Source organism: Serinus canaria, chromosome 12, assembly GCF_022539315.1.
Source record: "Serinus canaria isolate serCan28SL12 chromosome 12, serCan2020, whole genome shotgun sequence".
Lineage (NCBI taxonomy): Eukaryota > Metazoa > Chordata > Aves > Passeriformes > Fringillidae > Serinus > Serinus canaria.
Genome location: NC_066326.1, coordinates 6,416,807 through 6,521,211, shown reverse-complemented (window position 1 = coordinate 6,521,211; position 104,405 = coordinate 6,416,807). Strand labels below are relative to the sequence as shown.

The following is a 104,405-nucleotide window of genomic DNA, read 5'->3' as shown; positions in this document are numbered from 1 at the left end:
TGTTAATTTTGAAGGCGGTCTTCAATTTCCCTGTAAATAGCATTTGGGAGTTGGAGTCCACACCAATAAAAACTTGGAGCCCAGTCTCACTCTGTGGAGAGGAGCACCTGCTATGAAATGCAGAGCCAAGTGGATACATTAAACTTACCCTCTCAAAAAGGGACCTGCCCCTCTCAGGCTGGGCATTGCTGAGGTGCTGGAGGGACCTTGGCCTCTGATGCCAGCATGGCAGAGTCTCACAGGCCCCCTTCCCTCCCTCCTGCTCCTTTCCAGCCCCTCTCCTCATCCTTCAGGCTGTTGCTCTCCACAATGAAATAGCAGTGCTTCAGCTTTTCCCAGGTCTGTATTTCTCTGCTGTAAGGCTCAGGAACCCCTCAGCACAGCTCCCCCAACCTCTCTGACAAAGGGGTGGGAGATGGCCCCAGTCCACGTGGTTGCTTAATGCCTTTCAATTTGAGGTTAAACAAAGCAACCAGGTGGGACTCTGCCAATTTGCACACAACATCCTAGTGCTATAGCAACAAGTAACTTTCTACAATCCCCCCCTCACTCCCTGGAGCTCTCTTTGGTGCAGCAGAATTATTTGCTTTATGCTGTAAATTCACACTTCTGCCATGCTACTTTGACTTTTCAGAACCATTTATGAAGATAAGGGAAAACAAACCAATTTAGGGTAACTGGCAGAGAGGCAGGTGTCAGGAGGCACAGCAGGAGGTGAGCTGGCAGGAGTGAAGCCATCCTGCCCTTCTCTTGCCACAGCACTGAAAGTGTCACAGATGTCCTACAATCCCTCACATTAATCATTCATTTGCCACCCTGCAGGTGGAAAGGTCCTTTTACTCATGTTTTTAAAGCTGTTTTATTGTCTCTTTTGATTGGGAGAAAAAGAAAAAAGTCTTTTACTTACCATTTTACAGGGTTAAGCCTGCTTATAAATAGGGTAGAGAAATGCCTAGCAAATCCAGGCTCCTGGTGGTAGCTCAGATCATGAGAAATTAGGTAGCTGGTCAAAGGGAAAAATCAGAAAACTGTGGCCCTGAAAGGCCAGAAATTGTTTCTTTCCTAGACACCAATGTTATCAGGTTTTATATTGGTGCTGTTTTTGCCTGCTGGAGCCACCAGTTCTTTAGCCAAGGCAAACAGCCCAGGACAAAAGCTTCTGGTTCTCCCAGGTTAAATGCTGCCATACATTTGAGTTCTTGAAAGCCCCAAGCCATTGGGAATGATCGGATGGGAAAATGCTATTAGTGAAATCTGAATGCCAGTCGTACCTGGAAAGCGTCACATGCCACTTGCACAATGTGGAGGAAAGCTGAAGAGGAAGACACACTCAGGTTATCTTGGGCAACAGCCTCTCTGGGGCAGGCAGGCAGCTCTCAGGGGTTATTCCAGGTGAGCTCTGCCCCAGCACAGGGCACACCCACTTCATTTTTCCACACAGAGCAGGATGAAGTAGTCAGTGTTGACAAGAGCTGTTGAAATGTCTTGAGGACACCCCACTTCAAGCAATTCAGTCAGCAGAATTTAGAAATATCTCTAAAAAGTAGATCTGAAGAGTATCACCTTTCCATTTGTCCTACCTTAATGGAGCAGCAGCTCAGGTGAGAGTCAGCAGAGTGATCTGCTGGGGTTTCCTTAGATCACCTGTACCACTAATCTGGGTTTACTGTCCCCCTGAGACATGTGGATTTGAGGAGACATGGCATGCTCAGGCATACTCTGGGAGGAGAACAGCGAAGGAGAGACAGACAGCAAACTGTTTCAGCTGCTAAGCCCCAGCACAGGTAAGAAAGGCCATTGCCTCCTGCCCCTACAGACAAGGCTCAGGCTCACTGTGCTGCTCCTGTGCTGCCAAGAAACAAACCTCCATAGCCACTGCTGCCCTACATCTCCTTTCAGCAGCTCATGGTTTGAAATTCTAGGTCTTAGTTGTTTGCCAGTTCAGCTGTGCTGCATTTTCTGAAGGAAAGGCTGCCACCAGTGTATACCTGCTTGTTCTAAGCTCTGGCAAGGCATCAGCCTCAGTGGGAAGTGCAGAGCTGCATGCTCCCACCACTACACACGTGCATCCTGCTCCAAAGGGCTACTCACACCTGAGACCAAGCTGAGAAACTTCATCTGGGAAGTCCAAGCCATGCATGAGGCCACAGCTCCAGCCTCTGGCAGCATCTGGTACCTGCTTGCATCCTCTGCTGCCGGTGCCCTTGCTCCCACCTGCCGGGGGGGCTTGGAGGCACCAACTCTATTTACTGCTACTTGTATTTGCCAGTAACAGCAACTAACCCGGACGTGTCTGTTCTTGCCAGCGAGTTTGCAGGGAGCTATTCCCACTTCCCTGCTGCCGGCAGCAGGGGCAATGAGAGCGTTTCACAGTCAGTGCTCCTTTCTGTGTGGGGCTGAGGAAGGCAGGCAGCGAGCTGTGAATAGCTTCAAAGAGGAAGGTCAGAGGATGGATTAGAAAAGGACAATGCAGAAAAGACCTGATTAATTTAATTGCTCGTCTGAAATGTAGGCGCAGACTAAAGAAGGATGAAGAAATTATAAGCATATGAATGGAGCCAAGTAATGATTTTAAGAGAGAATATCAGAGCCCTGCCTCCCCCTGCACCCTCTGCCCCACATACAAAGGATTTTGTATTCAGAGATTACTCCAGACTTCTGGCTCTTCTCCTCATACTGTCTCTTCAGAAATGGAGACACTGACTACCAACACATGTTTAATTAGCTGCAGCTTGATCTTGTTGCTGGCGGCTCAGACTGATCATTAGAGCCAGGCATGTGCCAAAACCTGTGAGGAGATGTAATGTGGAAACCATTCTGCTCCCAGAAGAACTGAGGTTTTCCTGGTGGAAATGGATTGATGGGCATGGCCTCAGCCTCTGCATTTCATATCCTGCCTTGAAGGACCTGGATCAGTGTCACAAAGGAGAAATGCATTTCTAACTCCCCTTGCTTAAAACGGTACCTACATCAGATCTTCTTGTACTTACGGTCAACAGATCACATCTCCAAACACTTCAGTACCAATATTTATAACTAGGGAGGGGCAGAAGTAATTTTGTGGAAAATTTCACAGTTGTTTTGGTTTTTTTTGGTTTTTTTTTTTTAATTGGAACAAACAAACAAAAGAAACCTCCCAGGAAATATAGTATAAAAGGCATTTGGGTTAGGTCAAAATACTATGCTTTTTTATTTTCTTCTGAAATCTGTGCCTTATATTTGCAAATGTTAAATAGCTGGAAAATTAAGCCAACTTTGAAGTGGAAACTCAGACTCTTCTGTGAAGGCTGAAAATAACTTCTTAGCATTCTTCATCTCACTATTGCAAAGAGAGGTCAGAAACTTGTCAGCTAAATCTGCTTCTGGAAAGCTACAATTCCAATTGCCTGGATCACTTCGCAGGCGAAAATACTTGGAAAATGTTGGAGTGAGACTGACAGGCACCACTTTCGGTCATCAGCTTCCTCCTCCTGCTCAATGCAAGCGGGAGCTGCCTCCAGGAATCTGTTCTGCAGAGGGACTCATCCCCTCCCACAAGTTGACCAACACTACAAAGGGCTGAGACTGCTGGATGAACTGAAACACTCTCTTACAACGACCTGGTTGAAAGAGCTCTTCATTTGAAGAGTTCAAGTGATGGGAGAACTTAAGGCATGGGCTGAGCCACTTCAGCTGTTAATGACGCCTGGGTTGGGTTGAATTCCTGTGCCTTTGCCTGGTAATGGGAGGTGTCTCACCTCAGTGCTCTTCCCCTGACAGAATGCTTTCTTCTGAGTCAGCCCTCAATCATCTGTTTGAGGAGTTGTGTTGGAAAGACTCAACAGAACAGGCTTCTCCTGCACTCTTCAATTTTCAAAGCGTGGCTGTGAGGAAAGGAAGGAAAGGAATAAAATGTCCTGATTTAGGACTAATTCCTTGAGACATGCCTTTCCAGCAGCCTTCAACAAAACGTGTTTTATTTTTCTGTAGAAGAAAAATGCCCATCATTGGGGCAGAAGGCCAAAGTGATCAAGCAATCACCTCTGTCTCTGAAGCTGCACAAAGAGACTGAAGAAGAGTGCTGCAATTGTCATAGAACCTCAGCACTAAGCACACAGAACCTAAGCACTGAAAGTCTTAAAATGACCTTTCCTTATACAGGGCTGTTAGATTAAATATGATTCAGGATCTGTGTATTAATTCCACAGCAGCTCACATTTAAAATCTTTGCAATAATTTATTAAGGATAAATGATAGAAAAAACATTTTTTACGAGATTGGTCATTTAAAATAAGAATTGGGCTTTTGAAATACTGCCTGTTCTGTTTTCTGCATCTGACAGCGTTTCAGACAGCACAAGGGAGAAAGCCTCTCTCCTTTGAAAAAAGTAGAAACTGGAAAAGGCTGGACCTGCCAGCACTAAGAGATCTGCAGCATTTTCTGAGACAAAGCATGAGGAACATATAAGGGAAGACAGAAATTGAAACTTCACTCTTACCTGCAGTATCTGGGGCAGTGGTGATGTAACACTGGTTGCACTTCAACACTTGATTGTCATCCTGGGAGGCAGTCCCTACATTTGCTTCCTTTTAAACCAAATTTCTCCTGCCTGGATTTTCTTGTATATTTGATACTATCTTTTACAATTTAGAAAAGTTGATTTTTGTTTTTTGCATCTCTTTCCATAACACTAGAAGTGGCGTGGACCAGACCCATTATCCCAGCTCATCCTTCAAAAATATTTGCAAAATGAAATGCTTGTCCCCCTTATATGCCATGTCAAAGGATGTCCCTGGTCCATTGAAGACAGCACCAGCCAGTCACCAGACATGTCTGAACAATGCATGGGACATCTCTGAGATGTGCTTGTGTGTATTATGCACCTTGGAGCAGTCCTCTCTGGACAGAAATTTTGGAGCATCAGCCTCTCCAACCAGCAGGACATGAGTGGGTGGTCATGGCCATTCTCCAAGGTGGTCCCTGGTCCACAGACTCCAACATAGGTTTGGGGCAGGGCTCCAAAAAAACAACATTCTTCACATCCCTCATTCCTTTTGCATGGGACAATCAAACCCACACCTTGGAAATAAACACCAGCACAGAAAAAATTGTTTACCATTAAATGTATTATTCCCTTGTGTACAAAGTATTTTGCCTCTATTGTAGGACACTGGTATTGAAATATGATGGCAAATGCAGCAAGACCATACAGACATGTCATACAGGTATTCTCATTTCCTTTTGAGTATAAGCAGAAAGAAAGGAAACATTGTACAGGAAAGTGCTTGCAAAAAAATACCCCAGTTTATAGAAAAATAATGGCATTGATATACAAAACCCAGAGTTCTTTCCTGAACAAGAAATGTCTATTATCTCTGATCCTCAAAATCTGCTCTATTTAATGATGACCATTAAGGAATGTCAGGATCGGTGCTCTATCATTTTTTCCCTTACAGTTTATTTTGTATTTTTTTAGGTTCTGCTAGCTCTGTTAATAGCTGCCCTGAAACTATATGGTAGAAATGAATTTGTACAGGTCAAAATAGTATTTCTTTTTATAAATAGCCATTCACTTCATTTCACTTCACTTACAGTGGCAAAGCACCACAAATTCTTTCTGAAGTTCATAGTGCAATTTTCCCTTTTCCCCTACAGAATTTATACATAAGCAATTATCATTAGAAAATCACTATTCCATTATTACTCCTTTCCCCCTTTCCCTTTTTTCTCTTTCTCTTTCCCTTTTTCCTCTTTCCTTCACCAGTTCTCCAGCTGATGGGCTGTACCACAGCCCTGCTCGCCTGTGAGGTGTCTCCCAGCTGACAGGAATGTGTCAGTCCCTGATTGTCAGGCTGACAGGTTTCACTCCAAAGGCTGAACACAGCCTGACACACACAGGTTATGAATCCAGGGATAGGATCATTTATCACCATTGATCCAACTCTTTTGTAACACACTGATTACACATCCTTTGGGGAGCTCTGTAAAAGACTCACACAAGATCCCAAGGTTGTGTTTGGTAACTGCTTGCATTCAAAATGGAAAGAGTTATCTGGAGTAGCAGATAAGCCTCTTTGGTTTTCCAAACTGCTGGTAATTTTGTGCTGAAAAGCTTCCTTTCCTTGTACTTTGTGCTCCTGGCTGCCTTGACATAAAAGGTGAAAGGGCAGCACCTTCCTATCACTAAGTTGTGGAGAAAGAGATAAGGGACATAGTCATAGACTACAACAGTAACCTGGTCACATCACCCCCGTTCAGTGTGCTACAAAGCTCTGTGAAAGCGTGGCGTGCCACAGGCAGAGGGCTATGTACACGCAGGAGCCACCACACTTAAGGGAGATGGCTCCTCAGTTTGATTAAAAAAAAGCCAACAGCAAATGTCTGGCTGTACATGGGAATGAGGAGAGGCAAGGAGCACAGATGCCTTACCAGGAAGATCCAAAGCAACGCAGGAGTAGGCGTAAAGCAGCTTGCTTTTGAAGGGGGGGCAGAATCATCTGTAGGTACAGAGTGATCTTGCTGAAAGGAGGCAGCGAAGCCTCCCTTTGCAGATGGTCTGGGAGTGAGTAGGAAGCTGGGGAAATGCTGCAAGTGCCTGCAGGGGAGTACCCTGGCCAAGAGAAGGGGTGGCTTGGCTGGGCGTGCTGTCCCCACAGTCCTCACCAGCCCCATGGGGAGGGAACACCACAGGGATGCTTTTGTCTTCACACTAGGATTTTGTAACAAAGTCTGTAAGAAACTACATCTCTTCTGAGAACACAGCCCAGGGAAACATATGGCCTGATCAGCCTGTCTGGGATGAGTTAATACCCCGCTTCCAGATGGAGTCAGGAAGCACAGTGGCACATGCAATTAGGAGACAAAGATACATTTTTTTTTTTAAAGTGAGTTCACTTCAGAACCCTAAAAAAAAGGGGCTTGAGCTGAAGATCCATCTTCAGGAATTTTCCTAAACCTGGGGTAGATCTTGATTGATTTGAATTGCCTGACAATTTTTCTGCTTTATCCCCTTCTTCAATGATAAAGGCACTGGATTAACTAAAACTACAGAGCAATAATAAATATCATGTTAGCACCAGACCAGTGCTTTCAGCACTGGCCACAGAGGTCATGTGAAATTCAAAACATACCTAAAAGATAAAGATTGCTAATGCAACTAGCACAGTATTCATTGTCATGTTTTCCTTGAGTGCTGTCAGCCTAATCCCTAAAAATAAAAATTTAAGCACATCTTGTCTAATTTCCTAGCATAAAGACAGATTGAAATGCCAAAAATACCCCTATGCAGATTGTGTAGCACCGTGGAGGGCCAAAGCAGCCCATAACTGAAGGAAAATTACTGACTGAAAGTAAACAACTGAATACAGTGACAATTAAGTATCACTTGTCATAATGCTACATATAATGTAGAGTATGCAAAATGCAGTGGTTTGACTGCAGGATTTAACAATAAAAAATAAAAATAGTAAAAGCAGCCTTAATATAATGATTTTACGTACAAAAATATTAAATCAAAATAAATAATCCCAAACATAAATATTATACTGTACATTAGGAATATGCAATCTATATACATATATACACAGATATAAAAATGGAAGGCAGAGGTATTGCATCGCTATCCTTCATCCATCTCTCATCTCCATTGGCTGCTCCCAGAGAACCTGGAAAACACAAAAAAGGTGCACATTTAGAGTCACCCTGGCCTCTGGAACATGTCACTAGAGAAAGTGGCACAAGAGCAGAGCAAAGCTGGGCACCAGTAGGGTGGGGAGGTGTTTCCAGGTGTCAGTGCTGTATCCACAAGGGTTACAAGGGGAGCAGGGAATCCCACCAGGATGCTGCGTGGGGTGGGTGGCCGTCACCAACGCACTCCATGTCTTTTTGCAAGCATGGCCTGATCTGCTCCTTCAGGGCATTTTGGGGGAGATTCTCCTTCATGCAGAAGCAGCTGAGAACTCACCACTACTATAACACCTGAATGTCGAGGCCTGTTCCAGATGATGGAGTGCACTTCCCACAGTAACCACCACATCTTCCTACTACTTTGGTACCATCCTGCAGGCAAAATCAGAAATAACAGCTCAGTAAGAGCTCAGGAATTCCGTGCTGTAGAAGGGCCAGATCTGGGTTACTCAAGCCACGGGTTTTAGGGTGTATAAGAAAACAAATGATGCCAAAATCAATCTATGAAATCACTGCTGTATTCAAATATACACAAATGTAATTCTCTGTAGTGCTAGCAGGTCAGATGGTGGACACAAATAGGAGATGGTAGTTTTGATTTATTAAATTGAAAGCTGCCTAAGGAGAAGGCCATTTGGAGGGTCTCTCAAGGATATCTGCTTTCTCCAGTTTGCCCCACAGTGAATAACAGGAATGAGTAGAAAACTTGGCTCATGCAACAACAAAACCACTCTGGGTCGGTAACAACTGCTCAGCTCTGCCTGAGCATGGGAAGGGCATGGAAAGGGCAGGCAATACCAGGAAACATCCACTTGGAAGGCAAAGTCCTTGAGTGGCTCCAGAGACAAGAGAGGAGGAAAGTGATAGGGTGAGGTGATGTCACTTGCTGAGGTGCCAACACTCCTCCCCTTCCCACAGTAGGGGTAAATATGGAGTGGTTCTGAGGTTGACCTGGTCTCCAGGTGAGCCCAGCAAGCAGGGTGCAACTCTGGGCTTGAGTCAGGAGATTAATACCTCCATCTGGCCTTCCTTATCTCACCTCTGCAGAGTCTTTCTCCTCTTGGTCATTAGAATGGACAGACAGTCCTTGAGGGGAATTCAACCCTCAATTACCAGAAAATTGGACTTAAGCACACAACAAGCTTGCACAAAGCACTTATTTTTAAACGAGCTCCACCCTGCCCTTGACATTATTGATCTGCGACTGCGGCAGGCTGCTATCATCTCTTCTCACTATACTGTTCTTTCTTCTGCTCCTGCAGGCAATTACACCCTTGGAACAGATGCCACCAGGTGATGGAGGATTTCTGAGCACCCCTGTTCCTTAAAGTTGTTTTAATTTTGCCAGCCATGATGTTTTCTGCAACCCCAAAGTTGACTTCTCTCCTTTTAGAAGGGGAGGATAGAAAAGTACCTGTCTGAACTGACATACAGGGCTGGTCCTCTTCCACCTGTAGTGTGGTCAGATCTGTAGCATTAATTCTCTCTAAGAGCATCAGCACAGAGGAGACTCATGCTCCCCATGGCCAGGAGGGAGACTGAAAGCAGTGCAGGAGAGGATATTTTGCCAATTGCTGTTTGTTAAATGATGGTGACCTCCTTTGGAGAGTTTTAACAGGGGCAATTGGGATGACTCACATGAAATAACAGCCAAAAAAGCAATCCTGGGTTTCTACCATTTCAGAATATGACACAGAAGCAACAGAGTGAAGGCACACAGTGACTGCAGGAGGTGTTAACAGGCAGGCAAATTAAGCATGTGTTGGGACCAGTTCCTACTCAGGGCACTTGCCTGGCACCAGACCCTACCTGCAGGTCCAGCTCTGCTCTGCAGTCCTGACCCTGTCCTGCTGCCCTGCCTTGTGATGCAGGAGGACATCTCAGGCAACTGATTAAGTGCCCCACAGCACTCAGCACTTTCAGCTTCACAGTTAATCAGGCTCACTAATTAATTGCAATAATTCAGATCAAGCTAAACCCGCGAGGGCCTCGCCCCACTACAATTACATACAACACTTTAATGTCAGATGTTCGTTTTTTATTAGTCTCTATTGGAAGATAGAGACTAATAAAAAACCATGAATGACAGTGTGGTGATTAGAAACTTCTGATGAGCAGGTATAGCCATAATTAAAGTTACAACTTACTGGGGATTTCTGAATTTCCGACACGGCGTAATTCCCTTGTGAGAGCCACTTGGCCGTTCCCATCAGGGACAGGCCTGTCCCGTACAGGTCTATGCTGAATCGACCCTAAAAACAACAAGAGCCTGGTTATCCCAAAATGCCATGCTCCAGACTCCCAGCATGCCACGGTGTCACTTTTCTAACAGCATCCTGACAGCAGTGTTTTCCTTGTTTTCCATTGCTCTGACCATGATCATTGTACAAATCACAGCATGGCTCACATTAGGAATTTCTTCTCCTTGGTGGCTGTAGAGAAAGGGTTTCAGATTGCTTTTGAACTGCCTTTTCCCCCCAGGTTTTCACTGCTTTACCCCGGTTTTGCACTGCTTCTTCTCTGCCGGCTGAGGGCATTGTTGGCTTTCCCATGGCAAACTGCAGAGCCTGACTGCTCCAGCAGCTGATGGAGCTGAAGGAATTTCAGGGATGTGCTGCAGCTGCTCTCACTGCTCCCTCCTCAACTGGAGAGGGCACACTTGTCCTTGTTTTCTTCATTTTCCGCTGTTTTTTTTTTTTTCCCAGACTAGTGAAATAAAAACTCTTCCATTTCTTTAAAACACTTAATTCCACCGTTTCTCAACATGAAAAAGATGGATGGAAAATTAAGGACTATGCCTTAGTGTGCATAAGCATCCAACACTCAGCCCCCCAGCCCTTCCCTCACCCCTGTGGCAGACTCCAGTCCTGCCAATTTCTGGACCCATGGAGGGATCCTTTGGACACATCCCCAGGCTGACCCACAGCCCAGCACGGCCGTGCAGTACCAGATGGCTGTTAGCTTTGCTCCTTGCACTTGCTGCCTTGGGAATGCTGATTTTCTGTGAGGGGCAAACTGTCTGGGTCAGGTGGATGGATATTAACATTTATGAGCATTCCTGAGGTAAGGAGTCAATCCCTAAACTGCTGAGCTGTGCAGGAAAGTGTCAGCTCTGAAAGCAGGGAGAGAAGGAGATGGAGAGGTTTGCCCTCTGCTGCCTGCTGCTGTGACTCCCTGTTAATGCCCTTTGCCAGTAATGCCCAGCCAATACCTTGGACTATCCAAACAGATCACTTACCCTCCCCAGCCCCACAAAAAGCAGATGTGCTGGGAACATGCAGCAAGCCATCCCTAACACAGTGTTATTTGTCTCCTACAGACTTTTGAAAAACATCTACTCCCTGCTGCTCTCTCTGCCCAGCATTTTCAACAAGTCCTGTCATGGACTGATCCCCCTGTCTTCAACCTAGTTCTTTCCCACAGCCTCTTTCTTCTTCCTTTTCTCCTTTACTGGGGCCTTAGGGAATGTCTCTTAGGCAGCCACTGGCCTGATAACATGGAAAATGGAAACTACTTTCTTCCCATTCACAAAGGGAACTTTCTCCATCACTTTCTCCCTCTTCACAAAGGGAAAAGTTTCAGATCGCTGAGAGAAGAATGTGTCACTCACTGAAGTTGGGCTGCTGTGATCAGCTGTAATTAATAGAGGACCTGAACATAACAAATGGCACCAATTCCTGTTAAATGCTCTTGTCAAATACCTGCGGGCATTTAGCAGCGCTGTAGCAGTCCCCAGCAGTGGCATAAGGAACAGGTCGTCCATCATGTGTCTGTGCAAACTGTAAATCAGTTGCTGTGGAGAAGAGTTGATGAATAACATGGAAAGGGAGATGCAGGGAGAGAGACAAAATAAATGTAAACATACTCTTTGCTAATGTTTAAATTCACCAAAGCTGGCTTCCTACATTAATGTAGGAAGTCAAGACTTCTATATTTTTATGATATCAAGATTACGGTATTTTTTAATATTAAATATCCTGATTCATCCCACATGTGATTCCCAGCACATGATCACTGAATTTAGCAGGACACTTACACTCAGTATTTACAGCTCAGTTTAAATCTGTTGGTGATTTAGGAACAAGGTATAAATAACAACAAAACTCAAACCCTTAACTTGGGGTTTATTTCACTATCAAAAAATTTCCCACTTTCAAAAAGGCTACAGCACCTTCTGAGTCTCTCTTTTAAACAAAAGCAAACAACATCTCTGCTCTCCTGGCTGCCCCAGCCCAGGGGTCGGGTTTTCAAAGGGAATTGGAGTATTTTTCTCTGGAGGGATCTGAAGTAACTGAGACTCATTTAGATGGGGATGTGAGATAGCTCCTGCCTGACAGAGGTAGGTGCCCAGCTCCTTTTGAAATTCAAAGGGAGCTGGTATCAAATTCCCAGAGGGTGGTTCCTTTGAGATCTTTACCTAGAAGCTTTTACAGATTATTAGTTGCTTTTTACAGATTGATAGACTGGGAGGTCTTGAAAATTAAGTGATAAAACCCACTTATCAGATAAGGAGTCGTTTTACAGGGAAGGATTTTGATTTGCTAAAAAACCACTTAGCTATTTACTGAATGAACTCCCAACAATGTGTTGTATTTTTAAAACACTTGCTGAAAACTGATAGCAGTGGAGTCAGGGGACTGAAACCATAACCCCATGGAATGCTACAGGGTCTCTGCTGGTGGGATGGGCTCCCAGCTCACAGGAATGACAAAAGAGACAGTGTGTTACTCTTATTGCACAGCTATATTCTCTTTCTCCATTGCAAATCCATGTCCCCAGCCCTCAACACAGGTTATTTCCCTGTGGTCTGGCTCTGCTGAGAGAATTCTCTGCCCTGGCCACTGGGAATAGCATCCCCACCACAGTGGAGACCCCTGCCCTGGGATCTCCTGACACCTCTCAGAGTAAAGTGGAGAGGAGTGGAGGGGGAGTGGGGTAGTTCTTCCCTGGTCAGGCTTTGTGTCTGAGTCCATTCTGAAAAGGGGGACCAAATGAAATAAAATAAAATCCTTCACAAAATGCACTGGCCTGCTGGGAGTATGCAAATACTCATTCTGCAGAGCAGATACAACAGGAATTGCCTTAGCATTTTCCTGTTTTACAGAGAAATAACACGAGCATCTCTGATGTACTCAGTCTCCCAGTGTAAGGCAGCAAACAGGGGACCAAGCCTAAAAGCAGTTTTTAACAGGAATATTGCTCAAGAATATTGCTCACTAGAGTAGTACTGCTTGCTTCTAGTTACAGCTATATTTGTGTAAAATAAACATTTTTTTTAATGGCAAGGCCCTGTTTTTACTCACTTATTATTTGCATAGTGTTCAGGTCCAGCCTTACTTTGCTGAAGGTGGAAAACCCAGCTGCTGTGTAATCTTTCCTGCACTGGCAGTCTTCTCGTCTGCTCCCGTTATACGGACACTCGGTCGGGTTATGCAATCTAAATCAAAAGAAAACCCTTTCTACTCATGACCAGGAAATATTGCCATGGAAAACAAAAACACTGTGAGGTTCATGATTACAGGATTTCTTACCTGTATCCATACACTTCTGAAAAATTCTCTGCATCTCCATTTACAAGGGTCACATACTCCTTTGGGCTGTCAGTCTGCATCCCAGAGCAATACACCTGAGAGAGAGAAGCCAGCATTGTGTCATGTGCAAAGGCATCACTGAGACAACCAAAGGCAGAAAATCCAAGAGTGGAAGTGAAGACCACAGAGAGGGTCCTCTTGAACCTTCAGAAAAACCATGAAGTATCATTCTGTGGCTGAAATGCACCTTTAATGTCTTTCCTTTGACTTGCAGGAAATATTCACCATCTTCAGTGACACCTTCAAGATTTTTAACATCTTTGCAACTCCTTGGTAGGTCACCTGAAACAAAACAGAAATACTTGTAGTCACTGAACAACTATACGTCAAAATTTATTTTGAACACTCTGAGGCTTCCAAAGCATCAAAACATCTTTTTTAACAGCTTTCCCTGAAGTGTCTTAGTGCTTACTTGGATGGCTCCCAATGCTTGGAAATACTGCAGATCTCTAGGAATTAGATGGGAAAAGATGCTGAAGCCATGAGAAAGGCAAAAGAAGGTGTAAATCTGCAGACTTACAGTCATGGACATTGTGGCATGTTCTCCTCTCTTCAGGTTTCAGGTCCACATGGCACAAGCTGCTGACCTGGTCGTCGTTGGTCAAACACTGCACTGAGCGGTGCATGACCCCAGCTCCACAGGTGACAGAGCACTGTGGGACACAAGACAGAGATTCCTGCTTTATCTCAAGGGTTTATGGGCTCCAGAAGAAAGAACAGAGACAGATGGCTTCCCTTGTATCAAGAGACAGCAGCAAAGACTTCAATCCTGTCAAGTGTTCAAACACAGGCTCAATTTTAATCAAATGAGTAGTCCCTTCGGTAATTAATCCCTTCCTTATTAACATTGATTACTTCAAGACTACCATACTTTGCTCGGTGTTTGCACACTTTGCTGGATGAGGCAGTTGGTTAAAGAGAACCATGTGCTCAAGTGAAATTGTTTTTTTTTCATATTAGGAAGACTGCTGTTTTCCATGCAAATTGCACCAAAAAAATGGACCCTCAAAATCTTCTCTCCCTTCACCTGCTGGGAAAATGTCTACATCTGTGCAAACACTGGGTCATCCTCAAACCATCCAGTCTAAGGGCAATCCTAAGGTTGAAATTACACAAATTGCTGGTGGTACCAAGCAGCAGAGCATCCAGCTACTGAGTGTGGGCTGTGGGAGGTGGGAGCACCTTGCTCCTCCAACCACAACTTGTTCTTTCAAGTACTTGAGAAATGAAAATCAGCTCTTTCTACAGCTACCAGGTTAGGCTGTAAAGAAAATGAAGTTCCTCATCCATTTAGAAATTATTATTCTAAAGGAATACACCATGAAGAAGACGGTCTTCAATGGCTCATGGTATTCATAGATTGGGCATTTACTCTTTATCAAGTCCAGTTCCATAAAATTTAGCTGAAGCACTGAGTAGGACTCTCCCTGTCCATCAAAGGTGATGGCATTTTACATTAAATCCCTTTCAAAATCACAGCTGACAAGGGTCATGGCACTTGGTGGTCACTGGGACATTCAGCAGCTCAAAGTGAGGAGAAAGGTCTTGCTCTCTGAAATGAGTGCTCATTGCTGTGAAGTTGGATTAATGAGTTGAGTATTTTGCACTTAAATTCTGAGGGAAAATACCAATTAATTGAGGCTGAGCTCTTTGCTATAATTCCTCTGTGCTGACTCACAGGGAGGATCTGAAGCTTCCTATGGGGCAGGAGGAACTTAGGTTTCATATGGCTTTTCCAGTTACTGTGACAACTTCTGCTACGTTTTACTTGGCCTGACACTCATCACCTTGTAAAGGTTTGACAAATTCCTACAAATGCCTGAGCTGGGTTAATAAATCAAGTTTATGGGAGAAACATCACATTTCAAAGAATGTCAGAAGCCCTAAGAAGTGAAATGTTATCACCTTAACTAAAATTTGATCTTGTAGTTCAGGTCCCAGAAGAGGCTCAACACAAATAACTTTAGCAGAAAGGCCAGGTTCTTTCCCCTGACCTGTCCCAGCATTTGTGAGAAGGAGGGGAAGGAAAAAAACAAGAAAAAAAATCATTTTAAAGCTCAAATGACCAGTGTTTCAGCCTAATGCTGGCTCCCAAGTCTTTCTCATACATGTGGTCAAGTGGGATCAACTGCAGTTGCCAGTGACCCACCAATCCTTCTAGCAGTTGGCTTTCAAACCCTTGTTTTCTGCAACGACCCCACTCTCTGACTAAGCACTCAGCATGGCCATCAACACGGCCACAAATGTTGGCTACCTCCCAATTTTCATGAACAACTCCACTTGTAGCTGCTGGGACTGCCCCATACAAAGGGGAAGTATGAAGCCCTACACATACCAGGGCTACAGTCTGAAGTATGAAGCCCTACACACACACCATGCCTGCTGCTGCACCAGAGTATTCCATGCATTAATTTAAGCATCTCTAAAACATTCCCCTGCCAAACCTTCAGTCTGTGTCTAAAAAAAACCCCAGGTTGTTCCAGCCTTTTTGGCCAAAAAAGAAGTTTGCCCGACTTACGCTTCCCCAGTTGCCGACGCGCCAGGAGGCCGAGATGGGGCACTCTCCGAGGTAGCAGGGCTGGATGTTGGGGGGCTGTGTGCCAGGACAGTTGACCATGTTCTGGTAGCCATACTCGTAGTGGTCCTTCCCAGTGTAGATCTCACTGCAGGACACCAGGCGCTGCCTGTATCCCTTCCCACATGTGACGGAGCACTGTGGGCACAGCAAGGACCGGTGAGCACCACCTGCTTCGGGAGGGCTGCCCAAAATGGGAGGGGAGGAAACCAGGCCTGACAGCTTTTAGCCCAGGAAACTGATTCAAGAGATCACTGGTATCTATTTAAGCCAGTCATGGATATTTTAAGTGGCTACTACAAGTCCAGGACTCCAGGATCTACAGCAGCTCCAGGACTCCCTGCTCCAGGCTGGCTCCTGGCCATGTGCTATTTCTTCCCAAGCACAAAGAAAGGAGCAGAAGATCCATGGGAATTCGAAAATGCCTCTATTAGTTGTTTTTGTTTGGTGTGGTTTTTTTAATCATGGGATACAGAGAGATAGAAAGTGGTCAAGGGTTGACCCTGAATTGCAGGTACTTGTCAGCAACTAGAAGAAGAGAACCAGAACAACAAGAAGAATGCAGAGAACCAGAAGAACCAGCAACCAGAAGAATGAGAAATTCTTCATTGTAATTAGAGGATAAACAGCACTTCTGCCTTCCTCATCAAAGGGCTGAGTGGGACCTGGGAGAGCGAAACTCTGGCTCTGTAAGCTCTCTTCACCTCTCTGTCTTCATGGGTCTGAGTGCTCCCAGGTGGTCTCCCACACATTGGGGGTGGGTAGAGGGTGCCTGGGCAAGGAGCAGCCAGAGCTCCAGCTTGACAGGCATCTCAATATTTCTCTTAAGAAACCATTCAGGAGACCAGGCTGCTCTGAGATATTCTCATGTCTCCACATTTCTCCCTCCTTGCACTATCTCAGGTGGCTTGGCTCTCCTTCCCCTCAGTCCTGCCGTGTTTTCTTTTTTCCCTTTTCTTGTTCTTTCTCTTTAATCAGTGCTGTGTCAGCAGCTGCCTTGTCATTTCCCTCTGCTGTTTCTCCAACTGGAAAGTAATCCTTCACTGGCTGCAGAAGGAAACAGGCTGAGATTAGCCCGTGTCCTCCCGCATGCGGCGCCCACTGCAAGGAAAGCTCATCTATTTTCTCTTCCTCCCAGCTGTGAGGGTGAATGTCCTGCCTTCCCTCACTCTGGGTCCTTGCCCCTGCAAAGACAGCACTGAGGAAGGATGTGCCCCCATGGTCACCTCCAGGCTTGCCTCTCCCCCATGATGCACATCTGGACCCTTATACAACTCACAGGGCCCCAGAGCCCCCAGGGAGTGGATGGGAATAAAACCAATTAATTAAATAAATGAAATAAACCAGCAGAAAACCAAAGAGGGTGCCTGCTGAATGCACTGTGCTTTGGAAGAAAATTGCCTCCAGATAATATTAGCTAGAACCCTGAGCACGCTGCTTTTAGTCTTTAATACCCTGGTTGTCTCCCACAGCACAGCTCCTTTCTATCCAACAGGGAGACTGCACACCGAAATAAACCAAAAAATAAGAATTAAAACCCAGAGGGCTGCCTTGCCACTGCTGACTGATTTGGGTTGCAATACCTCAGCAGGGGCAGTGTTGAGAGGAGGAGAGGGATGCAGGGATGGGGCCTCACCTCTGACCACTCTCCCGTGATCCAGATGTACTCGCAGGGGGGCAGCACGCAGCTCTGCACCTCGGGCGGGCGCTTGCTGGCCTCGCAGTGGCCGCTGCTCTGCAGCTGCTCCTTCTCATCCACACAGAACACCTCGCGGAACCGCGACGCTTCCCCGCACGTCTTCGTGCACTGCGTGCAACAAACAACAGCTCAGGCAACCCTGGGGGACTCCAGGGAATGAACCCACACCCAGAGCGAGCTCTCCTCCCAGCAGCCCCTGCAAGCTGGCACTGGTATCACCTGGGGGAAAATTTTTCACCAGGACCCTGCTGTGCCACATGCTGCTGCCTGTGACAAACTGCTCCTGACCTCTGGAGGTACTAACCCACATCCCCAGGAGAGAGGAGAAACCATGGTAGCAGGTATTAGGATGGGGCAGATGTGGGGTCCAGCTGTGGCAGGATCAAAATATGCAGGGTTGGGCATGCTGGGCCAGGAGATAGGGCCAACCCCCATCATTTCAGCCCCTAGTGAATACAGCTGTTTGGAGAATGACAACTCAACCATCGCCCTTGCAAAATTCACACTGCTACACCTCTGGCTGTTGTTGGTGTTGGGGGGAGCTCCTTCCCTAGCTCACTGCTTTGGCATGGGGCACACATAATCATAGAATCATCATAGAGTAGTTTGGGTGAAAAGGACCTTAGAGATCATCTCATTCCAACCCCCTGCCATGGGCAGGGACACCTTCCACTAGAGCAGGTTGCTCAGAGCTTCACCCAGCCTGGCCTCGAACACAACTCTACAACCACTGCAGTGGAGGCAGCCCTGCAGGTTTATTCTCTTTTAAACACTGCTCCTGCCTGATATTAAGAGCAACCCATGCCAGACAAGTACAACTGCTCCCCAGGTCCTTCTGGAGATTTCAAGGACTCAGTTCTTTCTCTCCTTGTCATGGAAAAATGAGCCTGACTATGAGGCTGTGTTTCTGGGAGTGAGGCTGTCCTTGGAGAGTATCTTAGAAAAACACATAAAACAAACTAAATCAGTGGAAGAGCAGCTGCCTAGATAAAACCCTATTTTCTTTTAGTTATTGCCTGTAATGGACTTCTAACACTTTCAACTAACTGGATTAACGAGGAGAAAAATGCATGAAAATAATCATTCTATAGAACATGTAGGAAATGTCTTCCCTTTAAGGAAAAGGATAAAACATCCAATCAGACCATCCCTATCTGTACAGAAACACCACTTGAAGCTACCTAGGCTTGGAACACTGTGCCAGTTTAATCTAGTTAGAGTCTTACCCTCCAAACATCATTTCCAGCCTCCCTGAAGCAACTCCTGTTCTCCTGGCTCGCCAACATTAGGAAGATATTAGTGGGTTCAGCTAATTGCAAAATGCAGGCACTGTTATGGCCCTGTTATGGCCCTGTTACTGTAATTGGCTGTCAGAACCAGGGTTGTAAATTATTTGAGAATACTGAAAAATCAGATCAGTCTGTGGCAGCAGCAGCAAACCAGGAGAGCAGCAGTGAGCACAACATCATGTTGGGTGTATATATTTATAACTGGGGCAAAGTGGAAAGGGATGGGGAAGGAGAGGCAGCTCCACAAAACAGCATTTATTCCAAAGGAATAACTTAGGAGCTCTTAGGCAACAGTCAACATTGCAAAATCTGCAGTCTGCCAGAAGACCCCAAGGGCTTTGTGTGCTTTCAACCTTATTTACTCTCTTGCTTTGAGTCCTTGGAGTGGAAGCTCCTTCTAGGTCTGTGCTGAAACATGGCAATCCTACAGGGGTTGGAGGAATTTGCTGGAGTGTGATTTCCCCAGAAAGCAAACTAAGTGAGCTATATTTGCCCATCTCTGATTATCTCCCTATTACATAAGTAAAAACTGAAAGGGGGTCATTGTGTGTGAATATGGCACCACCACAGCTCCATCATCAGGGAGCTTCCCCGACAGCTCTCCAGGCACCTTTTGGGGCAGCCTGAACCCCGACCTTGCTGCTCAGTGGGAGTGGGGTCACAGGATGCTCAAAGCTTCCCTCCTCTCTGCTTTGGCATTTTCCAGCCCAGCAAGGGGTCAACAATAAAGAGTGAATCCTTCCATGGTCCCTCACAGCCCAAGGAGGCACCTTGAAAGGAGTGGGAAGAACCAAGCCTGATTTTGTTTCATCCCCTTAATTTATATTTCAGACTAAATTTGCAAAGTACATTGGCTCATGCTTCACTTTAAGAGGGTGAACCATGTCTATGCCATCAAGACATCTTCTAACAGTGGCAGTGAAGAGCCCATCAAAAGCCCATCCTTGTTTAAATCATTACTTGCTGATAAAAGACTGACACTCCCAAGCACAGGCCAGCCTGATTTGTGCTTGTCTGCAAATAACAGCTGTGTGGCCAAATAAACCTGAGCCAGCTCTGTGCATTTTGTCATCATCAGAAATTGAAAGTTTGGTTATTTGTATTTTTAAGGGTAACTGGCAATTAAAATAATCCCACTGAAATATTAAACGAGGCTCAAAGACAGTGAGACCATCATAAATTAAGTCAAAAAGAAACACTGCAGAGGTTCCAATCAGCCACCCCAAAGTTCTAAGACATTATTCATGTAGAAAGCAGACAGTTCAGCTAGCATGGAAAGGCTATTTTTCCTTTTAATGCAGTGACAGATTTTGCATGAATTCTCATGTTCAAAATTGATTTAAATCACACAAAACAGTGGGGCCAGGCTATAACAGCTATTGATAGCAAAATCTGAAAACAGGTCAGGCATTTGACAATATTTGTCTCTTTTGCCTCATTTCCCAAATTCTGAACTATTTTCCTGGCAGATCAAATTAAGGATCATTTCAAGCACTTCTAAAACTGCTTTAGAAGAGCAATAATAATAATTAAAACAACCTCAAAGGCATTGCTTTGCAAAAGCATTGATTTTTTTCTTCTTTTTTTTTAAAATAACAATCTAACACTGAGATGAAATATACCCCCCCCCATGCCATGAATGCTTGAAACATGCCTTGGGTAACTCTGCAATTCAAATCAGGCAAGGATGGCTCAATTTCCTCCAAAAGACAAATGTCAAAGATTCAGGAGTTGCATGGCAGCTTCCAGAGCCATGCATTGTCCTTCCACAGAGGCTCATATTAAAAGAAAAAAAAAAAAAACAACTTTCTTTCTCTCAATTTTCCCTTTTTCTTTGTGACTCTAGTCTGAGTTCTATTTTGACATTAGCAAGGCTCCTTCTATTGACTTTCTTCTCCCTGGTGAGGGCACTGAGAACAGGTGATTAATGGTGATACACCAACAGAGCAGTAAATGGTTTCCAGTAAGTTTCATATTCCTTCTCATTGTCAAGACAACACTTTTTCTTCTAAACAACACAAGTACAACAACAAAAAGGAACAATTAAAAAACCCAAACCCTCTTGAGAGATCCCCTTTAAAGATAAGACATCAAGAACAAGACAGCACTGAGATGTTATTTATATCCTGCCTTCCCTGTCAATTAGGGTTCATTGCTGCTCCCTGCTCAGAGAATATCAATGCAATCTGTGCCTCCTCATGGACACTGCCTATTGCTGGGGGGGAGGTTCCATTCTTTTTTTTCACTGTGTGCACCAAAAGAAAATAAGAAGTGCTTGGAAGAAATGCTTGGAATCAGCCAAAGGGGCAAGCTCACATTGCTCCTGCATTTTCCTATTCATGGTTACTTATGAATACTTATGAGGGTGAGGAAACCTCCAGTCCATCCTCTTAGCAAAGCTCCTTTGGGGAAAAAACAAAACTCCACAATATGTTCAAAATTTGCCCAGTGCAATGGGGAGTCCTGGATAACTTCAGAAAACACCAGTGTTTGTATCCTATCAAAGACTCAGAAGGGTGGGGGCAGGCGCCTCTCCAAAATGTTTTGAGACGTTGCAAAAATAAGGGAGAGAGGGCTAAACTTGATTCAAAGTTGTACTTGATGATTTTGGAGGTCTTTTCCAACTTACTTATTCTAAGATTCTATGAAAGAATGGGGCAGGAGCTGTTTCTTTCCAGGGCTGATTACAGCACTAGGTAAGGACTTGCAGTACATGCTGTTTAGTGACCTCTTTGCTGCCTTTAAATTTATTAGCTGAAAAAGTTAATGGGCTCTGTAAAACTAAAACTAAAACTGCAATGAAGCTGCTGGAGCCCCCTCAGCTGTTCCTACATTTCCTTTACAGATGTTTCCATGTGGTACCACTGTGTGACCAGCCTGGCTTTGCCTCCTGCTGCTTCCCATCACATTTCCCTGTGTACTGGGAAGCAGCTGGGAAAGGGCACAGCCCCCTCTGGCCTCCTGCACTCGTGGCTGGGTTACACAGGATTATAAACCCAACTTCCCAGCACTGCTGAGATTGGGGAAATGAACATAAACTTGTGTGTCCTGTTCCCATCAGGCTGAGGTACCACATGCAGGGGCTAAAAATGGAAAAAAACAGAATGAAAAGAATAATTTTGGTGTCTGAAGTGCCTCTGCCAAAAACTTCTGTGCATCTGAAGGCTGACACAGCACCCTCTTGGCAGTGCATGGGAGGGCTCCTTCTGCTCAGAATCTCCTCATCCTCCTACCACCCACCAGCCTTGAGGCCACTCATGCCCACACTGCAGGAGAGTTGGAGTCACTCCCTAAACCACTGGAGCAACATCTTTATCCCCAGTTTCAGTCTCGGGAGCTGTTTTTGATGGGAACTGATCCTGGTCACACAGAAAAGTATCATCGCTCACAGAAGACTTGATCTCATGGACTTGATAAAAGAGCCAAGACTGGGAGCTCAGTGGAAGGATAGGGATGTCAGATGGAGCTGGGGTAACGGGGCAGGAAAAAGGGAATTACCACTGCTCCCTAACTCCTCCAGGCACTGGGCTCAGGCTGGAGCAGCACAGCAGGGCTCTGTCTCCTGGAAGAGATCCAAATCCGCCCTACCCAAGACCTGCTCAGTATTTGCATAGGACCCAGCCAAACACAGGCCAGCAGAAGCAATAAATTAACCCTACAGAGGCATTTCTCTGCTCCCCCTTTCAGCCAGCATGCATAAACCATGAACCTTCCCTCTACCTCTTTTTTTTTTCTTTTTTTCAATCCCAGGTTGCAACCCAAACACCCCGAGCCTCCGGCAGCGCTCCTCGGCCTCCAGCATCACGGCACGCCTGAGAGCACAGAGCTGGGAGGAAGGGAGGAAGGGAGGAAGGGAGGAAGGGAGGAAGGAAGGAAGGAAGGAAGGAAGGAAGGAAGGAAGAAGGAAGGAAGGAAGGACAGGAAGGAAGGAAGAAGGAAGGAGGAAGGAAGGAAGGAAGTAGTGCAGTCAGGCCTTACTGCCGTGCAGTCCTTACTTCCGTGCATGCCTTAAGGCCTGCCGTTACGTACCGTCCGTCCGGCCTTCAGTCCTTCAGGCAGCCTTTAAGGCAGACGGAAGGAAGGAAGGAAGGGGGGTCCCTGCCATTCTTACCGCCTGCCATTCCCCGGCCGCCCAGCGGTGCGTGGGGCACGGGGGGAGGTGACAGTCCCGCTGCGGAGGCGGCCGGCTGGCCGGGTCACACTCGGCCTCCTTTGGGCTGCTGCTGTGGCACTGCACGGAGCGGCGCTGGACGCCCCGGCCGCAGGACACCGAGCACTGCAGGGAGGGACACAAGGTGAGTGGAGCTCCCCATCACAGCCACCGTGCTGAGTTCAGGGGCTTCGGTCTCTGCTCTGGGCTCTGCAGCATCGGTAGCGATCATTAAAGATTCTCCTTAGTTATAAGATTCTCTTTAGTCATATATACTAATGATGTTTCTAGCAAAAACCTAAAATTTTGGGATTTGAAAACAAGGTAGCGATGCTCTGTCAAACTTCCAAGTGAGGCTTTTCATTGTGCAAGGGAAAACTGGGAATCTGAAGCCAGTGTGAATATTTGTCGTTGGCTTCAGTGGGGTCAGGACTTCCTGGACAGGATTTTTAATGAAAAATCTGTTTTTATTGCAAAACAGCATCTCTGCTAAACCACCCTGACATGCCAGAGGTGGCCAGGCTCTGAGATTTGCTCTGAGTATTGTTTCTCAGGCACTGGTTCAAAAAAGTAATAGTTCAAAATACATCAAATGCCACAAATAGAGTGGGCTTTAATGAAAAGCAAACTTGGATTCTGTAGAAGAAAGTGTGTAGCTGTAGAGAGGGAAAGGTGTGATACAGCTGGGATTTCTTTCAGCATGCATCTAAACATGCACATGCACCAAGGCAGGGAATACAGTTAGTTTTTGAAAAGAAATGTCCTTTTGAAATTAACTGCATTTCACATTTCCTTCATTACACTGTGGGCACATTTCTCCCAACTTCAAGGCATAGCAACAAATGCCTGAATTTTTCTGTTTCTTAGACATCTTTAAATTATTATCTATATTGCAGTATTATTAACAGCTTATTTTTTCTTTCACGCAACATTTCTTAGCATTGTGACTGCACACTAACATCTTTAGCAGTACTTAATATTCCCCTGGAACAGATTCCTCCTGGCTAGACCTTAAAGTATACTATACAGATTTGGAATAAAGAGAATTTGTATTTGTAGAAGAAAGTGCATAAAAATAAAGATATGTATTAAAAGCACAGCTGAATTAACAACTAATATTAGTTATTTATAACAACTAATATTACTTATTAATGTATCAGGAACTAAGAAAATAAGTTTACAGCCTGTTATTGCAAGGTCCACTAAAATGAGCTTTCTTAATGCAGGGAATTGAGTGGTCCCTAATGGGGAAGCAATTCCCTCTTCTGTATTCCTCCATAATGCTCTTTGCTTTACTATCCAAGTGCCCCATAAAGCCAAGAAAACCAGAGAAAAGCTGACTGTGACTATTTGTCTGGCTTCAGATATTCAGAGGAGGATGGGAGTATTTTTGTGTAGCTTTTGAAAGCAGCAGTGGGATTTCTGTCACTAGTGATGCAAATGCTTCCCATATGCTGCTGCTTCCCTGGGATTAACAGTGCTCTTTGTCCTACACATTCCATAGGGGACTCTTAAACTGAATAAAGGCACAAACTTAGAGAAACATACACACCAGGATGCCTCCCATGCTCTAGGATATCTTTTGAGTTGCATTTATCAATAACATAAAAAGCCCAAGTGTGGATAAAAGAGCATAAGTGGCTTCTTCATGGGGGGCTGCACTGTGTGTGACACCTGGGTCTGGGGAGAAGATGGTCCCTGGACTGTTCCAGAAACTCCACCTGATGCTCTGCCTGTGTTTTTAAAACAGGGCTGGATTTCAGCCTGTAGCTGAAGTATGCAAATACCAGACAGCAGAATAAATATTGGTATTTTTGTTAAAAGAAAGGTAAATGGCCATAATTGACACCACTTAGGAGAAACAAACACATTAAATCTGATATTTCAGTGCAGTCATAAACACACTTAAAACTTGGAGAAAAAGCCTTTTTAGAGATATATCAAAAATGCTTTGCTCCAGGGAAGTGGGTTCTTAACAATCTAGAAAAGAACTAACCGTGTTCTGAATACAAAACATCCAAAGAGAAAAAAACCTAGGATTGGAGCACCAGCACAGCCAGTGTCCAACTGAGATTGATTTTTAACCATTCCTGTATTTTTTGATCTTTATTTCCTCAGTAATTCCTTTTCCAGAAGGCAAAAACCCCCAACACCTACCTAAAGGTATATGCAATGGGTTCTGTGCTTATATAGTGACACAAGGATGCACTTTTATGGGAGAACCTTGCCTCATTTCTCATGCAGATTTTTGCTGGTTTATTCAGGAGAAAAAACACAGCAGCTCAGCTTTGGGATTAACATTCTGAGACAATTACACTGTCAGAAAGTTAGGAGGTTTTATGGATAATATCAAAGTGGAAACTGATCATGGTTCCTATTTGCAACAGTGGCACTGGTGATAGGGAAAGTTACATGGAGTTATCATGCCCAACTGATACCCTGATCTACTGTGTATTCAGAGCACCAAACCTGTGTCTGTTTCATGCTCTTAAGGAGAAGCTCAGCACCTAAATCCAGCTTGGCTCCAAGGCATGAAACCTCTGGCAAAGCCCTGAACACCCCTTACAAGGGATCCAGAACCAGCACTCCCAACCTGTGACAGCCCCAACTCTTCATCTATCACAGGCAAAAAAAATGCTGCCAGCACCAGTGAGGCTCAGAGATCCATGTCACAGCATCTGACAGGGCTTTAAAAAGCCCAATTTGACATTGTAGCATAAGTGTTTCTACCCCTTTACTCTCTCCCCAAGCAAGATGCTGGCTGGCTGAGCACATTCTGCATGATGAATCTGGGCTGAGAAGCTACTCCTGGACAAGCCTGTTTTTAGCCTTATCATTAGCATACAAATATTCCTTAATTGCCTGGTCATGAGAGATTACCTTAGACCATAAATCACCTCATCCTCCTATTAACTTGGGTTTCTTTCTCTAGTTGCATAAAATTAATATCCATGACGCAGTGGAAAGCTGAGAATTTTGAACCACTTACTTTTACCAATTAGTATTAGTGTATTTTAGTGCAATTGACAGACCATTACATTATTATGTTTACAGTTATTAGTAAAAACTGCTTTCAGGAGTAGTCACTTAAATAAGGTGCAAATTGGATACCAAAAGTCTGTCTAATGGCCTTGCATTTCATTTTAGTCTGCCTCCTGTGTAAAACTGAGGTTTCAGTCCTGAAGGTAATAAAGCTAATAATATTGACTTAATTTCCAGTATGGGAGCAGTGCTGTGGATTTCACAGGCTGGATGCTCCTATCCTCAGGTAAAGAGCCCAGACCTTGGTAACTGAACCATGGAGGGTGAACAAGCACTTAAGTCCCTCACCCACATAATGGTAAACACTCCTGTCCTGTGAATCCAAAAGTAAGGATTGAGAAAAAAAAACTAATACAAGTCTGAGAACAATCATAGATTATTAATGGGTTTATTGACCTTTTTATTAGTGGACATTAATCAACAGCATGCTGTCCTAGTCCTAACATTTGCACGTGTGCCTGTAGCACTGTGAATGGTTCCAGGGAACTGGAATACCCCAAGAATGGGTGTTTTGTACCTAAATTTGGAAGACAGAATGCAAGGGAACACGGTGTTTTACAAGTTAACAGTTCATTTAGTCTGGGATTTTCAATAATTCCTCTGATTAGCATGCTAATGAGGTAGAGGGAAAAGAAAAGTTCAGAGTTAAAAATGTGATGCAGCAGATTCAAGGTGATGACAAAGACATTATTCTCAGGAAAGCAAGGATTCAAGGTATGCTTTCAGCAAGCAAGAAGTTTAATAACTCAAAAGACTTTTTCATTTCCAGCAGCCTCTGCTCTATGCATCACTATCTGACTTTTTAACAAGGGAAAATCAGGCAATGAGTTTATTTCTCAAAACTAAGGAAGATTTTACTTGAGTTATGATATCTAAATTATATTAAAAACATGAGTAAATAGTAGATTCTCTTTAATATTATGTACTAATGACGTTTCTAGCAAAACCCTAAAATTTTGGAATTTGAAAACAAGGAATTTGCTTTCAGATAGACACCAAAATCAAGCTGCCTAGTTTTCAGCTGGTACAAATCTGTGCTGCTCCACTGCTGTCCATGAAGCTGCACTGTTTTACACCAGGATCTGGCCCAAACCTTTACCCTGAATAATTCATGAGGACAGAAGTGATTAGAAAACCAGGCTCTAACCAATTGGATGGAGGAAGAATACCAAAAGGTGCAAAAGGGTACAAGATGTCTCACCTGGCCCCAATCTCCTGCTTTCCACTTCGGACATCTGCCCCCTCTGCATTTCTTTTGCACGTTGGGCTTAGCAAGGTGTTTACAATTCTCTTCTTCTACATGCCTCCCTTCCTTTGACAAACAGAACACACTGCGGTGCTTTTGGCCCCTTCCACAGGAGACAGAACACTGTAAATATAAAGTAATAACAGATCAGCTTGCACACTCATACAGGGGCCATGGCTACCCAGGGCATTTTCTTTTAGCTGGACCAAAAAGCACCTCCCCAAGTCCCCAGTAGGCTACAGAAAACTTGAGGGGAGTGCAGGCACTTAATATCGTGTGATATTCTTGGTCAAAGCCCCAAAAAATGGCAGTATCAAAATAGAGAAAACAGCTGACATTCAGCAGGGATAACAGCCTGGATTCCTGGCATTGCTCCAGTCCTTTCAAAGGAGCAGAGTCATCTTACAGGGATCAAGGCAGGAGCCCTCAGTATCTACTTAGAAGAACTTGAAAGGAACCATTTCCATTTACCTTGGTACAAAGGGATGTCAAATATTGGTAAATCAGGAGGGTAAAGTGTGCTCTGCACCTTCACAGAGGGAAATAACTGCACAAAGGACAAGGCAGAAAAGTGCAGCATTTTCTTGTCCTTGGTACAAAAGCTCATGTTTGTTTTATCAGTGTAGTCTGACTTTTCTTTTTTCCTTCACTAAACAGACTGAAACCAGGACATGTTCATCCTTAAGATTTATGCATTTTGAAAACAACTCAGAAGGTGGCAAGAAGGCAGAGCCTGGAGAATCAAAGCAAAAAGCAAACCAGCAGGTATGTTAGCTGCAAGCTTTGTAGTGAAGCAACTAATTTCAACCTCCCTCTGCAGGTTCACTGAACTTTTTCAAATGTGACCACTTCTGGCATGCAAACCCCAAGCAACTTCACTTTGATTTCAGATTAGTCTCCTCCAAAGATTTAGGAATCAAAGGGGTCTGGAATCACGACACGAATTTAATATGACAGTTTCATGTAGAACAAGCCTCTTACTCAGCATGATGCATCCAGAGACTCAGCTTCCATTTCTTCATTACATGCTACACCATAAGCATACTGGTTTAATCCTTGAGGGCAAACACACTGTTCTAACCATCTCTCCATATAAAATGTTCTGCTTTCTTTTCAGAATGGAGAAAACATGCAGAAATGAGGCTTCAACCTTCATTTTGGAGTCACTCCATCAGTACATTTCCCAAGAAATATATTACAGCTTAAGCTCTTCCCAGCCTATAAATACATTTGAAACCTAAAAAATTTATATATATATAGCAGCTCTGGAAGATCCACTAGAATAGAAATTGGCATATACATTGACACCTGTGAATATTTTATATTACAGCCCTACTTACAGCTCATTCAGCCCACAAAGAATCAGCCAGAGAGCAGTTTCTAAATGGAAAGTTCAGACCAATGTGGAGAGAAATGGATACAGCTCCAAAAACCAGATATTGATGCCTAAAAGCTTGTATAAACAATGTTCTGAAAAAGGCTGTTTTCCTGCTGCAAGAGTGTTACAGATTGATAAAAGATCACTGAGGTCCTGTTGATCAGCAGCTTTAAGAGCCATAAATGATGTTCCTCTGAGAGGCTGAGCAGGGAGAGCTTTCCTGAGCCCAGATCAAGACAGGCCAAAAAACCCAACAAGCAACATCCAACTTTGCACTGAAAAACTGAAGAAATGTTGTCCCTTGCAATAAAATAAACTTCCTTGAGTTACCCAGATCCATAAACTTCACTTCTTTTCTTTAGCATCAACAGAAGAAAGATCGAGCTAATGTCACCCTATTTTTATAAGCCTTCAAATTTCATCAGAAGTTAATTTTTTCATTCTCTCTACTTCTCTCCCCAGGCAATGAAAGCCAGAAGCAAGACAGAAATGTCACATCCTACAAAACCCAGTTCTAAACCTCTAGTAGTTTCATCCACTTACTGTCTTTGGACTAAACACCAACACTGATGCTTAAACAAAAATTGAAGTGTTTCTTGGTAAACAGTCTTCATGCAGGTTATGCCACTTTACTGTGACAGCCAAAGTTAAAGAGTAAATTTACAGCTTAGATCAGGACTCTCTCATGTCCCACATCCTGGGCTGATACAGCCCACAGCATCCTTAATTTTAAAAACACATGGGATGCTACTACTTATCCTAAAGTAAGACTAACCACACTGTGCAACAATGCAAGCACCTTTCTGGGGACCTGAAGCTGGTTGATAAATACTTGACCTCACAAACAATTTGGTCCTGGTTATTTCCAAAGTTATTAGTCCCCTACAAAATGCTTAACTTTGGCATGGAGCCTGATTCTGACATTTATCTCGTGATCCCATGATCAAACAAGTCTGCGTGCAAACCTCGGTGCACTCAGAGGTTGAGGCATAATTTGCTTAATTTTTTTAATACTTAAATGTAATTCCCAAGATGCTGGAATGAATCATTTCTATGTCTGCCTTTAATATAAATCAAATTTAGGCAGCTGTGCATTTTCAGATCTAAACCATCCGTTTGCTTTCATGCACATTTGAGTTATGATCTCATTTGCACTGACAGAAAAGAAAGGTTGAATAATCTAATTTAACCAAGTATCAGAGACTGAAAATTCCTTTGCAAAGAGTCTACTTAATAACTGCCATCTAATTCATCTCAGGTATTCAACTTTTATCTGGCACATAGATTTTAAGCATATGTGAGCCACATGCCAAGCATAATTGAATAGTGGGCTGCATCTCAACACCATGTGAGTCTGGGAAGTTCTACACCCAACTACCCCTATCAGCCTCATCATTTATTTTGGACCCTGGATAAACTTTGCATTTCATTAACAGGATTCTTCATGGCTGCAAAATGCTGCCTGCTTATGGTACCTACCAATAACAGCACCACAATGAGGTAAGCTTTGACCTTGCCTTTCTTAAAACATTTGGCAAAATCACTGGCTTCACATTTCTCTTTTTCTTGAACTTTTTTCCCACACCTCCCCTTAGAAAATGCTTCCAAGTACTGAGGGCAGATGGTGGCTCTCTGGAATAACAGCCTCACCTTATCCAAGGTTTTCTGAGTCAACAGAAAAGCCTCTACAGGTTTTAAGCACCTCTGGGCCAGCCCTGAAGGTGTAGCCAGGTACTGTATGGATTTTTTTCACTAATCAGCTTAGAGTGGAGGATCACATACACTTGGGCATGCCTGTGGTCAGCTTGCCTCTGCCTCCACTCAAGTGTGGGAAAATGCTACCCTGAAAGGCTGTTTACAGCCTGTAATTGAGGCACAATAGCAAATAGCACCCCTGGATGAACCAGGGAGGACAGCCAGGCATGGAGGAGGGTGGGAAAACAACAAATCGTTATGTTCCTGTAAAAAAACCACCAGAAAGTTTGTGGTGCGTAAAATAATAGAGAAACAGTATTTTGAAAAATCAGCTATAGCCATCACTCTAAAACTCTAGTAAGCCTTCCCCTTGTTATTATCTTTATTATCTCCTAAACCCACCAGAGTTGCACCTGGCACTTTACACGGAGAACAATAACAAAAGAACTTTCCTAAGAGCATTAGGATCAAAGCACTTAGCACAGATTTAAGTGCTTTATGTTTATTGCATGATTAGTGTTAACCTGCCAAGAACTGGAGATTGGCATGCTGCTGATATTTTCAAATAAATATATTGCCTAGTTTAAATAAATTCAAGGAAAAAGGTTTAAATAAATACAGCAGAATTATTTCCATATCAAATGTTTCCATAAAGGTCAGAACACGATGCTAAACATCTGCAATGCCTTGCTCTGCTTGTGTTTTTGTTTCCACAAAAAATTTGTTTTCTGTTTCAGAGTTTAGAAGATGATAATTCTGTTTTACCAAGTGTGTGCAAATTGCTTTAAAATAACCCTTTCTGCATTTCCTGATCTCATCGTTTGGGAGATGAGGGTACATCTTGTTCATTAAGACCTCCCTAAAACAGAAAGGCTGCTACTTGATGCATAGGGCTGGCAGCAGAAAAAAAAACCCAGAACATGTTCAAAATCTTTTAAAAATCTGTACAAAATTTCTGGTGAATTTCTGAGAGTGAGGTCAGTCCAGCACCAAGAGGACTGAAGAGCCCTGGGCACAAATGAACAGATCTCAGCAAGAAAAAGGGACCACAGAGCCATCAAGGAGAAATGGAATGACTGCTCCTTGTAAACTTTGTGCACTGAAAGGGCAGCTCCCCAAAGGGCAGAAGGGCACCTCCCAAGCAAGAACCTGGGAACACTCTCCCCCAGAAGTGAAAAGTTGCAGAAAATGTTGTCAGACCACTTTTCAGACCCACCGTGCATCAGCCGACAACGATTTGGGAGGTATTTAAGACAATGAATGCAAGCTGTGGGGATCACCCAATGAATTCCCAAAGATAGGAATGATAGCTCAGAAAGGGCAGGGCTGGGAAGGATTAGACTGAAATGGCTTTATCAGATTCTGCCAGGAGCAACTTTTTGGAGGAAATTAAAATCAATCCTTGTAGATTTAGACTGCCCCACATTAAGGATTTTATGGAAAGTCAGCAGCTGTAAGTAAGCCCTGGTTCACCCTTTCCAACAATCTGAGACAAAACGTGTTGGATGAAATAAAGCAGAAAAGCAACAGAGCCCTCCAATGCTTTACACCCATTTTCCAAGAGGGCTGTGTTCCTGGATGCCAGCAAACTGCTCCAACTAGAAGCAAACCCAACAATGTACCCTCATAGCAACCTTTCAGCAGCCTATTAGTCTGTATCTCCTTTTACTATCACTAACACTGCTGCTGTCAGATACTGAAACCGTATCCTGGTGACTTCTGTACCTCTGAAGTCCCTGAGCACAAAGGACATCAACAGACACATCACCAAGGAAAGCCTGGATCCTTCCTCACCAGCTGAACTTTTACCAGGAATCTTAAAATGTTGGAACCTTTGTGTGCTGTTCAGCAACAGGGGCTCTGTGGCTTCCAAACCAAATCAGCTTCACAACAGCAAGGTATTTCAGCAGGTCATTCCCTTGGCTTCAGCGGGACAGGCTGAAAGCAAGGCTGCAGCACTTCAGGAGATGTTTAGGAAATGTTTATTGCTGCTCTGAAGCCCTGTTTCTCCCACCAATGTGTTTTATCATGGTCTTGTGCCTATCTGCATTGGCAAGGTGAGAAATCCCTAAAATTGGGTGGGGATACATGCAGGGCAGGAGTCACCCAGCTTGGCCTTCCTTTCCTCACAAACTAAGGAGCCATGACTTAAGACACATGGGTGCTGAGTGTGTATGGTCATGGTGATTTTAGCTGGTGCATGGCCAAAAAATACATGTGATTCTTGTACATATGAAAGGAAGAGGTATCTCTACATTTAAGGGAGGGCAAATGGACCAGAGACCTGAACAAAACACCAAAGCACTGCACTGCAGTTTTGAAAGAGGCTTTAGAAGTGTTTCATCCAAACGGACTCCTCAGAGAAATGGGGTGATTGAAAAAAAAGTCACAAACATTAGGGATTTTGGAATGTATAGTCTGAAAGTGTTTGTGAGCATTGTGCAGAGCCCCTGTGGAAGTGTTCTGAGGAGCCCTTTTAGGGCTGTAGCACAGCCCCAAGTCTGAACAGGAACAGGTTTTGCCCCAGTCTTCCCAAGGAGCCCTCACTGCCCTGGGCATGGGCAAGTGGGAACTTCCATGCTGGCCTGCCCTGTCTCTGCAGTACCCACAAGGTCTCCATCCTCCAGAGGCTCTGGTCTTGGCTTGGAGCAGAGGCACAGACCTTCCCAAGTCATTATTGCAAAAGGGAGAAATCTTCTAAAAAAAGAAACTAAATCTTCACCTTCCCACCATCAAACTCAGCTGCAGGGACTGGTGAGTGGCCTCAGATGATGTCTTATAACACATTAAAAAAAAACAAAAAAACAACCCAGAAAAAAAGAGAAAAATTTATCAGAGAAAAGGGTCCAATTTAATGTGTTGCTGCAAGGGAAGAAAGAGCTGGTGTGTCTGGAGCCCACTGCTCCAGCAGAAATTGCCCAGAGGAAAGGATGCTCTTGGGCTCTTTAACTCTTGCAAGATTTAAAGGCCTGAGTGCCAAAGTCAATACAATAATTTCCCCAAGCTGGGAAACCTCACAAGATATATGACAAGAAAGAGGTAACTGCAGCAGCAGAAGCCATGCATCTCCTCTTCTGCAGCATCCACCCAGTAAGCAGCACCTTCTCCCCCTCTTTTCCCTGCCCTGTCACACCACAAAAGAGTTTACCAGGCACAGAAATTAGCTGGGGCACACAAAGCTCTCCTGTGGCTGTGGGCACACAAAGCTCTCCTAAAAGCTGTGTCCCTGTCCTGCTCCACACTATTTACCTTGAACAACAAACAAAAGCCCCATAGAGCCACTGCAGGTCTCTCCAGGGAGGGAGGCAGTAGATGGCTTTTCCTCAAATTAGGAGGAGATGTGTGAGCTCCCTAAGGACACCAATACAGTGGGAGGTGGAAGGTGCTGATGAAACCTATTTTCCATGCTGTGGCACTTCTAGGAGAGTACCAATTGAATCAGCAAGGTGCCTCAGCTAACTGACACTTCATATTTCCAGTGAACAATGGTACTACAATGCCATTTAGATATTCTGTTCCAGAATAGAATTTCTCTGTGTTGGATGTAGTAAAACACAAAGTAAAGAGTTCTCCAAGAAATGTCAGCCCTGTTTCACAGGTGTGCATCACACTGGGGGGTTGTAGGAGCACTGGGCTGCTGCTTGCTCCCCTATTTTATAAAGAATAATCTTGGCTTAATGCACTAGGGATAAATATTGTACATGGTCTTGGGCATCAGACAGATTTTCATCCATGCTGCTGGCTCACTCACCTCCCCTGTGAGCTAATAAAATTAAAATATGAACAGAGGTTTAAGTGTCTTTGGAACAGGACTGACTACACAATTTTTTTCTTAATAACTGCACAAATCAGTCACTGGGCAAGTTAGAAGCTCAGTAAATCTCTTTGTGCCTAATGTCCTTCTTTGTTATACATCCTTGATTCTAAATCCCTAGGATCTGAGCAACAGCAATGATTGCAGTGTGGAGTATAGAGTGTGACTCTGGAGAATGGGCAAAACTGCAGGCAGACTCCCAAACTTCAGCTCAGGGATCTGCCTGAAGATGCTGCATTTCACAGCTCATCCCTGAAGTGTGTTACTGTTTCAAAGTGTCCCTTGCAGTCTAATGCATTCCTGTACTCAGAGCCAGTGCGTTGGGAGACATATTCCCAGCAATTGCCCTTTTAGTTATTGCTTTATTTCTCCTGTGTGGGCCTGTGCAGATGTGCAGGAGAACTGCAGCCAGGGATGGGCCACCCATAAGACAAGGTCTGAAGCCAGCAGCCTCACCACTTCTTGGTTGAGTTTAGGCCTAGAAAATGACTATTTCATTGAGAAAATGTGTAAGGGGGAAGGTGTAAAAAGGCAACCACAGAGGCATGCCAAATGCAGCCAAACAGCCACTGCACTATGGGAGGAAACAGACTGCTCTGAGTGGGAAAGTGCTCTGAGGAACTTGGGGAGAAGATGCACTGTAAAGGGGGCAAAGGCATGAGAAGATTTTAAAGATAGCTGAAAATAACCTTTGTGAATCTAACCACTGGTCCAGCTTCTGTTTGTGCTGGCAGTGGCAACAGGAGAGGTTGTTAAAGGACAGCAGATGAGACCCTCTGCAGCTCCTTGTCCTGTTCCTTCTCCTGCATTTATTCACTGGATTAGGGAGGTCAAAAGGGACATTGCTGACCAGTCCTTTTACTTCTCCATCACACTGAAAGGTCCTGAGGGGTGTAAAGACCAATGGGAGCTTGCAAGGGGGAGGGTGGATTGTAACAGCTGAGCTTTAAGTTGCAGGAAATCAGTTCTGTGAGGAGTTGATCCAGGAATCACTAAGGTGCTGGCTCAGTGTTAAGCACACAGTGCCCCAGGGTGGTCCCTCACCTGCAGGGTGCAGCTGAGGTGCTTCCATGGTTGTTTTCCTGCTAATGGAGCATCAACACCAGCAAAGAGGAGAGAGTGAACTGATTACAAAAGTACACCTGTACAGTTCTCCTTTTTTAAGTAGAATCAGAAAGAGCAATGAAAGATGGTGGTAACAGGCAAAAAATAAAAATGGAAAGGAAAACAAAAATTGGAGATTTTAGGGTAAAAAGAGATGAAAAAATGATGTGACTCTACTGGGCAGCTGGGTACCACTGGCTTTGCCCACCTGTGATTGCCTTGGAGCCACCAGCTGTGAGCACTGAGGTGAGGAGAGAGATGCATGAGCATCCATCACCACTGCCTCAGAGGAGCAACAGGCTGAGACTCTTCAAACAAAACCCCAAGAGCAGTTCAGCAATGCTGCTGTCACAGCAAATTCATTTTCTGCAGAGGAGAAGAAGGGAACAGCAGAGTTATACACACTTGAAACCAAATCTGTCCCTGGCTATCACTTCTGCCTTAGCAAGACCTGACATCCTGCCTGCTATGAACATTATCAGAACAATGACACAGAGAATATTGCTGTTGAGCAGCCTATTTTCAGCCAGCTGCACGGGGAAGGCATTTTGCAAACAACATGTTGGGGCCTTGACAGAATTAAATACACATAACCCAAAGTTTTCACTGACACCAACTTTAAGATTAAAATTCCAGAGTGCCAGCTGACTCACACAGATGTTGGCCAGGCAATTCTTCCCCTTCCCACCCAGTTCAGAGCTCCTTTGCTGCTCTATCCCTGTGTGCAGCCAAAGAGCCTGCAAAGCCATCTATGCCACCAGCTTCCTGCCAAAGGAAACCAATGCTGTCTTAGCCCAAACCTGAACTCACATCCACAATAAGAGAGCTTGGAACTTAGCTGGTAATGTTCTAATTACTTGACAGCAAGCTACTGATTCTTTATTAGAGCAAAAGGCCCTCAAAAACTCTGATACCAGCACCTCTGCCTACAAGATACAGAGCTGGGAAGCACTGAGAGCTGCACAACCACTGCACTAGCAGCTTGAACTTCAGATACCCAAGACTGACAAGTACCTGACAAGGCAGATTACTTTTAAAATTTTAATACTTTTTTGGAAAAAGAAACCAAACAAAGCCCAAATAAATCTAAACCTCCCCGCCCATTTTCCAGAGTTTAAAGTTGAATGATCACTGCCCTGTGCAGTGAAGCCCAAATGACTCACCCAACTGAAGCAGGGTGCTCTAAGATAGAATTGTTTTTACCTTATCTGTGACCATTTCCTAACTTGGAAAGAATGAGAGGCCCACAACAAGTTAATTCAGCATTATTCCTAAATTGTATCAGGATACAGTTGGATATTAAGGCAAACTCAAAATGTCAGAGATGATTGCACAGAGCAAATCTGCTCCAAGACAGGAGCTTTAAGGGAGGTTATGCATATATTTTATATATGTGGTATAAATATGGGTATATTTATTAAAACCAATCCTTGGCTTTTAAGCGAAGCAATGGATCATTCTTGTTGTGAACATCTCCCTCATTCTGGAGAACATGGCAAGATTTCCTCTCGGGATTCGAGAGTGTGTATGGAGATCTGCATTCATACCATAAAGCATTCAGAGGAGAAAAAACACTCTCTGTATTCTGGTGACAGTCAGTGCACGTTTTCTAAAGCATGGTTTTAATAAGAAGGTCAGGTCTATCACAGGGTGTACAATTCTGCAATGGGTAAATACATGTTCTTAAATAAGCAAGGGAATAAAAGTGTCACCTCCTCTTAGTCCTCTTTGAACATACATTAAAATGACAAGACATCTCACCAGTCTCTTGTTGTAAAATTATCATTTACACATACAATCTGTTTATCCATTTAATTAGCTCTTCCAAACCTGGACTTAACCAGCCAGATAAAGATCACTTGTTTACTGTATAAAATCCCAGTGGAATTTCGCCCGAGGACTGCGGGTTGGGTGCTTCAGACTCTCTCTGCTTTAATTTGTATGCATTTTATAGTACTAATTTCACTGAAACTTGAGTAATGGTAAGCCAGTCAGACGATTGCAAGAAATTAGTTATCCAAACTTTGTAATTCTTACACCTTTAACTGTGTTTGATTAATCATTGAGAATGACAATTTCTGTTGGAGAATAAAGCACGAAAAGAAAAGCCAGATGAAAGATGGAACATTGCAGAACTGTTTCAGAAAATTTAGCAAAAGTTACCAAAACTAAGTATGTGATCTGAATTTAGCAAAAGACTCAAGAAATCATTATACAAATTCATTACTGATTACATTCTACTTGTCTTTAATTTTCACTGTTCAACATTAACATTAAACATTGTAAATGTATGCAATATTTATATAAAATTAAATAACAGTATTGGAAAAATAAATACACTTTTACATAAATACATAAATCCATACTGCTGAAAAGTTTCAGCTAATACTATACTCTTGTTTCAAAAGTGACCAAAAAAATATGGTAGTGACACTCCATCCCAACAGATGAAGTATGTACAGCTACAGAATGATGTTTGCGACCGAGGACAGAGCTAAAGCAAATCCAGGTGATACCACACTAAAAGAGAAGAATTTGGCCATTACTACCTACAGTAGTAGCACGAGGTAGACATACATGTGGAGTGTTCTGCTGGAGGGACACGAAGCCCTGGGGACCCCATAGATACTTCTCAGTCTTCCAACAGCTCTGGGTCCCCTATGTCAGAGCCCAGGGACACCTCGGTAAATGAGACTGAAAAACCAAATCAGTTCATGGCAATGATGGGGGCTCAGCCCTGCAGCCCCTTCCCCAGGGCTGTGACCCTGCACCAGCTGGGAGGAGACTCAGCAGTCAGGACAGGGTGTCCCTGCCCTCCACCTGTCTGCCAGATGTCCCACCTGCTCCCAGGAGAACAAGGACAACCCACTGAGACTAATACAACAGAGTGGAGCCAAGGGAACTTCTCCTGGGTGAAAAGAAAACCACCAGACTAGAGGACTGCACCCTGTGTTTCCAACATTGAGAAGAAGGTGCAGCCCTGGAGCCTGTTCCTCAACAGCCACAAAGAATGAAACACAACTCTGTCCACATCTTTGGCCCTTGAAAATGGTCCAGCACAGGTAAAACAAAGTTGGAGGCACCTCCCAGTTGGCAAATCCTGCAGGGCACCCAGCACATCGCTACCTCTGCTTACCTCACCTTGCTCTTCCTTAGCACCAGGCAGGTTGATGGACAAGGGGTACATTAGCACCTCAAATGAAATATTTCATAGCACTGTCTCTTGTACTGGTGAAGCACCGGATAGACACCAGTTCAGCAGTTTTATGGCTACTGCAGAACTCACTGAGGTATGATAAAAATATTGAAGAGTGTTACTGAAGGCATCCGTGTTACTGAAAGCACCCACAGAAGGAGAGCAGGTTTTGGCAAGATGACTTTCCAAACTATGACAATTGAGGAAGTCCAGTACATTAAAAAACAGGCCTCTTTTTTCTTTTCCTATAAAGTGCTTTTGAATCAGATTTAAAAAAAAAAATTGTCTTCAAATGCTTTTATAACAAAATACACAACAAAGGTTTACATCTGTTTGAAGGCCACTCCAAAATGGACAGGTCTGTGGTTTTCCAGGGCTCCAGAAGAACCTCAGGTGGCACTTGCTTTGGTGCAGGTTCACAGAAAAGGTTGCTGCTCTGGGCAGGGAGAATTGCAAAGGTGTGGTACCCAAAACAGCACCCCAACCCCGTGGTTCAGGGCAGCTCTGCCCTCACATGAGCATCTCTGTAGCAGACTCCTCCAGCAGCAAAGGAGCAAAGTAAGACACCTCTGCTCCAAATACCATTTTGCTATTGGGAAACTGCCAGGGTTTTAAGCCTTCCAACACCTGGCTGACCATTTGCTGGCTTAGTGATAGAGCAGCAGCTGGAGATCAAGCTAGACAATCACTCTCCAGAACCAGAGAGATGCATGAGAATAGCTTACAGGCGCCTTTGCACTGTACATCACAGTCTTATTATATACACAGGAACAGAAATAGAGCACAAGTGTGAATGCACGTTTCTATGTAGGTCTGTGTGTGGGCATGTGCCCACATGCACACACGTCTATACACACTTATACATGCTTGGGAATTGATGCCATTTAGCACATTCTCCCCACTTCTCTTGCCTTTGGCAAAGAACACACCACTGCTAAACCAGTAGGTGCCCAGTGCAGTATTACCATTAAAGAGCAAAACAATTTAACTTCAATGGAAATGTACTGCTTAAATGCCAGGTTTAAATCCATATGCAAAAACTTAGCCAGAACCAAGATTCATAATGCACAGCACTTGCACAGTGTAATAAAATGGACAAAGGTTGCTACTTAGCAGAAAGTGCCTTTTAAATTAAAGGACCAGAGCTCCCCTAATGTAAGCCCTTCCTGAGCAGGTGTTATTCTGAATATATTGTAAATAATCCTCTGTAAGTGCAGTTTTAAGACATGAAGCATTAGCACCTTGGTTTGAAGCAAATTAAATGTTGTTAGGGGATATCTACAAAATAGTTCATAAAGAGAAAGAGTTTATGGTCGTACCGAGCTCCAAGGACCAGCGCTCCAGGCAGCATCACTCGGACAGTCCTGCACATTGCACTGCTCTCTGTCTGGTGGCTTTTCAAGGATTTCACAGCTCAGATCCGTAAACCTTTCTCCATTAGGGCGCTGGCACACCACCAGCCGTGTCCTTGTCCCTCCTCCACATGGCTTTGTGCACTACAAGACAGCAGAGGACAGAGCAATCACCGTTGGGACAGCAAAAATACTGCTCACCTGCTGCCCAAAGCACCAGCACCTCAAAAAACCAATGGCAGTTTCTGTTCCAAACTAACCCACTCCAGCCAAATCCCTCTCGTGAGCCTCAGCTGCCTCAGCTTCTCTCCCCTGAAAGCTGTTCATGCTGCTCCATCATCATATTGCCTGACTCAATGTGATAGTGGAGGTTTACATCTCCAATTGCTCATCTCAGATTAATTTTCAAAAGGAAGCAGTGCTTTTATTACAAAAAAAGCCTTCAGTTAAACTAGGCTACTCTTAAAAAAAAAAATCTTCATTTTGTAAAACTTACTTTTGCTTGGAAAGAAAGTTTTCCCATGACAAATGGAAATGAAAACACCACCCAACAATTGCTTGGTTTCACTCATTTATCAGAGACTGCCCTTCAAGTTCCAATCCTTCTAATAAATGTCACCACAATACCCCTCTCTTCTCCCATTTTTCAGCCACCTGCTAATGAAAGTCTTGCCCTGGGCAGGGAGCCCAGATGGATGGTGCACTCACCTCTCCCCAGTTGCCATAGGCCCACTGAGGGCAAGGGCCAGATTCACATGATCTCTGCTCCATGGGTTTGCTTTTCTCATCGCAGTTATTTGCAGTGTATCCATTTTCATCCTGGCACACCACGACTCGCCGCTGGAACCCCCCTGCACACGTGCTAGAGCACTGGAAGACACAATTGCCCAGAGCTTCATTGAGTCCAGGAATAGGCTTGCATTCCCAGCTCCCCAGTGCCTTGCAGCGTGGGAATGCACTGCTAGAAGTTTAATACATCTAGCAGGCATTATTAAACTTCAAAACCCAGCTATTGCTAATAGCAGTGCAATGACTTAGGTGCTGACTAAGCAAAGAAAAGTAAACGCCAGCCTAGTTTTAAGCAGGTGAGTAATCCCTGCTGCAGTGTCTGACATCCCGTTTGTGCTTAATTCCCTTTAGAGACTTCCATGATAAAGCGTTGCATACTGTTTGCAGTGAGAGGAGCTGGCATCGAGGCTCTGCTGTGCTTTGGCAACAACCCTGCACAGCTGTAAATGCCCCAGGAGACAGCCAAGAAGCAGAGGCCAGCCTTTGCCTCATGGAAAATGATGCTGTCAGCTTTCTGCCTAGACTGCCTTAGAGATACGAGGTATGAGAGGCTGACAAGTGATGCCTGAGCCCTTCTGCAACGCTTGTGTGAGCAGAGAGCAGACAGTGGGGAGAAAGGTCCCTCCCTCTTTTCCCTTTGTGCTGACTTTAAGAAAATACAGATTAGCTTGGGAAAGAAACAAAACCCAACAAAACCCAGGAATAAGAGAATCATGGCACTTACAGCACCCCAGGGGCCAATCCTCCACTGGTTGCCTCCTGGTATATGTGCACGGTTCCGGTTTGGGCTGCCCCCAGGGTGTGGCTTGAGGCGATGATCCGGATAGAGGAAAGGGGGAATGGGCCTGCCGTAGTCATGGTTGTTTGGATGACAAGGAGACATGGAGCACTCTTGGTCTGTGGCAGGGAGGTCATCTGGGTCACACTCGCTCCTATCCACCAGCTGGTCACTGTAATTGACGCAGATCACTTGCCGCGTTGCCTTACCTTGGCCACAAGTCACCGAGCACTGCATTACAGTGGGAAAAGGAGACACGGTCACATTTCCAGTCTTGAAAACCAGCTCTTGCTAATAAAGAACAGCAGAAAACCCAAATAACCTCACTTATAAAAGGGCAAGTGCAACAGATTAACAAAGCACATTTCCAGCAATAAGGTCTCTTGCAAGAGACAGCGTGATGCTTACAGAGCTCCACTCCAAGGCCTTCCACTGCCCACATGGTGTCACAGTGCACATTTCTGTGGCTGATGGCTTTGGAAGGTGGAAACAAGCTGACTCATCGGCCACGGAGCCCTGGTCATCCCGGCAGCTGACATATCTCATCCGGGTTCCCTTCCCACATGTTGCGGAGCACTAGGGAAGAGCAAAGAGCACTCCAATAGGATGTTGCCTGACATACATTGCAAGGACTTTGTAATGAAAAGTTGGGCATAAGCACTTAAAAATATCACATTGTCTACTGTAAAATAATCCTGAAAATATTGTGATGTGTGCTTACTGGTGTCCAGGATCCAAATCTCCACTGTGTCCTGTGAATGCCTGATATGACTCTCTTGGCTTCAGGACTATTTGGATGGGAAGGACATACAGCTATTTCACAGTCCTGTACAGGAAATACATGGGGGAAAAGCAGGATATAAGGAATTTGCAGATGTTTTGATTAAACCACCTCTTCTTCAATGTAATTATGAAGAACACGCAACATATTGAATCTCTGTGACCTGCAGGCGTTGTGCAGGCAGCTTCCTCCCTGAACCTCCTTGGTCAATCAGCAAAACTCATCATTTCCTGGGGCCTTCACATGGAGTACTCTATATGGACTTTTGACTTATTAGGAACTCTATAATAGGGATCCCCATAACCATGTGCCATCTCCATGCATTAAAAGCAGATGTTTTTGAGGCAAAAGATGAAAGTTCATTAAACGTTCTGGCATGAACACACATCTGCAAAACAGCAACTTTATCTCCCTTCAAAGCTCCCTTCCTTCAGTGTGAGACCTGCAGCTCACACAATAAAGGTTATGCTGCTGATTGCAGCCCTTTGATTCCCTGCAGCCCACCAGACCACCTATATCCATGTGCTGATCTCCACCACACACCAAGCAATGGGAGGTTTTGGGGACAGATGTGTCATTCTGCTCAGTCTTTGTACAATGCCTCACAGGAGGGCTCTGGTCCTGTCTGGACCTCGCAGGAGGTCTGGTGCCAGAAACTATGAACATCCATGACTTTACTCCATTGAGTAATCCTTGCCAAAAAGGAAATTGAGAGTGATTGTCCCTGTGAGGGGGAGAGCAGCTTCTGACAAATGGCAAACCCGATTTCTGTTTTGCTGTGATTTCACTTATGCTGGAGGCAGGCATGCCAAATGATGGCTGATGACAGGTGGGTTTGTTACCCCTTTAGTATAGTGCAACTGGTCTCCATACATGAAAAAAACAGCTCTTTCCCAAATGTTGTGGCCTGGGTTAAACTCTGAGTTCATGCAAGACTGAAGTTGCACAGGGCATGAGCACTACAATTCTCCTAAATGACAGACAGAACATAATGTTCTGTTTTATTCAGCTCCTCCAGACACTTTGGACATGTCCTCTGTTTGAAATGGGAATTTACATGTTTGCTTTCAAGTACACAGCATGGAAAGCCTCTTCAGCAAATTTGCAAAGGGTGTGCAACATTTCTCAATTTATCTGGCCAGGAAGGACATGTCTGGAACTACAGCTGTCACAAACATTACATTGTCACATGCAGCAGACAAGAAACTATGGCCTCTCACCATCATTTGTGGTGAGGGGCAACAGCAACTGTCCCGCAGCCACATAGCCCAGACTGCAGCCAGGCATCCTTGACTCCATGCAAGCCAAAGGAGGTGTCTGCTGTGTTAAAACCTGAACCTCTGAGGCCAGGAAATACTGTCTCAACCTTGAGGTCTCTTGTTGTTATTCCAGATTCACCCACTGCAGCTTCTTTAGCTCATGAGCTCTTAAGACTCCAACTTTAGTGCTGCATCTGAACACACCCTCACATCCCATTGCATGACTAGAGCTCCATGGATAAACCATAAGCAAAGGTAATTAATCTTCACCCATAAAGTCCTGATACCCTCAGAGGTTGTCTGTTGCCCTTCTGGCAATCTGGTGCTTCAGTAAGGTGAACCACATGGAGAGGATCTGGATGGGAACTCCCTGAACAGTTTATCTACCCATTTATACTAAAGCAGGGTGCTGAACTGCATCTTTCCAACAACCCTGAGCAGCCCAAGGTACTGCTCCGCAGGGCTGGCGTTCAGGGCAAAGCTTTGCTGCAGCAAGATGTCCCCTGAACCTGTAGCCTGGAAGCCTCTATACACACACTGGGAAGAGATGGAGACAAGAGAGCAGGATTTACCTGGGTATCTGTAGGCCTGGTTGCAGCATTGCACTCATTATCATCCACCACTGACACATAGGTGCCCACAACACACTTCACTGCTCTCATCTGGTAGCCTTGGCCACAAGTCACAGTGCACTGGGAGAAGACAGAAGGGAAAAAAGAGCACTGGATCTGAGTAGGTGCTTTGGTTAGAAAGTGTTAATTAGCCCAGTCTTTGTTAAGGCATGTAGCAGGAGCAGCAAAAATAAAAGACAGTTTCCCTTTGGTTTCTCTCCACTTCATGCATTTCATCATTAAATTAGGTCAAAGTTTTAACTTGCTGCAGCCACCAGTGCCTCGCACGCTTCACTTGCTTCTTTGGGAAGGAAGGTGGAACACTGAAATGATTTACTTTGCTGCACACATTAGAATCAGAGTCTGGTAGAACCTGTATGATATCCTTCTTTAAAACTGGTGGTTCAACCCCATGGTAGCACGAGCAGCTAATGAATAATTTTACTGATGGGAAATATGTCTGACTGGGACAAGTGGTCTGGGTTTGTTGCTGTTATTTAAGTCAAGAGCTAACAGCTTCGTGAAAAAGCAGATGCCAGAACACTCTGGGAGGAATGAGTAACTTGTATTTTAACAGAAAAAAAAACTCTCTCTAACCCAGAACTGGAAAACATTAAAAGCAAGAGAAGTTATTCAACGTGAGCAGCTTTTCTGTGAAAATTAGGGCATGTATTTATGCGCCTAAATATGGATTTAGGAGCGTAACCTTGGAAACCCCTTTTTTTGAAAATCATGGCCAATTCAGTATGACAGAGATTAAATTTAGCACAAAGGGCAGGTACTGTTATTGCTGCCTATCCGCTGAACCCAAGCAAACAGAGGGCTGCTTTGGTGTGCAAATCAATTAACACAGTTATGCTGCTGAATCTGGATGAAAGGGCAGCGTCCAGCCCCAGAGCCACCCTTATCAAGGTTCCCCCAGCCAAGAGCCCTGTGGGGCTGTGTGGTACCTGTCCCCATGGCCCCACTTGCCACGAGGCACACTCCTGCTGCTGGCACATCTGCACCGACTCTGGCTTCGTCTTGGGGTCACAAAACCTGTCGTTCAACCGATCTTCTCCAAACTGGCACCACGTCTGGCGGTGCTTGTGCCCTTTTCCACAGGTGACCAAGCACTGTGAGGAGAAACGTGCAAGCTCAGGTGGTGCTGGGGATGCACTGCCAGCTCAGCACATGCCCTAGCACCAGAAAATAAACCTGGAGATCTACTGCAACCACTGCTTAAAAAAATCCTGGTGCTGAAGTGCAGCTCTTTAGCTAACATCAGCATGTCCTAGAAGACAGGGGAGTGTCTTGTCAACAAGAAGATTGCCCTAGGAGCTGGTCTAGAGCAGGGGCTGGATAATGGAGAGCACAGCTGGGCTAGAATCCTTCAGCATGGGCAAAGTGAGACCACAAAGGCTCTTGAATTCCAGCAGCTGTGAGACACAGGGCAAAGGCACAGCACTGCCCTGTGGGGTTTTAGTGGTGCACAACAGGGTGTTTCTAAAATACTTGTTCTTTCTGAGTGTGCATTTTAAGGGTCTTGGCTTCTGCAGGGTGTGAGCACTTCTTCCACTGCCCTGGCGTGGCTTGGACTGCCACCAGCTTGAATCAGAAGACACGTTTGGTAGAAAACAATCCCTGTTCCCATTTAATTGCTTTCATTATGCCCTAAAAGAACATGACTCAGAAACAAGAGAAATTTGGCCACATTGATGATGAGCACCCTTTGAAGATTGCTCTCCAGGACCCCCAGCCCTGCTGCACAGACAAACCTATCAAGATAATTTTGTTGCATTGCAAAAAAACACCAGCAGCAGTGGAAGCAGTAATAAACAGCAGAGAGAGGCTGAGCAAAACATCAGCAGGGTGCAATCCTGCCCTCCAGTGACAGCCAGAGCTGCCAGGGCTCTTGAGGACAATCTCAAGGGAAAATGAGGGCAGAAGGTATTTTTCTTCCCAAATGCACAGCAGAACTATGGAAAAACCAGGGAGAAATTACTGCAGGATTGCAGAGACATGGCTTTGCAGGGAGGGAAGTGGCCACTTGACCAGTGGTAACAAGGCTAATGACTTTGCTGCCTGTTTGAAGCCTCCCTGTGCACAGGCTTGCCACCTTCTGCAGGAGGCACAAACAAATCATGACAGACAAGCAGGCATGGAGACACCTCTTTGCAGACACCAGCCCCTCAGGGTGGAGAACCAGCAGGGTGGGTCCAACCTGGTGACCAGTACCCACCTCGGACCAGTCGCCGGTTTTCCACTGTGGGCACGAGAAGTCACTGCACCGCTGCACCGTCAGCTTCTCCTGCTGGCTGCACTTGCTGTCGTCCAGCACATCGTTGTAGGTATTCACACACATGGCTCGCCGCCGCCGCGTGCCCCCGCCACAGCTCTTGGAGCACTGTGAGGGATACGTGCCCAGTCAACATTTCCTGTCACTCTACTGCTATTGCCTCCTCCCTCTTTGCAGCCACTGTGGAGTGACTGCAGGAAACCTCCAGAGCAGCAATTTATACTTTAAGTAACAGGTTTTTACTTTATGTATTCCTTTAAAAAGCTAATCTTGCTAAGCTTAATAAAATGTCGTGGCAAGGTGTTTCTCAAATTAATTTCAGAATATAACCCCATTATTACTTTTACAAGTGTTGCCTTTCAGTTCTCCTAAATAGCTGCTGCTTGTTCTCATTTTAAAAGAGATTAACTCCCTCTGACCAGCCCCCCTTCACTGCACCCTCTCTGGAAAACCTGAGGCTCGTCAATCTCTTGGCGCCTGCATTCAGGAATATTCTTGTTAATGCAAAAGCTAAGATGTGTAAAGGAAACAAATTTCAGAAGTCCTCTGATGATGGCATCATGTCCTCCCCAGCTCCTGGCAGTGGTAACAACTTTGATGGCAGCTAGCAGAGCTTCATGTAATGAAGATTAAAAGGTTAATTGCAGTGGAAGGTAAGGAGTACTAGGCTGATTCAGTCCTCCAGAGGAAGCAATGAAAGCAGAACCACTGTGGCCATATTTTACATATATTCTGTTAGCAACCTAAACAGTCCAAAATACTCCTGTGCAAGGATCAGATTCGCCGTGCCATCCCTTACCTCAGTCCAGGCCGAGTAGCGCCATCCTCCCACGTTACAGTCTCCAGTGCACTTCTCCCTCGTGCTGGGCTTGGCCTGGCTGTTGCAGAAGCGGTCATCCACCTTCTCTATCTTGCCCTCCAGCCGGCTGTACTTGGAGCAGTAGATCTCCAGGGTGCGGTAGCCCAGCCCGCACTGCGCCGTGCACTCGCTCTTCCTCGCGATGTGCCACCTGCGCCGGGGACAGCAAACATCAGCCCTGGGCTCTGCAGGGAACGTGCTCAAGGGTGAGGGACAGAAATAAGGAATATATGCTCTTGAACAGGAAGTTTTGGCCCTGTGTAACACTTCCCAGTGCTTTGGGACTTACAATTAGCCTGGCATTGCTGCTTGAAGGGAGGGAACTGTCAGAAGGTCTTTCTTAAGCAAAAGAAAGACAGCAAAGCCACACTGTAATCCTGTGGGACCAGCCAAGGTGGCAAGGGGAGTTCATGGCCAAGCAGGGAACAGTGCTCTGAAAGCTTACGAAAGCTTTCCACCCCATGTTCCTCTGCACTTGCCACCTTGGCATCTAAAAACTTGAAAATACAGCATCAGCAAATGATCTGCACAGGCTGGAGAGGTGTTCCACAATACAGGACACCCACAAAGCAGTTTCAGCTCACCAAAGGACAAGCAAATGACTTGCTACAAGATACTCAAGCCCTAGCTGTGTCAGCAGGGATTAGAGGTGTTCTCTCTTGACAGATTTCCACCCTGCTGCCTCCTCTGTGAGATGGACAAGGATGGTGCTGGAGGCCCCCAGGGACCCACCAGGAGATACACCCCCTCCTTCACATGAGCCAAGCTCTGGAAAGAGATGCTGGACATGAGGCCCAATCCAGGGAGGTGCTGGAGACCCTGAAGCCAACAGGAGCCCATTTCCCCTCACACCTGGCAGGGGATGGCTTCTTGGGGAGGAGGCAGTGACATCCTCTAGGGGTCCCGGAGACCCTCGGGCTGCTGCCTGTGCCTGTATGGGGAGCACAGAGGCCTGCTCCCAAGCCAAGAGAGCAAACTCTATCACAGCCCAGAGAAGAATAAGATCAAGGGGATTTGGAATCAATAGCTCCTGACTGGTGGGAGCCTCACATCCCTGCATGCTTTTCAGACTCCTGCTTTGCCCTTCTCAAGTTTCCAACCTGTTGCAATGGCAACAGCTGTTACCGCGACAACCCAGCCCCGCACAGCCCCTGCACAGCCCCGGTTTAACGGGGCTGGAGAAACCCCTCGGGAAGCTTGGCCTTCTGAATTGCTTCACCAGCAGACGCTTAATGCCACCACAATTAAGTCCCAGGAAGGAAAACAGATTGCTTTTTAAAGGAAAATGGGTTGTGATGATTTAGACTGTGCTCCATCAATTCCAGCTTGCCAAGAATTGTCTGGGGACAGCCCTGAACCCATTCTACACTTAAGCCTATTCTTTGCTTTAAATAAACAGTGATAAATCCAAGTCTTAGCTACGTTTTTGCTTTAAGTGTATATTTTCCCCTCTCTGCAGGCTGTATGTAGAATAGCACTGAGCATTTCTGATCCAGGCAGATGCAAATTTCAGACCCTGTACTGCACAGGGAGATTTTTCAACGTTAGAGAATTTTTGTTATAGTTAGCTCTAATTGAATCCAGTAAGAGAAATGTGAAAACATTGAAAAGTGCCTTTGAAAACAACACTGGTGGATGACAATCCCTCTTGGTTGACAAAGAGGCAACTACCAATTCTTTTCTTTTACAAAATCTAATACAGGCTGGTGAGAAAGGGAACTAGGGTGAGAAGCAAAAGGAAAGAGGAGTAAATAATAAGTACACAATGTTATTTATATACTTGGCTGAGCACAGTGCACCTTAATTCACATTCTGTGTTACAAGGCTCAGTGCTGGGGTCAGGCTGGGGAATTCGATCGCATCGCTGGTCTGACACCGTGAGCTGATCTGACTCTCTCTTACACACAGGCTTCCTTTTTCGTTCTCCTGCAGAGAAAACCAGCACTTGGTTTGAGTCATGCAGCAAAGTGATCAATTCAGTTATTTTTCTTACACCTTTTATAGCAATATTTAGGAGATGTTTAGGTGTGCTCTTCTACCTCCGTCAGGAACAGGGAGGGGGTTTAAGACTAAGCAGAGCAGAAGGGGTTTATTGCAGATGGGATGGACACAGGCAGAGACCTGCAGTACCCCTATAAGCATGGGCTCTGAGTATTTAGCAGGGTGGGCACTGGCAATGATGGGATTTCAGACCCAAAACCAGACACTGGTGCATTCTGCAGCTGTAGGAAATGCCTCATGATCTTTTCTGTGCTTCAGCTTCCTCACCTGCAAAGCAGGTTGTGAGGCTCACTTGGCTGGGAGGGGCTGTAAGGTGCCCTGCTCTGAAACCCAGAAGCACCTTGTAGGATGTTATCCTACACTACAAACCAGGGAAACAATCGTACCCACAGGGTGAGAATCTCAAAGAAATCAAACAGAGAGGGATCTGTTTGATGTACTGCCGAGACCTCAAATGAATCCAGGACAAAACTACCCTTCCCATGCACTCACCTTGGCAGAGCTTACTGCAGGGCTGCCATGGGCCATGCTCATTCCAGTAAAACTGCTGAGGTTTGTCCTCAATAGGGATATTGAATGTGTAACGAACGTCAGGATTGTACAAATTGCCCACTGATAAAACCTGAGAGGAAGAAAAATGAAGCAGAGTAAATCAACAGATATCACTGCCCACTGTTTTCAGTCCAACAATGCTGGGCAGACTTGTCCATGCACAGAACATATACATCACCTGAAGTGTTATTTCTTGCTCAATCCGATCTGTAGAATTAATCCTTTCAACAGTATTATCGGAGCCACTGTATTCGATCACAGCATTCCCAACTTTGATTTCCCTTTTAAACATACTGACGACAAAGTCTCCATTTAATATAAAGTCTCCTTGACTGTTAGATAAGGCTGCATAGGTGCAAAAAACAATAACTAAAGAGGCAGAATTAACTCATACATACATAACAACGTGGGTCATGTGCTCTCAGTGCTCCTTTCTCTGGGGGGGTGAGGGGTAAAAGCCCACTGGCACTCTCAAAAGAAAGGATGTAAAGTGAGCAGCAGAGCTCTTGCAGACATTCTGCCTTCTCCTTTTTCCACTGGAAAGCCTCCTAAAAATGAAGGCTGAACTCCTCAAGTTGTTGCTAAACGGTTCATCCACAACCCAATGCAGAGGTATCCAATGCAAGGGCATTCTGGGCTGGCTGCTGCAAGGAGCACACATAGGCTGTATCCCCACATATACCACAGAAATAATCCTGTCCAAACTTTTCCATGAGCTGTGGGTAGAGTGTCTTCCCTAGTGTTTCCAGGTGTGTTCTTAGGGTAAATGTATGCAACCTAATTACTCAAACATAATTTTCTAGTATATAATTACAGGGAGTTTGGTCAGTATCTTCCCCCTTTGCCTCCCTCTCCCTCCTCCCCCCATACTTTTTTATTATTCCAAATCTTAAGGTATGTGAGAGCACTGGAGGCTTAAAGCCTAAATGCTTTATAAAAGGAACAGTTTCCTGAAAACAGCAGTCTGCTGCACAACTTCACACTAATGCGATTATGTAGCTAATTTCCTAAGTTAGTTTCCCCACCATTTCACCCATCACAGCTATGTTACTAAAAAGCCCCTGTACTGAAAAATCTAAACACCCAAACACCAAAGGGAAGGTTTTTCCATCGAATGAGGAGAGATAATGAAGCAAAACACTGCTTAGTAGCAAAAGACATAGATGGAGAAAACCTCACAAAGCAGAGGCTACACTCAACAAAGTTTCACACTTCAGAGGTTTTAATGTTATTAGGCAGTAGTAAAACTCATTAAAGGATTACTTCTCTTTTACTATATCTCCTATAACAGTAGGTACATCTTGGACTTGATGACAACATCAAATTCCTCCTAAATTGTTAAGCAACTACAAGGTTCACAGTAACTGAGGGCCCAAGATTTCACACTCAGTGAGCTGCAAAGTAAGTGGACACATGCACACTTCTCATTTGCTTCCAGTCAGGCCTAATGTGAAGAGATGCTTTCCCAGCAATATTAAAGCAACATTAAAGAAGATTTGACTTCATTGTTTCCCAAGAAGATTAAAGGCCCTCCAAGAAGAGCTGAGAAGTTTGGGGCTCCTTCTGGGGTGAACCAGTTTGAATAGGCATAACATAGGGAGCATTGTTTTTCCCAGGAAAGAGGAAAAATAAAATTTGGCTCGCTCCTCCAAGACAGAAAACTCTGAGACCTCAGTAATGTTTTTTTTTGGTGCTGATGTGCATTCATGCTACACCACCTCAACTTTTTGCCTCAATGAAGGGTCCAGACACATGGATGGCATTTCAGAGCAACAGCCAAGGCTGTCATTGCCACCCTTTAGTGCATGGTAGTCTCTGGCACTTGCTTCTCAATTGAGTCTTTATACCTTTGGTGAGCTAGGGGCCACCAGCCAACTCCCCTACTAAACACACCTAGTTACAGGAATTGGGTGAGATAGAACAAGGTTAAGTGCCCTGTTCAAAGACATAAGTACAGGACCCTGTGCTACTGGAACACAGCTGGTGGTGCAAGGCACAGGATGTGCAAAAGAAGAGGACCAGAGACTCTGACAGGACTTAATGGCAAAATCAGCCTGCAACTGGGAAATGTTACATCAATCATGATGTTAATTTGTATTATCTCTGCTACTGATGCCAAACAGAACTATCTATGGGGTGAGTGATCATGGCGGAAAGGACACTCATGGCCATGCTAACAGCACATATGTACATTGTAGCATAGTGATCTGACACAGCACCACAAGCATCTTCATCTGCCTCTAAAGACACAGCCACAGATTAGAGAGAACAGTGATTATGAAATTCCAACAGCCAAAGGCCAAGTTACTGTTAGGTTTAAATGAAGCCAGTATCTTTGGTGCAGGGTATTTCTTTACAGTAACATATCACTATCAGGCAGGGATAAGAGGGCCTCACTAAATGAAATCAGAATTATTATTCTCAGAAGAATAGAAAATAATTTCTCTTTGTATGTGTTTACACAAACATCTTTCAGGACATGGCACCAGCCAAAGCATGGTGACAGCAGAGATAAAGTTGCAGTGAGGAGACTCCAGCAGAGCTCAGAATCTTGTTTGGTTCCCAGCTTTGTCCCTCAGCTGCCACCCAGGCTCAACAATCCTTCACAGCCCTAGACACACCCTAAGGTAATATTTCTTATAATACTCCCAAACTTTGCAACTAGGATGGCATGAACAAAAAAAAGGAAGAAGATAAGGCTGAATGTTTGGCAGACATAGAAAAATTCTCACCATGAAAACATCTCAAATTAATTCTTCAACCTCCCTAGTGGAGACCTGCCAGTAGATACATCACCACAACCAGACAACCAAGCAGATTTCTGGAGTGACATAAGGAGTACAACTCACCCAGGTAGTTGTCATCCTCTGGTTTCCCTGAGTAACTGTGCTGACGCACATCAATATTAGTGGCACCAGCTGGGATGCGAACCACGACGTTATAACCTAGGAGAGATTGAACAGAAAGTCAAGGCTATTACACAGGCATTTGATTTGTTTTCTACAGGGGAAGGGAAATGAGCTAAGTTACCTCACATTACACAAGCTGATACTTTTCATTTAGGGATAGCATAAATAGTTATAAAATGGAATATACTATAGCTAGAAGGATTTTGTGTTTTACATCGGTGTTTTTGTAGATCAAGTGTCATAATGGCTTTCATAGACCCACATTTTTTCACTATAAAGTTTTTAGCAACAGATTCTTACCATAATGCACCGTGTTAAATGTGCCTGCAACAGTTTTGCATGAAGAATTATCCCCACCACAAACACCACATTTATCTCTTCTTGCTTTTGAATTCAGCACATGATCACATCCAGCTTGCTTTAAGAGAAAAATTGAAAAAAACAGATTGAGCAAATACAGACTAGAACAGCACTGACAAATCTCCTAATTAAGGCACACAAAAGCTGTGTGTGCAAAAGGCTGCTGTGAGATAAACTGGTCTGCTTCCCCACATTTTTCCACTGATTTACAGTGTGGCCATCCTACAAGGTTTTACAACAAAAGGCTTTTTTACAAAGCAAGAATCAGAACAACTATTTGCACCAGGTAATGCTTTCACTAGAAAAAAATTCTTGCATCAATTGTTCCCATAGAGAAAAGTGTGAATAACAATTGTGAATGGAAATGTAGGGCTCTGGGGCCTGATCAGGAGGAACTGGGGCAAAACACAGAAGGAAGCAACACTGGGATTTAGGCTGAGATTTCCCAGCCCTCAGTCACTTAGGGCAGATGTGCAAACATGTTCCACTTGCATGGTAAATGGTCTAGACTAAGATGAGGAGTGGCTGAGGAGTTCAGCCTGGAGAGAAAGAGGTTCAGGAGAGACTTTCTCACTCTCTACAACTACCTGAAAGGAAGTTGTAGCCAGGTGGGGGTCCGGCTCTTTTCACAGGTAACAAGCAACAGGACAAGAGAAAACAGCCTCACGTTCAACGGGGGAGGTTTAGATTTGATATTAGAAAATAATTCTTCACCAAAAAGGTTGTCAAACACTGAAACAGGCAGCTCAGGGCAGTGGTGGGAGTCACCCTCCCTGGTAGTATTAGAGGACATGTAGATATGGCACTTGGGGACATGGTTTAGTGGTGGACTTGGCACTGCTGGGTTAATGGCTGGACTTGAACTCAAAGGTCTTTTCCAGCCTAAATGATCCTATGATTCCATGAGTGGCTCTTTGGCAAATCTGGAGGCTGGCACAAGTTTCAGACCATCTGGGGCTGACAGAGCCTGCAGATGCTGCTGGCATCCTCTGAGTGAAGAGGACATGCCACCAACTGCCTGGAGCATGGTGCAGAAGCACCAGCCTGCCCTAGAAAACTGCCCTCCCCCTTTGGTGAAGAGGAGGGACGATGATTACCCGGCAGAGGCCCTGCACACAGATGTCGTTGGTGTCGGGGCCGCAGGGTGTCCCGTCGATGACGCGGTCCCGCAGCTGGTAGTAGGCTGTGTTCCCCGCCACCCGGCAGAAGAGCTTGCACCGATCCTTCATCAGGACTGCGGGGGGAGGAGGGACACCAGGAGCACGTTATCTGAACACCCTCACCCCAGGCAGCAATCCAGCAGGCAGGATCTGCAACCCCCAGCCACTTACTGCCGCTGTATTTGGGAACCCAGCGCACGTTCGTGGGCAGCCCGTTGATGTTGAAGTGCTTCCCATCAAAGTCAGCACACTGCTCATCCCGGAAATCCTTCTTCAGCTTCGAGCATGGCTCCGTGTTGCAGGATTTGAACTTCATGCGACGACCCACGCAGTATTTCCCACCGTTTTTGGGTCTGCAGAGACAACACCGGGCTGGAAATGAGGTGGAATTGCAATTCTGCAACTGGTTGAGTACAGTCAGGATTTGCAGCAGCATTCTGTGGGCTCTGTCTTTCTGCATATCTTTAATTAATATCCCAGGTTGACAAGCAGGAAATGTTATGCTGGTGTCTAAGAAAAAAATCCCACATATGCAATAAAAAGGGATGAAAAAGAGAGTATTTGCTTTCTGATGGACACCAGGGTAGTGAGAGAAACCAGAAAGGAAGAGCAACATCTTCTTCCCCACCTGAGGATTTATTTTCACATTGAGGGATCCCACTCAGGCCCATGTCTCCTTACAAGCCCATCAGTCCTATGGATTTTGTGGCTGACAATTTGCCTCTGATCTAGTGGGTTGCAAATAACTAAACATTACAGGAGAAAAGGCTTCCTTCCCTGCAGAGGCTGTAAGGTCAGGCAGCACTTAGTCCTTCAGGATTTCTAGCCTCGAATGTTAAAAATGGTAATGCTGAGCACTTCAAAACAATTTTACCTCCATATATTCCAGAAAGCACCAAAGACACCCAATAAATAACTTACCCCCATTTTATACAGGATGACACTGGTATAAACTGGGAAGAGAAATCCCATCCAAGCCACATAAAACCCAGTGGATAAGCCTAGAAGCTTTCATTTTAAACTTCCCTGACTCTCAGATTCAGGGCTGTAGTCATAAAACTATTTTTCTCATATGCAGATGAAGCCTTTGCCAGAGAACATCACTCCAGGGACTGAAAGAGTCTCTTCCTATTCCATCTGCTGCCAGCAGTGCTGCAAGAAAGACCTGCACATCAAAATAACCACCAAACCTACATCTTCTACCTACCCCCTGAAAAATGAGTGCTTGCAGAAGCAAGAAGTACAATCAGAAGAGTGACTTGCCAGGCTCCAACAACTGCGCATTCACAATTCCTGCCTTCCAGGGCTGTTCTCCAGGATCAGCTCTGCCTTGCCTGGGGACCAGGCGCCCATCAGTGCCCCAGGAATGCTGGCAGAATGCTCCTTCCCTTGGAGCTCAGTTGGGAAGGAACACACACAAGGTGTGCACACTAGGAGAACCCTCAAGATGCAGATGAATGAGGGATAAATGGGAGCCACCCCTGTCCTCAGAACAGAGGTGCTCACCACGAGATCTTCACACTGCATGCAGACAGCACCTCTAAGAAAAGAGACAGCACCCCCCTGCACCTGCACAATGGTCTCTACACACAGTGAGTCATCAAGTTCCTGCAGCTGAACAGAACTTTTTAGCATCTCTGCACCTCCACCACTCAGGAAGACCAGCAGTGCCATTTCTCCCACAAATAATAATTCTTCACTCTTACACTTGAAAATTCTTTGTGACGCAAGTAGCAAAGTTCCTGTGAAACAAATGAGAGACAGAAGCACAGAACAGTTTGCCCTTGCCAAAAGATTGCCTGCAAAACCAGGAAAGGCAGGCAGACTTCCCACCACCCCATCAGCACCACACTAGGGATGCTCACAGGTTTGGCAGAAGGAGGTGTGTCCTTGAGCAGCTGCAGGGGAGATGTTGAGCACCACCAGTTACACACGTGGGATTTTTCCTGCCAGCATCCTACAGTCACTGGGATCCTCACTGCCACCGAGCAGACCCCTCTAGTCCTACCCTAAATACCACAGGGTAATATTTGTCCTCAGGCAGAGCCCTGAGCAATAGCTCACAACACCAGCTCCACCTGCTCTGAGGGCAGTTCTCAGATGCCATCTGGAAGTGAAATGCCTGTCACTTACAAAGGTTTCTGGTGTTTGCAATTAAGCAAGTACCAGTGATAAAAAGCCTAAGCAACTGCACAGTGGCCATTGTAGATTCCTGATTACAGACTGATTTTACATCTTTACAGTTCCTAATGGAGGGGTAAGTCTAAACCTGGTTTTTACTGATTTAGTCTGTTGTCCACCTTGTGACAAACAACTTCAAAGAATTTACTTGATTGCACTTGGGACAGCTCCAGGGCTATCCCAGCACAGCAGCTCCTGCAGATACAGCCCAAACTCCTCCTTGCCTTGCAGGCACAATGGCAATTGCTGGGGGTTTCCCAATACCAGAGCCCACCCCATGGACTATTCCCATGCAGGTACATGAGCCACCTCTAGCTACAAAGGGACATCTCAACCACCTTACTACACAGCACACAGGGAAACTTCTTTATCATGGCAGCAGCACACTCCAGACCTGGGTGGGAATTAAACAGGATTCAGCATTTTAATTCCCATGGGGGAATTAAAGAGGATTCATCATTTTCACTTCAAAAGCATTTGTACCTCTGCAGCACTGATGCAGTTTTAAAAAGCCTCTGAGTTATACAAACCTTTAAGTGGACACTTCTTTTCAAAAAAAATTGCAATTACAACATTTTTATGGCAACCACATTGCTTCCAATATAAATCAATCGAACTAAAATGAAACTCTCAACTATTTATTTAAGGAGAGCATGAACATGCAGGAACTTTTTTTTTTTTAAGGTATGTCTGATAAAATCCAAAAACTCAAGCTACTATTTAGTTTTCCCTACACATGACTTCTGAGATTGAGATAACACTGACACACAGACACACCACAAACTGAAGGATGCTAACTTGCCATCTTCTTGCAAACTGTCAGCTTTGTAACCCTGGCAGGAAAGCTCCTTGCAGACAATGCTGGGGACAGAAGCACACTCACACTTCTGACACTTAAAGCCAGCTCCAAACTCCCCTGACAGTTTCAGAGTGTTTTTAACCAGCATTGCTTCTCATAGAGTCTGAAGGACAGAAAGAGCTGACCCTGAAAAAAAAGTCACCCTCATATAACATCAATTTTCAGTGTAATGAAGAGATACAGCATACTTCGTTCTGTGTAATATTTTTATGGATCATCAACACTGTACCACAGAGACAGAAAGGAAAGCAGTACATGCATAGAAACCTTGTTTTGCTTCCATTTCCCTTCTCCTGGAGTCATCTATTTGACCAATTAACAGCTGGCACGGACCCACTTTCAATCCAGTACCATTCCCCTGACAGGCTCCTGCACACACCCCAGACCCACTGCACTCCTCCCAGCAGCCCAGAAACTCTCAGGCCCAGGGAATGACAGGCTCTCATCTCCATTCCCACCCCAACAGGTCTGAAATACATGATGCTTAATGCATCACCTTGAGCATTTTGAGGATGTACTCATGTGTGACTGCAGAAAAATCTGTGAAGCTCCAGTGTGCACAGATCAGTTTGAGATATCCTTCCCCACATTCCATGAAGCCCTAGGACTGGGAACTAGTTGGTGGCTAGCACAGTTATCTATACATTTGTTTACATGTCATGTCAGTTAAGCACAGGTGGATACTTCTGTGATGGACTAAAATGCAAATGTGATCTGACTCACATCCAGAGATAACACTCCCCCATCCAAAAAGCCATTCCTGAAAAAAGGGCTTCTGGTACTGACATGTTATCAAGTATGCCCTTTCCCAGAATTATTCTTCAAATAATTCTGCAGCACATCTTTATTTGAAAACCAGGGCTTGCATCACAGCCCCTCTGATGATGCACCACAGCCATGAGCTTTGTCCACCAGCCAGGCTCAAATTCCTACGTGGGCAATCTCAATGGGAAGGGTCTGGTCTGGTTAGCAAACACATTCCTTCAGGGTATGTCAAAACAGTCTGTTGCCATTCCAGAGGCTTACAGCTCTCCCTGCATCCCTGCAGGATTCTCATCATGTAGGTGTCAGAGCACTCTACCAAGAGAGGCAGGCGCTGCAGCTTTACTTTCTGCAGCATGGAGGGAATGGATGTAATTTTCAACACCTCAGATTTAACACAATTTTTTACTGGATGAAAGATCCCACTCCAGATTCTCATGCACAGAAAAAAACTTGAAAAAGCTAAACCAACTTTGAATATAAAAAATGTATTGAGAATTATTTCAGACCTCACTTGAGGTATCTTGGTCGGGTTTGCTGCCTTCTACAACAGAGGAGAAACTGTTTTGGAAGTACTTTGAGAAGGGGAAAAGGCAAGAGAATATCCAGTAGGGTCTCATCCATTTGCATCGTTTTAGCAGCCCCATGATAATAGGAACACAGGTGATGGGAGCTCACACTATGGTGTCAAATTACAGGCACAGACCAGCAATCGGTGGAAAGCTCTGTGTATGGGGCCAGGACAGGCTACTCCTCCCTGAGACCTTGTGAAGGGCTGGAGAAGAGAGGCCAGTGCCAGCACAAGGCTCAGGAAAGGGGGCCTGGAAAATAACCACTATCAATCATAAGGATTTCTCAGGCAGCTTGGTGCCGAGTGTGTTTAGGTGATTTTGCAAATCCCAGCCACAGCAATACACCTACTGAAGCACCAAGATACAAACTGCAAGCAATCAGGGAAGATGGAATTTCAAATCCCTTGGCTAGCCTTTAAGATAAAAGGAGATTTTCTATCACAAAAAACTATCAGTCTGAATAGATGCCTCTCAGAAGGCAGGAATACATCTCACTGACAGCATCCAAAGTTTCAGCAGCATAGCAGCAAAGATGCTTTGTTTTTGCTTTCCATGGCTATGGAAGACCATAAGGAGTATGCTGACTCAGCACAGCCAGAGGAGAGCTCTCTGCACTTGTGTTTTTCTTAGCATTGTTTTAATTAACGTGCTGGTGTCCTACTCTCTCAGCCTCAACTTATGACACTTGCCCAGCTGTGCTGGGCAGCCTCTCCTGTTACCACAGCATGAATGTCATAGGCACAATCTCTCCCTTCTCCCATTAGGAGTGATGAAATTATCACTGGCACATCTCTAGTGGCAATTTCCTTGGTAATAAACCATCCAACACCAGTGATGAGAAACAGGAATCTCTTTTAAGACCCCTCACTGCAACCAGCCCCACAGACCCTCTTCTCCCTGTATCTCAGTCCCAAATAAAAGCCCAGAAAGCTTCCTTTCTTCTGCAAGAAGGCATTTAAGCAGAAACCAGCACAATTCACAATTTACGTAAACAGGCTGCTTTCATACCAGTTGCTCAAGCTGTTACTATTGCACCAGCTACATATTTGTCTCCTTGAAGCCCACAGCAAAATTCCCTGCCATTTCAAACGGTGCAGGATTTTGCATTCCAGGCTGGTAGCAAACATTCTTGAGTACCACTTTTTAATGGGGCACAGATTTCTGCTGAGGTTTGGCTAGTATGCACCAGCTAAAATGTAACTGTATAAAGGATCAGCTGCAAAAGCAGCCAAAAGCTGCAAAACCAGACAGAGCAGGAATAAAATGGTAGAAAACTTTATTATAAAGGCCTCTAGGAGCAGCTGCAAAAGCAACTGAAGCAGGGGTAAAATGGTGAAAAAGGAAGGCTCCTTCCGTTTCTCCCTCCTTTCTGAATCACAGCTTTGGAGAAAGAAAAACACCTCTGGAAGTGGGACCCCAGCTGTGCCTCCACAGGAAATCAGAAAGTAATAAACCCATGGAGGTATCAGCTTTTTATCCCTCATTGTTGAATGGATCCCTTTTTAGAGCACTTCACCCACACACCAATGACCAGATCTTGCCTCACCCATGCCGGGCAAAGCCACCCATCCCCAGGACAGAGCCACCTGTCCTCGGCACTCACAAGGACTGGGGACAGCCAAAGTTGATTCCATTTGGGCAGCCCAAACTGCCTTTCCCCATCTCCCCCTGGGTGCACTCACTCGGGCCTGTTGCACTCTCGAATCGCCGTCTTTATGCCGCCACCGCAGGTCCTCGAGCAGGTCCCGAAGGGGCTCCAGGTGCCCCAGGCTCCGTCTGTCACCGGCGCCTCCCGCTCCTTGGGCACACACATCCCAAACCTGCAGTGCTGCACGTGAAGGAGAGACATGGCAAAGGTGGGATTGTGCTGCTTTGCATTATGAGTGACCCACAGTGACCAGCCTGGGCAACAAGGCTCAGCCTCACTTATTTCTCAGCCACACACAATGATTTTGCAATCAAATAAAACTGAACTGCTTTTACTTTTGTCTGTCACCCCCATATTTTTCTTTCTCCATACCCTTAAATGGCAAAGTGAAAGCAAGGTGCTGAGTCCATGGAATGATTTATGGTATGAAGACTAAAGACAACAGCAACCACTAAATATTCCCTGTTTGTTGGTGCTAAGCAGCACTGCAAACTCGCAGCACTGGCTTTTCAAAAAGCTGCTCTATCTGATTTCCTGCAGAGCTGCAGAAACTCTGCACGGAGAACCCTGTAAGGGGAGGAGACAGGCAATGAGGAGAAACACCAGAAAAAACTCAAACCTCCCCACAGTTACCCAAAGCAGAAAACTTCCAAATCTGAAAGGCAAATTAAAAAAAAATTAATTCCTCAAGCCCAAGTGGTTTTTTTTTTTTTACACTCAGACATAACATGGGACTTGCCAAGACTTGGTCTACACTTCTGTTCTCCAGCTATGACTCGTTTTCTTTTGTTTGGAAAACTGGATTAAGTTACCTTGGCAAGCCCCTATCCCTATTTTCATGGTATAAATTGTATCCATTGGGGTATGTTTACTACGTGGACTACACAGACTCTGGCAGATGGAAGAATGTCCCCTCTCGGTGAACAGTGCTTGGTACAGTTGCTTTAAACCCAGAGACATGCAGATGCCTAAATCTTTGTAATTATGGGGAGCCCAAACACCCACAGATTAGAAGAGGCCACAGACTATAGAATACAGGTAGAGAGCAACACTAAAATTTTCCCTTGCAGTATTTCTGTGCACCAGGTGCTGTTCAGATCTGATGATCTTTATGGGAACAGGGTAAAATTTGCTGATGCACTGTGTTTTTCCAGCCCTTCCACTAATAGCACAACAAGGCTGTGTCAAGGCACTCCACAAGATCATCCTGCTCCTTTAGACACCCTTCTGAACCACCTTGGATAAAGCTATCTAGGCAAACAGAACAGGATCAAGCTGTCACGGGGCTGTGCATCCCACGGGACACCCAGCTCTGCAACACATGGGACACCTTTTGCCCATGAAGGCTGACTTGTTACATAGCTTTGCTGATGAAGAAAGCTGATATCAGGTGCATTTGCCCATGGACATGGTTTGCAGGACAGCTGAAGAGCTCATAATTTGAGTCCTGCATGTGGGGTTTGCTCAGAGACAAGCATGGTCTCTAGTCTGCAAAATGCCCCAGATTTGCTTTTATCTGAAGATCTGACTCCCCAGATAAAACTGACTAAAACCCATCTGCTACAGTAAAGAACAGCAATAAAATCAGCTGAAATGACTGTTTCTTTGCTGCAGGACAAATTACAATGCACAACTCTTCCTGGCATTTAGAGGTTGAAAACCTGAAGCTTGGGGTCCCTTACAGGTCCAAAGAGGTCTGACAGCTATCATTAAACCACAGAAATACATGACACCAATCCAACAGTGCTGTCCCAGCGGAGAAGTTCTTGCAGCAACGTTGATGCTCACAGCTAAATATCTAACTAGAGTCATGCCTGGCACCACTGACCCAGGGAAGATGACTGAATAGCTAACTAGTGAATGAACACAGCTTACAGACCGTGACATGACCTATATGTCTCCCATCTCATGGTTGAGTATTAACCAGGAAGTCATCTACATCCATTGATTTTATTAAAAATTTGGGGGAGTTGGAGTTGATGGTAAAGCAAAGCAGGGGAAAAGAACAGCTGTTTTAAATAAATGGCAAGATAATCTTATGAAAACACAATGGTGCTTCTTGGAACCACACTGTGAACAGTCTGGCTGTGCAACCTTTATGCCTTTCATATTTTAAAAATAATTTCTATGTTGAGATACAGCAGAAAGACTAAAAAGCCTGCCAGGGTTCTTTCCTATAAGCTTACAGCTCACAAAATGAAGAGAATAAAAGGCAGATTGTCTGGAGCAAATTCAAAATATCTTAGACACACAGTGGAGCTGGAGAGCACTGGCAGGGATGGAAGACATTACAGCAGACTTTCCTTTCCTTTGTCTTGCCACTAGAGTTCCAGATAATACCCCAAATCCAGCTGCCATCCTTGGGCTGGCTGAATGGAGTAGCAGGGGGCAGAAGGGGCTGTGCAGCTCCATGCATGCATGACAGACACACTGCCTGCTGCCACAGGGCAGCAGACACCCATCATTACTGTTCATCTGCTCTACTGTTACCATTCCTTAAACAGCCCTGAAAACCACAACTGAGAGTGGCTCAAATTTGCAACCCCCTTTATCTTCTTTCAGAGATTTACCTCCACCCAATAATGAGCTGGTTCTGTGGAACATGGTAAAACCATCACCCAGCAAAACCAGACTCTGGGCTGGGCTTAGGGCTTGATTTAGCAGTATCAGATTCAGTGTCCTCAGTTGCAAAATATGCGTAAGTTAATACTCCCATGGTTTTTAATGTCCTTGATTTGAGAGTAAATTTAGAGCCCAGTTAAATCTACATAATCTACATCCCAGTAATTTTAGCTAGATCTTTTTTTAGCTATTCAGGCTCTTTTATTTCCAAAGATATCTCCATAAAAAATGGTATGGTATTTTCTCCATCTGCCAACCCATACAGCATGGGTTTTAAACATGCAGACTTGAGGCATTAGTCAGCAAGTAGCAGTTTGACAGGGCTTCTGGCCACAGTAGAGTACCAAAATAGCAATTTATTCCAAGGAAAAGCACTTCAGACTCACACCTCAGCACTTCACAAACCCAAGTAAATACCAAGCAGGACAGAGTTTATGTTGATCCAAACTTTAAGCTTGAATCAGATGAATACACAGACAGAAAAATTACTCCATAAAGCCCTTTTGTGAGAACACATTTAAATGCCTGAACACAAGTGGGCTGCATTAACTTTTCTTAAGAGCTCATCTGCTCTCAGCTGAGACATTCAGATCACACTTATCCAGTTGGTCTAAACTTGTCAGATTGTCTAAATTTGTGGCCTGATATGTTTTTGCTCACACAGTCTTTATTAAGAGCCATGCAGCTGGACACTGCATGACACAGGGTGGCTCTGAGGGGGTGCTGATCTGCTCAGCTGCTGCTGTTTGCACATCACTCTGGTCATATCCAAGGGTAAGTGCAGGTTTGCTGCAGCCCAGATTTTTGGAATTTCAAGAAAATTTCAAAGTAATTGCTGATCTTTCAGCAGTGAGCAGATCCCAAGCTCACCAACAGAGAAGCTGAGGGCACAAGGTCTCAAGTCACAGGGACTCCACAGATACCTACACTCAAAAGGGGATTTTACAGAAAAATATTAGACATTCCAATTACATCTCTGATGCACTTTCTCAACCATAAAAACAAATCTGCAATTGCACTTTTCTCTAAGAAAGGAAGGCAAATTGATACATGATGCTCATTGTCCTGAAGGAAATCAGTCAAGTGTCATTGAACAATTGACTTTTCAGACACATACATCAAAAGTTAAATTTCCAAAGAGTTCCACAGCCTGTATGGAAAACTGTATTTAAAATAGCATCCAGAATTTTCATTAAAGTACCTTTGAGAGACTATGATTTAAAACTTTGACTCTTTCTAAAGAAAACATTATTATTATTAATGCTGATCTTGAAAGCCAGAAAAGCAAAATTTTAAGCTATACCATGTAGAATAACATCACACTATTTTTACTAGACACAGATGGAGACTACTTTTGTTCAGACACAAATAGTAAGAACTAGTTAGCATTTTTATTCAAAAGTTTCAGTATCTCAATAAAAGAAAAATGCTCTAAACTATTTTTCTACAAATACGAATAACTAAAAATTAAACACTTATCCTAGAAACCACAATGCTAGCTGGAAATTAACATTGCACATGGAAATGGGAAGTTTCTATGAATTACTGCCAAAAATGTTCCATACATAAAATGTCAACTAATTCTATATTTTACTCTGAAGCTGTCAAGATGAAAAGCCAGCTGACAAGTTTATGTTACACAGAATTACTAATTGCTCACATCACACAGGCAATTTCTAACAAAAGCTTAGGGAAGCTTTGCAAAAGTTTTGCTCAAAAGTTCACTCAAGGGCATTAATTCAGAAAGATAAGCACTCCAGGAATACCTGCTTTAAACAATGTTATGCCAAGCAATTGACTTTAATAATGGTATCTGGGCTGGAGATGTCCCAGGCACCACCAGCCTGAAACCACATCAAGCTGCTGTGGGCTTCCAGCACTGCAGTCAGAGCAGTGCCCCACACAACTGGCATTAGGGTAGGATGATTCTGACTGATATGCTCATCCTCAGCCCAAGGAAATAGAGCAATGAGGCACAAACCACCAGGTATTACAGACCTTTCCAGGCTCACATTCTGTCCCATCAGCCCAAGGTGTGTGTTGGGTTCGACATCCCTTGTGAGCACCATCGACGTTGATACACCAAAGTCGCCGACACTGCATCTGCTTAAGTGATTGCAGAGATCAAAGCATTAAATATGTACCACATGCCTTACCAGACAGATGATCCTTTATGAAATTATCCCCCCAGGATTTATCATTAACTCACAAGCTTGACAGTAAGTTGATGGATTGTGAGTCTGCCATTCATCCAACCCCAGGAGACCTTATTTTGCTCTGGCAAAACCAGGAAAAATAAGGTGTGAAATTTCACTTACCATATAGGGGCACACTTGGGATCCGGGTCCAAAAATTAACTCACATTGTTTGTTGACGTCATAAATCAGCCCTGGGAGCTGCTGAGGCAATGTGTAAGTTCTTGATGAAGGTTCATCAAGCAAACATTCCCCATAACCAGTGCTACAACACAAATCAGAACACTGGTGTTAAACAGGAGGTGGGAGACCAGAACCCACTTGTGTTTGCCTGAATTAGCCTAAGGGCAGTTGCACACCCCGCTTGCCATATTTAACAAGCACTACAAGAGCTATTTCAAACTCAAGCACAGGAGGGTGTGTTACCCATACACCGTCACCCTTTGTGCTGTGACAGCAACCATCCACCACACCACAGTCAGCTACAATGGCAAAAGCATTTCTGAGTGTGCATTTAGTTGCTGAGCAAGCACTGGCGCATTTTTATAAAGAATTCAGAAAAAAAAAAATCACTGATTAGCAGAACTGCCCAAGGGACTGAGCTCCTGGATTTGCCAGAACACCATCATGGCTCTCATTCTGTTCCACACCACAACACACGGGAAGGCATGACAGCAAAATGGGCAAATCACTGTTCATCAAACTGACCCGTGGGCTCCTGGAACGGTGTTCCCACACGGATTAGTGCCAGGGCTTTATCTTGACCTGTGGAGCAGAAAGGCAGATTCAATCTGCCTTCTAAAACACAGCTCCGTATCTGGGCCACAAAGCTTGGGAAAGTCATTCTTCAAGTTTGAGGAGAACACACATTCCTTAAAAGCAATATCCATGGGGGAAGACTTATTCTTCCCCATTGAGAGGCTGGTCCTTGCCAGCTTATCATGAGGCTGAACTGGCAGGGACTGGATGCCAGGGGTGCATTCCTGCTCTAGGTAAAGGATGCATGCACACACAAATCCCTCTGATTTCCTCCAAACGCTGCACACTAGGGCTCCAAATTAACTAAAGAACTCCATGGGACACATGGACATGTGAAAACAGCCCAATACATGCATTTGCAAGGCCTTACTCCAGAAATTCAGTGATGTATTTCCTACTGCACTTTGACCACATCCAGGGATTGGTGTAGAAGTTCAGTGTTGGTGCCATGACATGCTGCTGGTTTTTACCTCCATCTTCCTTGCACTTGTGATTGTCATCATGTGGCATGTTAAATCTAAGAGGAAAAGAGCAGCAAAAAGTAGAGTCAGTTAAGAGGCAAACATCTTTAGCATAGCATAGCAAGGGCAACAGTGTGAACTAAATGCAGGCAGACCCAAGAATTTTCCCTAAATATGCTGCTGACAGATATTACAGAATAAAAGTATTAATACACACATATTCATAATAAATTTAGAAGTGTTAATGAACAGGGTTTCTAGCACTCATCTGGGAAAAGCTGTATAGCACCCTGCTAAGCTCTCCACTCCATGACTGCATATATTCAGCCAGACAAGACCTCCAGGGAGCCTGGAGTAAGATGCAAAGCCAGCTGCAGTTTCCTTTTCAGCTGACGGTTGCTCTCCTGCAGACAGGCTGGAGTCTGACCCCTCCTTCATAAAAATGGCAAATACTCTGGAAATGACCACAGATCCAAAAGTTGATCTCAGGGAATTCTGAAGGAGATGATTGACACGAGCCCACTGACTGCAGACCCTCATGCACACAGGCAACCCCTGTTGGATGCAAACTATTTTCTAATACAGTTGAATACTCGGGGCCACACTGCTGCCTAAGCAGGGTTGCACCAGGGGTAGACTTGGCTCCTATACTTTATGTGGCAGGTTTACAAAATGCCAGCAAGCATTGGTATCAGCAGAAACCAAAATGAAATTTGCAGCACATGACACCTTGAAGAATGTGGTAAATTCACTAATGGAGACAGAGCGGCCTAAAGTGCTGTGCTGTTTGAAGTGGGGAAGGGGAAGTGACCTGGTGTGATCCTGTGTTCCAAGGCTGGGGAGTTTGTATTCCATTAAGATTACCTCCAACAAACCATCTTTTCACTTTGCTCTCTGAAAAAAAGAGCATAGAGGCATTGCCTGCTCGGGAGCACTGCTAACCCCCCAGCAGCTCTGAGACAGCATTAGCAAAGGAATTAGGCACAAGTTAGGTGTGGGGAACACCAAAACTTTGGGGACTTTTTGACAGGAAGTCTTATTTAAACAAATACTACTGTGGTTAAAAATAGACTGTCTCAGCCAGCTCTCCATGAAGAAAAACAAGAGTTTAGAACAATGAGAGATCTGTTCCCAAGTACTCATGCATCCCACACCTACAGACCTCCACTGCAAAGCAGGCGTGTGATGGTTTGGGACTGAATCAGCTGCCAAAGGTTGTAGCCAGGGTAAAGGACTATGTGATCTAAGGTGATTTTTCTCATGACTGCTTAGTAGTGAGAAAAAGTCTCAGTAGAGAGAAAAAGCAAAAAATGTTTGAAAGAAATTTCTGCTGGAGGAGGTGAATGGCAGCATCTCTTCTGGGGATGTCTAGCAGCACAAGATTTTCCATGATGAAACAGTTCAAGAGCTGAGTCAAGCTCACTTATACACCTCATCAATTCCCAGATGCCCTGAGTAAGTTCCTCCTTCACACACAGCTGCTGCACTGCCTTCACCAGCACCACACAGAATTGTGGGACAAGCTGTGGCAGGCTGAGGATTTGCTCTCAGAGAAGACTTCAGTCCCAAAAGATAGTTCAGATATGCCAGCATCCTTTGTCCTGGTCCTCCCCAAGGACCTCTGCCCAAAACCCTGGCTAGTTCCAATAGCTTGGTCAAGATGTCATTTCTTAGGTGCTGCTTGTGGTACTCTGTCATTTATCCTGCCCAAAACACGGCCCTGTTGGTTTGGCTGCTTTCAGGTAGGCTCCAGAGCACTCCACAGTTTCATCTATTTCAGTGGTGCATCTTCTAGCCAAGTATATTATCTCCCCTCAAATAATTAGGCTCAGCAGTACTAGTTCCCAGCCTGGCTGGCAAGCCCTAGTTAGAATAAATATTGGGCTATTTAAATGTAAATGTATTTACATAGAACATACACATGGCCAAGTTCATGTGCTATTGTGAAAGCAGTGCTCAGTCCGTTATCTTCACTAATTGAACAGCTCCTGTATGGGTCACAGACTGTGCCCAGCTCTGCCAGACCTAGGAGAGAACACAGAGGTTTATGATGGAAAAAAAAATGTCACCCACAGTTCAAAACAGGCAACTAATATTGTCACTACAAAAAAAGTGATAAAGAAAAGGTTTTCCTTACCCAGAGTATCACATTTGTCGTGTGCTCTACAAATATCCTGTCTGAAAGCAGAACAGACCTGACACATTAATTCTCAATGCAGCAGTGAGTTAAGGTACAAGCACAGTAACAACAGCAGAAACAACACTTGGTCCTTCAATGGACCTTCTCAGGCTGGTTTGCTGCATCACCCAGAGTCCAAACTAACTCGCCACCACAGTCAGAGTTTTTCATCTTATGCTAAACCCATGAGCAGACCTTAGACAGCCTTGAACCTCTCTCATCTCTTGTTATAGTGGACACATGCTCCCACAAATATCATTGCACACACATCAAAACCTGAACATTTCCCATATAGTACATGCTCACAGCCCCTGACACACAAGTGGCTACAGTTTTCATGAGAACATTCACCACACCTGGTAACAAGCACAGCTGTATCATGCCGAAGGTGACTTCCTTCTGGGTGGTTTTGGGACTGTTGCCACTGGCAGAAGTTTTTTAATGTTGTCTGGGCATTGTAAGATATTGCAGGGCCATCCTGGTAAGCAACACACAGAAAGCAGGTATTTTAATTATTCATGACAATGCTCACTACAAATGCCATTGTCAAGCAGAAGGTGAAGAAAATAATTTCCATTACCTGCTCATTATGTATCACAACCAATTTCACAATAACAATATTAATTAAATTTCCAATGCTTGGGTCTTTGTAGATAGAAGCCACCTGTTTCAAAAAGCAACATTTGGAATTACTGTTAACATTCAGGGAAATAAACAATTAAAACAACACATATATTTTCCATTTTGCAACTGTTTTTCTCCTGGGCTGGTCTTCTGCCCTGCTCAGTGCTCTGATGCTACTTGGAGAGACCTCCTGGCAGAAGCACAATTTTAGGCTGAGAAAAACCTGCTGGTATCAGAGAAACCCAACATTTCCTTTTGCTTTAGCACACATTTCACCAAATTAAAGGATCATTCTGCTCTGAGACACATAGACCACCAAACAAGACTGTCGAAAGCAACTTATTCTTCCAAGTGTCTGATTTTCACATGGGCAGTTTCAGACCACATATTCAGTGCACTTCTACTCTCAAACAGGATAAGCATCCCTCCAGAGACACAAATATGTTGGATACTCCCTGCCAGTTGCTCTGCATCTAGAGAACTGCCTGTCTGGAAACTGCACTACTTCATCCTGCAGCTCCTAAGGTGCTTGTTCTCAGCCTGGAAAGTCAACTTGAGAACTATGCTAAGGATCAAAGTAACAGCAGGCTTCTTCTCCTTGCAACAGCAAGGGAAGTCAGGCAACTGCATGACCTTCCAGCATCCGTCCCCTGGAAGGCACAGTGCCCAAAGTATCTTTTTAACTCAGCTGTTATTTCACACGGGCTTAAATAAAAAGAAGAGTACAGCATGTGGATTAAAGAACTAGTGATATTGCTCATGGTGTCTGATGTTCAAGAAAGTTGGAAGAGAGAGGTGTGAGAGGGATCAGGAAGCCTAATGGATCTGGGAAAGAAGACTCCAACCAGCATTTTCCAGCCATGTTTTACTATTTTTGATGTAACCCCAGCATTATCTAGCGAAGGCAAACCGATGGCGCTGCATATGAACGCAGCGAGAGAGGGCTCTGTGACCACTAGAAAACTATTTGTGGGTGAATCTACTCGCCCTGGTTGAACACTCACTATTGACATCAGGGTTAAGACATAGTGCTGTAGGTTGGCTCCGTGGTAAGCGACCATCCTGCTGTCAGCCACCACCATCACCTCCACAAAACGTGGGTAGGACAAGAACCGCTTCGTTCGCTTGTGACTCTTCTTTTCACCAATGGTCCCGGTCTTGTTGCTGTCCCCAGAAAAAGAATTCACTTCCAGGCTGTGTTTCAACATCTCCACGTCAGATAAAATGCTGCTCTCTGCCCATTGCCTTCTCCAGTGTTTCCGTTTGTTCTTTTTGTGACTGTGGTCATGATCTATGGTTAAAAGGCAGAAAAAACATACAGTACATTCTGGAGTGAATAAAATTAATACCACATGTATGCTAAGTCAAAATACCTATTACCTCAACAAAGTTGTGTGGGCTTGCTCCAAACAAGCAGGGAAGTGAAACAGAAGCACTATGTGGAAGCCCACCATGTAATCCAACATCCAAGGCTTCGTTTTTAAAGCCATCTTGGGGAAGCCAGTAGCACTTAGAAGTGGACATTCCCTGCAGCAGACCCAGCTCCTGGTTTGTGCAGGAGGAATGGAGCCCTGCAATGGTAATTAGCCACTGCAGCAGCAGTGTGAGGATTCTGGGCACGTCCAAGGTGGCCAGGAAACCACAGGAAACAAAGGTCCAAATCCTGTATTTCTAACTCAGGCATGAAGGACGGCAGGATTTGGCCTTCACAGCAAAGCAATTATATATGATTTATTTCTGTCTCTAACAATAACACGGCTGGGCTTCAGCTCCCCCCCTCCCTTTATTATTCTGTGCTACAGGAATGGTAAAGGTCATCTAATAGCACAGCTGCCACTGGCAAAAGAATAGAATTCAGGAAGTTTCACATATACTGCTTTTGATATTCAATTAGGCCAAACATAAAAGCAGCCTGAAAATATACTCCATGCTGATACAAAGACGACAAAGTGAAGAGGGAGAACAGGCATATAAAACATATGGAACGTGTACAATTAAGATTTACCATCTGATTAGTATGTAATTATAGCATTATTTAAATGTAAGAGCAAAATCAGGCTTATTTGATGCCACTTAATTTTTAATCAGTTCATCATAGGAAGCAGCTAATTGAATGTGATTCATCCACGAAAGACTGTTCACTTCTGCATTTAATATAAAGCCAGATCTGAACTACTCATCTACGACTCCAGGCTACAACCCTCATGCTCTTTGTAGCTTTAGTTTAATTTCGTCATGGTGGTGAAAAATATCACATTTCCTTATCTGACCCATTGAGTAGGTTAGAGGAAGCATAATATTACAGAACAAAGGAATATTCTATGCTCAAACAAGATTGAAATGATAGGAAACTTCTTAGTTATTTTTCCTGTATAGTTTCCTTTTAGGAATATTTGTAATAATTTCCAAAAAAGGAAACATGTTCTGGAGTATCACGGTGGGCAAAGGGGATCAGTCAGCTTCTACCTATCTGAAAAATACTATCCTTTTGCCCTATGTGTAAATAGGTAGAGTAGTTAAGAATTAAATCCTGCCTATTCTGTACTACCTAAGTCCTCCAAATTCCCCTTTCTTGATATAGTCCAGACCACCTTAATACAGCAGAGAGTCTGCAGTTATTTGACTAAGAATTTGAGAAAGCCAATGGCATTTGTGGTTATAATTGGATTGCCCTAGTTCCTCTGCTCTAATCAATGCCCTTGTGTTGGCAAGGTTATGCTCTCATGCTGGCACTGCTTCGTGGGCAACCATGACATTATCCCGACTCATTCAGTGCCAATCAGCTTGGGGAGCCAACTATGCATACAAATAACTTTAAGGTGAGGAGAGGACCAGACTGAGGAGAAAGTGCTAACCCCAGCCCTTCAGCCAGCTCCTCTCCTCTCCTCTCTGCACCCTCAGACTGCCACTCAAATTTTTCTTTTAAATAACTAACTTCCAAAAGGAGCAGGTGCGCAAGGAAAAATGTGTTAAGGATGGGGAGATGCTCAACAGGGCTCAAGCAAGGCTGAAGACAAGGCTGCAGAGTGAAGGCAGAGCTCTGCAGGGCCCCAGGTAGGACCATGAGGCTCAGGTGCCTTCTCCTCCAACCATCCAGTCAGAGGGAAGTTAGATGGCAAAAAAAGAGGGAATTGCAAAGACACCTGTCTTTGAAGACACTTATCACACAGGTGTAAAAAAAAACTTGATATTCACTGGGCTTGCACTGAAATCCTGCAGCTGGTGTCACATGCGAAAAAAAACCCCACAAACCACCCAGAGAGTACCACATGAAATTCCACATCTTGTTCTGAGAGCCCTGACCTGCCCCTGATCATGCAGGGGAATCAGAGCCCAAGAAAGCCAGGTATGCCCAGCACAGAGGAAAAATAACTTTCCATTTTGTGCAGAGATTTGGCACAGAGTCACAGAATCATTTAGGTTGGAAAAGATACTTAAGATCATCAAGTCCAATCATTAATCTAATGCTGCCAAGTGTTGGTACAGTATCAGTGCTCTTTCCCCATTCAGCACACAAATTAAGTCAGACACATCATCACTTCCAAAACAACTGAATTATTTCCACTCACAAAGCCACTCCAACACTTGCAGTGCTATTTGGACAGGTCACATATTGGGTGTTTGTCAGCCTGGTTACTGGAAAACCAGGCACCAGTGATGGGGATGCACTGCATGGAAAGCCACTCCTGGACTTTGGTAGTAGTGAACTGTTATCTTCACCCATCTTTCTTGCATGTAGATAGTGTGCACTCACCTGTAAAAAATGAAATGCTAATGGCTGTGCACTGCTCTCAACCCATCTGTAAAATCCTGACCATGTTAATGGGAGCTGCACACAGGCACTGCCAGGAACTCTGTGTGCCTGATTCTGTTGATATCCTGCTCCATTACAATGGCCACAAAAGCAGTGCTCTCACTGAATGGTGCAACGTGCTCCTGCTCCATCAGGCAGAAGGGAAACTCTCTCACATTACACAAAACTGTGATTTTGCAGCACCAGCTTCCTACTGCCACACATAACATCAGAAAAGGGTGTGATATTTCCCCACCTTATTTTCCCTTTTTTTTCCCTGTTGTGTTAACATAGTAACAGAAATCAGCAAAAAAAATGGCTTCATTGGCAAGCCCCGAATCTTTGCAATGACCTGAAACACATCTACTTACACATGGTAGTAACTGGATGGGTTTAAGAAACAAAACATTTTTCTTTTACTTTGTAGAAAAACCAAACTCCAGTGAGCAGACAAACCCTTTAAAACCATGCAAACTACAGTTCAATAATTCAAGTATCAGGTGAGCCCATGCACTCAACAGTTCATATTCATTTGAGAGGCAGGTAAAGGCTAAAACGTCCATTTTACTGCATATTTTACTAAGACAATCTGTGCTGTTTTCACTGTCTTTATACAGACCTGGTAGTTTTATCTTCATTTTTTTTTCTGTTTGGTTTCTTCTTTGTAATGTGGGACTTAAAAGGAAATTCAATCCTGTGAAAGAATCCTGATGGCATCTTTTCACTAATGCCATTTATTTTTGCCTGGGCAAGAAGCCTCAGCCCAGAACCCATTCAGCTGATTTATGGATGTTTCCTGCTGGTTAATGTACTTTGGATCTATCACAAGAAAGAGGGCAGGGAAGACTCAGGCCCTGTGTGAGTACTTTGCCTGCATGAAGGATGACAGGGCAGAGTCAAGATCTGCTTTTGACATAGTAACTATTGATATACTAAACCAAATATTAAAAGATGGAATGATCACTTATTCCAACAGTCCTAATCCTTTCCATTTCTACATTAACTAGTCCTTGGAATAGAAAGCAATTTGCACAATTAAGTAAGACATGTAACAATTCAAGCAATTCCAGTTCAGCTCCAAGTTCATAAGAGCTGCACATAGCAGCGAAAAAAATATGTAACACAGAGAGAGAGCAAGAGAATGGGGCAAGAAAAATTCTCTTTCTTGAGCTAACAACATCTTCCTGCTAGAAAAAAAGCATGATCCTTTCCAACTGACTAATTATCACAAGCTTTCTGAATGTGTGACCTAGGATTTTTAACAGAATTTGCCACTCAGCGGTTGGCCCACATCACTTCTAGCCCCGCTCTGATCCAGTTGCACAGAAAATAAATTATTGCACAGCTCCATAAAACAGACCAAAATTTAGCTGAGCTTCCCTCACACAGTCAGCCAGTGTGTGACCTGTCTCCCTCAACTCTACAGCAGCAAACCCTGGGCAAAAGCTCCACAACAAGCCCCAGCTCCAGCTGCCTGCCTGGATTTGCTGCCTGTAGCTGCTACAACAGCAGCCACCCCAGGGACTGCCATCCCCTGGGAAACAGAGAGAGGCAAAATGGATTTGCCTTCATGCAGAGATCAGACTGGCTGAAACTGAACCACATTTTTAGGCTCTTCTTGCCAAGAAATGGAATGGAAACTGGCTCCTCTTTAGGACACACACAGGTAAGAAGCCAGATCAAATAATTTTTCTAGCCCTGGGTCTGTCCTAATTCTTTATCAAGATGTTTTGTATCTCTGTCTTTCTATACACCTACACATGTATCTCAGATGGATTTGCATGAGGCCAAATTCTCACCTCTGTTACTGTGGGGTGCTGTTGTGGTCAGCATAACCCAGAGCTGAAAACATCTTCTCTGACAGCAGCTTCACACTCTGCTTGGACAATAGCCAGGGATTGAAACATAATGGGGGACCAGCCACTGCCTTGCTCTGAGAGTACCACACTGAGATGATCAGTCCTATGAGCAGGATTAATCCTGCCTTCCCTCTGGATAGCTCCTTGACTGAACCAGAGCTGCTGCGATAGCCAGGTCCATGTCCAGGAGCTCCTCCTACTGAAATCAGCCCCATGAGTCAAGCCCAGAACCTGGAATTTGTGTTTGCAATATGTGAAAATATTAAGGCCAGAAAGCAAAGCTATAAAGCCATGAGCAGTTCAGACTGGCATGAAGCATCACTGATGCAAAAACCAACTGTTTCACCTCAATTCACTCACTGTATCCTGTGTCTGTGACTATAGAGACTTGGAGGTGCAAAGCTCAAGGTGATGCTGAACCCTGATGTCTGTCAGGGTGACCCTGCCTTTCTTCTCACTGCTTGAACCAGAATGCTGAGAACCATGGACTTGCAGTGAACAACAATCAGCTTCCCCTAGTAATAAAACATTCTCTGGTTTATACCATGCTAACACTAAAGACCACACATGCTCTAGATGGTTTCTTTCCAGGTGATGAATATCAGAATGCATTCCAGCCTAAAAGATTATTTTTATGCCTAAGGTAAAAACTTGTACGTGAAAGCTATCAATTTTGCACAGTAGACAGAAAGTAGATTAGTGAACAAAACAATAAATTTCCTCTTTAAGAAAGGAGATACCAACACATGAGCCAAACATGTGGCAGAAAATGATTCAAGATCATCTTACAGAACTCCCACACAGGCTATTCAGGCAACTTCCAATGCACAACAGTCACAAGTACATCAACCTGTGTCCCACACTAGTGTCTAGTGACACCTATGAGGTACCATGCCAACAAGAACAACACTGAGGCCACCACAACTTTGTACTGACAGTCAGTAAAAGATAAGACAAAACATCCCATTAGAAAAAAAAAAAAAAGAAATTGTTCAGCAACTGGCCACAGGGATGTTGATAATGACATTACAGGCATATGGGAAAAGAAGTCACAGAATAGTCAGCCTGTTTATTTTCAGTAATATATGCCATAGGGAAAAGACAGAAAGCACCCAAGTGATTCACCCCTGCTTCTCCCACCTGTCCTCCTTCAGTGGATGTCCCCACAGATGAGGTAAAGTATGTCCATTTTGATTCCAGGAGAATAACTTAACTCTGTCCACTTACCATGTTTCAATTGCAGAACAATAACCAATCAAAAACAATTTGTTTAATCACAACCTTAAGTCTTACACCTTTAGGGCACCAGAAGGATGTTCGATACATTTTCAATGCTAAGAGTAACAACAAAATGCATGCACTTTACTTATAACTCACATGGAGGAATCTTAAGCCAAAACTAATTATGGGATCTGTATCATTGACTGTGATCAATGTTTTTTAACTGAAGTCAGTCTATTACCTTATTTCACTTGTCAACATCACAAGATACCTTAAATATTACAGACTGAGCCCTTCCCCAGCTCAGCATGGTAAAAAAGCTTGTGCTTAACCTCTCAGGCCCATCTGACCAAATACCAGCTGGCTCTTACTGTGCTGTTACCTCAACAGGGAGGCAGAAATAGAATTAATTACATTAGCATATGGGAGTCGTGATGTAATTCTCTTCTTTATTCTGGGAGGGAAGGAAATCTGTATTAATTACTATCTGACTAAAAATTACAATCCACTTCTTTAAGATAAGAAACTTTTCTGAGGAAAAGAACAAAGTCAGTGTTTTACCCTGAGGCCAAGAGCAAAGCTGACAGCTTAAACAGACTCTTGAAAGAGCTCAAGTATTGCTCAACCTGGAAGTAAAGGCTTAAGAAAATCTCCCTGCAGATCTCCTGCAACCCTGAGTTTACGTGACACTCAGCAGTACAGAATTTGCCTGAAGACCTGCCTGGAAACCAGACACCTAGAATGCAGAATTCTGCTGGATGAATGAGTTGAAAACAAAAAAGAGGGGACACAGTTGGAAGCAAGACATAGTCCAAAAGAAACAGCAAAAATACTAAAGGTCTCTAGGCCAACAATCCAAGTGCAAAGGATCTGGGATTTCACCACAGACCACTCGCTAGAGTACAAACACTGAGTTCTGCGGAAAAGGAATTCAAAGTTTCTGCCTCAGAACTGCTATAAAGTAACAACATAAAACATACAAAGGGCCTGGAGAAGGAGCTGAAAATTTCCATCACTGGCCTCATTCCACTCTATTGCCAATTTTAACACTGCAAACACACCTTGAACCACAGCTGGAGCAGGAACAAAAGCTCATCCCCTTCCTGCACCAATAAAAGACCACACTAAAAAGTCAGGCTTTAGCCACAGTACCAGATACCTAACACATCCTTCCCCAGGTCTCCTCCCTGGTCATGGCACTGATACCACACTAAAAAAACCCCATTCTGGCAACCCCAACCTGACCACCCCTTCCAAGCACATGGGAATATGGTGACAGAACCATCTCCTGCTTGTGCCATTGGTTCACCAGTGACTTCCCATGCAGCTGGCTGGCATTAGGAGAGCAGGCTGGTACTAATTATAATGCAGAAATAAGATCACAATTATTGAGCTGGCAGCAACAGGCATCTGCTTGCTCAAGACACAGGGCAGCACTCCTCTGCTCTGGTGGTTCCCCAGTGTCAAGTTCAGTGGGAAAGGTTGTTACAGTTACTATGAAAGGGTAATCTATTACAAATTACTCGTTAATGCAACTGAAAAATCAGTGACACATTACTGAGTATGCCTGTGTCACGCTAGCTCAGCAGCAAGACTTGGTTCATGCTGCTGGCTCCTCCTCTGCTTTTTACAGGACCCTTCTCAGCACAGCTTACATGCAGAGCTTCTCTCCTCCTCACCTGGACCACATGAGCCTTCCCTTTGTGGAGCTGCTGTCCCTGGCCACACATGTACTCTCCAGTAGTCAAACTGCTGTAACACCCAACAAAATACCAGCAAATTTGAAACCCTTTTGCATCCATTTCTGGCAGGTACTGGGATATGCTAAGCCTGCAGGTTGTGTCCCATAGCCATCTGTGCTGATAATACTTGGTGGATTTTGGAAAGCAGCCTCAGCAGGTGAGTCACTGGGCTTTCCCACCCCTGCCAGCAGTGGGTGGGGGCACAGTCAGCACGGCATAGGTAAGACCTGCTCTGTCCTGCACTCATCTGAGGCTGTTTCCAAAACCTCACCACCTCAGCATGAACTGCTGGAAGGCCTCTTTGCTGGCAACAGCCCCTTGGCTCCCCTCCAGAAACAGGAACAGCTCTAATCATCTTCCCACTAGTTTGGCACCATCAGAGTGTTATTGCTGCTTCTGCATGATGAGTTTTGCCCGTGGTGGATATTCCTGCTGTAAATGCTCTCATTAAGGAGCAAGGACTTTGTGCAAGATCCTCACATACAGCCCCAGAGCCCAGGTCCAACACCAGCCTCAGGATGCGCATAGTTGACCAGCAGCAAGGGAGGGAGAAGCTCGCACTCACTATACATTCAAGCCTTGGTTTATTCATCTCAGCCCCAGACAGGTCTTGAATATAAAAGAATTATGAGGAATGAGGCAAGGACAGAGAGGTATTTAACTAATGAAGCTAGGATGGAAATTGGAAAGGTTCTTCAGCCAAATGAAAGCAGTGGGTGATGCCTAAAGAGGCTAACCTGGAACATAGACTAGACAATGTTAAAGGAATAAAGTAGGTATTTATTAAAAGGCCTTAAAGGATACACCTTGGGCAGTATAAGAGCTAGGCCATGGCTACACCCAAGATGGACAACCGGTCATGAGTCTTCACACTTTTATAACTTTTTGGTCCATTTCCATATTGGAGTTAATTGTCCAATTGCAGCTTCAGGTTGAGATGTCCCATCCTCTCAGTTTGCTCTCTTCAATTCGCTGTTATTTATGCTTTTCAGGCCTGAGACTATAATGGCTGTCCTTCGTTCTCAGTCTGGAAAAGGATTGTTTTATCTAACTACCCTGTGAAGAGAACTTACTAACACTTTATATGAAGTTCAGAATCACACACTAAGGCAGTATGGAATCTAAAAATTATGAAAGCTAAAACTTAAGGCATCATGGGTAGAAGAAGAAGAGCTTTTTGGGGCAGCTCCAAAGAAGGAGCTGCCCCAAAAAGTTTAGTCAGGAGTTCTGCATCAAGGTCACAGCAAAAGCTGCACAGAATTTGCTAAGTTTGGAGCAAGAGCTGGGCAGGCAACAGAAGTGGGGTGATGAAAGGGCACAATACTTGCAGTTATACTCATGGACACAGGGGAATTGCGGCCCAGTGAAATCAGGCAGGTGGAGGCCGCATCTGTGTCAGAACAAGGGGTGGCCAAAAGGCAGAATGATTGCTAAGGTTCAGTAGAAGGCTAAAGCTATCACAGACCCCAACAAAACTGGAAGAGAAGAGCTCCAGAGAACTCAACAACCAAAATATACATAGAAATACATATATATATATATCTATATATACATCACCAACAAAAAACAGGGAAATATGATAGAAATGAGAAGCAGCAGAAATGGACTTAAGACCCAGAGCAAGAGGTGCCTGAAGTGGTTTATTTAAGTGATGACCAAAGGCAGTGTCCTACTGGCATCTGGAGCTGGGCATCTCTCTGCAAGACCAAACTTTGACGGTTTCACATGGAAAGGGCTCACGGGTCTGCTCCTGGCAGAAGGTCCCACTGGATGGGGGCTCGGGGAGGTGCTGCCTCATGGAGGCAGCTGGCACACGGCTGCAGGATGCAGCTCCGTGCTTTTATCACTGGAGTCAGATCGTTCCTCTGTGGGGTGCAGGAAAGCAGTGCTCTCCAGCCTTGCAATGAGCCACTTCCCCTTTTCTTTTTTTAGGATCGCAATCTCTTTTCTCTTCCTCCTCCACCTCAAAAAAGCGGATATTTAATAATTGGGTTGGAAGAGCTTGCTATCCTGAAGCGATGGGTGGTAGTGGTGCTGCACCTAAGTGACATCATGCTGTCTGCCTGGCCAAGCCCTCATCCTGTCAGAGCTATTCAGTAAAACACAACTAATTATTCTGCCAGATCCCCAGCCAGATGACAAACTGATTCACGGCACTAACTAAAAGAAAAGAAGGAGAGGAAAATGCACCATTTCCTATGACTGAAACTACATTAACCTGTTACCCCAAGGAAAACTCTGTCCAAAGTTTTTCTTGCAGCAGTTGAGCTGTATGCCAGACAGCTGAAATGCATTGCCAGAGACCCCAGTGCTGTGCAATGAAAGTTCATTTGCAGAGCACAGCTTCCATTTGATATCCACCAGCATTCAGAGGAAAAAGATCTTTTTCCAAAACACCTGTAGAGTATCTTTTATGCCAGAGCACCTAAAACTGTTATCAGAAACTGCTAATTAAAACTTAACAAAAGCAAATACCTGGTTTTCTAGGCTGACCTCAGGATGCTGAAAACTAAAAGTACAACCAGGGAGACTGCTGCAAATGAAAGCTTTTACTCAATCTGTTAGTCAATTCACAAGGGAAACTTTCCTGAATACCTCAAGAAGTCTAAAATTACATCATTATGGCAAGGGCACACCAGTATGTTGACTATTAATCATTTCCAGGAAGATGACTATCAGAAAGTCATTCTTAATAGCACCACCACCTGGCAACAGAGGGTCCCTTTCTCACCTCAGGGGGGGTACCTTAGATTTCCCTCCCATGAATTTCCTCTTCAAGAAAATTTCCACCCCTGCCAGAAGCCTGCAAAGCAAATGCACCGTTTCACACATTCTTCTGACAAAAGACTGGATTCACACAACACCCTACAATTATAACTCCCAAACTCTCACAAAACCATTCTTCTCTGGCAGGAGTAAGACATACACCTTGTCTAAAACAGTGAGTGCTGCTAGATTTTGCACGTTCACCTCTGCTGCAAAGACATGTGAGACACCTTCTCTCACCAGATGTAACCTCAGGTAGCATGCCAAAGGTTCAGCATTGCCCAAGCTGCTCTGAACTTGCTCCTTAAATGAAATAACCAAGACTTGTTCACCATACACATATGGCCACAGCATCATTCCCTTTCAAAAGCTTGGACGATGACAAGAAGAAGAGACAGTTAAGAGAGAGAGATGGAGGGAAAGAGGACAGGAAGACAAAACTCTCATGCCAATCTGGAACACTTCAGCTTGTGTTTGAGAGGTGAGAACTCCTCCCTCCACTACATGAAGCAACTGAGAAGAGCAAGAAAACAAAGACAAGCAAGAAGCAAAGCATATTGGAACAAAGGAGGAATAAATATACAGCACATTGATAAAATCACAGCTGGAGTATTATTCTTGTGAATTACAATACAGAAGAATAATATTCTACATGGGAACTATGATACAGTGGGGTGAAATACAGCAGTCTGTTACAGCAGCACAGAGTCAAGTTCACAAGCAAAATTCAGAGCCCTCCCAGCTACCTTTGATTCAATGAGTCTTGTGATCTGCTGCTCCGTTCCTCCAAGGGTTACTGATGCAATGTGCCAGATTCCGTGTTTCTTTCCAACTGTTCTGAGTCTCCTGCATCTGATCTCAAAGAAGGGAGCAGAAACAGCTGGAAGAGAGAAACCAGAATGGCATATTCCAGCAGCAACCCTTGGAAGAACAAACAATGACAGCCTTGTGAGAGGTGCCACTGTACCCCTGGCACATATGTTTGCATGTGGACGTGAATTCACTTGTCTTCTAGAAGAAACACACGTTGCTCTGGCTGGTCACAGAGTATCAGAGCATCTTTGGACTCAGCATGATCAGTGCAAGCTGAACAGACTGACAGCTCAACAGCACAGCCACGATCCACAGTCATGTGTGCCAAACAAGTAACGTGTGCTCATTGCAGTTAATTTGGGCACCATACTTCTCCTCCAGTGGTACCTTTACTTCCTGAGCAACTCCACCTACTTTGCAGCATATGAGCAGCTTGCAGCCCACAAGGGAACTCAGTCAAGGTCTACTCTGTTTAGGTTTTAAAGTTTCTGTAGATCTAGCTGCAGGCCAAAGGACAAGGGTAAAACAGCAGGTGAAACAGGAGACTGAAGGAATAAGTTTCTTCAGAGAAAATTGAGGTATTTGCTGCCAAAGGGGAGGATTAGTTGTGAAGATTAGGAAGTCAGGGAAGCAGAGAGCAGCAGGAGGCCACTGCAGATAATAGGGACAGTAGGAGCAAGGCTATTGCTCATCAAGGCACATGAAGGGGGGGAGAAAAAGGTCTGTGCTCTTTCATATGTGCAAGGACTAGAAAGAGGGAGTGAGGAGGTCAGGGAGATGGTGCTGGTGGAGGAAGGGCCATGAGGAAAAAAAAAAGCCTTTGAAAATGAACCATGGAAAAGTGATTACTAAAGGAAGAACTATCATGGTTGGTGTTAGGATCTCCTCATTTCCACTAGAAAGAAGTATGACGTGGCAACTCACAGCCAGATTTGGGAAAGAAGACCAGGAGCACAGAAAGACTAAGACAGAAAGATGTCATTTAAAGGACAGAGTATCAGACAGAGAGTATATCAGATTAGGACAGTTGGGAATAACATGTAGGATAGAAAAGAAAACAAGTTTCAGGGCTCACAGGATACTTAAGGTAAGATAGATCAAAAGCTCTCTTGCCAGCTTTACCGCAGGAGTCAAAGGGAAACTTTTCTGATCACAGCTTCCTTATAACCAATTCCTAGAAAGCACCTCCGGGTGCACCACATCTCTCCAGGACAGCGTTACCACCATGAGCCCAGTCCTAGCACTCACAGCACCAATCCTAGAGGGGTCCCTCAACTCCACGTCCCTTTTTTCCCCCACAAACCTACTGCCTTTTAACTGCAAATAGCACTTCCAAGTATCAAGTCATCCAAGGCAGTAAGAAAATGAGTACCTGGAGTATTGCAAGTCTGCCAGTCCCCTGAAGAGTTGGTTGGAGGTGTCCGGTGTCGGTAGACAAGATGTGGTTTATTGTGCTCCTCTTCATACTCCTGCTCCTCAAGCGATAGGAGTGGCTCTACAAAATAGTCCCCATCGTCAGACTTGAATGTGCCTAGCTGAGAGGGTCCAGAGAGAGGAACAAGAGGTCAGCTGTGCACGACGACAAGCACCACCTAGCAGCATTACCCCACAAAGCAAGCAGCTAACGAGGGAGGTGTGCCTAGTTCTGTGGTAAACCCTAGTGAAGGCAGTGGCTGGAGCTCCAGCTTCAGTCACAGTGCTTGCACCCACCCTGGGCTGTACAGCCATCCCACTGGTGCTTACAGAGGGCTAATTACCAACCCCCAGGCAGGGAACATGAGAGAGGCATGTCTGCCAGACCCTGTCTTTATGCCAGTGACAGTCACCAAGCCAGTCCTGCCCAAAAGGGTGATGGTGCTGCTGTGTGCTGGAGGCCCCAGTACAACCCCATCATGTACTGGTTTCACACAGCATGTTTCCCTGAGACAGGCTTTAAACCCTCATAGAAGGACCAGGTGTCAAGCTAGTGAAATCCCTGCTTATGAGAAGACATCAATGCTCCTAGTTGCATACAACTATGAATGCACATATTTGGTGGGTAAATAAAAAAAAAATATCCAAGAGAAAACATTCTGCAGCCATGGATACGAGCATACTGGTATCCATGGTCGGTACCTGGCAGGGAAGCCACATACACATGTGCCCAAGCCTAGGGGAACACAGGCACCCAGAGGAACCCCGGGACTGAATGAAGCCAGCAGAAACCTCCGGGGAGCCCCCGGGATTGGCACCCCGTGGGACTGAAAGGCACCAGGACAGACAGAAGAGTCAGTCCTTTTAGGAGATTCTGCACATCCCAGTGCTAACATCCGTGCACCGAAGGGCACCCAGCTAGAGTACCAGGGACCGGGACATGCTCCTGGGTCTGGGTGCTGGGTGGCTCCGGGGCCAACGCTGGTGGTAAGCCCACAGCCACCCCTCATCGGCACCCCGGCGGCAGGCGGGTCCGTGTCCAGGTGTGGCCCACAGACCGCCCCTCCGGGTGTCGATGGGTGGCATTTTCTCCCCAAAATCCGCGGAGCAGGAGGGGCGCACCCCGGAACCCAACCGCTGAAGAGCGGCGTGGGAGCAACCCCCGCCCGGGGTGGGCTGGAGCCGCCCGCAGCCGTCAGGGGAAGGGGCGGGCGCCATCGCTCTGCCCGCCCACCCTCCTTCGCCCCGCTCCTCCTCCTCCTCCGCGCTTCCGCCCCTGGCCCTCAGCGGGGCGGGGGTCTCACCATCCCGGAGCAGAGGCTGATAACGGCGGTGAGCCGAGGGCGGGCGTTGACGTGCCCCCGGTAGAAGCAGTGCTTCACATCAGCGTCGGCCGCCTCGGCGTAGAGGCGCCGTTGGTCTGCGGCGGGCTCTCCCAGGAGGCTGACGGTGAAGAGCGGGGCGATGAAGGCCGAGCTGGCCGTCAGGTTGAAGAGGAACTGCTGCCCGAAGGCGGACAGCCTGTAGTGTGCCTTCGGGGAGTCGGCGGCGGCCGCCGTCCAGGCGTCGGGGGCAGCACTGGTGCTCCGCCGGCGCCGCCTGAAGTGGACATCGGTGGGGAAGGGCTCACCGAACTCATTCACTCGGGTAGGAGTCACGATCTCGTACTCGCTGAGCTTCTCCAGCAGCTGGGCTGCGAGGGGACAGACGCTGAGTGAAGTGGCCGAGCTCCGCGGCCCCGGGGGGCGGCAGCGCAGCACTCCCCTTGCCCCTCCCCGAGCACCCCCTTACCTTGCCTGGGGTGCAGCTTCTGCCTCCTCGCTGCCGTCCTCAAGCCGTCGATGAAGAGCGTGGTGAGTGCCAGCGCCAGCGGCGCTAGCTGCATGGTGCTGCGCGCTGTCCTCGGAGGAGCAGCTTTCCCCGCCTCCGCTTCTTCTCCTCCTTTTTCCTCCCTTTCCCTCTTTTAATTTTTTTTTTCCTCTTCTCCTTTCTTGTGGCCCCCCTCCCGGCCCCCGGAGCGCTGCCGCGGGAAGGCGCAGGAGCCGGGCGGCGTTAGGGGCGGGCGGGCCGGCGGCGCGCGGGGCGCCGGGGGCCGCGCATGGTGCGCGGGGGCGGACGGGCCGGGGTCGGGACCGACGGGCCGGGACGGGGGAGCCGCCCGCCCGCCCGCCTGCCTGCTCTCCCTCGCTTTCCGCCTCTCCCCCCGTCGGGCTGGTGGACGAGAGCTGCCGGGACTCTCAGTTTAAAAAGGGGCGTGCTCCATAGATCAAGCCCGCCCTCCTCTGCTCCCCCCCCTTCCAATGACACATGAAAGCCGAAGTCGCAGGTTTTGGTCAAGAAAACCATCGCTGTAGCGGGCGGGGGGAGTCCGAGCCGCGGCTTCGTACACCCGGGATCGGCGCCCGCTCCCCGCCAGCTCCGTCCAACAGGCTTTAAAATCCTGAAGTAGCCCAGGCAGAGCGGCACCGGCAGCTGCCTCCTCTGCCAGGACCTGGTGGGGATGAGTCCCTTTGTCACTCACTGGGAGGAGAGCTGGGTTTTCTTACTTAATTAACGTTTTCCCTTTTTTTTTCCCAAGGCAGCTTGAAGAAGTGGACCATCACTTGAAGAATCCCCTTTGTGGCACTTCTTACAGCAGTTGTTTTCTTACGCATTTCTCAGATAAGAGGCTATTCAAGCAACTTTTGTTCAGGATGAGATTTGTGTTGTGCACTTTTCAGGCACCCTGAAGGAAAAGGAAGATTATATTAAAATCTGAGTTTATTTTGTTTTATTTTACAGTTTGAAAGGTCTCTCTAAAAATTTAAGTCATCCTGTAGAGCTAAATGTAGTTAAGCGTTGTCTTCTACCTCTTCCTCAAATCAAAACTCCCAGCCTTGGTTTAAAAGGTTTTTAAACCTTTAAAACCTGTAAGCAAGGCAAAATAGAAGTTTGGAAGTTCAGTTTGCACTTCCATAGAAAATGTCAAAGTTCTTTGCATTCTTTGTTCAGCTTTGGGACAAGGCACAGAAATGTTGGTATTTGCAGCAGAAAGTTTTAAAATAAAAATCAATTCAGAATCCACCTCTGGGCAAAATGGTATCTCCTGACTCTTCAAAACAACTGGCAAAGTGCTACAAACCTCAACTATTAGGAGTCAATAATTAATTTTGTATGATGAATGTAAAAGTCATTTTTTAAGAGTAAATAAAGTATCACCTGCAAAGCCATGCATCTTCAACTCTGCTACTGGCTGGCCAGGGTTGCAGGGCTGGGAAGCAGAGCCTCGACAGTGCAGGAATCTCCTGGATTGTAGAGACCAAGTCAGCACATCCTTAGGGCAGGGTGTAATGGCACATAACCTGCCTGCATGGCATTGTGCCCATGCTTATAAACCAGGTTTAATTAAAATCTTGGATACTTACTGAGAGATAACTCACCCATATCTTCCTGAGATGCAGTGCTTGCAGAATACCCTGAGCCCTGACCAACTTCCTACAATGTCCATATGTACCCCAAAGCTTTCATTCTTCACAGAGAGAGATACACACAGCTTGCTTGAACTTGGGATAATGCTCCAGAAATCATGGCAGGAAAAGGAAGGGTAGGCTGTATCCCGAACTCAGGTGGGTCTGGACACATTTCCCAGGAGTGCTCACGGGATTCTGTGCTGCCATTTGGGTGTGTGGAGCAATACTGAGCAGCTGATCAGCAAAGGGCAGTGAGAAAAAGTGAACCAAGTTGCCTGAGGAAGGGGAGTTGAAAAGCTGAGCATAGCATTAGGGCTGAGTCAGAGGGGAGGGGAGGAGGCCTACGTGGAGCTAGTCCTGTCGGTGTCTGGGAAAGAGGGGTGCAGCCTTCAGTCCTGTGATCAGCACAGTGTTGGGAAACAGGTCTGGTTTATCTGGGCTGCAGAGTGCCCCGAGATGTCCCCATTTCACAAACATCTCTCATCCCACCACCCTTCAGACTAAGCATCCCTCATACCATGTCTGGTGCTAGTGAGAGCTGCCTTGCTTCTGTTCAGCTCACTGTCACAGAAAGACCTATCAGGGCTTTGGAGTTTTTTCCTCCTTAGTTTTTACGAGGTGACCAGTAGAAAACTAATTTGGCTCTGGGGTGAGGTTTGATGGAGCTCAGGATCTGGTAGAGGCTGAGAAGTGACAGCACATACCTGTGACTTGGTTGGCTGGGACTCTCCTTTTTGGCATTGAGCTGAATGGAGCAAGATTGTTTTGTGGAGCATCCTCACAGATCACCCACTGATCTGAAACCACCAACCTGAAGGAAGGCAAGAAACACAACTCCATCATTCAGAAGAGGGGATCCAACTCATGGATCTCCATTATGGGGCAGAGTTGGGAGCAGTCTGAAGCCTCCCAGGACCAAATCCTGGCTTTGCAATGTCACTAAACATACGTTTATGCATTCCATGCAACATTGCATGACTTCCAGAGCCATTTCCATCAATAAGTTGTATGTTGTGTGGCATTTTGAATCTTTACAGCTGGCGATTAGTAAGTGCAGAATGAAAGCTGTATTTTAAGTAAATAAATTATGTGGAGCTTAGAGAAACTAAGCTGCAATCTTAAATTCAAATAACTTTCCTATTAGGAAGGATCTATTAATATTTACAGTGTGGTAATTATGTGGATTCCAAGTCCTCACCCAGTCAAAAGTAAGACTTAAGAGCCCATACCTACCCATGGAAAAATCCCCTTAAAACACTGGGAATTTTGCCTATGTAAATACTACAGAACTTGAGCTGCAAATGCCTCTTCTATAAATTACAAAATCAAAACTTGATCACAGCAGCAAAATTTCAGTAAGAAATTTAAGGCAGTGCACACTGCTGCAAGAATACACTTGAGGAACCCAGATTTCCTGAGGCTTTTGCACTGCTTTTCCCCCTTGTTACCATTTTATTTTCACTATAGGTGAGGCTGTACTTATCTTTGTTCTTTGTGGCTCAGCCTCTTTGGGTAAGCATCATCTTCTTTATCTGCTGCATCCTCTTGCTTGCCCAATGATTATCCCACAAGGCAGACAGCTTTCCCTTTGATGGTTGCTCCTCAATGCTACAAAAGATATCTGAAAACAGCCAACTCTTCTCCTTCTGTCTAAACTGTGTGGTCAGAAAGTGAAAGATTTAATTCCCTTCAAACTGCTGACCACCCTCTCCTGGCCTCTCTCATTTAGCTGCTGATGCTGGTAACAAGGATACCACTCTGGGCTGCCTTTCTCTTTGTTTTGGAAGTTCTTATAGAGGCTTCTCTTTAAAAGCATTTTCAGCAGTTGTGTCAAAGCTGGATTTTTGAGTTTCGTAAGCCTCTCACATTAGTTTGGAGGGACTGAAACTTGCAAGTTCTTGGTGTATACTTAATATTCAAACTTATCTGTGCCAAGCCAACTCTTTTTGGTCCTCGTTAAAAGGATTTAAATACATTCATCTACTGTAGTCCTTTAAGCTCCTGTTTCCTCCCTGGGGTTCTCTTCTTACCCCACGTTGTGTGCTGCTACCATCAAGGTCTGAATCACTGGCTTGTTTAGGAGTTTGATCCTCCAACCCATAGGAGACTGGGAAGTGCTCCCTGCCATTCCCAGCAATACCAGCACAGCACTGCTATCACTGCTGTCACAACTTGCCCTCTGTGGGCCCATATCCTGGTCCCCATTTTAGGGCCATTGGCTGAGGGAGATGTGACATGATGTGCCAGGATGATGCAGAGCCATCAGTGCCATCCCACTCCCCTGAACACTGAGATGTGCACGTTGAGATGACTAATTCAAGGTTACCCCGGGCAATAATGCCATCCTTCATTTTGGTCCTGAGTCAAACTGTGCAACTCAAACATCTTCCCAGCCAGTGCATTGCAGCAGGAGCTGTGTTCTCTGGGAGCCATCCATTGCTCTGCACACAGGTTCAAGGTGGGGCGCAGTGGAAATGCAGTGTAGCCTTGTCCTTGCAGATATCATCCCTCTCTTTGCCTGGTAGGGAATCACCATTTGGGAACAGAAGGGGAAGGAGGGAACACAAACAAGTCTGTTTCACTGCTCCACTCACATGCAAGGGAACTGGCCTTCAGCTTGCCTCAGAAACAACTTTGACCCTGGAAAACAGATACATGATCAGGAACTAGAGACTGGGTGGGAGGAACAGCAAAGCCCACATAGACACTGCAAATGTGTGGGATTTTCATCTTCAGGTCAGCACGGATGGACATAATGATCCCTTGTGGCTCTCCACTTGAAACTGCTGATTCCAGCTTGCCCCTCCCCTGCTCCCAGCATTGCTGCTGACTGTTCACACACTGCTCCTTTTCCTAACACCTCTTATCTGCCACGTGGAGAGTGCTCAGGGTAGCCCAGCTTCTGTGTCTCATTGCAGACTGGCAATTCCTTTGGCCTAATAACATGGGGGAAGTCCTAAAGTAGCTAAGAAACACTTAATTCTGAATATTCCCATTTTTGCGCAAATTAAGCCACATAAAGCTAAATATTATATTAGTTTATCTTTTGTGTTTGCAATGTCACTTTGCAATGTCACATGCTATAAATCAAACAGGACCTGAATACACTCTTCATGACTTTTGATATTATGTACTTATGCATCTATGCTATGTTTCAGGTGCCTTTGCCAAAACATTAGCAGTAATACCAGGATGACTAAACAGAGCAGATGTTCTGTAATCCCACACCAAAAGGCAACCTGGGAATGTTGGAAATAATACAGGTACAAAAAGCTTTATCCCTCGAACCATGTACTTTTGTTATATAAACAAATTATCATAACAACTCTGTGAGGTGTCACCATCACCTTATGAAAAGACGACTGAGATGATTGATTTGGCAAAGAACATGGGGTCATGGAGCTCTGACCTCATGGTAGTTCCATCCTCCCTCTCCATCTTGTATGCAGTCTAAGTGTATAATGTAATATTTCAGTGCAGGGATCATTAAACTGTAAAACTCTATTTTAGGAGGGTTGTTTTCATTCTTTTCCCAAATAGTAGATTGTCTCCAGAGATAACAAAATACAAATATCCAGTAGAGCAGGGAAAAAGCTAAGCAACATTACAGATATCAAGTTCTTTTTCCCTACACTGTTTGATTTCCCTTGGGGTGCAACAAGGTACCCAGCTAAAAGCAAAGACGTCTCCCTGGGGGAAGTCTTGCAGTGTTGTCATATTTGTATTGTGGTAGGAAGTCTCTACCGGTTATAAAACTGTCAAAAAAATTGTCAATGGCCAAAGAGCTGGGAATGTTTTAAGCCTAATCCAGTGCCTGTCAAAACTCATCATCTAAACTTCCACTGACTCAGACAAGTGCAGAATCTCTGTCGTTTCAGCTATTTTACAGCATCGCATCTTGCTCATTAATATCCACCTGACAAGCATATATAACATCCACTATTTCTTTACCAAGATGTAACAGCTTGAAAAAAAATTTCTTTTTTAACTTAGAAAATTGTCTGTGCTTGCTAAGTTGCACTACCAAAACAAGGGTGTTTTAAAATTCTTCTCAGGTAGCTGAGGGTTCCCAGAACAGATGGGCACAGATGATAATCTAATGGCAGCCCATCATTTTGTAGCACTGCTGGTACCACATCATTACCACAGCCAGAATGTGCAACAGACCACAGCCATTGACCCCTCCTCCCGTGCTAAATTATTAAGAGATGCTGCCTAAATATAATGCTTCAGATTTAAGTGAGCAGTCTCCAACTTGCAGGATATGTTGAGGGAACAGCTCTCTTCTTACAGGTGCTCCTATACCCTTACACCCAGTTTCCTCCTTTCCTCTGAAAGCAGCATTGGTAAGAAACAGACTAGAAATGCTTAGTGTCAAAGATTCAGCATATAAACACAGGACAAAAATCCAAAAAGGGATTTGGTCTCTCCCCAACTATGCTGTGTTTGCCCTGGATGAAGGAGTGGTGAGCAAATTCTATTTTCAGCCACACACCCTGCACTGTTTCTCACGATGGCTGTTGCTGCCTGAGCAGCTGGGCACACCTAACACAGGATCCCTCACTCTGGCTTGTGCCTGAACGACTGACTTGCTGTCAGATATCTTAACACTAAGAATTCAGTTTCTTAGAAGATGGAGTTTAGGTGAGATGTTAAAAAGCAGGCACAAAAGTAGCAGGATGCAGGAAGAGCAAACTTTGGGTGATCTGCAAAGCTGAAATAAAATTGTCTTTTTCTTCCCAGCTGTTTCCAACAGCCACCTCTGCTCTATGCCTTCATGCCTTCTCACTCACAAAATACCTTTTTTTCTTTTTTTGATGGCAAAGGTTGTCTAGGAGCAAACCTGGAATCCATCCTTTCCCCTCACAGGTGCGAGGAGAGCTACAAGAATGATGTGAATTGGCTGCAGCCTTCTTAACCACATTCATGTCATGCCACTCTGGCTGGGATGCTGGAGAGAAAATTAATGGAGTGTAAATCCCTGTTTGGAAACCTCCAGCTTCTCCCTGTAACTCCTTCATTCCCTTTGCAAACCACAGGAAGAGGGGATCTCCCCAGAGAACCACAGCTGCACATTTTGGGTCTTGATTAAGAGTAGTGGAGAATTCACACAACCAGAGCTGCCTCTCTAATGGGTTCAGAGTGAACTGGGATACTTCCAAGAGAATCTGTAGTCCTGAGACTAAACCCTGCAAGCAACAATCCTCTTTTAAAGTTATTGTATGGCTTGGCTACAAAGATAAGGCACCAGATGGCTTGGGAAGAATTTTTAGGAGACAGTCTGCTGGTGTGCCTGGAAGGATCTTGAGAGTTTACGTTTACAATAGACCATTTCTTTGGAAGTGAATGTTTGTCAGGAACATCAGTTTTAATTACCTAAAATGTAGGCTGTTTCCAAATGCAGACAGTGTTAAGAGGAGTTGGGTTTTTTTTCCTGAAGAGAGGACAGCCAACAGAAATCCCTTCCTTTATAGGTAGCAAATTGACTTGTGAGACTACTGTTGTGCAGTTTTCATCCCAAACACTATCCTGCAGCACTTTCTTTCACTGATTAATTATTCATAGCACAAGTAGGTGTTACCTTTAATCTGTTTTCAGCCAATGAATTAAGGAGCTAATTTTGTCAGCTCTGAGCACACAAGAACAGCCCTCAAAATTCCCAAGACTTTTAAACTGAGCCTTACTTTGTCTTTTGCATGCAAGGAGGGATAAGCTGGGACAGGAGCCACAAGGATGCCAGTAGGAATAAGCAGCCTGTCAGTAATCTCAATGTTGTTCAATATATGCAACTTGCTTCTAAATCCAGGTGTGATCATTTGGCAGTAAGGATTATAGCACTATTACCCATAATATCTGAATTCAATGACACCAGGAATCGAGCTCCCATATACCCAATGCGAGGGCATGACATTTCTTTCCTCAGCCAGAAGTGTTACCCAAAGTTATCTAAAGGATTTGGACCTTCCTGACAACTGTGGCCCTGTTGGAGCTCCTCATCACCTGCAGGTGCATGGTAGACCTGAGCAGATGTGCATGTGGGCAGCATACCTTCCATGTCCAGAGGTGTGGCAGCTCTGCTAAGGGGGTAATTTCCTACCCTACAACACATGGAGGCTGAGATATACCTGTAGTGTTTTTCAGATCTTTCAACTTTCTCACATGCATTACAACATAAATAACATTAACAAATGCTGGTGATAGGAATCAGGCTCATGTTTGCAAGCCAGTTGTTTCCATGTTGTCTCCCTATATTTTATCATCTTACTTCTTAAATATCCCTAACCTTTCCATTCAGAATTTTTAAAAGCACAAAGCACGATTTGGAAATGACTGTAACACAAGGATATTTGTTGACTTACCTGACATTGTTTTGACATGTCACGGCCTCCTAGGGGACCAAGACCCCATTGTCTAATGGCAGAGCAAACACAGGGCTGAAAATGGGGCCAATATCAGCATTCCCCTGCCTTATCACACTCAGTTAATGCGTTACTGCACACCAGCCAGCCAGCTAAGAGTAGCATTTGTTGAAGGGAGAAGAAATCTCATACACAGCAGCAGCATTCTTTCTCTCTGCTGTTTTCACAGGAGGTTCCAGCACAGGGTTCTTTGTAGCACTAAGCCCATAGTCAAAACAGAGAATTGTCCAAATCTGAGCCATTTCATCTACAACAAATTGGATGTTTGTGTTCCTTCAACAGCAGGACAGGGAGATGCTCACCCATGGCTGAGACTCCTAGACCTGTCATGGCTTGTGAAATATGGAGAGCCAAAAGAGCAACTTCCCCCAACCACGAGTAGAACTGGGCACATTAAAACAAACATGTTTTAATCCTGTTTGATTCTGTGCATCAGTTAACTCCTCTGAACAGTGAAAATGGAACTTTGTAGCCTTGGTTATACATATATAAAACCATGTGGTTTAGGGCAGCAGTATCTAATTGCATGAATTTTTTTTTTGGATACCATTATGTATAGAAAATAGGCCTCTGGGTCAGGAGCTGGCACTTTTCAGAAGCTGACATGCTTCTGCTGAAAGCATTGTGAGGGATCCACTGTCACCACCTCTCTGCAGTGTCATTAACAGCAGTAACCAAGAACCATCCCCGTGGCCATTCTCTCTTGCAGATACCCCCAAGTCACTCTCCTGCAATCCACTGCACAGCACAAGGAAAAGAGGAGTTTCTGCATTGCTTAAACACACAAGAGCTACTGACTTGACCCTCTTCAAGCCATTTCACACTCTCTCCAGGGCACATCAATGGTGAGCATTCAGTGGTGACAGGGCAGGAACAAGGAAAGCTTGCAGGGCCTTGCCTGAGCACCAGCCCATCTTCCATGGATCTGCAGTTGGGTGACCCATGCCAGAGGTGATGTTCTTGTGCTCCTCTGCAGAGCTGCTCCAGGAGGAGAGGGACACAAGTCCTGCCTCGGGACACATAAACATCAACGTAACTCTCTCCCTTGTGCAAATGCAGTGCTGGTGTTCAAAAGCCCAGCCTTGCACTGCTTTATGGTCTGATGTCTGTACCACATATGATGGTTTAGTTTCCACTTCCACCACCCAGACAGACATGGCTGTGAAATCCCAAATTAGCAATTGCAATTAGGAATACCCACTGTAGTCTCAATGATGTGTGTGTGTGACTGCCAGTGGCTGTGACATCTCTCAGGGTGAGGAGATAGAGTTACAGCTGTCAGGTGCAGAAGTTCCCTTTTCTGCCCCACTCCATAAGACTTTTCTCACATCCGAGCCCTCTTCTTGTGTTGTTCCCTCAGGCCATGTGTCATCTGCCCTGGTCACCAAGGAATTTGGTTCCTGTGCCTAGAGCAGCTTTTGTGTTCTTGGCAACTCTTCTTTCTGCACCCATTGAAATCTATAAAAATAAGACAATGCATGAGTAACTTTTAAATCTAATTATTCTTGTGTTTACTTGGCATTATTTTTGATATTTTGCAACCAATTTATTTGACACAGCTTCCAGGAGAAGACTTGAAGTGTGAGATACAGTGACACGGATGTTTCCTGTAGGTCTAAAATGTGGTACAAGCATGGCCTTCTCTATCCAAAGTGAAAGTGCTTGTAGCTTGCTCCTTGTCTTCAGGAAATGGGTGCAAATGCACCAGGCTCACCCTGCAGCTGGAGGTGTCTGGGGCACCCTCCAAATGTGGATCCAGCTGCAGCTGTCCCTCATGTCACAGGCATGAGCCCCTGGCCCTGAGCGGCATGTGACTAGCACAGCAGTCAGAAAAATTCACACAGATTTTGTAAGCACATTTGCTGGTTTAAACTTTGCCCTAGAGACTGGAGACTCCTGCAACTGTGAGAAAGAGGGGTCCTTGTCATTTATAGCTGAGGTCAGTGGAAGGCCAGAGCAAGGAAGTTTGTATTGCAGCAATTTGTACCTTATCTTGTTTATAGATGTAAACAGAAGGTTTACACTTCCGTTACTGAGCTCTTCTACACCAAAAATATCGAGTGCAAAGAGAAGGAGAGGGATAGGCAATGTGTGTGCACTCATTTCTTGAACTTATTTCAAAAAGTACAGTTAAAGAGTCTGGTGTTTCTGAAGTTTGGAAATTCGGACGCCCTTGCAGGTTTTAAAAACCCATCTTTGCAGACTGCGGGGTCATTCCAGGATCTCAACAAGGTCTGGATGTAACTTGTAAGTCTGATGGACCCGAGTCAATATCACTGAAGCCAAGAATCCTTTATGAGCTTTAGGTCACTCCCGATTGCTTCTGAAGTCATTGCCCAGGCTTTTCTCATTTTAGTCACAGTACCAGGGTTTTGTGTCATCTGAAAAACTCCAAGGCAAGAGACATATGGAGCTTACAAAAGCATTTATTGTGCTAGTTAGCTCCAGTCCCATGCCAAGCAAATTATTCATGCACATTCTGTGGATAGGAGAAACAATTTTCATGTGGTTATATGGATAAAGAGAGAAGAATTTGGGCCACTGACTCAGCTTGTCAGCAATGCTTCCCCCTAAATTCAGCCATGAAGCTGTGAAGCAGATTTCTCACAGCACTGATGGTGGGGCAGCACTCTTTTTGGAAAAGAGACCCCTTATTTACCACTTGGAAACCAGTATCATACAAGGGAGCCAAATTATTCCTGAAGTATGGCCTTTTGATTATAACCTTTCAGGAAAGTAAGCAACTGAACAAAAACAGCTTAGAGATAGCATTTCAAATGAGAATCAATCAGCTTGGCTGGAACAGGAGCAGCAGCAAACTGCCCAGCCTGTTGGAGACATGGCCATGCCATGCAATACTGCTCTCCTGCATCTTAAAGGAAACCTGACATTCTACAGGTGTTCTGCTTTTGAGTCTTGTGGAAGGAGACAGAGTTTGAGGAGACACACTACAAAAGTTCCTTTTAACAGTTGCTGCTTTTCCATTTCAGCTCTGTGACCAAAGTGCTTTTTGTTTTTTCTTTTTTGTCACAGCAGATTTTATTCAATTGCCATTGCAGTGGGCACTGCAGAATGCAGGGTACATTCCTGCTGCAGTTGTCTTTCTGTGTGCATGGCAGCAATTCTGGATAGCCAGAAACACAGACCATTGCTATTTTCTTTCATTTCCACTTTCCCTTTAAAAATATTTCATAAATGGCCTTCCCACATTAGAAAAAAAATTAAATAATTAATATTTTTTAAAAAATTCAAGTAATTAATTTTGCTCTGTTATTCAAGTTAGTGGAAATAAAAAAGTTAATCAGCTGACTGGTATTGTACAATAAAGTCAAGAGTAGTTAATTTCAATCCTTGTTCCACAATACTTATATAATTCAGACCTGGAGACAAAAGCACTAAGGTCATGGATTAGTAATGGCTTAAAATTGCCTGAGGAAGTAAGGATGACAAATCATATGTAAGGGGTATAGAAATTACTTAGTGTTTGATATTTTATCAATATAAATGGAAGAAATACAAAAGCAAATTCAATTTTTAAGGTCTCCCTGAATAAATGGATATGTAAACCTATATTATAATTATAAGTATATAAATATAAATATATAAATAAACCAGTTGTTAAAATGCAGAGCTAGTTCTCATTAACACTGTTTTATAAGTTTGGTTTTTTTCAGTGATGGACAAAACTAAAACCTGTGACATTCAACAGGTGCCAAGCCATTCAAAGAACACATCAAAAGTTCATCCCAAAACACCAGCCACAAACTACACTTTTCTAGATAAAAAATTATGGTTCATAGGCAAATAATTATGGCAATTCACTTAGATATAGCATGTGAGGTAAATGACATCAAAGCCTTCACATGCATACCCAAATGAATTAGCAAAATCTATAATAAAAGCTTTGCTAGGGCCCATACTCTCCAGCACTGGCATTTCACAAGACGCCTACCAAGGTTTCATTATGATTACCTTTTGCAAGCATTGCAGCTGGAACAATAATAATTGCTGTGCCAAAGAGAATTGTGAAAGCACAAAGCACGGGAAAACTAGAAAAGGAATTTTGTGACAAGAATGCCTTGCAATTTTTCACATACCAGCAGAGAAAGTTAGATTTCTAAACCGTGGGTGAACAGTTGCTTGCCAGGGTAACAGCCCCTGCCTGCCCAGAAACCATCCCTCAGAGCCTATGGGATGTTCACAACAAGCAGCAGCTGAACACGCCCAAGGAGAATAGTGGTAATTAATTAATTATTTAGTGCTTCTGTGCTAAAAGAAATTACACTGTACATGTTACTAGCGGGTAAAAACCTCACACATCCATAAAAATGCATAAAGAGTAGCTCTGTTATTGATCAGAATACCTTCTAGCCATTTTGACTTGGACACCTCCTTTAGAGGACCATCTTTACCCAGTGATTGGATCTCACTGGGAGAAATTCACTGTGTTGATTTGGCACTGCCTGATGTTTTGGTAGCGGGAGAGGGCCACAGGTGTAGGTTCTGTGAGAAGCTGATGGAACCTTCCACCATGTCCAACAGATCCCATCTCTGATGGCTCTGAAGATGGACATGCTGGGGGCCCAGTTAGAGAGGTTGGTAACTCTCTGTGATAACATTTAAGAAAATCAAAACATGACATGGGCAGTTTTCCCCAGGAGAGGCGAAGCGCCGCTGCAGGGGCCATCCCTGGTGCGGTGCACGCAATGCACTGCCAAAGCCACTGCCATCTCAGTGCAGCTCAGGGGGAGCTCTGCCTGCCTGCAAGCCCTGGTGAGGAGCATGGTTAAACAAACTGCACCTTGGAATGCATAAACTCCAGTGGGGATGCAGAGATCCACTCCCAGCCTGTGGGCAATTTGCTCATAGCAGAGTGGGTGGATGCCAGAGAAATCTGTGATCCAGTGTGAGATCCGAATAGAGAGAGGGCCCCTGCTGCCAGAGATAGGGAGAGGGTCCTTGCTTCCAAACTAGAGCAGTCTATCCTTCAAGGACTGCACCCCAGGGACGAGTAACCCACACCAGAGCAGTTTTGGGAAGACTGTTTGTCTGTGGGAGGGACTCACAACATAGTAGAAAAAAGACTTCTCTCCCTGAATGAACAGAAAAAGATATTGAGTGACAAACTGACCAAAACTCCCATGCCCTGTCTTCCTGTGCTGTTGCTGCAAAGGAGGGAGAGGCTGGGGGGAAAAAAGGCATTTTAAGGACTTATTTTACTTCTCATTATCCTCCTGACTCTGTTAATAATAAATTTACTCTATACCTTTCAATTTAAACTTGTTTTGCCCCTAGAGTGTTTTTTCTCCCAGTCCTTATCTCATGAACCCTTCATTAATTCTTTTTTTTTTTCCCTCTCCTCTCCCCAGCTGTAGCAGAAGGAGGTAAGTAAATGACTCTCGTGAGTGCCTGGCCTTTGGCCAGTGTCAAACCATGACATTCACCTTGGCTCAATTCACAGCTCAGTCAGAAAGTTTACAGAGGTCTCCTGGGTGTTTGTAACACTCTAGTAAGTAATAACACAAATAAAACCACTGTCTTGGGATAATGCACTTTCTTTTATACAAACATTTCATTTCAAAGTCTTAAATAGGCAATAAAACAATATTTAGTTTTGTAAGTCTTCTTTGGTTAGGTTCATAATGTACCTGCCTACCAATTACATTCCCTGCAGTCAGAACACCTAGAAAACTCTATTTATAAGCAATCCATCCCAAAATAAATGTACCACTTGAGTCAAAGATAATCTATCCTGAAGGAGACTGCTAAGACAGATCCTGAGATAAAGGAGGGTAAGTGCTCTTGAATATTAACATGAAAGAAATAAAAATAAGTGTTTTGCATTTCAGAAGTAAATTGTTTCACACCCTCATTCTTGTTTTCATCATTCAGACACAGGCTGTGACCTCCACTGAGGTCTTCACTGAAGCAAATATCCACTGACACCCTTTTTACTGCAGCCTTTGGATAGCAACATCTGAAAGATGATGAGACCACATCCATTGCTCATCCACACAACACAGCATCTCAGGCAGTTTCAGTATTTTACCTGCCCTTCAGGGGCCCATACAGAAGCAAAATGGTTATTGCATGCATGTAGCTCCTACCTTATGAGCCACGTAATCCTGTTTAGTGTTTTAGCTGTGTCACACATGAATTGGTGGCTCTGTGCAGTGCCTTGTGCAGTGATGGCAGATAATAATGCCTTTGGTGTGCAACACTCAGCTGAGGCAAGCTTGGAAAGTGTTAACTCTGAGGCAGGATAATATCTTATTTGGTTGAAGTAAAAAGTAAACCAATACAGGATTTACAGCAATTTAAGGTTTAAGATGAGATCAGATGCCCATCATCTCCAAACACCTCTCAATCAGCAAAAAATAATCCTCCATGAAGTAGATTGTTGTGTTTTGGTGCAAGCTTTTTTGGGGGAAATGGGCCCATATGTTATTGTTCTGTAGAGTGGAGGGAGGTGAAGCATAAACTCAGCTGAAAACTTATCCAGGGCTTCTGGCAAGTGTGGGCCAGTGATTTGTGCTGCATACCAGATCTCTGCATTTCATGAATCCCAGATGATGACTTGCAGGGGGATCTCTTTAAAAGGATGCAGGAGGTTAGAACTATCATCAGCTAATGAAGAGGGCAGAGAAATTAAAATGGAGCCAAAAGGAGAGGAAGATGTACTTGTTTTCCTGAGAATTACTGCATTAGAGCCACCTGCTTACAGGGTTAACTTTCTTCCTCTCTATTTCAAATAAGGGGAGTCAACCTGACCTTTACTTTCAGATCTGAGAGAAGCCTTGAAAATGAGAACAGTGAGGCTCTCCTAATGCAAACACTGGCTGCAGCAGACCTATTTATAAATAGTTTAGAAGAACACCATGAACTACAGGAGGGGAATTTCCCCCCACAAGTTTGCTACCTCACTGAACACAGCGACAAGCTTGAATTTGCTCTCTTACATACCAGGAGGCCTGTAGCAGAAAATGAAGTTAAATCCACAAACACAGGACCTGAAGCACTCAAGTGGCAACAGCTCCAGTTTTGCTGCAGTGTATGAAGGGGCTATTCTGCAGAGAATGCCCCTGCTCCAACACGCTCAGGCTTTAGTAAATGGTCCTGGCTTCATGGGAACAGACTCTGGACAGAGCTGCTAAGGGGAAAAATCCCAAACCCAGGCTGCATTCATAATTCTCTTTTATCTCTCTCCAAACTAAAAAGTTGGGGTTTTTTTTAAATAAAGAATAAACTACAAATCATTCAACTGCAATAGAAAGAAATATAAAAATTAATGAAGTGAGATACTAACCCAAAATAGCAGCACCCCAGCCCTCATATATTCTCTTAAGAATTCAGATTTATCATAGTCTCCAACTTGCTACACAATTCTGAGTCACATCTTCTGCTACACACTTCTGCTGGGCTTCTATTTCAGTTTTGAACCTTAGCCCTACAAGGATTTCTCTGAACAGAAGGTTAACCTTTGTTTTAAAGGATGTCATAAGTAAAAACAAACTCTGGCCTTGCAAAATTTCCCTGTTTGTATGTTTTGCTTCAGTTACTCAAAAAAATAGATTAAATATCCCTTTCTGAGAAATGTTATCTAACAGCAAACCAGTGGTAATGTCACTGGGCAGATGATATAGTCACTAAAGTGCAGTTACTTGGTCAGCAGAGATGGCTTTGATGCTTGAAAAGACATTGCAAAAGGAGCATTTAATCTGTTTTCTGTCTGCCCTCCCACACAAACAACTGAGGATCAAGGCAGTTTTCTGGGGCCTGACAGAGTAGATGACAGAGAGAGTTGGCTGGTGAAATTCTGAGTGATTTCAGAATAATACCTACCTACCTGTAATTATTGCCATGTTTTGGTTTCTCCTATCTGCAGCATCCTAGGCTCTCTCACCCCTCTATGAATCACATCAGAGGCCATTGGAGCATACCAGGACTGGGACCAGAAGTCAGTTAAGGGTGAGATGCAGGGAAGAGGAATGCACACTTTTGACCCATCTCTATAAACAAAGGTTAACACACAGTCCCCTCTTTTGTAGGTTACTCCAAAAGTGTGGTGAGTTTTACGGACCCAGACATTTCCAGCAACATGTATGTGTCTTCTGTTTCCCATCTCATTTCTCCTGAAGCCTCTCTAACAAACTTCATGGGTGACTTCTGGGGTCAGGGCGATATATTTCTATTTGTATTTCATAGCTCTCAGTAGAATTGTTTTCCGTGGACTTATCTGGTTACTCCTGAACTCAGGAGGTTTACAGAGAGTCAGCTGTAGAAAAGACTGAAAATGAGAAATTTTTTTTTGCTATGGATAGGAGTCACAGACATACTCCTCTTTCCAACCAGCTGCCTGAAACATCCCTCTCCATTTCACAGAAAATGATCTTGTATGTGGGTTAGCTTGAAGGGTCATTGAGCAAGTTGCTGGCTACATCAATGGCAGACTTGCTCTTCCAGGATAGCTGTGGCCATAAATAAAGTTACTTTAATTTCTCACAGGTCCACTCTTGGATTCAAGGAAATTAAGAAAAAAAATAAAGACAAGAGGTGAGTTCACTCTGTTGGCCAGGCATATAAATCCACATCTTATACAATCTGCTGATGAAGAGTCAGAGTTCCCAGAAGTTCAAGGATGTCTCAGGGCCTCTGAAAATCAGCTCCAGTAACACCTGGAGTGATGAGGAAAAGAACCCTGACACTTTTTGTGCCTGCACCAAAGTCCCTGACAGAACTGGCAAAGCACTGAATTTATTTGCTTTAGATTGAGCTGATTAGAGCAACAGCTGGAAAGGTGAGTGCCTTTAATTAAGTGGACAATAATTTATGACTTATGTTGGATGCCTCACAGTAAAAAATAAACTGTTTATTAATAATGGTTTTAAATCTCAGTTCCTGTTTTAAGCAAAATAAATTTAAGTAAGCATTCCCAGCTGAACTTCTGGTAAGAGGGAGTTTACTGGGAAAATTAAGTTAAAAAAAGAAAAAAGCTACTTAGAATTTACTAGCGTTCATTCACCATCCTTGAGTTTTGTGAGGAAGGTAGTGCCATGTAGCACTCACACTCACAAAAGCCACTGGCAACAGGTGTAATTCTCCCTTGGATGAGAATTTGGAGTCTCAGAACCTCTCATTTCTTATTTTCTTAGTACTGTAAATGTATTTTGTACACACACATATGCATACACACACTATGCATATTTATACATATACATTTCTAGATATAAATTGTTCCTGATGCAAAGCAGTTTGAGAGTTTCCCTCCAAAAATAAAGGGTCCAGTTCAAGCTCTCCAGAATGCAGCATGTGAGATGGAAGAGATAGCAGCTAAACACTGGTTTTGTTATTGGGAAAGGATGAGTTTCCTGTATACATCAAATTCCTTCTGTAACCATGAATAGATGAGTTGGTACCAGACATTCAGAGGGATTTAGGTTAGCAGAGATGTAAATAGAAAACTTCTAGGAATTTCTCTAATACCTGATGCTCAGGGGAGCTGGACATGCCAGCGGAATTTTAAAAATTGCTCTGTGTGCCTCTCTCTCACCTATTTTGCTTCAACAGATGAAGTTTTCTGTGTCTTGGCTCTTCCTATTTAGAAAATGTCAAAAGAGGTGATTTCCTTCCTCACCAGGAAGGATCAGGAGAGTGAGGCACTCCAGCAAACAAGTCATTGAAAAAGAAGATAGATGAAGGAATATGAAAAGTTTAATGTATTGCTGCTCACCTTGATCAGACATGAATGACCTATGAAATATTTATCATCAGAAGCATATTTATCATCAGAATCATTGTCCTCACATGGGCAATGCTACCCAGAGCCTAGACAGCATCACTGCTCTCCTTCCTTTCCACTGAGCACGAAATGCTGCTGCAGATTTGGAGGAGAGGAAAGAGAGCAGGGCTCAGCTCCAATACCTTTCCTCAGCAGTGACAGGGTGTGCAGAGGGTCTACTAAACACACAGAGCTGAAAACCAGCCCCCACCACACAACAGACCTGAGACCTGTCAGGAGCTCACTGTTCTGTCAGCATTCATCACAGGACCACTATGGTCCAAATGTCAATGTCCCAGGCAGAGTTCTGGGATGTGGAGTCATTGCACCACATTATATACATCTGGCACATTTGTATTTTTATTTTCTACAAGCTGTGGTCCCACACAGAGATGTTCTCAGGTTGCCATCTTCTCTAATGCAATAAAGCTTCCTGTGCTCCCTGCCCTCAGGGTCAGTTTCCCATCCATGCTCACGAATTATTACTAAAGTACTGGAAATGCACCTCTCAGCACACTTGCACAATATTTAATGGAAAAAAAACTCACCTTTGTGTATTTAAAACAAAAGCCCAAAGGTTGACACGCATCTCTTACAGCGAAATTAGGAAGAAGTTTCACAAGAAGCCAATCTGTGAGTAACAGAAGCTGCAAAGCCTTGTTGCCTTTGGCTCCCTTGTTCAGGGCTGGGCCAGTCTCTGGGTAGTAATTCACAAACCCCAAGACAGAACATCTCCTATAGCAGGAATACTTTTCCTGTGAGTAGTCTGAGGGATTTGGAGATTTTCTTGAGATTACAGATCAACTTTTGTTCCTGACTGAGTGGCATGGATTTAATCTCTCCTCAGTGGCTTATCTTGCTGTTGCTGACATACCTAGCTGTCTGTCAAATTTGGAAGGAACTTAACAACATATTCAGGTGTAGAGACTTACAGTGTGATGGTGGAAATCTCTTTAGGAAACCAGGCTTCCAAATCCCCCAACAAAACCAAGTGATTGTAGTTTGACTTGTCTGCTTCAGCTGTGTTAACTCATGGGAAGTTAGTGAAGCAAGTTCACGAACCATCACTGATGCACAGCATGGGAACCCTGGTGATGGTAATTGCTGGGAGGATTGGTTGGAGCAGTCAGTGACAGCCATTTATTGGACTAATAAACACAGAGCTTAGTGTTCCTATAGGAAACACCAGCAACTTTTGAATCAAGGCAAATGAAGGTGGAAGGTCTTTCCCTGTGGATGTAGTATCTGCAAAGGAGCAGCTGAATTTGTTTCATCAGAGTCATAACATCTTTCTGAGTAACATTTCCAAATGAAGGACTACTGAGAAATCCAGACATTGTCCATTTTCTCCCTAGGATATATCCTGCTGGGGCTTTGTACAGGTCATTAATACATTATCTGCTGAGCCATAAGACAACAAGCAAAGCCAGAGAAATGCAGTCTAGTGAAATTTGACAAGAGTAGAGGATGCATGGGTTTGCTACTTAAATAAATAAATGTTTAAATATTTAAACAAAAATTTTGGTTTGAAAGGAAAAGCTCTGTGCGAGGGAGAGGTCAGATGAAAGCTGATGTTTTCTGGACCAATGACAGATAAAACTACTGATCCAAAAATCTTGAAGACAGGAAGCTCTGCCAGGTTCCATTTGAATGGATAATGAATGGCTGAACTAGTTAAGTGAAAAGAGATGTTATGTGATGCTAATATATAAAGCTCTAAAAGGAGGTAATTGGTTTGCTTTGATCAAGTAAAGAAAGAGATCCCCACCTTAGCTCTTCCCAGCAGAGATGGTTATCTTGGCAAAGCTGAGGAGGAGAAGTGGCCAGGCTTGCTCTGAGTCAGTGTCAGCAGCCTTCTCATGGCTCCCCATGTGACCTTGCTGTACAGGAAGGCCACCAGACAGAGGAGAGCAGTAACCTGAGTAGGAGTAATTCCATGTTGTTGCCCAGACAGTGTTATTCCCCTGCACCCTTGGGGGCAAGTCACAGTGTTCCAAATGGCAATGGGAGCTCCGATTCACCACATGCAGCATGGGGTGTTTCTGAACATGACTGTCAAACACGACCATTCTGTTTCCTAGGCTGCAGAAAAGCTTCATCTGCTAGCAAAACACTTGAAATTAGGATGTAATTCTGCTCTGAACATTAGCAACCAAA

At 44.6% G+C, this 104,405-nt stretch overlaps 1 protein-coding gene and 1 long non-coding RNA gene across 7 annotated transcripts; both read right to left on the bottom strand.

The window, feature by feature from the left end:
- Positions 1-5,087: 5,087 nt before the first annotated feature.
- ADAMTS9 (ADAM metallopeptidase with thrombospondin type 1 motif 9) lies at positions 5,088-84,647 on the bottom strand. 6 transcript variants are annotated; one of them, XM_030227868.2, is made up of 40 exons: positions 84,394-84,647; positions 83,907-84,295; positions 82,562-82,724; positions 70,000-70,286; positions 68,952-69,035; positions 68,728-68,849; positions 68,330-68,370; positions 68,112-68,217; positions 66,102-66,248; positions 65,096-65,237; positions 64,776-64,883; positions 60,190-60,335; positions 54,305-54,486; positions 54,071-54,207; positions 52,914-53,031; positions 52,554-52,649; positions 49,883-50,049; positions 49,645-49,774; positions 48,951-49,077; positions 47,092-47,302; positions 46,236-46,400; positions 44,965-45,129; positions 43,976-44,095; positions 42,085-42,189; positions 41,772-41,939; positions 41,310-41,594; positions 40,505-40,666; positions 39,764-39,940; positions 27,213-27,380; positions 22,931-23,095; positions 17,468-17,638; positions 15,775-15,969; positions 13,777-13,909; positions 13,444-13,538; positions 13,197-13,291; positions 12,969-13,102; positions 11,367-11,458; positions 9,813-9,917; positions 7,943-8,037; positions 5,088-7,643 (listed from the first exon to the last, which is right to left on the bottom strand). In XM_030227868.2, exons 1-39 carry the CDS (start codon positions 84,485-84,487, stop codon positions 7,948-7,950), a joined length of 5,787 nt encoding a protein of 1,928 aa, XP_030083728.2. In that variant the 5' UTR covers positions 84,488-84,647; the 3' UTR covers positions 5,088-7,643; positions 7,943-7,947. The 6 variants fall into 6 exon arrangements, 5 of the variants coding, with proteins under 5 accessions (XP_030083728.2, XP_030083729.2, XP_050835137.1 ...); XM_030227869.2 differs by having other exon boundaries at positions 64,776-64,880; XR_007778604.1 differs by lacking the exon at positions 5,088-7,643 and having other exon boundaries at positions 13,003-13,102.
- A 569-nt stretch (positions 84,648-85,216) lies between these two features.
- Positions 85,217-88,661, bottom strand: LOC115484096 (uncharacterized). The gene is made up of 4 exons (XR_003944832.2): positions 86,756-88,661; positions 86,022-86,285; positions 85,801-85,886; positions 85,217-85,327 (listed from the first exon to the last, which is right to left on the bottom strand). It is a non-coding gene; the product is annotated as an uncharacterized LOC115484096 (long non-coding RNA).
- Positions 88,662-104,405: the final 15,744 nt, after the last annotated feature.

Bases quoted from the DNA above. Each gene is read 5' to 3' on its own strand.
- ADAMTS9 (XM_030227868.2), bottom strand. From the start codon at position 84,487: ATGCAGCTAGCGCCGCTGGCGCTGGCACTCACCACGCTCTTCATCGAC. The intron at 68,218-68,329 runs GTAAGGAAAACC...GTTCTCTCCTAG, and splicing joins CGACAAATGTGATACTCTGG to GTCTGGCAGAGCTGGGCACA. The intron at 46,401-47,091 runs GTAAGGGATGGC...TATCCCTCACAG, and splicing joins GCTACTCGGCCTGGACTGAG to TGCTCCAAGAGCTGTGGCGG.